General features: G+C 42.3%; 1 protein-coding gene and 1 long non-coding RNA gene across 2 annotated transcripts; both read right to left on the bottom strand.

Annotated features, from left to right (window-relative positions):
* Positions 1-20,041: 20,041 nt before the first annotated feature.
* LOC144586084 (uncharacterized) lies at positions 20,042-51,964 on the bottom strand. The gene is made up of 2 exons (XR_013540808.1): positions 47,332-51,964; positions 20,042-20,769 (listed from the first exon to the last, which is right to left on the bottom strand). It is a non-coding gene; the product is annotated as an uncharacterized LOC144586084 (long non-coding RNA).
* Positions 51,965-61,875: 9,911 nt separating this feature from the next.
* On the bottom strand, positions 61,876-69,076 carry GSC (goosecoid homeobox). Its single transcript, XM_072986617.2, has 3 exons — positions 68,272-69,076; positions 65,162-65,421; positions 61,876-62,702 (listed from the first exon to the last, which is right to left on the bottom strand). The coding sequence occupies exons 1-3, from the start codon at positions 68,693-68,695 to the stop codon at positions 62,547-62,549; spliced, it is 840 nt and encodes a 279-aa protein (XP_072842718.2). The 5' UTR covers positions 68,696-69,076; the 3' UTR covers positions 61,876-62,546.
* Between the last annotated feature and the right edge of the window lie 75,103 nt (positions 69,077-144,179).

The following is a 144,179-nucleotide window of genomic DNA, read 5'->3' on the forward strand; positions in this document are numbered from 1 at the left end:
AGCTTTAACTCTGAGGGAGGACGCGGCACAGGCAGTTAGGGGGTATAATGTAAGATCTGACTAAATAATCTCAATCAGCAATGAAAGAATTAGAAAATATAATCAAGGATGTGTCATGAGAGACCGAGACCAAGATCATCTGTACCCTTGTATTCCCGATCACTGTGTATAAGTGAAAGCTGGACGCTAATGAAAGTTGACTAAAAATTGATTACACTGTAGTTTGAAATGCGGTGCTCAAATAGAGCTTTGTGGGCCCCTGGACCTGCCAGAAAGACAAACAAGTGGATCCTTGGTCAAATCAAGCCTGAACTATCTTTGGAAGCAAAAGTGATGAAACTGAGACTGTCTTATTTTGGGCATATATCATATGAAGACAAGATACTCTGGAAAAGTGGAAGGTAGCAGGAAAAGAGGAAGACCAAATACGAAATGGACTGAATCCCTAAAGGAAGCCACAGGAACATTTACAAGATCTGAGCAGAGCTGTTATGTACAGGACATTTCTGAGACCTCTAACCGCAACGTGACAGAAGTTAACAAGCATTCCTTGTTTATGGGAATCACTCTGTGAAGATATAGGAAGAGCTTACATTCTATGATTGCATCCCTTTCCCTCTGTTTATTGAGTATACCTTTCTTGGAAAAAAAAAAAAGAACTGCTTCTTTCAAAGAGTTTGGCTTTCTAAAAAGTTGGCTTGTCAAAAGCCCTGGTGTCCATTACTCTGGATTTTCAGCTTTGTGGCTTAAACATGCCTTTTATTTGATTTATTCTGACTCAAGTTACATCTGCTGAACATTTGGTGCATGAAATATTAGGAAGCATGCACTAAAGAGAAAAATTGAATGAGTTACTGGACGGAGGAAAAGAGAACTACAGAAGTAGCCCAGAAGATAGAAAAGCATCTCTCCTCAGTTGCGTCAAATGTCCTGATGCAGAGGCACAAGGCAGCTCTTGCTTCAGAAGGTTTTTTTAATGCTAATCTCAAAATACCAGTGGCCACAATGCTCATTCATGTTACAAATGCCTCCTGCCTGGTTTTATCATATGTATATTAATCAATCTCTATTTGGTAGCCCAGACTACCAAAGGACTGCATCCCTGAAGAAAAATCATCCTACTATATGCAAAGTGACAGAGTATTGGTTCTAGGAAATCTGAGCAGAAACTATGCTTGGGCAAATCCTGGCATCTCATTCCCAATCACTTAAAATGGGGCGCTGCAATCTTGTCAGTGTGTGGCTAATGTTAAAAACCCCAAGGAAAACATGCAAGCCTGTGAGGAAGACAGGGACACAGATGTCTCTGTCGGTGGTCTGTTGACCTCTGACCCGGGACCTACACATTACATGTAAGAGGAAGCCACCATTAAACGTGGGCCCCAGGAAAAGAAGAACCAAACAGAGGCATGTATGGTCATGTCAGTCCTGGAGGCTGGTGGGAGAATGAGGCAGGAAGAGGCAGAGCTAATTTACCTTATAAACAGTTTAATGAATTAAAAAAGAGAGCATTAAAAGAAATTGATAAAATCAAGCCACAACAAGGTAAAGTAAAAATTAATCAAAAGCCTGGTGGTATTGATGCATCTTAACCAGGTGTCTCAAATTCTTGAATAAGGTCATTTGGAAAAGTGGCACAGTCAAGACCCCATAGCAATGGCATCCCCGGGACTGGAAAACGTGTCTCCTACTCTTCTATTTTGTTTCTATAGTCAAGTGCAATTAATTGCACTAATCCAGAAAGGGGAAGGGTGCCATGTATGGAACTCAGCCTTGTGTGGATGTACATCCAAAATGTGTCTTTCCAATTGCATCATCATATTCACCTAGGTCCCATAGAAGGGACTGGATGTGCCTTTTGGTATATATAGGACAATATTTATGTCCAGGGCCCATAGCTGTTGTATATAATGAGTTATGAATTTGAATTGGGAATAGATCCTAAATTGCACTTATTATTTACTGATTAATTTACTATACAGTGGTGCCTCGCATAACAATGTTAATTGGTTCCATTAAAAACATCGTTATGTGAAAACATTGTTAAGCGAAACACCATTTCCCATAGGAATGCATTGAAAACCAGTTAATCCATTCCAATAGGAGCCTATTCAATACATTTCAATGGTGAAAAAAAATCACCAAAAATTCAAAAAGACTCAGAACGAAGCCAAATTACTTTAACGAAGGTTTTATTAGGTGCACTAATGATTCCAAGCATTTAAAACATTTTTAAACATTTTAGAATATTTTTAAAATAGCGAAAACAGGGCTGTCAAAAAAAACGTTAAGCGAAACAGGGGACCTAAAACTGTCATCGTTAAGTGAAGCAAGGTCCCAAACATCGTTATGCGAAAATCCCCCATAGGAAACACTGTTAAGTGAGGCGGCAAAATTTCCAGCAAAGGCCATCGTTATGTGAATTCATCATTGAGCAAGGCACTCGTTAAGCAAGGCACCACTGTATTTCTATTCCATGGTTCCTCCAGGGAATTCAAAAATGCATCTATGACTTACTGGACAACTCCGCTGTTTGCAGAGCCGGAGGTCAAGAGTTCAATTCCTCACTGTGACTCTTTGACAGAAGCTGAACTCAATGATCCAGAAGGTCCCTTCCAGCTCTGCAGTTCTAAAATTATGCTCTCTTCTTCTCACAAAAAACCATGTTGGGCAAGGCCAAGCTGAAAGAGTATGACTGGCTCGAGATGACCCAGTGAGCTTCATGGTTTGCTAGGAACGTGAGCCATTGATTAATGTATCTTTTGGATCACAATATATTGCTTTATTCTGCCAAGTGACAATAAATTTGGAGCATGAGAGACAGGAAAGAAATGTACACAGTTTGGAATGGACTGTGCTGCCGTTAAAGTAAGTAGACCCGTCACACCCTCACATTTCGAAACCATTCACCCATATTACAGAGAGCACAAAAGGAAGAAGGAGAACCAGGATGCATCCCTTGAGAGGTGCTTGTTGAATTTGAGATATGCTTTGAAAAGCAGATACAGATGGCTGAGTCATACATTGTGTGCACTTTCTAATGATGTCTGCTTATAATAAAGATATCGAGCAAAAGTCATTCTCTTTTCAGAAGTGAATATTGGGGCTATTGAAGTTGGCAGACGTTTTGATCGTTTGCCAATGGTACTTGATTGATTCATGGATTTATTACAGCATTCTATTGTTTGGGTGCTCAGAAGACTGGGTGTGTCTTCATCAATTTTTCCTCCCATGCCTAGAGCAGAAAGTACACTTCACATTTATTTTGGCTCCAAACCACAGCACTTCTGTTGATCGTAGGAGAACAGCTCTCTCCTGAACCAATACTGCTGCTTACCCAATGCTGTGAGCAGTTTTGAAATCACAATGATCATATTCCTGCTCTGTTCCCAACATTCTTTTGGCAATGTTGCTTTTGTTTCTTGAAATTAGTGCACCAGGATTCTGGCACCATGCTGATTGGGGGGTGATCACCTCCCTATTTCAACTGCTCCATTTCCCCCCCCTCACTTGCTTCTTCCTTGTTCTCCCTTCCCTTTTTTTTTCCAAAAGTCTTTCCTTGTAGCCACTGAAAAAGTCCCCTCTTGTTCAGTGCCATGAGACCATCTTTCTTTAAAAATTGCTTTCCTCTATGTTTCATGTTCAGAATGCTACAGTTCCAAAGAACCATGGTGGCAGGAGGCAAAACCCATTAAATGGCAGCAGTTAATCTAAACCAGTGGTTCTTAAACTTTGTTACTCAGATGCTTTTGAACTGCAACTCCCAGAAACCCCAGTCAGCACAGCTGGTAGTGAAGGCTTCTGGGAGTTGCAGTCCCAAACTCCTGAGTAACCCAAGGTTAAGAACCAGTGAACTAAACTGAGGGCTTGAGCACACGAAACAAATGTTCCCCACATCTAACAATACTTTCCATACTTCTGTTGTACTGAATTGCAGTTACATGGTATATATACCCGGACAAACTTTCCTCATGGATTGCTGCCTTGTCGTGGCGAAGGGGCTTGAGTAACTCAGAGAAACTATGGGCTATGCCGTGCAGGGACACCCAAGACGGACAGGACATAGTGGAGAGTTCCGACTAAACGCAATCCACCTGGAGTAGGAAATGGCAAGCCACTCCAGTATCTTTGCCAAGAACGCCCCATGATCAGAAACAAAAGGCTAAAAGATATGACGCTGGAAGATGGGCCCCTCAGGTCGGAAGGCGTCCAACATGCTACTGAGGAACAGCGGAGGACAAGTACAAGTAGCTCCAGAGCTAATGAAGTGGTTGGGCCAAAGCCGAAAGGACGCTCAGCTGTGGACGTGCCTGGAAGTGAAAGGAAAATCCAATGCTGCAAAGAAAAATACTGCATAGGAACCTGGAATGTAAGATCTATGAACCTTGGGAAGCTGGAGGTGGTCAAACAGGAGATGGCAAGAATAAACATCGACATCCTGGGCATCAGTGAACTAAAATGGACAGGAATGGGCGAATTAAGCTCAGATGATTATCATATCTACTATTGTGGACAAGAATCCCGTAGGAGGAATGGAGTAGCCCTCATAGTCAACAAAAGAGTGGGAAAAGCTGTAATGGGATACAATCTCAAAAATGATAGAATGATGTCAATACGAATCCAAGGCAGACCATTCAACATCACAATAATCCAAGTTTATGCACCAACCAGCATTGCTGAGGAGACTGAAATTGAACAATTCTATGAAGATTTACAACACCTTCTAGAACTGACACCAAAGAAAGATGTTCTTCTCATTCTAGGGGACTGGAATGCTAAAGTAGGGAGCCAAGTGATAAAAGGAACAACAGGGAAGTTTGACCTTGGAGTTCAGAACGAAGCAGGACAAAGGCTAATAGAGTTTTGTCAAGAGAATAAGCTGGTCATCACAAACACTCTTTTCCAACAACACAAGAGGCGACTCTATACATGGAAATCACTAGATGGGCAATATCGAAATCAGATTGATTATATTCTCTGCAGCCAAAGATGGAGAAGCTCTATACAGTCAGCAAAAACAAGACCTGGAGCTGACTGCGGTTCTGATCATCAGCTTCTCATAGCAAAATTCAAGCTTAGACTGAAGAGATTAGGAAAAACCACTGGGCCACTCAGGTATAATCTAAACCAAATCCCTTACGAATACACAGTAGAAGTGAAGAACAGATTTAAGGAACTAGATTTGGTGGACAGAGTGCCTGAAGAACTTTGGATAGAGGCTCGTAACATTGTCCAGGAGGCAGCAACGAAAACCATCCCAAAGAAAAGGAAATGCAAGAAAGCAAAGTGGCTGTCCAACGAGGCCTTAGAAATAGCAGAGAGGAGAAGGGAAGCAAAATGCAAGGGAGATAGGGAAAGTTACAGAAACTTGAATTCAGACTTCCAAAGAATAGCAAGGAGAGACAAGAGGGCCTTCTTAAATGAACAATGCAAAGAAATAGAGGAAGATAACAGAAAAGGAAAGACCAGAGATCTGTTCAGGAAAATTGGACATATTAGAGGAACATTTTGCGCAAAGATGAACATGATAAAAGACAAAAATGGGAGGGACCTAACAGAAGCAGAAGACGTCAAGAAGAGGTGGCAAGAATACAGAGAGGAATTATATCAGAAAGATGTGGATATCCCGGACAACCCAGACAATGTAGTTGCTGACCTTGAGCCAGACATCCTGGAGAGCGAAGTCAAGTGGGCCTTAGAAAGCCTGGCTAACAACAAGGCCAGTGGAGGTGATGGCATTCCAGTTGAACTATTTAAAATCTTGAAAGATGATGCTGTTAAGGTGCTACATTCAATATGCCAGCAAGTTTGGAAAACTCAACAGTGGCCAGAGGATTGGAAAAGATCAGTCTACATCCCAATCCCAAAGAAAGGCAGTGCCAAAGAATGCTCCAACTACCGTACAATTGCACTCATTTCGCACGCTAGCAAGGTTATGCTCAAAATCCTACAAGGTAGGCTTCAGCAGTATATGGACCGAGAACTCCCAGAAGTACAAGCTGGATTCCGAAGAGGCAGAGGAACTCGAGACCAAATTGCTAACTTGCGCTGGATTATGGAGAAAGCCAGAGAGTTCCAGAAAAATATCTACTTCTGCTTCATTGACTATGCGAAAGCCTTTGACTGTGTGGACCACAGCAAACTATGGCAAGTTCTTAAAGAAATGGGAGTGCCTGACCACTTTATCTGTCTCCTGAGAAACCTATATGTGGGACAGGAAGCAACAGTTAGAACTGGTCATGGAACAACTGAGTGGTTCAAAATTGGGAAAGGAGTACGGCAAGGCTGTATATTGTCCCCCAGCTTATTTAACTTATATGCAGAATACATCATGCGGAAGGCTGGACTGGAAGAAACCCAAGCCGGAATTAAGATTGCCGGAAGAAATATCAACAACCTCCGATATGCAGATGATACCACTCTGATGGCAGAAAGTGAGGAGGAATTAAAGAACCTTGTAATGAGAGTGAAAGAGGAGAGTGCAAAAAACGGTCTGAAACTCAACATCAAAAAAACTAAGATCATGGCCACTGGTCCCATCACCTCCTGGGAAATAGAAGGGGAAGATATGGAGGCAGTGTCAAATTTTATTTTCGTGGGCTCCATGATCACTGCAGATGGAGACAGCAGCCCTGAAATTAAAAGGCGCCTTCTTCTTGGGAGGAAAGCGATGACAAATCTGGACAGTATCTTGAAAAGCAGAGACATCACCTTGCCAACAAAAGTCCGAATAGTCAAAGCTATGGTTTTTCCTGTCGTGATGTATGGAAGTGAGAGCTGGACCATAAAGAAAGCAGACCGCCGAAGAATTGATGCCTTTGAATTGTGGTGCTGGAGGAGGCTCTTGAGAATCCCCTGGACTGCAAGGAGAACAAACCTATCAGTTCTAAAGGAAATCAACCCTGAGTGCTCACTGGAAGGACAGATCCTGAAGCTGAGGCTCCAGTACTTTGGCCATCTAATGAGAAGAAAAGACTCCCTGGAAAAGACTTTGATGTTGGGAAAATGTGAAGGCAAGAGGAGAAGGGGACGACCGAGGATGAGATGGCTGGACAGTGTCTGCGAAGCAACCAACATGAACCTGACACAACTCCGGGAGGCAGTAGAAGACAGGAGGGCCTGGCGTGCTCTGGTCCATGGGGCCACGAAGAGTCGGACACGACTAAACGACTAAACACACACACAAACTTTCCAATCTGAGGAGCCTTATTCCGCCCCTTCTCGCCTCTTCAGGAAGATGAAGTTCAAGGACTGCTTGACCATCCTCTTGACAAAAGCGCTCTACAGGCTGATTTGGGAGTGGGAAAGCCCCACATCCTCTCCCACATGCCTTTTAAAGAGTCCGGCTGGTGAACCAAAGATGGTGCCATCCAAAAATAAATCCAGGCTAAAAGAGAAAGGGAGCGGGGCGGAGGTGGGGAGTCTGGGAACTTCCCCAGAGGGCACAGTCTGGGGATTAGCCTGGCTCACTTGCTTTTTGTGCTTTATGACCCAGTGAAGCTGTTGCTGTCCTGTTTTGTCAGCATTAGTAATGGAGTCTATCAGAAGTGGACAGTTAGAGGAAAGTGTTCTGTCACCTATGCAACCAGTCGGTTAATCAGTAATGAAGCTAGCTAACCAGTTAAGCTCAATACTTTTAACAACTTAATACTTTTGCAGAATATGGTATTTGTTTTTTATCTATGAAAAACTGTAAGTCAATAGAAAAATTAATTCTTTCTCATTACCAGAGTATCTGAGTGAATGTACTTGAGATAGCAAGCACCAGTTGAGATTAACTAACAAATAAGGGCTGGTCTGCTGAGGGAGACTTGTAGCTCAATCTGCTCTTTAATTCCTGACTGAACCATTTTATCCACAGCATGTTTAGGAGGAAGTTTTATTTTAATTTTTAAGCCACACTCAATTTCCTCATGCATTTTGCCTTCAAATCATCCAAAATCCAAAACAAACAACAAACAAACAAAAAAAAACTTCCAAGAGTGATACCTTTGAAGCCAGATTTCAGCTGAATATCTGGAAAAAACGTCCTAACTGTTAGAGCACTATGACAGTGGAACCAGTTACCTCAGGAGTTGCTGAGTGCTCCAGCCCTGGAGGCATTCAAGAAGAACTTAGATAATCACCTGACAGATATGCTTTGATTGTATTCCTGCCTTGAGCAGGGGCTTGGACTTGATGGCCTTGTAGGCCCCTTCCAACTTCACTTTTCTATGATTTCTATGATTCTATGTTTAAAGGGGCTGCTGTCCCATTTTAGCACCTGCCTAAAAAGAAAAAATAAAATCCCGTTATCTTTCAGAAATGAATTCAGGTTGTCCATTTTTGCCAGTCCAGATAGACCTCAGCCCAGGGCCAGTGCAGGTGAATGTGGTTTTCCTTACACATTTCTTTAACTTCAAATATTGTATGGCTCAATGTTGTAAAGATAAGTATTAGGCCATGTCGCTTTACACTTAATGTGAGTTTACACCAGGCTGTTGTTAAAATACGCTAATTAGCAGAAAACGTCCCTTCTGATAGTCATTTAGCTAGAGATCCACATGACCACCCTCTAGGCAAGCCATATGGCCATAATCCCAGCCACACAGCTAGTCAAGACCCTTTGCTGCCTGAGTCAGAAAATATGCCCCCTGCATCCCCAAGGTGTGTGGTATCCAAGGCAACGCAGATTATTCTTCTATCTCATGCATAACATCCTACAAGCATTTTCTCCTCTGTGGTAAAGAAAATACACCAACAATTAATTACATTCTCCTTTCACAACACCCAAAACCAGTGGTCTGAGCTGGCCACCTCACTCTGCCAAATGGTAGAGCTGGCACTACCAAGCCAGATCCTCCATGAGGTGTTGGATGGACATACAATGCTGTCTGAAATCATAAGGCATTGTGCGTAACTAATTCTTACAATTTCCTGGACAGACAACATAAAAAGGTCTAAGAAGTACAAATTTATGTTGAATAAAGTATCTCTGAAGACAAATGTTCTATGTTAGCATAAACAGTATCCAAGCAGCCACAACTGGTACAATAGATATTTACTGTAAGATCAACCAGGCTGGGTTGGTTCCATTATGGGAAAGGGCAACACTTTGTGTTGAACACATAATCAGATGGTTCCAGGGTCAAACCTGTTAAGAGATCATTGTGTGTTCTGACCAATTATCTTCAGAGTCAAAAACATGGAGTTAACTTGTAATAACTTTAGGAAAAAAGTTTATTAATTACAGACTTTGGTATTTCAGTAACAAAGGTCAAAGTATAGCATTTGACTGAAAAAGAAAGAAGGTTGTTTGTCTCACATATTCCAGGCAAATTTCTTTAACTTTAAAGAACATTTCTAAACCACCCCCTAAAGTTGGATGGCATGGATGCAAGTGTTGATGAAGAGAAAGCAATCGGAGACCATGTGCTCAGGCAATTTCCATCTTGGAAAAGGACACTTCTTCAAGGAAGGAGGCACACAAAAGAGAGGAGGGGCAGGAATTGGGGCTATAGTGCCCCAATAGCAGGGTAGAACTGAATGATTGGCAGAATCACTCACTGCACTGGGACATAATTGATCTGCATACTCCAACACCCCTTCTCAGATCATTGGTGTTCCTGAATCAATCAGATTCAATTTCCCTCTCAGATGTTGGAAACTATTCCTAGCCAACTGCTTAATTAGGATATCTGTGGTCATGTCCTTAGTGGGACCATACTCCAATTGTAACGATCCCTCTGTTTGCATATCTCTTATGATGTAATGCTTCACATCAATGTGTTTTGTGTGCCCACCTGTCTTTTCTGACAACGAAAGTCTAATGTAACTTTGATTGTTTTCAAAAACCCTTACTGGAGTAGGTTCATCTACTTTGAGGTCTGCAAACAAGAGTTTGAGCCATACAGTTTCATCACATGCTGCTGCAGCTGAGATGTACTCTGCCTCTGTAGAAGAGCGAGCTATGCTACCTTGCTTGCAGCTAATCCAACTCATTGGTCCATTCCCATAGAAAAATATATACCCACTAGTGGATTTACAATCGGCTATGTCTTCTGCCCAGTCTGCATCAGTAAACCCCACTAGTCTAGGATTTTCTGTAGATGGTAATTTAAGCTTTAAATGTGCAGTACCCTTTAGATATCTCACCACCCACTTAATCCCTGTCCAGTCCCTTTGGGTCAGTGAGCTGGTCCTTTGGCAAAAAAATGCCCACCACCACCACAATATCTGGACTTGTCATCGTGGCAATATACAGCATCTTTCCTATGGCTTCTCTGTAGCCATGACTGTTGGGCAAGAGTTCACTTGGATCTCTCTGTTTATGAAAGCCAGTTTCCATATGAGTGGATACAAGATTGGCAATCTTCTGTCCAAGGCTTTCCACCAAGTTGAGAATCATTTGCCTTTGGCTCAGAAGAAAACTTCCATCTTCTTCTCTTCTTCCCCATGTCACATTCACCCTTTGTTAGGTATAAGTCATGTATTATTCATGTTCTATGCAAATATGGTGGAGAGGTGGAGCCGAAAGAGAGGTTAAAAGGTGGAGCCTGAGAGGAGGAGTCAGTCAAGAGAGAGTGGGTCAGTGGGAGTTAGTCAGAAGGGATAGAGACAGGTTAAGATTAATAGAGAAGGTGGAAATTATACGGCAAGAGAGTAGTATGTACATCTGAAGAACTATGACTAATAAATTGGCTTCACTTTAATAAAAAAAGTTTTGTTTGCATTCACAATACAAGTGTCTGATCAAACGTCATTTATTTTGTGGACTGAGGGATACTCCAAGTCCCTGGTATTAATGATAAAAAAAGAATCAACTAGCATCTGCTGCAAACCATGCAGAGCCTTTAGGAACATTTCAGGACATTTTGCTTCTGCAAGCAGGAAACAATAGCCTTCTCTTACCCAGTCAAAGTGCTTTGTTCTCAGAGCCAGCCAAGTTATTCCAGAAAATTTTCCAAGTACAGATGTAGTTGGGGTACAGATAGTTTTCCTGTGAAATAGGTCTCCCCACTGAAGACAGTAAAATAAATAAACAAAGTAGTGAATTACCTGGTACCCACCTAACTTAACTGTCATTTTGTTGCCCTTTCATGGAACGCCACAAATGCTGCCTAAGATGGTTGCTTAGCAACAGTACCAGCCCTGACAACCACTGCCAGTAAGAAGAGACAACACTGAGGTGAATTTTTTAAAAAAACAAAAACCAGCCTGAACAGATATTACAAACAAACAAACAAACAAACAAACAAACACACACACACACACACACACACACACACACACACACACACACACACACACACACACACACACACACACACACACACAAGAATTGCTAGATGGCTCCATGGTTTAGGTATGGGGTTAGGAGTTCGATTCTCTATTGGGCCTCCTTGACAGGGGCTGGACTTTATGACCAGCTCTGCAGTTCTATTATTATTATTATTATTATTATTATTATTATTATTATTATTATTATTATTATTATTATTATTATTATTATTATTATTATTATTATTAAAATGCACCAGGCACAGTCAAAATTATAAAAACTTTGACTGGTATTATATAACAGATACAAGTTTTAACCAAAAACCTAAGTATCTGTTAAATATCGTTACAGTATATATGCTGTTCCTAATATTGCTGTCTTTTGTGATTTCTGAGATCTGCAACTGCTTATAGTACTGTGTGAAATTTCTTGATATTGTTCGCAGAGCCCCAGTGACTACAGGGACCACTGAAGTGTGTTTCTTCCAGAGGTGAGATATTTCGTTGACCAGGTCTATGTACTTTGTTAGTTTTTCCAATTCTTTATTATATGTACAGTGGTGCCTCGCTTAACGAGCGCACCGTACAACGATGAATCAGCATAGCGATCCCCTTTTCGGGATCGCTAATGCGGAGGCATACCGATCGTTCCAATGGGCAAAACTCGCATAGCGACGATCGGTAAGCGTTTCGCTTACTGATCCTCGCCTTGCGATGCCCGCGGATCAGCTGTTCGGCGGTTCTAAAATGGCCGCCGGACACCCAAAATGGCCGCACACAGCGTTTTCACGCCCTCCCCTCGCTTACTGCGGGCGCAAAAATGGCTGCCGCTATGGAGGAATCTTCGCTGAACGGTAAGTTTAGGGCCCATTGGAACGCATTAAACGATGTTTAATGCGTTCCAATGGGTTTTTATGTTCCGTTCAGTGATGTTTTCACATAGCGAGGGTTAATCCGGAACGGATTAACCTCGCTATGCGAGGCACCACTGTATTGACCCCGTAGAATCTCAATTGTCAGGCTCTGCAGGGGTCGATCATCTTCCCAATGCTCTTTAATATCTATATGAGGCCACTGGGTGGTGTCATCAGGGGGTGCGGGGCTTCATGTCATCAGTACGCTGATGACACCCAGCTCTACATCTCCTTTTTTCCAATAACAGTGGATGCTGTTCCATCCCTTCAGCGCTGCCTGGAGGCTGTACTGCAATGGATGCAGGAGAATAGACTGAGGCTGAATCTGGACAAGACGGAGGTCCTGAGGGTGGGTGGCCCCACCATCGATGGTTTGGGAAACTCTCTCTCTTTTGGGGGGAGTGACTCTCACCACAAAAAGTGAGGAAACCCAGGTGGCATTTGTGGTCTGCTCCACCTACTTCCATCTCTGGCGGATTGCCCAGCTGAAACAGCCTTGCAGGGTTGTCTGCATGGGCAGCTGACTGCTTTGGAACCATATATAAGCTGTTATTTTGGAGAAAGGGTTAGCTTCAGTGTAATGCCTAAACAAAGAAATTATTGCACTCTTAGGGGAGGTTCAGACTTTTTTACTGTCACGCGTTTGGGTTCTGAGCGATGCAACTGGTAGCTATATTTTCATTGCTTTTCTGAATATTGTGAGTATTCTTTTAAGCTTATATCCCAATAATTGCTTCTAACAATAAGCCACTCTGAGAGCTCATTGGGTGCCAAAAAGAAGAAAAACAACCTTTTAAAAAATCAATAAAACCAAAATGACATTTTAAAAAGGAAAATAACTACTGTTTGTTGTTTGTTTTGCTCTTGTTGGAATGGATGGACATAGCAAGCAATCTGAATGGAGTCAGGGGGAGGGGAGATGCAGATAACTTTATTCCAAGAAGAACACTTGCCTCCAGCAACCAGCTTCCCTAGGGCTGCAGTAATAATGGGAGGGCTTCCAGGTTGGGATATTATCGAGATTATGTAATTTTGACAATTGATACTAGAAGTCTTAGAAGAATTTTTTTGTTCATTCCTTTTAGTTAACAGAGCATAAAGGACAGAAGCTTTTTTCTGATCTTGGGGTACTGATAGGGAAAAGGTGAAAGAGACTAGCTAAAAGTTCCAGCGTCCATCTACCCCTCTTTTTTTCACAGTGACTAGCGTGTTTTTATATAAAAATCTCTCTGCAACTAGCTTAAATAGAAAATAAAAACATCATTACTTACAGTTGTGGAAATTTAGTTACAGTCAGAAGAACAAAAGGATAAAGAAAGAGATTGCAATCTCGAGCATGCTGGGAAAATGAAATCTACCATGCTGATCACATGGACTGAGGTCAGGAGCAGAGTTTAAATGTCTGCTCAGGTCACAAATCAGAAAGGAAGAGAGAGAGCAAACAAAACAAGTAGGAAGAGGGGCAGGGCCCTGCCTCAAGCCTAGAGAAAAAAGGCTTTGCTAATTAGCTAGTGGCAAGACATAATTATTTTAGGCTGAAAAACACACACACCCTTCCCACTGAAGCCGAGTGTTAATTCACATGCAAGATTATTATTTTCTCCAACAAGAATATGTTCACTTTCCTCTTCCCTCCACATTCATTTTCCTATTGTATCATATTGTTCAGATTTCAAGAGTGCGGAACAGGGACTGTTTTACTTTTTAATCTCTGGGTAGTGCTTTGACTATTTTACACATTTTATAAGAGTGTAACAGCAGCTACAACTATTTGCCTTACAAGGCACATGTGAGAGTGACTAAATTAGAGAAAGGTCTTTACACATAAATACTGTATAAATTACTAACAGTCATAAACTGGTTTTAGTAAAATAGTGATTCCACATACTTCATTTTTTTGACGTGTGTTTCTCAGAAAATGGATAACTGTGTGAGTCTTACCATCACATGTGTAAAACTCTATGATCACAAGACAATAAACTGAAAAAGCATTGACATGTTAAATTTCCAGACTTCTGTAGGCTTCTCCTATTCTGGGAATCTAAAAGTTTGCTGGCTAACTAGTCACTGTTAATTTTAGCAGGACATTAAAATATATTTTACAGCCATATTAATTTTTCAGAACACGCACTGCATCATTTTTAACAACAACAAAAAAAGGATCCAAAGGTATATATAGCTTCAGATTACAGTCTGGAAGTTGGAAGTTAATATTATTTAAAGTACCAGTAAAACATTCTGCATTAACAACATAGTTTCTGCTCATCAAAGTTCCACTTTCCATTGGATGAGTGGTTTTCAGCTCTATAAATCCTAAATGTGCCTTTCATTTAATTTTTCCATACTTTAGGTTACAGCTGTTCAACATTTACTTCGCTGAATATTAGGAAGTATGTTTTGAAGAACCATTTCTTTCGCTTGTCAGGCTTAGAAAGGAAAAGAAACAAATCTAACATTTGGTAGCTTACTGTTTACCAGATAAATCTCCCATGTAACGAATGCTCCATGCCTTTTGCTCCTCAAATGAAATAAGAAAACAGTTCCTTTCAGGATGTGCTTTAAAGTCTAAGTGAAAGTGCTATTTTCATTGATGTTTCCCTCATATGTTTCCAATTTATCCTTGCTGGTACAGTGGATGGGAATATGAAACGAGAGCTCAGTTCTAATCTCTTTTTTGCCTACCATGAGTACCTCAGATTATCCCTTAGACTGAAGGAATCAGTACATATAATACTTCAGGTCATCTCATTCAAATAATATTACTTTGGGTGGCAACTGATGCACACCTTTAAAAGAGCAAATGCATCTTCCCAAAAAATGAACAAATGAGAAAGATTGACTCCTATATCCAATACAGTGGGGTCTTGACTTAAGAACGGCTCGAGTTAAGAACATTTTGACTTAAGAACCACTCTCATAGGAAAATATTGACTTGACTTACATACTTAGATTTGAGTTATGAACTAAAAAAAACCATGTGGGAGGCAGGGAAAGTGCAAAATTTGAACTTTCAGTTAACTGTTGGGCAGTGAAAAGGGTGCCTGTCTGCTTCCTCACTCCTCCCAGCGTTTAGAGAGTGGATTGGGAGACAGTCTTCAGACTGCCTGGTACTGCCTGGACTGTATTTTCCCTGCCTTCCCTGAACCTTTCTTGACCTAAGAAAAAAAGAAATAAAATATCCCCCTCTAGTGGTCGAAGGCGGAATAGCAGCTTCCCATTAGTTTCTATGGACGGAAAAGAGCAGATACGGATCAAATGGTTTTCAATGCATTCCTATGGGAAATGCAGATTTGACCTGAGAACTTTTTGACCTGAGAACCGCCTTCCAATACAGATTAAGTTCTCAAGTCAAGACCCCACTGTAGGTAGGATTGCCATGTGCAATGGGGTCAGCCAAGCTGCACAGCTTGTGGCCACCCACCACCTACTCCTCCCACAATGCTTGCGAACAAGACACTAATGCCCAGTTACTGGCACCTTGTGAGGCTGGTCGGGGAAGAAGAGTTGGGTGTGGTTGCACCACTCAAAAGTAAAACCCAGCCAAACCACTGGAGGAAACCATGGTGGAAGGTAAGGATGAGAGTGTATGTGTGTGTTCTGTAACATCAGGCTGGAATTGACGTATACTGACCCTAATAGGGCTTTCAAGGTGTGTGACATGTTTAAGAAGTGGTTAGACCAGTTCCACTCCCTCACTGAGTTTCCATGGCCAAATGGGAATCCAAGCCCTGTTCTCCAGAGTCCTTGTCTGTCACTATCCACTACACCATACTGCAAATGGTGTTGGGCACGCAGAGGTGTTGGGTGCGATGGAGGAACCCAAGAAGAGTAGGACACAAGATATAAAAGGGGGAGGCAAGTTGGGGGAAGAAGGACATAGATACTGAAGGTGAGGACGCGGAGAGGGTGGAGAGGTTTGCCCGACCAGGTCCTAGTGAGAAGTGGGCTGCACCCTTGTTGACCTTGTATCACCTACTGTTCTGACTTATATTCTAGCCCACTTGGTGCAGGAAGCAGCAGGCCTGTTGGGCAGCTCAGGGGCAAGGTGCATTGGTGTCTCCAAGAGTGCCAGCTGGAACAAGAACAGAGCATGTCCTACAGAGGGTAGGAAGGACTTTGAGAGATTCGAGCTGAGGCCTTGGGACGTGGAACCAGAGGACCAGAACCCTACAAAGTGTGGGCTTCAATAAAAGGACTTGACTGAACCATACAATTTGTTTGACTCATTTGTCAATTCCACAAGGGTCTTTTGATGTCCACATTTTAGGCATGGCACATAGTGTCCACTTACACCATTTGCTGAACCAGATCCCCACCTCTCTCTCTCTCTCTCTCTCTCTCTCTCTCTCTCTCTCTCTCTCTCAAAGGAAAGGAGCACAAAAAGAGAGAACAAAATGTGCTGCTTATATACTATCCCATAGCACTTAAAGCTCTCTCTGGGTGGTTTACAATTTAATTATGCAGACTACACATTGCCCCCTTAGCTACCTGGGTACTCAATTTACCAATCTCAGAAGGCTGAATCAACCCTGAGCCATCTACTTGAACCTGATGGGAATGAACTCAAATTGTGAGCAGAGTCTTGACTGTAGTATTGCAGTTTAACCACTGTGACCAAAGGCACCACAAGTAAGCCTCTAGTCCTTATAAAAGAGGGCATATAAGGCAAAACATGCCAATTGCTTTAGCCAACTGTTTTGCAGCAAACAAGCCTTTCTGTCCAGAATTTGATAGGATGTTTTATAAATACTCATTCCTAATTTCATAAATAAAGACACATTCATGGATAGATGTTGTATTGTGTTGAAAGTCCGGCCCTAGCTGATCTGTGGACTGCTGCATTCCAAATTTAGTTGTCTGTTTTGTACAATATATAGATTAGGCTGCCCATATTTGGAAAACTGGAATATTGGTGACCAACCAGTGGTTTCTGGGGACTGAAGGCAGGCCCCGGATCTTGAGTTTGTCAATCCATAATTTAACTACAAATCTAACTACCTCTTGTTCAGTCTGTTGTACCCATACTAAACTTTACTGGGCAGCTTCAAGGCCACTGTTCTCTCTTCTGATGGTTCTTGGTGTTTAAAATGGATTTAAAGGGCTCTTCTGTTCTAAAGGCTGTCTATTCTAACAACTGTTTAAACTCAATTTACCTGGGGGCCGCTAGAGACAGAGTCTGGGTGAGGCTGGGCCACATCAGATTTTCCGCCAAGTGGAGCAAGAGCCCGAGGAAGCCGCCCAGGAGTTTCCTTAGCCAACAGACAGGTGGGCTGGCTGGCAGGCTGCAGCTCGGGATGGAGGGTGCAAGAAGTGCTGTCTTGGGAGAGAGCCGGCGAGCGAGGCGAGCCTTTTTTTTTACTCTTGACAGCAGAGGATGTGTGGGCGCTTTGGGGGGGCAGGCAAGGCGAGGGCCACAAACTATCATCTGGGGTCCGCAAATGGCCCCCGGGCCGCATGTTTGAGACCCTTGGTTTAAATAGAGGGCTGTCTTCTAGAAATATAAACACATGGCCACCCAGCGCATGCCTTCTGAAGTGAGATCTTCCTTAAGTATTCCACTATGGGGATCAACGTGTCAACTCATTCCACCTTGACAGCCCTATTTCTCTCAATCTCCAATGGAAAAGACGAGACTATCATGGCAGTTGTCAACACTGAACAACACTACTCATGTTTGAACCTTCTTGTTTATTTCTTTAGTATTAAATCTCAATGGATACAACACAGAAATGTTGTCTTGTCTGGCTTCATATTTTAGTTTGCTTTGTTTTAGTCTGTGTCATTTCTTGTTTTATTGCTTGTTTAATAGGTTGGTTTTATGACTTAGCTCATTATTTACATGGTTATCAGTTGTGATTTTTATTACATTACTATTATTATTATTATTATTATTATTATTATTATTATTATTATTATTATTATTATTATTATTATTATTATTATTATTATTATTATTATTATTATTATTATTATTATTATTATTATTATTATTATAATAATAATAATAATAATAATAATAATAATAATAATAATAATAATAATAATAATAATAATAATAATAATAATAATAATAATAATAATAATAATAATAATAATAATAATAATAATAATAATAATAATAATAATAATAATAATAATAATAATAATAATAATAATAATAAATGGATGGGGAAAGGTATTTCATCTGCATAATTTTTGATTCTCATATGTTTCATTGCCCTGAAATCTTATTGATGATGGGTGCTGAAAAATATTTTAAATAAATCGATAAATAATACATATAAAGGAGTTTGTTTGTGAATAGAATGTAAGATTATGGGATCAAACCTGACTGTTAAGCACAGCAGTAAAAAGACCTGGAAATGGTAGAGTGGAATCCCTTTGACCGTGTGAGCCACCAAGGAAATGAGACCACCAGTAGGTGCGAAACTCCAGTTTGAGAAGCACTCCTTTCTTTCTTTTTAAACTGGTTTCTTTACCCTTCATCATCTTTGCAAAGTTCCCATTCCTCACCTTCCCTTCCTGTTTTGTGTGTCTCCCGTGTCTAATTTTAAAGGAGCATTGGTATTTCAGGAGCTCAGCCTATATGGGCATATCATGTGAGCCATTAAATAGGTCCCTACTTTCTGTGAGGACAGAATGGAGTGCCTAAACAAAATGTTATAATAAAATTGTATGGGGTGGAGAAAGACACTTGGAAGGTTGTAAAAAAAAATAAACGAGCATATTTTTAAAAACCCCCAAAAAAACTACGGGCAAAGTGGGTGAGAAGGGGCTTTAAAAAGACACCTCTAGGCTAGCTGCCAAACTTTTATGTTTAAAAACCAGGAATCTGGCCCCAGTCACATGAATTCTTAAAATAAAAATTGCTATTGGCTTTTTACTTAGTGGGCATGTGCAAGCAGTGCAGACCACACATAGGTGCTTGGTCATGAAACTCAGCCTTCATGTATCACTTTAGTACATTTCCACAGGAGACTGCAATACACACTGATGTGGGTGTCTCTGCAATCAACCTCCACTTCATCCCACCTGCATTTCCATCCCACCCTACGTGTGTCTCATTTTGTGAGACAATTCATATGTGTTGTCCATAATGAATGCATTTATTTATGCAGTTTTCTGCTATACACTTTCCCCCATTGTCCAAAGTGTGCTGGTGCATTTTTTTTCAATTCTACACATTTTAACCATTCCCATTTTTAAAAAAAGGTATGCACAATTTCCTGCCTGCAGAACAACATGCAAAGCATGAAAATGGACAAATATTCATGGCAAGGTATGTTTTGCCACACAAAGGCTGAAATCCTGGTGATTAGTATGTCATGGCTGGAATAAACCCATCGGAATCAGTGGAATTTGGAAGGAGTTGACTCACCAAATTTCTGTTGATTCATTCTGCCTACTTTAGTGTGACCTGCTTGATACACTAAGCAACAAGATTTTACCCACTGAGTCCTGGGAGAAATGAAGTAGGTAATTTTGGTGTTACTCTTGAAAATTCCAAAATCCTTTCCTGTCCCTAGTTCAGGTTACTTGGCTGTTATAAAAGGGGGTTGTGACTTGAACAAGGTTGGGAACCATTGTTTTAGAAAAATGATTCCCAACCTTGGGTCCCCAGATGTTCTTGGATGACAACTACCAGGTGTCTTCACCACTAGCTGTGCTAGCCAGGATTTCTGGCAGTTGTTGTTCAAGAACATCTGGGGACCAACGTTCGAAGGAACTGCAGAGGACTGCAGAGAGTAAAGTGAGAGGTGACTTGAAATGCAGGAAGTAGAGGCAGTGATCGTTACTTTATTAGCAATGTTTGTTTACAAAACAGATGTTGGTGACTGTGATAATACAAATTGTTTTGCCTCAGTGAATTGCGAACTCAACTCAACCCCCCCCCAAAAAAAAACTCTGATATAATTCAAGTGTGGTGGAATTTTTCTTTACTTCTCTACTGGATCAACCCCAACTGAGGCTAAATATATCATGGTCCACTTAGGCAATTGCTTCCTTAGGGCAGTTTTTCTGTGGTCTGTTGTTTTTGCCATGCATTCATGAAATACGTTGGGGGGGAGAGATGAAAAACTTAGTTTGCATACATAATTCCTTTCAGTCACACTTTTCAAACACTGTACACAACAATATTTTAGCCCCAACCCCAGGGAAACTGATACAGTTTTCTTTGTATTGAAGTGTCTGCTCTGCAGTACTGCTCAGTCTGGTTTGAATGTGTACTTCCGTCCTTTTATTTAAAACTGTCTACTGCTGATAATGTAGATGAAAAGCAGAAAGCACCAAATTGAATTTGAATAATTCTTGCTCAGGGATTCATTGAGGTTGCCTAGGATGTGGCACACTCAGAGCATCAGGATTTATTCACTTCCTTGGAATTGGCAACACCGAATGCTTAGACTGATAATTTTCTTGATCTGCTGTCCCAACTTTTTCTGGCTTCGTTGACTCTCTTATTAAAAGTACATGCACTCTTTCTTTCTTTCTTTCTTTCTTTCTTTCTTTCTTTCTTTCTTTCTTTCTTTCTTTCTTTCTTTCTTTCTTTCTTTCTTTCTTAATATATGAAAACTTGAATTGTTCTCGGAATGAACTGGTGAAAAAAACAGAAAAGTTAGTAACCTGAACTCCTCAAACGAAACAGCATTTGCAGACAAATATTGTGGCCGTGACAGACCCAGCAAAGGGAGTTTCAAATATGAGTTTCTTTTATTTTCTTTTTCTATATTGTACCACAACATTCTGCTGTTTCTGCTTTATTGAATTCACATATGGAACCAAGAGAGAATAAGACCATAATCCAACACAGGCTTTAATCCATTAAAATCAATGGGTTTACAGGCACCCAGGATAAAAACAGCTTTGGTCATACCATCCTACACCCTGGTCAGTTTATTATCAATTTTAAGATGTATAATATTTACTAGGGATGTACATCCGATTTGAATGAAGTCTGGATTGAACTGGGATGGCCAGTTCAGATTTGGGGCAAAGTGGAGTGAATCTGTAAAATCAGTTCAAATAGGACACAAGTAGCCCCAGTCTACTAGGTTGGGGGTTTCCCCCTCCAAGAAAAGGAAACTTTATAAATGTCTTGCATGCAAACCTGTGAAATCAGCTGACTGAAATTTGGTGGATTTACTCCTCTCTTTATAGTCTATCAAATGTACATGAATACAAATCAAAAGAAAAATGTTTTAATCATCATGATTTTTCAGTGCTTGGGCTTTATGTATTTACAATTTGATTAGAATTGCTGTTGCACTCCAGCCACCAGAACCAACAGTGGTGGATGATGGGATTTGTAGTCTAAGAACTTCTGTAGAGCCTCTTCTTCCCCATTCTGTTGCTTGGCAAAGTTATTGTTATAATCTTAGAACAGCAGAGCAGGAAGGGACCCTGTGGATCATCAAGTCCAGCCCCTTCTGAGGAGGCCCACTGTGGAACTGAACTCCCAACCTCTGGCTAGATACCTAAACCACTGAGCTAGTCAAGTTGCTCCAAAGTAGTGTCCTGATCATTTTTATATAGAAAATGTGACTTCAAACTGAATATAAAAGTTCCAGAGAGTTAATTGAGGCCGTCTTTCCAGGTTTGTGAAATTATACCTCAAAGGTATACTTTGGTGGAGTCCTAAAGATCAATTGCCAAACAAGATAAGGTGAGATAAGGTGATTTGCATAATCACAGAGGTAAGGGGGCCTGTTCTGTGACATTTAGACACTCTTGTTAGTCAAAAATTTCACTATGTCAGTCACAAGCTGTCTCTAACATCTGTTCCCTGCCTGGGTTAGAATTCTATGCTTTTGGTGCAACACTTATTTATTTATTTATTTGATTGATTGATTGATTGATTGATTGATTGATTGATTGATTGATTGATTGATTGATTGATTGATTGATTGATTGATTGATTGATTGATTGATTGATTGATTGATTTCTATTCTGCCCATCTAGACCAAAGGTCAACTCTAGCAGTTATAAAAAGATCCCATTGTACAAAATAAGATTATATTGGAACATTACTTATAAGCAGAGCTCTTATAAGGAAGGGAGTGCTGGACAACACAGTTTCCCCCTCCCTCAATGATGTCTGTGCCACTGACTATGATCATTTACTGCCTCCTTGTTTAGTATAGACACATGTGAAGAGGCATCACAAGAGAGACCCAGGCCTTGCTAAACAGGTGGATGCTAAGAGGAGATGAGCAATATATATATCATCAAGGGTAGTCTTGAAAGAGTGGTCCTGCTTGCTTTTCTTCACAAGATCTCCTTACAGATGGGTTGGTAGCCCTATGCATGGCAATCATATGCAGGAGCCATCCTCCACTAAACCTATCACCCCACTGACTACAAAGAAATGTACTGTGAACTAGTATAGTTTGGGAAAGTTGCATAAAGAACCACAACTCCCACAATACCCCAGCCAGCATGGCCAGGCAGCTGAGGGATCCAAAACAGCATTTTCTGAGCGCTGTCTGTGATAAGAATGCAAAGGACAGTGGCCACAGTGTATGTTGAGAAATTCCCATCATGTTGGGCTTCATCCTGTTAACCACTCCTAGACAAACTATCCATTGCTGTGCTCTGGCAGGCAAACCAAGATCTTCCTGAGCACAGTATAAATATTTTAAATAAATAAGTAAAATAACCCATTCTATTGAAACAGGGTGCTCTGAAAATTAAGTCTACGCCAATGAATTTCACATTGTTTTCTAAAATATGAACATTAAAGCACGACTAACTATACCTTTACAGAATTTCAATACTGAGTCAGTTTCTTTAGTAGAAAAATGGAAACCCTGCTCCTTTTTATTTGCTCTTTTTTCATTATTGTTTTAGCTACCTCCTCTTGCACTCCAGCAGTTTCAATCATACCATAGAGAGGTGGTTTTTTGTTTTGGGTTGGAGGGGGGGGGGTTGGATTACAAATTGCATGAAAACCACAAAAAGTTAATGACATTAGGTTTAACTTACTGGGGCCTTTTATTTCACCGGGCCAAATATAGTTAAGAATTCCTTTTAAAACATTTTATTACCTATTTTATGCTTTGAGAACCATGAAGACTACACAGTTCCAATGCACATGTGACTTGGAGGAATAAAACTGCCGTTAGGCTTGTAAAAAAACATTATTTTTTAAAGCTTTAACCAAATGAAGCGGAAAAGTCTTGTGTGCCTTTCTTTCTTTTATATGAGGATATTAAGTGTAATTTCAGCCCCACGTAACAATGTACAATCTGTTTGGGGACTGGGAGGAAAGCAGCTTTTTAATATACTAAAATGACATATGAATTAATTCTTCTAATTGAAATCTATGATCTCAGATGGCAATAAACTGATAATCTAAGAGCAGCCCGCTGGTGTTTTAGACTGAGGATTAAATATCTGGAATTTTACATTGCTTTTTCAACTGAGGGGGAGAAAGTGCAGGCGCAACACTTACATGCATGCCATTATATTCTGATTAAGAAAAAGAACCACAACAGTCCGGAAAAATTTAAATTCTCCCTTTCACAGCCATGGCCATTCGGGATTGCTCACTATCTGATAATAAAAAATGGCCTTGAGAAAGGTCTCTCTCCGTCCGTGAGTGTATATATAAGCCAGGACTTTTCAGGTGTTTATAGCTGCAGCAATGGCTAACACCGAACAGAGTTTTAAGGTTTGCGCAGACTTTGTTTTCAACCGGGAAAGTTTCCAAACCTAGTTCAAGCTGGTTAAAGACATTAACTACGGAGTATGTTTGCTTTGTGTCTCTGTGAGTTGCCTGGCCCAGGTCTCACACACAGTCCAGAGACATTGGTTTTCCTTATAGCAGGATGCACCCTCCACCTGTGTGTGTGTGTGTGTGTGTGTGTGTGTGTGTGTGTGTGTGTGTGTGTGTGTGTGCGCGTGCGTGCGTGCGTGCATGTGCGTGTACGTGTGCGTGTGCGTGTGCGTGTGTATAAAACCTAAGATGAAAACCAGGGTTTTGTACACATGGCGCCTGTCCCTAATCATATGCATAGGCCCCAGGTCTCACGACAGATTCAGTTTGCTTATCATATTTCCTTTCAATTTTTCAGAAAAGGAAGAGCCAAACAGCACTGAAAAGCAAGAACCTCCAACATCTTGAAACATTGTAATTGCCTCACTCCTAAACATTTTGTTGTTTTGAAGAGAGAGAGAGAAAGAGATTAAAAAGTAGAAGAAGCTAGAATGTAATAACTAGTCCCAAATTGGGTTGATAGCACAGCTGTAGAATAATCCGCCTAAATATAAAACGTGCAAAAGGTTGTTTACTCAAATATATGAGAAGGGCATTGGTCCAAAGAGCTGTAAATGCTCATTGAGAAGACTCAGGTACATTCTGAAAATCTCGGCTGCTTGTTATAGCTGGTACTTTACAGCGCCACTTCATTAATATTGAAGTTATCAGAGCAGATTCTGACTGAATGCTCTTGGCTGAAAAAGAAACGAAAAGAAAAACAACAGATTTATGCTCTGCTTTTCAACTTTCAACATTCAGGCATTTTCCTTATTAAGATTTATTTTTCACACTACTTTTTGTAATAATAGAGGAGGGTTATGCACCTGATATATTTCAAACATTTATGAATGGGCTTTTAATCGTATATTTAACAAGGGGTCTTGCAACATAACTTTGCAGCACAGACTCCTTCAAGTTGGACAGCTGTGCCCTCCTCCAGGATAATCTGTCCTATTCTAGATCTTCACAACTCAACTCTAATTATATTTAGTCACAGATAGTCATAATAAGATGTGATAAGACATAAGCAAAAATAAAGACTATGAAAAGAAAAATGATAGGGGCATGGTCTAAAACAGGGCTCTAAAACCATTTTGGTGGGTTTTAACAGTGAAAGTTGAGCTAAAAGCTAAAAAACAGACCGAGGGTTAAAATTTAAAATGGACTCAAAGTTTCACAAAAAAAAGGTGGCATCATTTTTGGCTATGCAGTTATCTAAACTGGTGGTTATCAACCTTGGGTCCCCAGATGTTCTTGGACTACAACTCCCAGAAATCCTGCTAGTGGTGAAAGCTTCTAAGAGTTTTAGCCCAAGAACACCTGGGGACCAAAGGCTGAAAATCACTGCTCTAAGTCACTGGTTCTTAACCTTGGGTTACTCAGGAGTTTTGGACTGCAACTCCCAGAAGCCTTCACCACCAACTGTGCTGGCTGAGGTTTCTGGGAGTTGCAGTCCAAAAACATCCGAGTAACAAAGGTTAAGAACCACTGCTCTAAGTGACAAAAGGCTGATCATCATGCAAGAATTGTACTATTATACCTCTGGATAATTTGTTAGCTTCTTGTGGAATAATACAAGAGGAGTTTTATCCTTGGTTCCATATATGGGGAATAGTTCAGCATGCAATAAACAACACCAACACCCTGCCCACAACCATAAACACAAATTCATTGAAATAGGGGAATACTTGCATATCTCCCTTCTAGATGGTCAGGTGCCATGACCTGGAATTTTAATTTAATGAAGCCCTATAAATCTGGGGGTAAGTCAACAGTTGGAGACAATTCACCATACAATGCTTTCTCTTAATCTTTACAACTAGGGTGAAAACTGAGATGCATAAATAGCCTCCTTGTCTTTGCTAGAGTATTCTCTATTAAGAGTCTGTCATTCCTTGCCAGATTTTGCCAATGCTGTGTCTAGGTTCCAGATCTCAGTTTTGAGATCTGGAAGCTTGGCAAATCATTCATCATTCGCCTCCCTTAGTTTCAGCCAATATCTAAGATAAAGTCAATCCTAGCCATCATGAAGGGTAGACTTAGTTCAACCCTAAGAGCAACTGGTGTATTGGGGGAAGTCCAAGAATATTTCTGCAAAACCTCTAAAGGTGATTTGCCTGACCTTTACAAAGTTATTCTCTTTTTTTCACTACAACTCCCAAATTCTGTCAGTTAGCATAGTTGCACTCCTTCCTGTATGTCAGTGACAGAGTTGGGAAACTTTGCAGGGTTTGTTTCATCTATAACTCTCAGATTCTGCTCACCAATATGGTGCACAAAATACCTCCAAAACAACCAATTAGAAGGGAAGGCAATGATGCAAAATGGCATGTTCAAATAAAGATAGGAGAAACAGGATAAACCAGTCTAGAGGGAAGCACCTCTCAGGGGCTAATGAAAAGACTGTTTGACAAAACCTCACAAAGAAACCTGAGGTGTCTTTAACATTTCCTCTCTGCATGGGTAGAATAGTTTTTCAAGAAGGAATATTAAGCCATTAATATGACATGTAAGATTCCTGAATACTAGTTGAGTTGGGTGTGACCTTATTGGGTAAACAGAAGCAAGCCATAGTTCTCAGATTTAGAAGACAGCACACACACACACACACACACACAGAGAGAGAGAGAGAGAGAGAGAGAGAGAGAGAGAGAGAGAGAGAGAGAGAGAGAGAGAATTCCAGCATTGTAATCCTGGGGGTATGGCTGAATAGTAGAGGAGTGAAATCTATACAGTGGACCCTCGACTTATGGAATTAATCCATATTGTAACGGTGTCTGCAGGTCAAAAACTCTGTAGGTCAAGGCTCCATTGACCTACAATGCATTGAGAACCGATTTATCCGTAACCGGCCGTTTTTGTTCCATTTTGTTTTTTTTAATCTGGTCTGTAGGTCGATTCTCTGGCTGCAAGTCGAACCTAAATTTTGCGGCCAGAGAAGTCTGTAACTCGAAAAGTCTGTTAGTGGAGCCGTCTGTAAGCCGAGGGTCCACTGTATAGTAATCTTCCTCAGTCTGGGGATTGCTAGGATTGCATGGCTGAGATGATGGATTGAGAGAATGGCTGAGATGATGGATTGGCCACCAGCTGGGAGAACCTGGTCAAAGAGCTTATCCTGTGCAAATACATCTACTGTACGGAACTCTTCGTAGCTTTCATCTGTTGCCAAAATATGCTGGGGAGGATGCTGTGATGTTACTCCCCCTAGTGGGCAATTCAACACCCTCTGTTGCTCTGGGTTACATCACTAGGTGCCTGAAAGCTATGTGCCCATCTGAGTGCATTAGCCATGTACTTTATTGAAGTCACTTCCTTCTCTCTCATACTTTCTCTTCTCCCTTCAAGGTGGAGACATCTTGCTTTTGTTTTCCAGAAATTAAAAGGGCTAGCCATGGTTCCTGACATCTCCATGGTTACACACTGAAATACTCCTGGGCTTGGGTCACATTTAGCACACTTGAAAACGATTTTAAAATATACGTTTGCATGACATACAGCTAAATGTGTGATTTATTTATTTTTTTGGTCAGGAAGCATTTTTTGGTTGTTTTTAGAAAGCCAGGAGGGGTTGTTTATTTAAAGTCAATTGTGAACATGTTTCATTCTGAATCCTTTTGGTATCTGTGCTCACCTGGGTCAGAACCCCTCTGCTCTACCCCCTTTCATTCCTCCTGCTTGCAGTCGAAGCTGGGGGAAGGGGCAGGAATCCTTATAACCTTTTCAAAGTTACAAGAAGGCCCCTTTATCTCTTCCTACAGACTACACAACAGCATTAAGGAATGTCAAAAATATACACACATCCATGTCGGCGTGGCGGCAAGTAATAAAGGCACAGTACTTTTACAATATAAAACACTCCTGTAAGGCTGTCAGTTTTCTTGGAAAATGTATAACAATGAATACCGTACAGTAAAGCCATTTAATAAATGTAGACTAAGAATTAGAACAGGATTGGCTTGTGCCACAAGGCAAGCATGGAATATTAGCTTAGAGGGGTTATTTTTAGAAAATCAGAAAAGAGGGCCAGCAGAGAGAAGCTGCTGGGCTTATCAATTTCTTTTTTCCATTCTGGAGTTTTCCTTCCCTCTTGCCAACACCAGGTGCCACGCCCATGGCTCTCTCTCCATGTCTATCTGTAGTACTGAACTAACGCTATCCCGCATTGAAATAAATAAATAAAAACAAATATTAAAAATAACACCACAGCAGTAGTGATGAGTGGCTGTGAGCAGCAGCCAATGTGAGGGCAGGTGAGCGCAGGACAAAGTCTCAAATGCAATGATTTTTAAAGCCCTTGTAGCCCCCTCAACTGATATACAATACAGTTTAAAATGGGTAAAAAGTTTTCCCAAAAGGATGCACACACCAACCCCAACACCCCATGTGTTTAAGCCAACTTCAAAAACCCCAATCCATATTTCAATTCATTTTCATAATGTAATGCACCTCTATTTAGCAAGAACTAAGGCTTCTATCATCGTTCCTGTAAGGAGTGTATTCCTCTAATCAAAAACAACTTTTTAAATTTTCTTCTGAAGAAATGTGTACATGATTCTTGGGCAAAGGAGGAAAGTGTACTCAGGTAATTGTTCTGCATTTCCAAGAGCGGAATCCATGAATTTGTGCTGCTCCTGTTCCAAAGTGTGCATTCTCTCCAACAACGTGAGGAACCCACAAGCATATTGCTCCACCCCAGGGGTGACCACATCCCATAATCACCCAGGTATCACACAAATAAAGCAAAGCAAAGCAAAGCGTGCTGCTTATATACCGCCCCATAGTGCTTCAAGCACTCTCTGGGAGGTTTACAAGTTAATTATGCAGGCTACACATTGCCCCCTCCCCAGCGTGCTGGGTACTCATTTTACCGACCTCGGAAGGATAGAAGGCTGAGTCAACCTTGAGCCGGCTACCTGGGATCGAACCCCAAATCCAGTCCCCTTTAGGACAAACATGCAGAGAAAGCTCACATTCTTATTTGTGTCTGGTTAATTCCAAATGCTACACTGTGATGGGTCACTCTTGAGAGCCATGAAGAGTGACCTCTGCAATGGTGCTTCCTATGCCTCGCCTTTCTCTGGCTGAAATCAGTTCATTCTTGCATGCCTGACTGAACACAGGACATTTGAAACCTATGGCTGCTGTCCAGAACATATTTCAGCTGGGAAGTAAATTCCACTGACATCAATGGGTCTTCATTCCAATAAAAATAATTTGCATTGAAGCCCTTTTGAGCAAGAAGCAAATCAAATTATTTTGCTCACACTTCCAGCCCTTGCTGGTTTTAAAAGCCGAAAACTCTTGCCAACGGCAGTTATGTGAGCACCCAGCCAGAACTGGCCGTACTCCTGAACAGTGATGCTGCTGCCTCGGGACAGCCGATTTGGGTGGCATGAAAGGAGAGCAGATGATTAGCTATTTCATTGGAGGTTATTGTGTTTTAACTGCCAGGTATGGAGAATGGGGCTTACGGGATTTTCTGCATCACGTGCTAAAGTAACTAGCCAGGATTGGGGGTGGTGGTAACATTTTAAGCAAACAAACTAACATCCTTGCAAGCAAAATTGAGAGAGAAAGCACTACATTACAATGAGGCTACTAGAGCTTAGGGAAAGTTACTTTTTTTCATCATAATTCATAGTCGGCCCAGATGGGGGACTGATTATAGGAGTTGTAGTCCCAAAAAAAGGTAATTTCTCTAAGATCTGAATCAGACATCAGCTGGAGCATGAAATGCCACAAAACCAATTCAAAGAAGCCAAGCAATTCATTTCAAAATGAATGGGAAATACAAATATTCCTATGCTTTCATTTAAAATGTTTGTCCTTTTGAATATAGTTTTCTTCTCTTTTCTTCTAGATTTAGGGCTACTTCCAAGATTGTAGTTCTGATACACAAGAATTATCTCATGTAGAAAAACATGAGCCTACATGAGGTGGAAAAATAATGTGCTTAGCAGCGTCCCAATCCATGTACTCAGTGAAGCTGGAGAAAACTACCTCTGCCAGCATTTAACAGTACTAGTTAGCACATGGACCGCCCAGAGACCTTTGGGTAGTGTGGGCGGCATATAAATTAAATAAATAATAAATAAATAATAATGTGAGGTATTTCACATGCGTTGTTTTACCTTCCCTGACATACAACCCTGTAAAGGGGTAGACGTCAGTGTTACTGTCCCCATACTGCAAAAGATGAAAGGAGAAATGATTGTTCTTGGGCCACTGATGCAATTCATGACAGACAAAAGGTTTGAAATCAGTCCATCCTCTTTCCCAAAAGGACCTTCCCTCCCATTAGGCAAAGTGAGGAACTCCTCTCAGATGGCAGATCACCAGGAGCAGCAAGCATCTTAGACTGAAATCCTGTTGCTTAGTGAGTTTCAATTGCAGTAGGCCCATTGAATCAAGAGGCTTACAGAGGCATTGACCTACCCAATACCTAGTGATTCTATGGGCCTAGCCTAGTTGTGACTTACTACACCAAGAAACAGGATTTCACCCATAGAATCATAGAACTGGGAGAGACCCCTGAGTCATCAATTTCATCCCCCCCCCTCCGGTAATCTATAAGGATCTGTTAAGATCTTTAATTGATGTCCATCCAAAATTTGTTTGAAAACCTCCATTTAAGTAAAGTCCATCTGTTTCCAAAGTAGTCTGTTCTTTGTCAAAACAGCTCATACTCTTAGGAAGTTTTTCTATTAGTCAAACTCTCATTTCTTGTACTCAAATTTCCTACTTCAGGTTCTATCCTCTGGAAAGATGGAAAACATGACAGATCTACATGTTTCTTCTACATGACAGTGCTTCAAATATTAGAAGATGGTTAACTCTCAGTCTTTTCTTCTATAGAGTAAGCATGCATATCTCCTTCAACCATTCACCACAGGACTTGTTTTCCAGATGTTTTACCATCTTGATTACCTTCTTTTGGACATCATATCCTTCTCAAATTGCGGCACGCATACCTGGACATCTGGCCACAACAAAACAAAGTGATACTATTATTTTCCAATCCCAACATGATGAGAAATGGTTGGGGGGGGGTGGATATTTATTCCAGAGAAGAGAAGACCAATATGTTATATGACAGTTGTATGATATGAGGAGTTGACATGTACAAGACGGAGCTAACATTAGTCCCTACTATCATGTTCTGCAATGATGCGGAAGCAATATAGATCTATAAAACAAGCTAACTTGTTAGTCCCTACTAACATGTTAGACAGACAGACAGACAGACAGACAGACAGACAGACAGACAGACAGACAGATAGATAGATAGATAGATAGATAGATAGATAGATAGATAGATAGATAGATAGATAGATAGATAGATAGATAGATAGATAGATAGATAGATAGATAGATAGATAGATAGATAGATAGATAGATAGATAGATAGATAGATAGATAGATGTCAGTGTCGTCAAACAGCTTTTGGTCTCCTAGATCCTTTTCACATATACTGCTACTAATTTCAGTGTCACCCATCCTATACTACATATTTTACCTGCTTGGCACTAAGGATATCATGAAATACCTTATCAACAGCCTGGCTGAAATCATGATATGCTACATTAACCAAATTTGTTTCTTAATCCAGGAAAGAAAAAGATTGTTTACAGACCTTGATTTTTTTTTTAATCATCTGGTCAAGACTATTTCCGACTATGGTGCTGCTCTACCCTTGTGGGCTTGTGTTACCAATGCTTTGGAGGCCTCCCTCCCCAATGGCGACCAAGTGTCTGGGCTCCTGTGGCTCCCCCAAGTCAGGCATGTTGTCAGGCCAACAGACCAAAGGTAATCTCCTGGGTCACCCCAACCACAATGTATGGGTCCGAGAAGGGACTCCTCCTTGGGCCTAGAAGTACTGTGGGCTACTTTGTGGACCTCCATCCATCCATCCATCCATCTCACATTCAGACTGAGGGGGAGAAGCAGTGGCAGCAGCAATAACTGGGTGTCATTACTGCCATTGAGGGTGGTAATGATGGGGGACAGAAGCATCTACCTCAGGTGGTCAAACATCTGGAACCTCTGCCGATTCACAAGACCACCCCATATGTTGCAGATAATGCATTGTCAGAACTGATATCATGTTAGTGTTCCACAGCTATGATTTTTAGACAGACTTTTCATATCTCAAATGTCAGATTTGCAAATGAAGCCCACACGTAGCTCCCTGCAAACCAACTACAAAGCAAAGCAGAGTAATTTGCAAACTATGTGAGGAGAGAAAAACTCCTGCTGTGGCAATCAAATGCTCTCAGCAGTTAAGGAATTCCTTCTTCCAGTGACAGATTATCTGTTCTGTGTAGCTCACCACAGACAGACCTTTAACCACATGGCTCAAGAATGCCACCTACTTCACAGCTGATATTAGGATGAAGAGGTGGGGGAGTCAGATAAAAATCATGTTATATGAAATGTCTGCTTTCAACCTATGACTGTTCAGCTGAATGTTGGCATAGAGTCTATACATACACAACTGTTTTTCAATGTTTTTTTTTAATTATTTGGAAGTCTACATATGTAAACTACAGGATATATTCAGCAGAATGCACATGGTTCCCACAGATTCATCAGGAATGATTATCCTACCATGTGGCCATACACTGTATTGCAATGATACAATGGCTGAAATCCAATAGTAAATTGCAACTAGAGTAGGTTCATTGAATCAGTATGGATTTGGTAAGTCAACACCTGTGTGAGTTCCATTGATTCAGTGGGTCTACTCTAGTTATGACTTACTACTGGATTTCGGGCCGTATATGTGTTTCCCTGAAATTATCCTTTTTAGCTGAGAAAATCCAGACAAATATGCTGCTGCCAAGTGTAACTGACTTATTCTATTTGTCTTGTGTAAAAGGAACATAGCTCAGTTGTGCTCTTACAAGAGAGAAAAGAGGTGTCAAAATGCCCAGCTTTGTTCAGGGGAAAAGCACACAAATATTTCCTAATCACACCACATACACTGTGTCTTTGAGAATCGCAATCACAAGATTAATAGGTCAGTTTTGACATCCTAGAGGTATTTTTTATTTTATTTTTTGGAAACGCTTAGAGTGAGAAACACTTTGTAAATCATTTTGGGGAACAGGGTGGGAAAAGCATTTACCAAGCATTTCTTAAATAAATGACAATGGAATCTTGGCCCTCTTTCATAAAACCAGAAATATTCAAAATAGCAGTCCCTGTTTCAGAGCTTTGCAGGGTTTATGGGGATGTTTTACTCGGCCAAGAACCAGAAGGAGATGAAAACATTTGTGCCTTCACTTCAGCTCTCCTCATTTTGGCCTGTGACCAAAATGTGGCTTCCAATGAGGCCAACAACCAAGCTGTCTCGTAAGCTTTAATGCTCCTCCAGGAATGAAAACAGCTACCTGAGGAAAGAACATGATGCAACATTAGTTGACTCAGGGCAGCGGTGGGGGGGAGGGGCTTCCTAAGATTGGCTTTGGCCTCATGATACCCATAAGCAAAATGGGCATTATACTTAGAGGTTGGAAAGAGTAGGAGCTTGGGATTACAATTCCCAGAATTCTCCTAAGAAACTTGACCACAAGCCATGTCGCCTGGATAATTCTGGGAGCCATATTTCAAAAAAGATGACTTTCAAGCCTCTGACTGATACTCTTCACTATGGTCTGAGTGAGGAATGAAGGCTGCCTAGGTATCTACTTCCAGCACCAATAACTATTGCTGTAAGGGCTAGTACTCATTGGGGTTGGAGAATGGCCATCATTCTCCAGCTTGTTAGAATGCTATGCTTTGTAACAAAAAGTGTCCCAATGAAGTCTTTTCCTATAAGGCAGCGGTTCCCAACCTTGTATAACCCAGGTGTTCTTGGACTGCAACTCTCAGAAATCCTGGCCTGCACAGCTAATGGGGAAGGCTTTGGGGAGTTGCAGTCCAACAACATCCCAGCAAGGCTGAGAAGGCACTACTGCTATAGAACAGTGGTTCTTAACCTTTGTTACTCAGGTGTTTTTGAACTGCAACTCCCAGAAACCCCAGCCAGCAGAGCTGATGGTGAAGGCTTCTGGGAGTTGCAGTCCAAAAACAACTGAGTAACAAAGGTTAAGAACCAGTGCTATAGAAGATGGACAGTAGAAATGGCTGCTGCTCACCGTATGTCATAGGTAACAAGCCACATGTGAGCTTTGCACATGACCCTGTTGTCCCTTGTGCTTCTACTTTGAAAGCCATTCCCCCCCCCCACATTTCATTCCACCTACAGTATCTCCACCCCACTGTGGCACCCCAATTTTGGCACCTGGCGCAGGAGGCATATATCTTCTCCCGTGCAGTTTGCCCAAAGGCATGGGGCATGAGCTACCGCCAAGAAAAAGGAGAAGGTGAAGGTGGTGCTACCCCAAAAGCTTATGTTTTCTAGAAAAGAGAAGTGCACAGAGCCAGTAGGTGTTGTTGTTTATTTTGCGCAGATTCAAGCACAGTTTTACCTTTCCATGTTGGCACCCTCTAAATGTTGATGCCATGGGGGAAAGCCCCAGCTTCCCTGTCCTAGCTACAACCCTTAGAGGTAATGTGAATTTCCTTGAGGCCACATCTAGTGATGCAGTAGAGCTGTAGCTTCAGGGTCAAAACCCCAAACTTCTGATTAGCAGGGACAGTGGCATCATCTGCCAGCCCCTTAGACTTCCCTGTTACTCTGAGCTTGTAGCTTCAAGAGAAATAGATGTTTCCACAATGAGTATATTAGTGCAAGGCACCCCCATTCTAATACAAAGTATTTCCGGGTAGTTTGCTGTTCAATGAGCTACTGGGAACTGTTAGCTTTACAAAATACTTGCTCCTCACTTGTTGATGTGGACTAATCTGGCTGTCTTTTGCTGACAGATTTAAGCAAAAAGCAAAGTGTGCTGCTTATATACTGCCCCACAGAGCTTAAAGCACTCTCTGGGTGGTTTACAAGTGAATTATGCAGGCTACACATTGCCCCCACCCCACAGCAAGATGGGTACCCAAATTACTGACCTAAGGCTGTCAGTATTGAACTCAGGTTGTGAGTAAAGTCTTGACTGGAGTACTGCGGTTTAACCACTGCATCACAAGGTATTACTTGTTCGCAAATCAAAGTCAATCAAGAATGACTTATAACTGAATGGTTTTAAACTTTCACAATCGTGAAAATAAGAAATCCATTTTGACACTTGGTGAAGATGGTTGATCACGCCTTGCCTACTTTTGCCTCACTCCTAGCTACTAGCCTTTGTTATATGAGGACCTCTCTGGGTGACTCTGGAGCAGTCTCATTCTGATCTACATCACAGGGTTGTTGTGAAGCTCTCCTTGGAATTTGGAAGCCTTGTAAAAGCATCCTGAGTTCCTTGGAAAGAAAGCAGAACATGAAGCCAATAAATAAACACAGATGATTGAAGAGCATGCTGTCTATAAATATACATGATCAAAGGTTTTTTTTGGCTACCAAATGGTCCAAAAATTCAAGGACTAGCTAAATATAACTATACTTTTTTTAAAATGTGCAGGGCTTTTATTTATGTTCTGATGTGGATGGTTTTCTGCTGCACGTGTCATATTCTTTTAGGTCACATTCCCAATCAGAAGCAATACTTCTGCTTCTTTATGGAGCACATATGGGACTGGAACTCAATGTATCATAGAGGTTTTGAGTTTTCTTACTTTTTGGACTCATTTTAGGATTACCCAAAATCTATCAGAGATCCATGAGCCCAGCTGTTTACAGAAAGCTTACTGCTCTAACGTATATTCCGTTTCAGCAAACCCATGTTGGCAGTTGGCTTCCTACGAATTCCACATCAGAGAGGGGTGACTTTCTCCACCGCAAGGATAGAATAACTTGTGGGAGTAAAATGAACCTCATTGAAGTGGTGTTTGGACAGAAGAAATTAAATGATCCCGGCATTATACGAAATACACTCTTCTTGGCCAAATTAAACCCACCCACTCTCTCCTCACCACCACCCCTTCACTCTCTGTGGTTCCTCTCTGTTAAATTGGAACGATGTGTAGTTGGAATAGGATTTAGTTCTGAAGTTCGATTAATCTCAGAGAACTTTATTTAAACACTTCAGCCTGAGCCCTATCTCTGTCATCTCTACCGTGAGATTTCTTGGAATTACTCTCATAAGAAGAGAAGATGTACTGCCTCATCTACACTAAATGATGCTACAAGTAAACACAGACTCATAGGCTTTTTGGACTCCTTCAAAAAGAAAGAATCACAAGGCTGGAAAGAACTAGAATGTCATGAAAACCAACCCCAAAGGGAGGGTCCCTCTTTGGGGTGGAGATGGAAGGAGAGGAAAGATTAACTTCGCAACATAATCATGGACAGAGAAACTGACCAGCAACTCCGTCGCTCTACCAAATTGCTGATTGGCTGACAGAATGCACCCCACTTCCTGTGAGAGGAAGCATTACAAAGGGCAACCCCATGCTTCATGCCTCTCCAGATAGATACCCTTCACTGAACAGAGGACATGTGGAAATGTTTAACATTTTGTAGAGTGACAGATGGGTTGCCTGCAATGCGAGCAGCCTAAAATGGAGCCCATCTTGAATGGCTGAAATGCGTAAAATTAATGATTGACAAAATTTGATGTTTTGGTTTTTATTTGAAAAGTAGTCCCAGGGTCTCCAATTGCGATAAAAAATGGTACTGTTATGGGTGGAGGTCTTTGATCCTGTACTCCAGTGACATTTTTCTCCAAAAACACATACTCATAATTTACTGCCAGCGTTGCACAATTTAGGAAGCTCCTAGTCCTTGCTTTAATCTTTCTAGAATTGTGAGGTCAGTAGAATGCCATTCGGTGAGATTTTAGGAACAAAAACAGAGGCTGACAAGAAGGTCTGGTGATGTCAGAGGGATGGGTCAAAATGATGTGTTTCTTCTGACAGATGGACAAGGTGGAAGCTAGAGATGTGTGTTTTCTTTTGATGAGTTTGTAAAAATGAACTGAATCAGGTATTTTGTGCATTTCTTGATTGACTATAGGCAGGAGCAGATCTCCTATGACTCTAATAACGCTTAAGCTTCAGGGCCCCAGAAACAACTTTAGTCCACGTTGCTTAAAAATTTGGGGTCTGCTATATGAGAAGGGTGTTGCTGTTTTATTTATTTATTTATTTATTTATTTATTTATTTATTTATTTATTTATTTATTTATTTATTTATTTATTTATTTAACTTATATGCCACCCACTTTACCCAAAGGTCTCTGGATGGCTTACAACAATTAAAATACAATAAAAAGATAAAACAATTAAAATTCGCCTTCGCGAATATAAATTAAAATACAATTGAAATAGATACTCTAAAAATTAATACAGTATTAATAATATAGAGTAATTTACATTGCTGACCAACATCTTACTTTCCCTGACTTCCAAATTATCATATTCACAATTTTTGAAATTCAGTACAAGTTTGGAATGGTGTGAAACTTGTCCACTGATTTTGGATTAATTATTCAGTTTTGTATATAAGCGGCAGATAGAAGTCACTTGAGAGATGGTTCCAGTTCTGGGCACCACAGTTAAAGAGGGATACTGAGAACCTGGAAGCCACGCCCAGTGAGGAAAGGTTGGGGAAACTTGGCCTGATTAACCTGGAGAAAAGGAGGTTGGATGACAAGCTGATAGTCATCTTCAAGGACCTGAAGAGTGGTCATGTGGAAGATGGTGTGGGCATTTGTTTGTTTGCTTGCTTGCTCGCTCGCTTGCTTTTATTTGTTTAGCAGCTCATGAGTTTAAGACTTGGAGTAATGGAAGTAATAGCCAGCAGGAGTGGTTTAATTTTGTTTTGATCAGGTTGACATCACTTTTATCCTACTTCTGCCCAATTTGATTGCCTAATCCTTTGCAAAGGGGCACTCACAGGAGTGTCAGTTTCCCTTGTCCGAGTACCCCTTGTTTCTAAGCAGTGCCTTTTTTTAAAAAAAATTGTTTCAACTCAGTACTGAAACACAATATTGCTAGTACATGTGGGAGAACGAAATTTTAAAAAGAGAGAGAGAGAAGTGAAAATTGCCAAGTAGCCCTTTTTTGACACCTTAAGCCAGCTTCTGCTTTTGGACCTCCAGGCAACCTGAGCTCTCTGCCTCCACCCTGCTGACTCCTGAAAACTGTTGTGTGGATGGATACAGCAATCTCACCATGGAAACCTGATATGATAAATTGCAAATCATAGCAGATCAAAATGTATTTTCCATTGTGTAATCAGTGTTCAGGATCAGTGAAAAGAAAGGAGATTTTGACTAAACATTAGGAAAAACTTCCTAGCAGTGAGAGCCATTTGACAATGGAATTGACTGCCTTGGAGGGTGGGGGGCTCTACTTCACTGGAGATTTTTAAGCAGAGACTGGATGGCCATCTATCAGGAATACTCAAGCTGTTGGTTTTGTGTATTGGAAGACTTGATAATCCTTGGAGTCCCTTCCAGCTCCAAATTTTCTGATTCTCTGATTCCTGTTTTAAGAAAACTATACACACCATGGGTTCCTAACTTTGGAAAGTGGGTATAGAGCAATGGTGGGTCACATCCTTTTCCTGCTCGTCCCTGATTCAATCCCCATTATCTCCAAATAGGGTGTGAGAAGAATCCTGCCTGAAGCCCTAGAGAGATTTGACAATACTAAACTTAATGGACCAATGGTCTGACTCAGGACACGGTTACACAATTGAAATAAATCAGAGGCTGGATCAGGGTTTTATAAATCAAGTTAACATCATGTAGTTTTTGTTCTGGGGTGTGTGTGTCCACATGGTCACCCACAGCCATAGTGACGGCAGCATTAAGGGCTATATTTGTTTTATGAGCTCAAGCAGAAAGAAAGGTAAGTCAACTGGGAAGAAGTAAACTTCCTCCCTTGCCTATAAAGAGAACTTCTCTTTGTTGCTGTAAATAAATACACCACTCGCCTCACTCTCTGCAGTGGTCTTACCATCACCCGCTCAACAGGTTACTCCAATTGTAAACCTTTATTTAACTCAAACTCTGAAAATAAGCTTGGCCAACAGAGCCTTGCCAAACTCTGCATTGCCAGGATTCCAACTTCCCACAAGTGTTTGTCCTTAGAATCTTCAGAGTTGTCCTTAAGATGGAGGAAAGAAGACTCTGTCCTCCACCAACTTGACTACCCCATGCAAGTAGACAAGACAAGGAGTGCCACAACAATAATATGTGGAGACAGTTTATTTATTTATTTATTTATTTTATTTCTATCCCGCCTATCTGGACATATTAGCCCACTCTAGGCGGCTTACAATAAAAGAAACAATATAATTTTAAAACATTGCACCTAGACTAAGATAGAAATCAAAGAAAGATATAAGAAAGGAAAAATCGTCAGGAGTTTTCTGTTGGGAAAGCCTGCCTATACATCAATGTTTTTAGTTGTTTCTTAAAAATGTCCAGCGAGGGAGCCGCGCGAATCTCAGGAGGTAAGTTGTTCCAGAGACGAGGAGCCACCGCCGAGAAGGCCCGATTTCTGGTCTTCTCCTTCCGGGCCTCTCTCGGCGTTAGGCTCCTCAGCCTCACCTCCTGGCTCACACGAGTGACACGGGTAGATCTTGGTGGGAGAAGGCGTTCCACCAAGTATCGAGGTCCTAAACCGTTTAGGGCTTTATAGGTAAGCATCAACACTTTGAAGTCGATGCGGAATCGGATGGGCAGCCAATGCAGTGCGGCCAGAGTGGGCGAGATATGTTGGAATCTTCTCACTCCACTAAGTAATCTGGCCGCAGCATTCTGCACCACCTGTAGTTTCCGCAGCAACCTCAAAGGTAGCCCCACGTAGAGCACATTACAGTGGTCTAATCTTGAGATTACGAGCGCATGCACCAAGGTAGTAAGCGCCCCCACATCAAGGTAGGGTCGCAGCTGGGCTATCCGCCTAAGATGGAAAAAAGCGGTACGGACCACAGACGCCACCTGAGATTCCATAGTGAGCGCCGGGTCCAGATGGATCCCCAAGCTGCGGACCCCATCCCTGGCGGGCAGAGTCACACCCCCAAAAGTGAGGGAGTTTCCCAAGTCCCCAACTGTGGGAGCGCCCACCCTCAGTACCTCCGTCTTGTCCGGGTTCAGCCTCAGCCCGTTCTCCTGCATCCATTCCCGTACAGTCTCCAGGCAACGCTGAAGGGACAGAACGGCATCTCCTGCAGTTGGAAAAAAGGAGATGTAGAGCTGCCTGTCATCCGCATATTGATGGCACATCGCTCCACACCCCCTGATGACCCGCCCCAGCGGCCTCATATAGATGTTAAACAGCATTGGGGAGATGATCGACCCCTGTGGGACCCCACAATTGAGGCTCCACGGGGTCGAGACATTCTCCCCAAGCTGTACTCTCTGGGGGCGGTCCTCCAAGAAGGAACGCAGCCAGGCGAAAGCCTGGTCACCTATTCCCAACTCGGTGAGCCTCCCCAGGAGGATACCGTGGTCAATGGTATCAAAGGCCGCTGAGATATCGAGGAGGACCAGCAGAGACATTTTGCCCCTGTCGGCCTCCCTCAATAGGTCATCACACAGGGCGACCAATGCCGTTTCTGTTCCGTGGCGCGGCCTGAAGCCCGACTGGAATGGATCCAGGGCATCTGTTTCATCCAGGAACGCCTGAAGCTGATCAGCCACCACCCTCTCGACTACCTTGCTTAAGAAAGAAACATTGGCGACGGGCCTATAATTGCCAATTTCGTCCGCCGCCAAACTAGTTACTTGTTTTTGAAGGTAGGAGGCTTGGGCAGCAGCACCTGCAAAGCTTGGAGACCCTGGATGTGCACTTCTGGTCTTGTAGGTGCCCACCGCTTCATCCTAGTCAAAGGTGAAGTGGACTAGTTTGCCCTTGGCTAGATGTGGTTTGGTGTAAACAAATATGCAGCTCTGGATGGCTGGTCTCCAGGCTGTCTCAAACAGCCCCAGGCCCATTCCTGGGGCTGACATTGACTTTGTCCTTGTGGCACTTTGCCTGGTCTTGACATACCTGGGCTGTGTCCTCAGGGGGAAAGAACATGTCCACTCATTCATCACTCTAGGGATTGCATCTGCAGACTTCCTTGGTGGGGGGTCTCACGTGGCACCACCTCTTCTGATTAGCACACAGTTGATGGTATCTGCCTACAGGTCCTTCTTGTCCTACTTAAGGGGTCCTTATGTAGCACCCCTGCTATCACCACACCCAATTCAACCAAGGTGCTCCCTGCAGCTGTGTTGCCTACTGCCCAATCAATTGGCAAGCTGTGAGTTGTCCATGTCACAGGTGTCTAATGTGGGGCACCCACATGCAGAGGAACCAGCCTGACAGATCAGGCCCTCACTAGTCCCACACAGACATTCACACAAGCCAAAACAATTCAAAATAAGAAAATAAATTGGATTCACTATTGAGTTAAAATAAATAACCCCCTCATGGCTGTTTAAAATAATTTGTTTTTCAGCCAAAAAAAAGTGTGCTTAGCTGTGTGTTGTGTACTTGGGGGGGGGGGTTGATCAATTATAAGCATGCTAAATCCAACCAAAAAAAGGTGTATTACGGTGTGTAACTGCACGCTTAATATATGTCCAATGTTCCTAGGGGAAGGATCCACAGCTCAGAGATAGAACATGATCTCTAGCATAGACTTGCCAAGTCAGCAGCATTCATGTTCAGAGTGCAAACCTGAGATTGTAGTCAGGTTCTTGTGATACCATGGAGTGGGCTCTTGTAATGTCATAGAGGTGGAGCAGGAAAGGATTGAGAAGGGGATGGAGCTGTTTAAAAGATCTCAGATTCTAGAAAATCTCAGATTCTGGAAAAATATGTCTCACTTAAGACCCTGCTTTATAAACTACACCCTGCTTCATCATTGTAGTAGATATTTGGATGGATGACATTAATTAATACAATATAGGGCTTCTGTTTCATTTGTCATATGTTATCATTCACAATTATTTTTCTTCCCCATGTTTTGCCAACCTAACCATTTATTCTGCAAGTTAATCAGTCTGGCCCTTGGCCCTATTCGCAATTTCTCAATGTCTTTATGATCCAGATGTTTAAGGAATTATTCCCTTACAAACCACCAAAGGGCCCATGAAGGAGGTCATGAGAAGTGCTGACAGCTCAAAGTCCTTTCCAAAATTAATCAAGAGTTGGTGTGAGTACATCTGCCCTCTGAATCACATTGTTCATTCCAAGACTTGGTATCTCCATCTCTTGCAACGAAAATAAAGCGAAAGATCATACCAGTATCTGTGATTGCGTGATGCATTATTGAAGTAAAAGCTATCTGTTCCAAGCCAAATATTATATTCTGAATTATTTTTTCATGTTAAAAGTGGAGCGTTTTCTCCCAATATCCTGTGCATCTGTTTTGTTCTCATATTAAATGCATACATTTCTTCCATCTGGATATTGGACATACAGATCCATGTCCTGCTGGCAAACATTCTGGGAAATTTTAAAGCAGCTCTAGGAGCCTCCTTATGTGAGAATACATATTCCTTTCTCATTCCATACAATGAAAGTATGAATGTTTTTCCTGCCAGAGAGGGGGAAAACGAAATAAAGATAGGATGCTCATGTAAAATAGGTGACATTAATTGTTTTTGTCAAGACTTCTTGGAAGAGAGCAGTTGTGTTAGAAAATAGCATAAAATATTCAACAGTACAACTTGATATTTGGTCAGACCATAAGCCAAGAGAACTCAGTCATAATAATTGTTGCACTCTTGACAGACCTCTTTACAGCCTAACATTTTTCCCTCTGGCTTTTCGTAACCAGTTCCCTACTATTAGAATTCTGCACATAGCTGAGCATGAGATAAAATTAAGTGCTAATCTGTAGTTGTGCTGAGACTTGTGTTAAATTTGTACAGCATGCTTAGCTCTCAATTACTATTAACCATATTTTGAATATTTAGCTGGCCTCTTCCACTGGGGATAAAGCTGAACTATGATTTTTGCAGAGTTTTGGGGGTCCTGATGGTTAACCATCTCTTTCTCCTGTGTTTGGACTGTTACTCTGTTCAGCTAGCCAGAGCAGCAGAGAAATAGTTGTTCAGAGTGAATTTGGGCTGAGACACAGAATGGGAAAGACAGTTGGGCATTTAGGTGAGGTTTTATTTCTTTCTGTCATTGTTCATTTTTATTCTTCCATGTTAACCCTTTTATATTATGCTCTACAAAGGACTGAAATCTTGTGCTTTGAAAGTGGCAGCCAGATCTCCTGTTAGAGTGAACATAAAGTCACTGGAGAAAGTGAGGGGAGGGGGGGGATAATTCTATACATAACAACTTTGTAAAGATTAAAAAATTATCTTGCTGCCATTGGGGAATGATGGGCATTGTGATGAAGCAGTTGAAATGCTAATTTTGCCTCTTAAGTTTGGAGAGAGATTGAACCTGTTCTAAAGAAAAATACAGAATGAAATAGATTTTAAACAATGCAGTATACATACATCCACTTCTTTTTTGCCCTATTGCCAGAAGAATCTGCAAAATTACTTGTATGTGTAATTAGTTACATTTATAGTTCCAGGTCCCCAATAGTAATTCATTATTATTAAAACTACATTTAAAAGTAAGCATTACAGGTGAAAACAAAATAAAAAGTAAAAGTTTTTTAAAAAGGTAAAATGGCACCTTAAAGACTAACTTTTATATTTTTAATGTGAGCTTTCGTAGACAAGTCCACTTCATCAGACTAACACGGCTACACCTTCTACAACTGCATTTAAAAGTAATTGTTTCATTTTCAGTGTCTTACAGGTAACTAAAATGGTTCCTTTAATTTGTTTAAAAGTAACCAAAAGTCAACATGTCAACACTCACACTGAAGCATGAGGACACAGCATTGCACATACCAGCACTTCAGCTGCGTGGTATCCCTCTCCCATCATTTAGTGATGCTACTTCATAGTTACACCTCAAGAGGACTTGTTATTACTTGTTAAGTTACTAACATAATGTAATTTCATGATTGTGAGGCAGAAGTAGAAACAGGAGGTGTGCCATCAACTACTCCACAAATACCTGACATAACTGCACCTGAAATGAAGGAGTTAATGAACAGAATGGTGGGGAATTTGCATTTGAATACAGAAGTAGAAAACCCAGGGAAACAAACCATCAGAGGAGAAAGTCGTTTTGGCAGGAAAGGAGGAGGACAACAAAGGGGGGGGGCAGCTGCTGCTATGGAAGGATGCTGGGTAGTAGTAGTCCTGTAGGGATTCTTCAGTCTCGGTAGACTATTATAACATGTCTTGAAACAGCATCTAGTGTGGCTGAGAAGGCCAATTGGAGAGTGACAATCCCTTCCACACTGAACAAGTGTCTCTTCAAATTGGGAGAGGCCATGCTGCTCCACCTGCCTCCAGGCTAAACACTCAGATATCAAAGTTTCCCATCTGTTGAGGTCCATTCCTAAGGCCTTCAGATCCCACTTGTATCACAGTTGTGGTCTCCCTCTGGGGCGCTTTCCCTGCACTAATTCTCCATACAGGAGATCTTTTGGAATCCAGCCATCAGCCATTCTCACAACATGCCCAAGCCAACTTATACATCACTGTTTCAGTAATGTATACACGCTAAAAATTCCACCTCGTTTTAGGACTACTCTATTTGGAACTTTGTCTTGCCAGGTGATACCAAAAATGCATCGGAGACAATGCATATGGAACGTGTTCAACCTCCTCTCCTGCCGTGCACAAAGGGTCCAGGACTCACTGCAGTACAGGAGTGTACTCAGGACACAGGCTCTATAGACCTGGCTCTTGGTAGCTGCTTTGCCAATGCGTCTATCCAGCTTGACATCTAAAGAGTGTCAGGGATTGTTGAGACAAAATCATGAACAGCCTCCAATTTAAATAGACACTTGTTCAGCAGGCTGAGGCAAAGAGGCAGTCCTGAAACCAGCAAAATCAGGGAGCTAGGCAGGGGACAGATTGTATTTGTCTTCAGTGTGGAAGGGGTTGTCACTCTCGAATTGGCCTTCTCAGCCACACTAGGTGCTATTCCAAGACCTCTACTTTACTTTACTTTAATTAGATTTATACCCCGCCCCTCTAGACCAGGTCTACTCGAGGCGGATTACATACATAAAACATAACAAACAACATCTTAAAGCATTAAAATATCAAAATTTTAACAATTATAAAAAAGCCTTGCCAAGATGGAAAGAGTAAAGAAAAAGTGAAAGACAGTCTGTTTAACTGGAGGGAAAGCCTGCCTAAAAAACCATGTTTTCAAATGGTTTTTAAAAACATTCAGAGCATGTTACTATAGTCTCTCGAGACTGAAGGATGCCTACTGGTTTGGTACTGCGGAGAAACTGCTGAGTGAGAGTCTCATAAGAAGAAAGAGAATTGTTTTCCCAAGAAACCAGTAACTGGGAGAACTGAAGATGCCTGAATTTCCTTGGGAACAGCCTGGGAAGACCCAGTTACCTCCCAGAATCCAGAGAGACCCAGACAAAAGAGTATGGGAGCCCAACGTGGAATGGATTTTCCACAAATGATTTCATTTTGAAATTTGAATGTGTCCTCTTCCTTTCTTATGGAGGACTTGTTAATGCCAGTTGTTAGTTCAATACAAGAGAATGTTTCAGGTTTGGATGAGGTTAAGAACTGGACTTTTAACATCAGGACAGACAAATTTAAGTTCAACTATGTTAAAAACTGAAAGAAATATTGTGTTTGTTAATATGAATAAATCTGTTGATATGAAATATGAGTCCCTGACTACTGATGTAAGAAAGAAGGAGACGTCCCATGAGGGAGTGGGCTTACAGGAACCTCACAATGATGCCTTCATTTCAGCGGAGGTCTTTTGTTCTCTTGAATCAAAATCCCAACCTGACACTGCCTGCTCTCATTCGGATGACACACCAACCACATTAACAGACTGCTTACCCAAGCGTTCTTTTTCTGAAAACTATCCACCAGACTAAAACACAATATGGACACTTATAGGCAAAGATATTTATACCAGTGGATATAAATATCCATTGGAATAAATATCAGTGGATATCAGCTGGCGGCCCAGGAGTAGGGAGCTATGTAGTGGCCTGTCAGCATAATTTGCAGCTCACTGAATTCGCCAACAACTCTGGGTCCATCAGTCATTTTGCTGTGACTTCTGCTCCACCAGCCACAATGAGCTCCAGTCACCTGTGGTTTCTATCACATAATTTTGTTTTGGCTTATTTCCCACCAGCCCATATGTTGTAGTGGCAATGGCAGTGGTGAGAAGGCAAGGAATAGCTATTTATATAGCTATTCTGGTTTTCTGCTTTTATTTATTTAAACATTACCATCCTCCTATCAAAAGCTGAATAGGGCAACATAATGGAGCCCTGAGAAATGCCCGAAAAACACCAACACCAATTTTATCCTTCAGACATACAAATCCTTCAAAGCTCCACACCTCGCCAGTCAGACTTGCAAATGAAGCCTATGTTCACCACATGAAAGCCAATCAAAAAACAAAAAGATGCATACAGTATTTGCAACATGCAGGATGAGAAAATCTTGTGCTGGATCAAACAGACTTCTTTTACTTCTTAACAAGAGCTCTGTTTCTAATGACAGGCTAACAGCCATCTGGTTTGAGCCCAGCCTAGCAGCCTGGCTCATTTCAGTTCATCAAACAGCATCATGTGCCCTTGCCTACATATTCGTTTTTCATGTGTTACAACCCCTCCTCAATCCCCTAACCTTCTGTGTGGCTCCAAAGTTCTGACATACCAGAGCTACAGTTTATGGCACTTATAAATGACGTCTTGAACATTTGTGACTTTGATATACAGCACATTGGCTAACATTACAAGTTTTCAGAAGCCAAACGGTTTGTAAATATGATTGCTAATGTCACTTTGGCAGCACTCTCAGGAAGTGTACAAATAGGGATTCCAAAGCTAGCATAGACATATGCCAGGAAATATTTGAGCAGCTGTAAGTTGATGGGGCATATGGGGGAATTTGATTCTGGCTCTTTTTATTAAGGTTAACTCAGAGTTTGCAAAGTCACCCCTCCCCCCACTAATGCACACTGTATCCTGAGTGAGCAGGTGTTTTTACAGCTAAATTCTTTAACAGGTCCAATGACCTGCAAGCAAATAAAATTAACTGATACATTTAGAGCACTATTCTATACATCTTGACATGGAACATGGTCCAATTGCCACCCAGAAATAAGCATAGGATTGCTCAGGACTCCCCATAAATATGAGAGTGCCCCAGACTTTTGAAACCCTTCTGTAAATGAGCCCAAGGTTTCTGATATTAACACAGGATTGAAGCAATAGTATCTAAGAGGTACATTGATATATATTTTTGGAGGTACTATATAAAGGTACCAAATAAAGATAAGTATGTTTAGACTTTTCCAAATAATTGTTTTACCTCAGGACAAGCAATCTCCAAAGGTCCAAGGAACATACTTGACCCCTTGCTGGACCTGGAATGAGTCACACCTACACCTGTGAATCTTCTACAAAATGGGTGATTTTTTTAAACTGAAAAAGCCGCTTGTGCCCTCAAGTGCCCCAAATAGATATCTTGTTAAAAAAATTTTGTGGGGATAGGGAACCCCAAGAGTTCTAGGAGCCAAATCAAAATCTGGCTCTTTAGGCAGGCCTTCCCTCCTGTCAATACCTAATTTATTTGCTATTTTCAATTGTATTAATGTTGTTGCCCTCCTCTGAATGGTGGAAAGAATGAAGTCAGTGACAACTTTTAACAGAGGTATGGGGCACCCTTGAATTTTTGAGTGGGGTGCCCCCTCCTCCAAGTCTATAAGCCACCCACAGGTGGATCCAGAGCACTCTTTTTATGTGAGATAAACACAGGCAATAATATCAGACCAGCATTTTCCTCAATCCTCACACGATCAAAATGCCTTTTTTGTGTTTCCAAAACACTTTTTGAGCTACAACTCCCAAAATCTGGCTGAGGTATTCTGGGAACTGTAGCTCAAACAATTTCAGCCTAGCGCAAGATGTCTCTACTCCCAACACACAAAAACACAAACATTTAGTCGGATGCCTTTTGTTAGGGGCTAGGAAGGAACTAAGCTGCTGGAATCCATCTTAGTGCTGGCTAGGGAATTCTGGGAAATGTATCCCCTCAAAAATAACTTTTCTACTGTCTGGATTAAAGTCAATATACTTTATAACAATAGCAGTAGTTTATTTGACATAGTTAATCAAATTTGTAGCACTTACAAGCCTTCTGTGGAAAGTACACCATCAAGAAGGTGGAAAGCTGCATTTCAAAGAGAAAGCTCTCAATATATATTCATACTGAAAACTTTCAGCTATGTGTTTCATTATAGTGGTGCCTTGTAGCTTTTCAGGAGTTTACAGCTTGCCCATAATTATTCACCCCAGGGTACCATTTGGCACCAAATTGATACTTTCCAATTCTCTGCTCTTCTTAATGAAGAGTTATTCACTCTGGGCCCTGTTCAACCCTCCTCGTTATCAATATATTTGCAGTGTTTATCTGAGGAGGTTTGTGAAAGATTATGTACAGGGTTGGATGAAATGATGTCCGTGATGTATTCCTGAATTTAGAAATTGCATTGCCATAAAACATGGAGATTTCATTACACCAGACTCCCTCCTGGCCTAAGTGTCTGATGGGCAAATGGCTTTGATTTATGCGCAAACCGAAATATTTTATGCCACACCAGCTCAGCATACAAGAAGGTTTGTGTATGACTATTCACTACACAGAAACCCAAAGCTCAATGCAGATGCATAAAACATTTTCCATATACAGCCCCTCCTTTCCCAAAGCACCCTCCATTCAGGCACTATTTCACAGCCAAATTCCATGCCTATGGACACAGAAGTGAGAGCAATGTGACTGCTTTTAAGTGTGTATGGGATAGCAAAAATTACCTCAGAAATCAAAATAGTACATTTAAAAAACCAGTTTGTATATAAATACTTATTTGTTACTATTGACAGTGGATTGAATTCTTTATCTTTCTTGGCTTCCGAGCCAGCAGAGCCTTCACACTGCAAAATATGGGATAAAGCAATATTTTATTACCCCTCCCTTCCCCCACCATACACTAATATCTCTCCCATCATTGCTATGCCAGAGGAATCGTGCTGCTGGTGATATTGAGAACTTTGGAGGATGATAGCAAGGAGCATTCTAAGTAAAACTCCCCTCGTGGCACACTTTCACCCTGTGGTGAGCAACCTCTACAGATCAGGGGGTATATCAGTACTGTATATCACTAAAAGATTCTTGCTTGTAATTACAAACCAACCCTGCAAAGTAGGAATGCCAAAACACCCACAAGCACACAAAATTCTGAGTGCCAGGCATCTTCTTCAGTACCAATAACCCCTTGTTCTTCCAGATGGACCACACAAGTGGATTTTTTTTAATAGAGTAAGACACACAGAAAATAATAAAGCTAGCTACCTACATCTGTATTTACAAGCCATAAAGCTGTAATATAGTTCTTGTACATGTGCAGAATTCAATAGAGGAGCAGGCAAAGATTACATTCTCCTGAGAGACGACGCTAAGCAAGCAGTGGCTAGGCAAATGCTACCTTGGCAAAAGCTTTAGTTCACCTCCTCCTTATATCCCATCAACCTCTCTCTAGTTTCAGTCCTTTTCCACCAATCATGTTGTTCTCTTCCCTGAACCTTCTAGTACGTACCTTTTTGCAAAAGTAACTTGTTTCATGCATCTCCCTAGATCCATCCCGCCACCTTCAGACAAGCCAGATCTTAGCAATTAAGGTACTGTACCATGGGAAGAAGCTTTCTCTGGCCTTGAGACTTTCAGATACAATATTGACAGCTAGACAACTCTCTTAATTAGAAGCTTCTCCCATCTGATCAAGTCAACTGCCAGGCACACAGAGTCTTCCAATCATGACATGGGCCCTTTTCTTTAAAAAAAATTTCACAAAAAATTAAACTGGGAGATATGAGGATGCTGGGGGCGTGTCATCTGGTGTGCTGCTACATGCATTTCAACACATTTCCTCCTAATAGCTTGATTGACTTGTGGGTTTTCCTTATTTTATTTAAGGTAACTAAAATGTGTTTGTGCATGTACATCAGCTACGTGTATTTAACCCATACACATTTTCAAATGTTTGGGTTATTTTCTGTGCACGTTATTTATCCATAAATATCCTGTAAACCTTTCAAGCAGACAAATTCTCAGGGTAAGGTGTATGTTTCTTACAAGGAGCCTCAGAATATGTGTAAAGGCTGTTCATAGTTGGCACTGTCAAACACAAAGGACTTATCTTCCATCTGTGGAATAAAATAACAACATCACAAAAATAAATTTTCTTCCCATTGGCCAGAGCAAAGTTGGGCAACATGTGAGGAAGGCTATGTGTAACCCCAGGGATCCCAAATATCTCAATAAATCTTTTGCGTTTTTCAGCTGGAGTACTTTTTGTAGCTGACAATAAACCCTTTTTCAATGAGCCAGGAGTCCAAAAAAAAACAAAACAAAACAAAACAAAAAAAACAAAACCAGAAATGGCATACTGTCACTGTCCAGGTGCGGGCAAAGGATGAGGAAAACTGGAATTCTCTGTGAGCTCAGAAAATATGTGACATGTCATATGTGATTTCCAGAATAACTCAAAATTTGGAAACAAATAAATATCCCAGCTCTCAATTAATGCTATTGAAAACAACCATCACCACCACCAAACACCTTCATGTGAATGAGGATTAAATTATTTAGTCTGAGATTCTGTACATTTACCAAGAGTTCATTCACACTCTTGGTTCTTTCTGTGGAAATAATTTCTGAGCAGAAATTGCAGGTGGCCATTGCAGCTGACTAGATAGCTCAGGAAACCAGAGATCAGAAAGCCAGAGGTTGGGTGTTTGATTCCCCATTGTGCATCCCAGGTAAACAGCTACCTATGTAGCCTTGGGCAAGCTGCAGTGTCCCATGCAATCACCAGAAGAAAGGAAAGATAAACCACTTCTGAGCACTCTATGCCTGGGAAACTCTGAAAACCCATAATTATGATAGCACATAATTAGGAAGGCAATGTGGCAGAGTGCATAGAGTGATGGACTGGGATCCAGGAGATCTGGGTTTAAATCAGCCATAGAAGCTCACTGGAAGAGCCTCTTGGTGCAGCGGTTAAACTGCTGTACTGCAGCCAAAACTCACAACCCAGGGCTCAATCCAAGATAACTGGCTCAAGGTTCACTCAGCCTTCCATCCTTCCGAGGTCAATAAAATGAATACTCAGCTCACTGGGGTGGGGGGCAATGTGTATCCTGCATAATTAACTTGTAAACCACCCAGAGAGTGCTTTAAGCACTATGGAGCAGTATATAAGCAGCATGCTTTGATTTGATTTGCTTTGGAAGGTGGCACTGGTACATCATAATAATTCTGCCTTTCTCTGAGAAGGAACTGTGGGAAATTGAACTTCCAGCCTCCACAACCAGACACCTAGCTTGTCAGTGGTACCATGTTTCCCCAAAAATAAGACAGGGTCTTATATTTATTTTTGCTCCAAAAAACCGCATTAGGGCTTATCTTCAGGGGATGTTATATTTTACAGTCATGTCATCTTTTGGTTGCTGTACAATGCTGCACAATGGTGGAGGGCGGGGTTTCACTTAACTAGGGCTTATTGGGCGGGTAGGGCTTATGAGCATCCTGAAAAATCATACTAGGGCTTATTTTCCTGTTAGGTCTTATTTTAGGGTAAACAGGGTAATACTACTTCTTAAATATCTTAATATCTTAAATATCATGGCCTCGTGGCGCAGTGGTTAAAACGTTGTACTGCAGCTAAAACTATGCTCACGACCTGGGGTTCAAATCCCAGGTAGCCGGCTCAAGGTTGACTCAGCCTTCCATCCTTCCGAGGTCGGTAAAATGAGTACCCAGCTTGCTGGGGGGGCAATGTGTAGCCTGTATAATTAAAATTGTAAACCGCCCGGAGAGTGCTTGTAGCGCTACGGGGCGGTATATAAGTCCAATAAATAAATAAATAAATAAATAAATAAATAAATAAATATCTGACATATCTTGAAGAACTCTATTAAGGTGACATAAATCAATGTCAATTGATGGTGCATAACAAGAAATCTTAATCAAACATTTGCCCAGTGAGATCTTTGCTCATTGCTTTTGCAAGGAAAGGAGCCTTCAATATAAACTGCTCTAGGCCATCCCAGCAAAAACAAACTCCTCAGCAAAAACATTTTAATAGAATGATCTAAAAACAGATTGAACATGTAAAAGCATTTTTTAAAAAACACACAGGGAATCTAGCTATATTAAAATAAAATATTAAAAGCCTGCCTGAGAAAAATTGTTTTCAATTACTGTACACTGGTGCCTCGCTTAACGAGCACCCCGGTTAATGATGAAATCGCATAGCGATTAGGTTTTTGCGATTGCAAAAGCGAACACATTGCGATGTTTTAAATGGGAAAAATCGCTTTGCGATGATCGGTAAGCTGTTTCGCTTACCGATTTTTGCATAGCGATGTTTTCCCAACAGCTGATCGGTGGTTCCAAAATGGCCGCCGGGTAAAAAACATGGCCGCCCGCTGTGTTTTGGGACGGATTCCTCGCATACTGGGCAGCGAAAATGGCCACCGTATGAAGGATTTTCGCTTAAAGGTGAGTTTTTTGCCCACAGGAACACATTGAAGGGGTTTCAATGCATTCCTATGGGCTTTTAAAAATCGCTTAGCGATGTTTTCGGTTAGTGGCGATTTTTGCTGCACCGATTAACATTGCTAAGCGAGGCACCACTGTATGTCTTAAAGGAGAGGGAAGAAGGGACTAACACAATCTCATGAAAGAGAACATTCCATAACCTGGGTGCAGCCACTGATAAGGCCCTTTTGGATCCCTGTCATATGTACGTATAAAGGTGATGGGACCCAGAGGAACTCCTTCCTGGAAGATCTTAAGATCCAAGAATGGTTATGTGGGAGGATATTGTCCATCAGATAGTGTGGACCTAAGCAGGATAATGCTTTATGGGTCATAACAAGCACTTTGAACTGACTGGTAACCAGTGAAACTGCTGTAGCAGGAGAGTTACATGCTTCCTGCAATTACTCCTAGTCAACAGTCTGGCTGCAGCATTTTGGACCAAATAGGGTTTTCAGAGGCAGCCTCATGTAGAATGTATTGCAGTAATCCGAATGCGATGGAACTGAAGCATGTGCCACTGTAGCCAAATTGGATATTTCAGGGAACTGGCTTTAACTCTACAGATACATTCCTGGCCACAGCTGAGAGCTGGGCTTCCAGGCTCAAAGATGAATCAAGAACTCCCAAACTGCAAACCTGGTTTTTCAGAGAAAGTATAACATCTTACCAGCACCGGCTGAAATCCTGTTCCATGACCTGCCTTTTGATTGACCAAGAACACCTCATCCTGTTGTCAGGAATAAGTTTCAATTTGCTTGCTCTCATTCAGTCCATCATTAACACCAAGTATGTGGTTAGAATAGAACAGCTTTATTGGAGTTAGATGGAAAAGAGAGAGAGAGAGTTGGGTGTCACCAGTTTACTGATGACACCAAACTTCAAAACAGAACCTTGACGAATACTACAGACCAAGGCCAAGGCATCAGACAGGAATTACCCAGCATCACTATCTGAGGACAATCCTCTAGGAAGGACCAGATCCACTATAACACTGTGTCTCCAAATTGTTGACAGTTGAGAAGGATGCCATGTTCCGTGATATCAAAAGGTCACTGAGCGATACAGCAAAGCCAACAGGGGCACACTCCCCTTCTCCAATTCCTGGCATAGGCCATCCACCAAGATGACTAAAGCCATCTCTTCCCCATAACCAGGCCTGGAGCCAGATGGAAATGGATCTAGATGAGGAAAGCTGTTCTAGATGACTGTTCAAACTGGACATCTGGTTGATTGTTACGTGCAAGTTAATGACAATTAATTTGGATGGAAATCAGTTGCAAGAACACAAAAAAATTATGCTGTTAGTCCATAATCCAGTGTTAAGTGCTACCAGAATAGCTTGTGAAAGTATATCATGCACATTTCACACTGACCCACATTCATGTCAGTTGGACTAATTTTGTTGTTGTGTGGTCAATGTTTTCACAATTAAAAGAGGGTACTAATGTTTTCTTCTTCCATTTGGGGTGTTAGAAGTGTCTATTGCATACATAAGTACCAGGTGGTCCTTATGTATGCAACATTTACAGGTCGTAGTATAATTAGCCACTCAAATTTTATTCAGTAAGTCTAGGGGAAACATCATCTACTGGCTAAAACAATAGCAATGAAGATTAAGAAATACTGGAACACTGACATTCCACAGCTACATTCTTCTCTATGAAATTCCTAGCTTCCTTTTAAAAAGAAAAAGAAAATCGTTTTCCAGTTGCAAAATCTTTGCCAATACTATCAAACAAATTAATGAGCCCAAACATTCACTGAGCTTGGCTTTCAGTCCCTAATACATGAGCCAAGCACTGATATTCTGTGAAAACTCCCCATTAAAATAAAACAAAATGGACAGCCCCAACGGTTTCATGGTTTTACAGAAATTATGAAAGTAATATAATCAACCCTGCCTTTTTGCATTTCTAAGCCTGTGCAGCAAACCACATTTTTGTGGTATGCAATGAATTATCAGGGAGTTCATAAAAATAAAGAATTCAAAATCATTCTAAAGGACTCCATTAGAACTATCTTAGAAGATCTCCAGAGTCTTTTCTGCTTCAGCAGAAATGTTAAAACCTGGAACAAGGCAAATATATCTGTACAATCCAAACCTGTCAGTATTTCTGCTGATTTTATGCCTAGTGGGTCCAAGTGAGCTAATTATCCAGATTTGTGTGCAAGAGGTATGGCATGCCATGACCTGATTGGTCCATGACAGAGTCTTTTATAGTGGTCCCCTAGGACAGCATCTTGGCAACCAATCAGACATGCCAGATACGTCCTTCCAAGGTTACATAGGAAGGTCAGATCATGGAGGAGGGATTCATTTTTGATCCCCATTTCTTGGGCTGCGGGGGTGGGGAATCCATCCCACTAACTACTCTGATGTCAGAATTCTGCTGGAGGAGTCAGGATGTAAGAGTAGGGATGGGCAGAGCAGGAAATATGCTGGATTTGCAAGATCCCAAGCACTCCTTGAAGGGGATGACTTTTCCGAACCAGGGCGAGTGTCTACCCTCAAGAGCTGTCTGAATTAATTCCCTACCACTGTTTTCAATTGGACAAAAATTGGAATTTTCTAGAAAGTTGGGAGGAGGGGAGAAGAAGAGCAGGAAACATCAGTCATCACTCCCTTATGTATCATCCAAGGTCAGTGTATTGGTGCATTTTGATCCCAGAGAGGTCAACCAGATACCTCCAGAAACCTCACAGTATGGGGTCTTGCTCATGTGTCCAGCAACTGTACATCATACTCTCTGTAAAAACAGAGATAATATATATCCATCACATGACTTGCAGTCATAGATAGCCACTTTCTCTGCAGTTTTTTTTTGTCATTCTTGTTTAGGTTGGCTATTATTATTTCCTCTGGCAGTGAATTCTCTGGTTTAGCCTAAAACACCTTTCTTTCCTCTTCCCTGAATTTCCCACCATCCATCTTTGATGTATAATTCTCATGATACACTTTTAATCTCTTTGTATTTCTTTACAATATGCAAAATTATTTCAACCTCATGTCACTTCAGTCCTTATTCACTCAACTGAAAAATTCAAAATAGTTCTAACATTTCCTTTGGCCATCCCATCATTTTTGTTGCTCTTTCCTGCCCCTTTTCTATCTTTGTGTTATGTGCCCTCTGGTCAAAACTGGAGTATAACGTCCTTAGTAGGGCTTTCAAGGTAAATGAGATATTTCAGGAGTGTATTTACCATTACTGTTCCACAATGGGCTTCCACCACTGAGCAGAGATTCAAACCCAAATCTCCCGAATCCTAGCCCATCGCTCTACTCACTACGCTACAGTACACTGGGTATCCACCCATCTTTCCAGTTTTATACTATTTGTAATGAACCAGCCAGCACTCTAGACAGCATTCCGAGTACAGTCGTATCACCATATATTTGAGGAATAGTGATAATGCTGCAATATACCTGTATGCGTGACCACTGTCCCAAATTATGACTGGGACCTCCTCCAACATAAATTGGAGGTGAAGGAAAGAAAAACTCCATTGTATGAACAACAAGATTTATTTGACAGTTTTACTTAATGATCATTAGCATGGAATTCATATTTTGGACAGCTCCCTCGCCAAAACCATTAAGTAGCATTTTTACTAATTTGGCTGCCCTCTTAGTTTAGTTTGGAGTTGTGAGATTGGGAGAGGATGGAAGAATGGCGGAGAAAGCTAGCATATGAATGTGCATTGGCCCTATTGGTTCTTCGCTGAACCTGTTTCTCTGCCTGAAAAGAGTGTCTGGAAGCAGTATATGCACTCGGGCCAAGCAGGATGACACCCTTCCAGTAGCAAATAGCAACAGCTGGGTTTGTGCCATTCCAGCAGAGGGGGGAGGGGCCTTCTGGTCCTTTTTGCGCTCTCTAAATTTTGTCACCCTCGGTCAAATCCTTGCCTTTCCCACTCTAATTACAAGTCTGTAACCTTGATGCATTGTTTTCATGGCCACAAGATCTCTTTCCTGATATGTCCCTTCAGCACATGATTCGTATTACCCCTTCTATAAGGACCTTTGCTCTGTTTTCTTTGAGAGGTTCCTTAAGAAAAGGGAGGGCTGGGCAGATCCAGAGAAAATAAGGTATATGCTTTCTGTAGTTTACGTTGATGTATCCAAGAAAGTGGGACGTGGTGGCGCTGTGGGCTAAACCACAGAAGCCTGTGCTGCAAGGTCAGAAGACCAGCAGTCGTAACATCGAATCCACACAACGGAGTGAGCTCCTGTTGCTTTGTCCCAGCTCCTCGCCAACCTAGCAGTTCGAAAGCATGTAAATGCGAGTAGATAAATAGGTACCATCTTGGTGGGAAGGTAAAACGGCGTTCCCTAGTCACGCTGGCCACATGACAACGGAAACTGTCTTCGGACAAGCGCTGGCTCTATGGCTTGAAAAACGGGATGAGCACCGCCCCCTAGAGTCGGACACGACTGGACTAAAAATGTCAAGGGGAACCTTTACCTTTTTATCCAAGAAAGTAGCAATTTTTAAAAATTGGTTATCCAGGGAAGACTACCGAATCTAGTGAACTGGGTCTTATTGTTGGTTTTATATTTGTTTATGTATCCTGCAAACTTTGGCTAGTCAAATTTTATTTATTGGTTTTCCATTTACTATTTTATTTTATTATGCCAATAAATGTAAAATGATTATGGCAAATCACAATTAATTTAGATCCTATCTCTCTGTATGCATAAAGTTGTCTTCTTATTATTCAAAAATACCAGGCACAGTCAATTAAAATTATAAAAACATTGTCTGATATAACAGAGACAAGTTTAACCAAAAGCTTAGTATCTGTTGTTGCTACTGCTGCTGCTGTTGCTGTTATCTGCCCCATATGCATCACTTTATGCCCTTACTTACATTCAGTGGCATCTGATGCTCACTGGAGCCACTGGAGCAAAGTGGCATCATCAGAGGCAGAGCCATTTGTACATAATTTGCGGCTCAGCCTCCTCCCTGGCACAGTCTAAAGATCCAACCAGATACAGTAGCTAGAGAGAATCACATCTGGAAAAAGATGCTTTGCTGGGAATGACCCCCCCCCCTTTAAGTGATCCTTCAGTCCCTACAGGAATCTCACAAGCCTAGCTCTCTCTCTCTCTCTCTCTCTCTCTCACACACACACACACACACACACACACACACACACACACACACACACAAAGTAGCCTTGCTGCTGGACCAAAAAGTTCCACCTTGGGCTGGTTCATGATCTCTCATGAATTGTGTGATCACTGAAAACAGTTCACACCTGATTATGCCACAAGAGGTCCAAAATGCATGCTATTTCTCTGTCTGATTGCACCCTTAGGTATACTTTACACTCTCGCCTCCTGGCTGGGAGGAGCTTTGAGTGCCCGATGCCCCAAATACGATCATCATCTCTGTTTGTCTGCAGTTGCCATATTATTGCCCATTCATCCATTCTGGAGACATCTTTTGCACCTCTTGGCAAATCCCTTTTGTTTTTCTTGCTGTGAATTATTTAGTGTCACCTTAACTTGATGTCCTAATACCAAACCCTGGGCAACCTCATTTCTTCTCCGTTTCGTGTTTTAATTTGTTGCAGATCCTTAAGAGCAATTCTGTGGGAATCTTCTCCAGTTGAAATTTCCAGTATGTTTGACTCTTTGCTCTCCCTGACATACAGAGTAGCATTACTTCCAGCACCCTTCCTGTGGAGTTTGTACGCAGACTTCCCTTAAAGCTCAATATGTCTGTTATGAAGCAGTCCATCTTGGCCCAGTCAATATAGTACACTATGTGTCATAATATGCCATCAAGTCACTTCCAAGGTATGGTGATCCTTATTAGGGCTTTTTAAGGTATGTGAGATGTTCCAGGAGTGATTTGCCATTGCCTCCCCCTCCCAGTGAGTTTCCATGGCCAAATGGGGAGACTGGAACTCAAACCTCCTAAGTCCTAGTGTGATCCTCCATACACTACACCACACTGCCTATCATGTAAAAAAACATGTTTATACCTATATGCAACCACACATGCCACACAAAGCCTGAAGATAATGAGGTCATAGCCATGAAGCTGCCACAATGAGCTCAGAATCTGTCCTCATACCACCGGGCGGGGGATTTTCTTCAAGATTTCTTGGGGATAATCAAAGGCCCTTAAAGTATAATATCCGGGAAAAGACTGTGTCAGGGATGACTGTGGTTAGCTGGGTTTCCACCCTCCTCTCCTCTCCTCAGCCAGGGTGCGAGGTGTCCGCAAAAGCTGCGCATTCCGCAACGGGTTACTCCGCTGCATTTTGCCAGACGGGTTTTCTTGGCTCGACTCCACCACATCCAGTTTGCGGCGGGAGGGGACGCTTTCCTGGAAGTGTGAATCATGCAGAAGCACGTTTCAAGCAAAGGAAGAAGAAGAAGAAGAAGAAGAAGAAGAAGAAGAAGAAGAAGAAGAAGAAGAAGAAGAAGAAGAAGAAGAAGAAGAAGAAGAAGAAGAAGAAGAAGAAGAAGAAGAAGACAGCAACAGAAATTCCAATTTAAAAAATCAATACAGACGTACGTAGGTTTATGGAAAGGCTTTCCTTCTTCTTCCCTGTGATGTCAGCCGTTTAATAACGAAGCGGTTCCCAATTAGTGGGCAAGGGTAAATAATGAGCCAGATTTAGGAGTGGGGAGATAGCGGCGTCAGTTACATAGTTTACTAGATATAGCGGGTGTTTGTTTTTTTTTCCCCAAGGAGTTCCCTGATGTAAGAGGCGGGGGGGGGGGGCGGAAGAATAGATGTCGGAGGGCAAAAAAAGTTGGTCTGATCGTGCGAAAGTTATTGTTTGCACCACACCTGGGAGCTATGTACGGGATTCTGGGCATTGTAGTCCCAAATAGTACCTTTTCCAGACTCTATTCTTTCTATGAAATGGCATTGTGGGAGACAAGCAAAAAGGATAATCCATAGCTCTGGATGCTTGGTTACTTATTTTTTTAACGAATGCCATATTCTTCTGTTTTAATTGACTGTTATCTGATGGAGCAAGGAACCTTTGATCCTCGAGAGAGTTTGTACTACAATCCCCATAAATCCGTAGCTTACCTTGCTGGCTTGGCTTCTGGTGGTGGAAGTTCCAGATAACTGAAGGGGTGAATATATCCCATTATAGGTTATATTGTAAGTGTTGGGTCATGAGATGAGATATTGGTGCACGTGTGAATGAATCATTACCTGAATGGAATGCTAAAGGAGAAAATACAGTATTCTTATACTAGATATTTTTTTAAAAGTGTATATTACCTCTTGGGAAAGTTACTTTTGAACTAAAACTCCCAGAGCCTTCCAGCCAAATTGGACGCAAGAATTCTGGGCGTTGTAGTTCAAGGCAGTAACTTTTCTCCCATGTCCCTATGTGTCTGTATGTGAGGGGGGAAAAACCTATAGGGTAACGCATCTCGGACGTTGCTTCCCGGCTAGAGCTCGAAGACAGACCCGAGGCAGACCCCGGGTTGTCCGCGGAATTCCGTGACTCCCTGTTCGTCTGAACGACGGTGGTGGAAGGAGGACCCAAGAATGGCGTCCAGACTCTTCCCATTAAACAGATTTATTAGGGAAATGCAAAGAAGAAAGAGATTTCAGGAAAAAATACTTTGGATCAATGATATGGATGCCTTTGGGAGCTTTGGTATGAACTTTTTGTCTGTTTCCAAACACAAGAAATTAGGCTCAATGCGCCTAAAATCCTATGCGCGTTCGACTCAGCAGCAAGTTCTATTGAGTTGAATGGGGTTGGCCCCCAGGTCACCCCAGAAAGGGCGAACGACCCCATTATCGTTCCGGGTTAAAGGAAAAATTTCCAAAGAACAGCATTCGATCGTCCTCGGTGGCCCTTGCCGGCCGCAAAATGAGATTCCTCACTAGTTTTACGGAACGGAAAGGGTGAGTAGTCGGCGGCCATCTTCTGTTTATGTGGACACACTGCTCCGTTTATAGCGCGATCTTATAACATCTACTCAGAAGTAAATCCGGTTGATTTAGACGGGGTTTACGCCTACCTGGACCTGAACCCTCAACATGGGATATTCTCCCTTCTCTCGCCTCCTCAAACCTAAGAATTAAGAATATATATATTTGCCTATGTGATATGAACATTTCATTGCTCCTGATGGATTTCCAGCAGTTCCCACATGCTGGCTATGAACTAAGAGTCGTCGTTCAACCAAGATTGCTGATTAAAGGATGAGAAAAAAATATATATGTATTGCTCTTTTTAGGCCGAAGTGATACACCCATTGAGCTCAGTGGTACTTACTTCTGACTAGACATGCTGTGAATTCCCCTTCTTTTAATTCACAGAGGTATGATAAAGGACTGTAGAGAGATGCTCAAATGGGACACGTAAATTTTGTCCATTTTCTACGGTCACTTTGTGACCCTGCTTAACGCTGACGTGTCGCTTGACCTGACCTCAAATTTCCAGAGCAAATATTATTTTCCAAAATTATAATCCTTTAAAAAAACAGGAAGATAATCTGTATACAGTATATTTTTTTTTCCTAATGAACTGCTCAACTCTTTCTTTCAGTGTAAATCTAACAACTTTTTTTAAGTGCCACAAATTGTTAGTGGTCTGTGCGGTTTGCAGAGTAAAGCAGCTCTTATTAGAGCTTGCAAAACAGCAAAGTTTACTATTTTTCTCAATCCACTCGGTTTAAAAATCAAAGTTATCTTCCTATAATTTCAGGATCCTTTAATTTGGTCGGATGTAACTTTCTCCCCTCGCTTCTGTTGCTGAGATCCCAAGAACGTTTCTTTGGAAATAAACCCGAATGTGAGGGACATCATTCAAATCACTCAGATTAACGGTAGTTAACAGTATTTAGGAAAGGAATTAATAGGTGGGGTTAGTTTTGGAGTTACTAGTCAATCTCTTTCCAATGGTTAAGGCCTGAGACCCAAATAAAGTTAAAGTGAAGTATTTGAATAAGAATATTGTCAAATTAACAACAACATGGCATCTGGTTGCTTCCGACATATGGCTTTCCCAAAAGGGTTTTTGAGATACGTGAGATGCTGAATAAGTGCCACCACCCCTGTCACTTTCCATGGCCAAATGAAGAGATTTGAACACAGATCTCCTAAAAATCCTAATCCATCTCACATTGGTTCTATTGGTGCCTTATGTCGACCACCCGGTAATGCGATGTGCCACTGCTGGACCTACTTTTTGGGGGGGAGAGAGAGTTTGAGGATCGTAGATAGAACAACGCCAATCAAATATACGCCTGCATACACGCGCAGTTGTATGTATCTTTACTTGGAGGCCCGTCCCATGGAGTTCAAAAGGGTTTGGTCGCGAGTAGCCTTACTGGTTGCCTCGCCCAGGAAACGTCGCGATCCTTCCGACAGAGAGATAGCCACAAAAACAGCCGCATTTCGTAGTGTTCCCAACCTAGGGATTTGGGGAGAGGGCATTCTTGGACTACATGATCCAGATTCCGGGGCTAGCCAGGGGATTTTAGGAGTTGTGGTCCAAGAAAGCCTCCTCCAAGTTCTCTCGCCCCGCCCCCTTGTTGCCTAAATAACCACAATAAGTTAAGTTGTGCTGATTTAAAGTTCTGCAGGTACCTAGGGGAGCCTGGCCAAGAGCTGTGACGTCGCTCACCGCCGCCACCGCTCCTTTCGTGCAGCCACTTTGGCTCTGGTAGGGTCAGACACCCGCCCCCCCTAAAACAAATGTCCTCGGCGTCCCTCCCTCGCCTTCCCCCCAACCGCAGCGCGTTTTATTGCAAAGGAATCACTGCCGGGGGTCATAATATACATTATGTACAAATATAGATTACACACACACACACATATATATACACGGCCCTTCCTCCTGCCAAGGCAGAGTCTGTGCAAGAATGTGGAGCCTCTTCTCCGTGCAAGTCGTCCCAGACGCCTAGTCTACCCTGTCCACACAGCCTATCAGCTGTCGGAGTCCAAATCGCTTTTGGTTTCTTCTTGCCTCTTTTCTGGGGAGGTTTTGGAAGTTGTTTTGTTCCATTTCTGAGGATTCTCCGATTCCTCCGAGGAAGACCGCTTCTGCCTTCTCCATTTAGCCCGGCGGTTCTTGAACCAAACCTGCCAAGTTAAGCAAATAGAAGGAGAAAAGGGGAAAGGTCACTTGCCACAGAAACCGTTGCGCGCAGGGCTTGCTTCGTCCCGCGATGGCTGCCACGGGCGCCAGAGGAAGGGGGCCATCAGGGGTCTAAGCCCACTGGCAAAACTTGCTAGCGAGAGGACCTGAAATGAAATCCCCCATCACCAGAGAACAGCGATCGTACGTTCAATTGTAAGGGACAGTAGAAGCTTATTGACGCTCATGTGAATAGACCATTGTTTAGTCCGGCTAGCTATTGTGGAGGAAGATCTCCTAATGTCTAGAATATGTTCAACACACATGAGATGAAATTAAGAGGCCAATCTAGCAAATTTTAAATCTGGCTCACCCGCCCCTACGTATACACAGCGCAGTTGAGAGTTGCCCCCGCCATCCTTTGACGGCTAGCATATTTACTTCCCTAACAAGCAAGAAGCGTTATGTCCTCCAGGATCGCTTTACTACTGGAGGTCAAAACGCAAGTGATTGAGGTGAAGGATGGGGATCAGGAATAATATGAGGAATTCTTCTTCCGGTTAGTGATGACGTTTGTCTTTCTACCCCACTGTTAACACCGAGTGGCAGCGGCTGCCCCACATTTCCTGAGGGTTTGTCCCCTTAGCGATATCTGAAGATGCCGGGGATCGAACCGGCGACTGTCTGTATGCAAAGCAGAAGCAGCAGCTCTCACCCCCTTGTGATACCAGGAGTAGGTCTGAACAGCTGCAAAGGAAACACGTAAGGTATACCTGGGCAGCTGTGCTCAATGCAGGTGGAGGAGGGGCGTTGATCCAAAAATCTAGAGCAACATAAACTTGGCTAAAAGTCAAGTCAAGAATCCGCTTTGCGGACATCCTGGACTGCCAGAAAGACGAACAAGTGGGTCCTAGAACAAACCGAGCCTGAACTATCTCTGGAGGCTGTTGAGACGGAGGCTGTCCTGCTTTGGGCATATCATGAAAGATGAGATTCTCTGGAAAGGATGATAATGTTAGGAAAAGTGGAAGGCAGCAAGAAAAGAGGAAAATCTAATACGAGATGGACTGACTCCCTAAAGGAAGCCACAGGCTTGAGTCTACAAGAGCTGAGCAGGACTTTCAAGGAAAGGACATTTTGGCAATCGCTCATTCATAGGATTGCCGGCGACTTTAAGGCAGGTAGCAGTAACTGGAAGGCGAAAAGACGAGCACGGTGAAGAACCCTTTAGTGCTGCCTTCTTTGACTTGCCAAGGAAGCTCAACCCCAGCAAAGAGGATAGGATCGGGCGCAGTTGCCCCCTTCGTCCAATTCACCCTCCCCATCAGCCCCACCAACTATATGCAGAAGGAATACCAACTCTGTGTACGATCCATGTGCGACAGGATCGCCACTGACTGTTTTGTGCGCAGCTCAGTACAATCCCCCGGGGGGATAAATGAACGGGAAAGATGGTTGCGATCAAGTCGGGGAAAAAGTCGCTAGACAGCAGGGTGCCTTATGAGTGTGCTCTGCCTGCCACACATTGTTGTTGTTAGGCGTCCTCAACTCCCTCCCGACCTATAGGGACCCTGTGAATGATTGCTATTCAGAAAGGTCCTATCGTTCACAACCCTGCTCAGGTCTTGCAAAGGCCAAGCCCTGGTTTCCTTTATGCAGTTAATCCATCTGATGCTAACTACCCATTTAGCAAAGAAGAATTTGGCCTGACTGAAGTCCTGATAATAAAATCCATTTTCTCTGAAAAGCAAGCTTCAAGTAGTGGACGTACTCCAAATGTTAGTCGCCTTTTTCTAAGAATAAGTTTCATTTAAACTCAGCTACTTGATGTTAACTATACTGTACTTCCAGTCCCCAGTATTGTAAACAACAGGATTCAAACGCATCAATGACTTCAGCAGCGCAATCTTATGCATGTAGACCCAGAAACAGATGCGGGTGACTCCAGTGGGGTTTTCTGCCAGGTATATTAGTTCCGGGTGGCACTCTAGGAACGATGTCCGTTTTTGGACCCAACCAGGGTAGACCTACTGAAGTAAATAGGTCTTACTTTATTTAGCGTTGACTAATCAATCCCCGCCATTTCCACGGATCCCATTCTGCTTGGATGTCTCACTAAGTCTAGTTACACCGGTAGTAAATTCCAATTCAGTCGAGAATGGTTGAGCTAAATGTGCAGTTCTCAGAGGCGCTAACCCAGCACAGATTGAACAGTTCAAATCCGAGCCGCTCCGGTTGCGCTTAGTACGTATTCCATTCCGTTTCCAGCAAGGGTGCTGAGTTAGGAATGAACGGGGCAGGACTGGCTTGTGTCAGGATGAGAGGAACAAGCCACTGACCTTCCTCCCTTCTTTATCCACTGTTCCTTGCTTAACATAGGGAAAGAGGAGCCGCGCAAACTCCCCTCTGTCTGTCCCATTTTCTAACAGTTCCAAAGTGAATCCTAGAGGAAGTGTCCCCTTACCTCCACTTTCTCCTCCCGTAAATGTACCCTCCTGGCCAGCTGCTCTCGAGTGCCCACGTCGGGGTATTTGGTTTCCTGGAAGAGGTTTTCCAGCGCCTCTAGCTGTTCGTCCGTGAAGATGGTTCGATGCCTCCTTTTCCTTCGGCAGTGGAGCTGGTTGAGAAGCTGCAACTCAGTCCGGGACAAGGTGCCCACGTTCATGTACGGCAGCATCTGGTGGGGCACTGGGGACATCAGGACTGAGCCGGTACCTTCATAACCTGGAGACAAAGCGGAGAAAGGTACAGGAGTGCAAAAAGAGTCGGTTGGAACTGGTTTGGATTGGGAGCTCAAGGAAACAAGGAACTCCCTAAAGATTTCTGGAGGGCTAGCTACAGAAGCAAGAGACTGAACCGGGATTCTCCTCCAAAGAAGGCAACGGGTTGACAAAAGGAAGGAAATCGGGCAAAAATATTCGGTTACTTTCTGGAAAATCTCAAGGATTTTCCGGCGTGGAACTGTAGGCTCTTCCATTCTAAGGACAGTGAACATCGCAGTAAAGGAAAATATGCATTTGCACTTGGTCTTCAAATGCATTTTCATTTGAAGACCAAGTAGAAACTGCAAAACGTACTCCTCATGCCTGAACGCTTGTTTCCACAAGTTCTAGATTAGCCTTGAAGTACTTTTGCACAGCTCAGCAGATTTCCATCCATCCATAGACCCCCATACACCCCCACACCCCCACAGCCTTGAGCACTGAGGCTATACTCTCGTTTAAGGAGTTCAATGAACGTTTGCCTTACTTTTACTTTCGTTCTGTTACGCCTCCAATTGAACTCAGACATACTTCGTATGAAAAGGAGATGAGGTATATCTTTTTTAAGGCAACGGAAAGACACAAAAAGGGTGTCATTTCATGTATGTATTTCAGAGTTGATCTGTTGAGGTTATACCTATAAAATCTAGGCTCTTACGCACAGACGTAAGTTTCGGGGAATTCAGGATAATAAACCCTGAATCCTTAAAACAACACACAAGCCCTGCAGGTAATTGAGCCATACAATTAAATGTGGAGAGTATGATAACAGCATCGATTTTAGACCCTTCAACTGAACCGGATTTTTAAAACTTCAAATCATATTTCTAAGGACCGGGTGACTTTTTTTAAAAAAGGGGGGCGAGTTTTCCAAGTTTTTGCATTAAGCAGGGACGTCTTCAATCTTGCTGAAGACGAAATCTATCTCCCAAAGATTAGTGGCTCTTAATTCATTCAAGTTAAGTAAATAAATTTGGGACGGGAATTTTTAAACCACCGTCTCTCTTTTCCCCTCTTCCTTCACTGTTTAAATCCGAATATCTGGTCTGTCTGTTAATGTTATTAAGAATGCGAAGCTGATACCTCTATCTCAAACTTATTTTCTTAAACTAGAGTTCTTTTTCTAATCCGGTGGGCCATCAGGGAGCTTCAGAGGCACGCGTGGTTAGGGAAGGAAAAAGACACTTCGAAGGGGAAAGCGAATTTCGCTAGCTTCAGAAAAAGGAGAGTCACGGCTCTATTTTGCGCACATTTGCGCCATTTTTTACTCAGTAAGACGCACTTATTTTAGTAAGATTCACTACTTGATCCACCCGCTTCCAGTAATGTTCGAAATAAACGCGTGTCTTGCCTGAATTCTAAATACACGAGTTTGTCGTGGGATGTCAGAAAGGGTCCTCTGAGAGAAAGGGACGCTAAGGATTCTGGGGGTGGGGTGGGGGGAAAACTTCAGAAAAGCCAACCACTTCTGCTTCTTCAAAGAGCTGACGTGAATTCTCCGCTGACCAGATACATGCGGCTACTAACTAAGCTGGTTCTGATATGGTTCCTTCCTCTCGGACAGTGAATGCCACATAACCTGCAACCGGGCCCCAGCGTTGTGTCTAAGAAGGCCTCAAACTCTGGACAGATCAAGGAACTAGACTCAGGAGGGGCTGCACGTGTAGAAACAGGTCTTGATTCTATATGGAGAGGCGTCTCCAGGAGGAGCAACAGGCCGATGTCCCGCGTTCATGCATACTTTTATGGGTTTACCTGTCATCATGTTGCATCTGACTTATGGCAACCCTAATAGGGCTTTCAAGGTATGTGAGATATTTAAGGAAAAGTTTTACCAGTTCTACCAACCCCACCCCGTAACTTTCCAGGGCTTAACGGGAATATGAACCCAGGTCTCCTGAATCCTCATGGGTAACCCCATCTACTAGGCCACCTGGCTGTTTTAGTTTGCTGACGCGTAAAAACAACAGACTCATATGTTATCCTTACCCTAATGTGATAATTTGCTACCTGAGATGGATCAGCAAATGGTCAGCCCAATGGAAATTCAACAGCAGAGCGTTTTTGAACCGTTAAGTTATCCCAGTGGGAACGGAGATACTTGAACGGCGGAGCGAAGGTTTTTTACCCAGTCCCGACTTTGAATTTTGCTCATGATCACAAATCTTCCTTCCTTCCTTCCTTCCTTCCTTCCTTCCTTCCTTCCTTCCTTCCTTCCTTCCTTCCTTCCTTCCTTCCTTCCAGGCTGATCAGGTGGTTCCCATGCCTGAGGCGGAACTTCTCAGAAGCGCTCCTCCCTCGGTGTCAAACCTCAATTATCATAAATTTCTTGCAAAACCAACTGCGCCCTGCTCGGGGATGCGCCCCATCAGCTGCCTTTCTTTCGCTCCGGCCTCACAGTAGCGCTGAGCCCCTCCAGAGGGCCTGGCCTTTAAGGGACATGTCGCTAGTCTCACAAGAAGGAGAGAACCCGGAGGAAAGGATTGAACACGGGGGGCGGGGGGCGAGAAGAGAATCCAAGAAAGTACTAGATAGATAACTTTAATCTATCTTCCTTCTTTCCTTCCATCACACATACACCGGAGTGGGTTGGAATCCAGAAAATCTTCCTTGCCAAATGCAACGTGTCGTCTTGAGAGTATCACAAGTTTCTTTTGCACAAGATTCTTTTGCAACAAATCAGCGCCGTCCCACCCCCACCCCCATCCCGAGGCCCAGCTCCTCTCTTTCTGCCCCTCTTCCTCCCCCACGGAGGGAAAGTGAAAGTGACCGGGTGGGGTGGGGGTGGGGGAGCGGGGAGCCCAGGTCTTACCTGCGGCCGGGACGCAGGAGCACTGCTGAGCGCCCAAGGGCTGCACGGCGCCGCAGCAGGACGGGCCGACGGCCGACGCCTGGACGTGGAGCTGCCCGTAGTAATAGTTGCCGTAGCCCCCCAGCCGGGAGCCCCCGAGGGCGGGCAAGTTAGAGGCGGGCGCCACGGCCCGCGAGTAGTATCCGCCGTAGTCCGCCCCGCTGCCGGCCGCCGCCGCTGCCGCCGCCGCCGCCGCCGCGTAGAGCGAGTCCCCTCCGTGCAGGCTGGCCGAGAAGACCACGGAGGGCGCCGCGCTGGGTTGCGGGCCGGGGGGCGGCGGGGGCGGCGGCGGCGGCGGGGACGGATGCTGCTGGAGCAGCACCGCCTCCTTGCAGCGCGGTCTGGCCGCCAAGATGTTGTCGATGCTGAACATGCCGGCAGGCATCCCCCGAAAGCTGGCGGCGTCTGCCCGCAGGGAGAGACCGAGAGAGAGAGAGAGAGAGAGAGAGAGAGAGAGAGAGAGAGGCCGGGAAGGAGAGAGGGACGGACGGACGGACGGACGGAGAGAGGGAGCGAAGGGACCGGAGGGAGGGAGGGAGGGAGGAGGGCTGTGGAAATGAAACTTTTCTGCCCGAGAAGAGAAAGCCGTGCGCCTCGGTGAGTCCGCGCCGGAGCGAATGAGCTTTCCCGAAGCTTGGAGACTTGGGTTTATTGGAAGGGGGGGCGCGATCTGCCAGTAAGCAGCTTCTCTTTTTTAGGGGAAAAGGGGGAGGAAAGGGATCCTCGTACTTTGCCTGCTTGTTCCGCCTCCTCTCTCTCTCTCTCTCTCTCTTCCCCCCCCTTTTTTTTCTTTTCCTTCTCTCCCCTCCCCCGTACACCCCCCGATCCGTTTCCTCTTCAGCTCTCCACGTCCTGGAGGCTCTCTGATCCATCCCCAGCCTCCTGTGTCCTTTTTTTATACCCCGGCGACGTCATGCTGGGATTGAGTTCGCGATTCCAGAGCGGATCGCGGATAAGAGCAGATTTCCCCGGTGGGGGTGGGGGTGGAGTGGGGGTCCAAGGAGAAGGTGGGGGCGGGAGGCGGAGGGGCTGGGGCGGGTTGGGCGCATCTGGAGGAGAAGGAGGAGGAGGAGGTGTGTAAGAGCAGCCGGAATTCGGAGTAAGAGCAGCCGGAATTCGGAGTATTAAGAATTAGCGAAATTCACGTAATCCTTGCCATTAGTGGGATCCCTTCCTTTCTTCTCCACCTCCTCGCCCGGCCCTCCCTCTTCCGCGATTTGGGTTGATCTTTCACTCCCGGCAGCCGCCCGCCCTCGCTAATTGTTGTCCGGGTTAATCTGGTTAATGTTCTCGCCCAGACGCGGCTCGCCCGCGACGCCCCCAAGGCCTTGCTCCCTCGGCGCCGCGCCGCGGTTTCCTCCGCTTCGGTCCCGATCCAAGAAAAGAGAGCAACCAACCAAAAGCACGCTCTCCGCTGGGAAAGTCGCCCGCGCGACTGGACAGCCCGGGAATGAATGGAGGGTCCGCTCGCTCCCGTCTCGCCTTCTCTTGCGCGCCCGCTCGCTCTGCGCGGGCGCGCAAGGGAAGAAAGGCTTCGGGTCGGCCCGTTAAAAGGCCGGCGAGCTGCAGCCTTGCGCGTTTACTCGGGAGTAAACTCTGCGTTCAAATGGGGCGCACCACGGGGGCGGGCGGAGAGACTACGGTGCTAATTGCTTTCCGCCACAGTGGTACGAAGTTCCGTTCTGCTGCGATTGCGCTCCCTCACCTTTTCAATCATCCTAGCTTCCGATACTTTTCCAGAGGACATTCCCGAGGCTTTATTTAGGATTCTGCCTTCCTCCGCCCGCATGTCGAGCAAGGCTGGGCTCCCCGGTTTTGAGACACATTCAGTGCTGCCAATGATGGAGAAATATGCCGTGAGCGAACGATTTTGAAGGATACTATGGATGGCGTGTAGGGTCGTGTGAGTGTGTGCGTGTGCTTAGGCACACATCACATTCCTTTAACTTTCTAAACTTCGACGGGAGCTGGCTCCAAAGTCCTCCCCCCCTCGGCTTGAAAATCCGTGGCCCTGAAATCGAGGCAAGGACCGGATCCTGATCTCAAAGCAAGCGGATTTTAATAAGGTCGCGCTTCACTCTCCCGGTGAAACCGACGCGATGTGGCCGCGCTGAAGTTTTTCTCTGCAGTGCACGGCCCTAACAAAGATCGGTAGGATCCAGCGCCATAACTATTGGGATGTCTTCGGCTTGGCATTATACCTGTAAGAAATAACGATGAATCACAGTTTTGTCTCTAACGCTGAACATCTGTAGGGATTTGTGTGCGTGTGTGTGTTTTTAATGAAATGCCCACGGGAGAGGGGTCAAAGAAGGCGGACTTCGGTTTTAAATTGCATTTCAGACAAACGTGTCAAACGAAAGGGCTCTATTTTTCGGAGAGAGTTGACTACTAAGGGTCTCCCCAACCCCGATCACAACCCCGACGTTGCTGCGGTGTTTTGCCTGTTGCAAGGCCCTTCCGTGGAAGGGCGGGTTTGCCTACCTTTCCCTTTAAAACCTGATGTTTATTAAGCCGGCAGGCTCCCCCGGCAGCCGGGTCCCCGTGATTTGCAAAACGCTTGGTCTGTCACGATTGATTCTGGCAATCCGCAGGAGGCGAACTGAATCAGATTAGAATATTTACCCCATCAGCTTCTCATCAAAGAAGGTAGGAAATTGAAGGCGCGAAGCGAAAACAAGCCATTAGGGACTGTTTACGAGGAACAAATTGTTTTCCTTCTTCCCTCTGAACTCCACAAAATAATATACTTCTCAATGCTGATAACAAGAATCGGACTTCCTAAGCCCTCTCGCCCCTGCCTCCCTCAGTGCGAATACTTTGAACCTTAACGTACAGTAAAGAGGAAAGAAAAAGGAGAGAAAACAAGAAAGCCTCTGTGTGTGTCGTTTTATTCACTTTTTCTCAATCTTCTCTACCTCTACCTCTCTCTCTTTAAAACATTTCTCTCCAGGCTCCTGGTAAGGACACGGGCTGAATCCAATTTAATTCGAGTCCACTGAGCCTGGAGACGCTAATTTGTTTAAATAAGTCTAAATGCGGGTCAACGAGGTCGTGTATTGTATCGAGTCATCGTGAATGTAGGCTCCTTGGGGCAAGGACTTTCTTTTCAAGTTTGAGGGACAACCATTGATTTAGAAAACGAATATATCCTAAATGTATACAGGGGACGATTTTCTGCTAAATATTAAAATGAATGTAGCTACCCCATGAATTGCTCAGTAATAGTACAAGAATTGCTGAAGGCATGACAAATTATTTTTATATAAAAATAATATGTCATGCCTTCAGCAATTCTTGTACTATTACTGAGCAACTCATAGGGTAGCTACATATATTATTTATATATATATATTATTCGACCAGTACTTTAGTAGCATTGCATTCAATTTATCTGAAGTTCTCTTTAGGTTTGATCCGGAGTTTGATCATCACTAACGATTAGGTACATTTCCAGGACTTTGACATAGCACGGAGGGATTAGGTTTTGATTTTATGGTCTTAAAGGTTCCAGGGAACTGTTTCTGATCGGAACACTGGAAATTCAGACTGTTATCCAGAAATGCTGAGCTCAAACGGACAAACACTTCCAGAGAAGTTAATAAAAATTGCAGAGCCAGGGGAGACGGCTTTCCCTTTTTCCTTAGATCCGTTCAGGGCTTTGCCTTTTGCCACGAGACAGCTCAGCCCTGGGTTAACTCTCAAGTCACCCCTGCGACAAGAAACTCCAGTTTGTTGCGCGTTTCGCTGTGTACTTGATCACTGCTCCACTTTATTAAATAGATCTTGTTTGACCCCGTAGGCCCAGCAAAGACAGCCACCCGGATAAGATGCTAATTTTTGTTTAAATGCCCCTTGGCCCATATATGGAAAAAAAGAAAGAAAGAAAGAAAAAGAAACACCACCAACCTGGTGCCTACGTGGGTGTATAAATGTGTGTGCGTGCTCATAATTTATTACATCCCGAAGCAGCGGGTAAGCAGAGCCACTCCGTCTATACAAATAAGCAAGACCTACATACAGTAATTGCAAGAGAGAACATGGAAGCTAAAGGAGTCAATCAAATGCTCGGTAAGGCTTCTTATAAACTTCTCAGCTCTGGCCGGAGTTGTTCTGCTTTTTGAACGGTGGCCTGTCATTCCTGGTTAGTTTTCTTCTTAGCTTTCTAACAAACCGGCTCAGCAACAACAAGCTGTAGGAGACTGGTCCATTTCACGGTGGCCTTGAGCGTCTATGGAGAGTTTTCGAAAGTAACCATTTACCCCGAGCATACATACCAGTGGGAGAATGCGGGCAATTCCTTAAAAAAACGAAAACAAAAGATAAAGTGCCAGAACAGGACTCTGCGGAGGTGAACTTCGTGGTTTTTCTGATCAGGGAGTCAGCAGCTGTAAGCCACCGATGTCGTGCCGGATCCAAACCTTTCTTCAAGATTTTTCAGTGAGAACTCCTTCCTGGCCGTCCTTTCTTCATTTATCTTACCCGGAATGATCAGCTGTAACAGCTCGCAGTGTTCTTTTCTCTTACGTGGCCCACGCAGTCTAGCCCCTATTTTATGCGTTTTTATGATTTCTTTACCCGTTTCGCCTCAGGATTCAGGAGCTAGCCGTGCTACAATGATTAAATGCAAGGGGTTTTCTTCCGCATTGCAAATATTCGATTCCGGGGCGGGGGGGGGCATTTAAACTGGTCCATTTCAAGAACAAAATTAAAATACTGACACAAAAGAGATTCTTCCTGGGGACACCCCCGCCCATGCAGGTGCAGAATTGCAAATAACTGAACAGTCACTGAATTCACCACGTAGGACTTTAGCAGGCTCGGATACCAAACGTGGGGATGTCAGATGAGGCTTTTATCACGGCATTCCCGCGTTGCCTTCGCGGGATTTTACGGGGGCTTTCCATCAGTCACATCGCCCTCCTTTGCCCTCTTTTTCCTCCCCCCCTTTTTTTTCTTAATGTGGAAAAACCACTCAGGTGAAAAGACGCGACAGCTGCCCCCGAAGTCTCCCCTGACTGCAAGCGAGAGAAACCAGCGATAGCACCGTCAGATCAGTCGAAAGAGACCCCTCTGGTTTAAAATGCGGCGGATGCCTGATTTGGACACAAGGATCAATCTCACACCTAGAAAATGGATTTCCAGTGTGTTTTGGATCCGAGGGCCAAGTTGCCACCGGCCTGCCATTTTTCCCCAGCTAAGGAGGCGCAGCAATGTCTGAGGGAATTGAATGCAAACCCTAGAACCCCCTTGGAACTAACTTTTAAATAACGTTTAAACTTTTAATAAACTGGGCTCGCTGAAGCCATGTTTTCTCAGAACCTGAATAAGCAATATAGTTCTAACGCAACTGTTTAAGGGCCGGGGCTTTCCCTTCCTGGGGAGTAACATTTCGACCGCAATGAGGCGTTGGCGAAAGCGCTCCCATGAGCTGACAAGGATCCTAGGGCCGTGGTACCCTTTGCAGCTCCAAATGCGAGGGTCGGTAGCGGGTAAATGTGTCAGCTTGTTCCGGATCAGCGAGCGATGTCCTGCTTTAAGTTCCCGACTAGAGTAGACCCACTAACTCAGTAGGATTTGCACACGCGTTGACGTTCCAATCATCCGTTGATTTCGTGAGCCGACTCTCTACCCGGGAGTAGCAATCGGCTTCCGACCAATGAGGTTTACTTCCCCTGTTTATGTTTACAAGTGGTCGGGTAATTTATAGTTCAGAAAAAGTCAGACATATTCCAGGGTATCAGCTGCTCTTTTTTTGTAATGTTTTATTATTGTTCTTATCATTCCTTCCTTTCCAGTCCCCTCCTGCGCCCCCTCAAAACTTTCTCGACTTTCCCCCTCCCCATTGTTTTCTTTTATTTTGGCTAAATTCAGTTGCTCCGTACACAAAAGCGTGAGTGTGCTGGGCAAACCCTAGTTATTCTGCCCGGCAAGGAGTGTTTTTCGAAATCAAATATAGAAATATTATATCCCCCCCTCTTTGCGGTTTTCTACTACAACTCCCAGAATCCCCCCCATAACCGGCACTTTGGGCTCTGTAGTCCAAAAAGGGGGGGGGGGGCGCTTTCGGAAGCTGCGCTCGAGGCTACAAGCCATCCAGGTGGGAAATGATAGGATGCTCTTTTCTGGGCCTCTCTGCCCCTCAACGGTGGATGGACGTGAGCGACCTTCCGAGGGCCAGGATCTCCTTCTGCTTCTCTTCTTCCCTCCGCCGCCTTGGGTTCTGTGAACTTCTCCCATTCAACAAACCATCAGTTGTCACTCAGCTGGGATGACCCGGGAAAGCGAAGCCGAGAGCGCGCCGCGGGCGTGTTGCTAAGGGCCTGTTTGTTAGCGGAGAACTGGAGTCACAGCGTGGGTTGGAAGATGCCTGGAAAGAGAAACAGAGAGGAGAGAGAGAGAGAAGCAAGGGAAACTGGAGGAGCTCTTTAAGATGAGGTGTCAAGTAAACACGTCGCTGATTTTCAGTATTATTATGACCCAAACACGATTGTGCACGAAGCAATCCCCATGCAAGCAGATGTCTATGGAAATGTGGTTTGCAAAAACCGCGGTGAGTTTTAGGGAGGGACAGGTTCCTCATGCCAGTGATATATTATCTGAAGCGACCAGGTGGATCCTAAAAGCAGTGTTTCGGCTGGGGACAATGTAAACAAATTGAATGAAAAACGGCGTTTTGATTTAAATACCCCGGAAAGTGAAATGACCCCCGAATCTCCCAGATTATTCTAAAGGTATGCTCCCTCGACGCAGAGATAAGGTAGCTTTCCTGTTTAGGGATACAAGGATCTAATAAGCTACTTCTTTTCAGCCTGTCTATCAGAACCGTAGTCCTAAATTTTACCTAGAGATGGGATCTACTGAACGTCACTCATGCTGTTCCCCTAATACAACAACCAGACCATCGCGTGTATAGAAGGCGATCAATGATTGAATCAGGCCAAAATGTAGAGTGCGCTGGAGTTGATGTCTGAGAGCGCGACAATACTTGACAGGGGTGTCTTTTTCCTTAGACAGGAACTGTGATCACTCGTCAAAATTCCTGCCTTTTCGGCTTGGAGTCGCTCCCGAAATTTGTGTCGTTACTTCGGTGTAATGGGCACAGAACGGTTTGGAAATTCGCGTGCAAATACGAGGTTGAGCTGAATTCCGACGGAGATCGATTGGGAATTTCAGGCAGTTTGAAGACCCCGGATTTGATGTAATCCTACTCGGTGGCCGTGTTTAATCCCGTTTACATGGCAATTGGGGGAGGAAGGGGAGAGATCCTAGAACTTGACTTCCCGCTAGTGGTGTTTTTCACTTCCAGGTGGCAATTACTCCGAATTCACCCTAGTACGCTGGCGCGAGGTGGGGAGAAAGCGGATTCATTGACAGCTTAATTGCACAAATCAGTTAACCCAAAATAAACTGGCTCAAGGAGCACTTTTTAAATCCACTTAAAAACCAAAAGATCAGATTTAAGTGGCCTGGGCGGATCATCGCCTGCGCTCCACAAGAGACCCAAAGGTACATATCGAATACATTCCTGATTTCACTGTCTGGAACCCTCTTCCAAGTTTTGATCCCTTGGGGTCGCAATCAAAAACGAGCCTACTTCAAACACTCGCTTTGACGGCGGGGGGGGGGGGGGGAGAGAGAGCTCGCGGGAAATGATGGCCAAATTTGCTGTAAATGCCCTAAATCACAGTAACTAGGATTCGCTTGTCCCTTATGAGAAAGGGAGCGTCGGGGCGTCGGAGAAGCTCCATTGTCGCTGGTCTCTCCCCCCCCCCTTTTACAAAGGGAAAATCATACTGTTTAAAAAGGGACACAGAAAAGGCAAGCGAAGCGATCAAGAGTTCTGTGGCAAAGGGAAAATAAAAATCTTGAAAGAGGAAGAGGGGGGCAGGGCACGGCACGGGTAGAGGGGAGTAATAGTACGATTTTTATAGATATGTGAAGTTAATTGTTCCTGAGCCGCCTTAGGTCTCCTGTGGGGGGAGAGAGAGAGATGTTTTCGCTGACGTTTGGGAAGGTTTGACAGAAACTTCCTGGAGGACTGAGCAAACCGTGGCCCATCTTTTCCTCGGACCGTCAAAGGCAGACGTGTTCGGTAAGACAGTTGGATCTCCGGATGCCCAAAAACTCAGGGTGACTCTCTGCAGCGCTGAATTTGGGGACGTCCCTCTTCCCCTCTTGACAACAAAACTCAGAATTCGCATGATCTCGTTGTGAAGTCCCAGACCATCTTCTCCGCTTCACCTGTTCCCACAGTCAGAGGATAAAAACCTGGTCTAATTGTTCCTCCAATCAATTTTTCCTGGGGGGGAAAATGATCAAAGGTTTATATAACACTTTAATGGAGCAAAAGCTGGAAGATGAAATTGTGAAGGATTGCATGGTAAAATACAGAACTAAGTGCCTGGTCACAAATTTGGGAACGAAATAATAAAATGACTAAATCTATAATTCTAAAAGAAAATATACACAAAATGTTTTACAGATGGTATGTAACACCAGAGAAATTAACAAAAATGTATAAAATGTTTCTAATAAGTGTTGGAAATGTGAAAAGAAAGTAGGGAGCGTCTATCATATGTGGTGGATGTGCAGAAGGGCCAAGGACTTTTGGAAAATGATTAATGAAATGATAGAGAAAATTTTAGGGGTTAAAATTGCTTTGACACCAGAAATTTTCTTATTGAATATATTACCAGCTACACTTGGGGGGAAAAAACCCAATACTTACTTGGCCTTACACCTGATAACTGCAGCTACGTAGAATTGTATATGCCAGTAAGTGGAAGACTACAAAGGTGCTGACAAAGAAGGAATTTACTGAGAAGATCCTGGAACTAGCAGAAATGGATATTTTGACAGATACACTAAATGATAGACTGGATAATAATAAATGGGAACCTCTTTATACCTGGATGAAATCTCCACCTATTTAAGTAGAATAGATTAGATTAATATTATGTTAGAGAGTATATGACAAGATGAAACGAATAGAACATATTGTAATAAGTCACTCTGGTTGCAACAGATAGAAAAGTAGAAAAAATATAATAAAAATACTTATTTAAAAAAAACCTGGTCTAATTGTAGTTTTATTCGGACCTGTGGGTTCAAAAGAAACGCCTTAAAAAGACATGAGATTAATTGATTCCTCCATGCTTCTTTTCCTCATCTTATCTTGCCTACACCTAGAGCAGGTGTAGCTGTTTATTTAAAAAAAGGCAGAGAGGCTTTGCAGAGAGAGGTGAGTGCTGGAGCTACTCGCTCATGTGCTTGTTGGTCTTTCCTTTCTGCAGGGATGCAAAGTGATCAAAGGCTTTGAATTGAAGCAAAAGGATTCCAGGTATCAAATCTGTACAACATAGAAGGATCTTTGGTGGGGAGTTAAAATTAGGGGTTATGACTGTGGGCTGATTCGCATATCCCCTTTGCATCATGTGATCAAAGGGAAAATGGAAATCAGCAGGCTCCAATCTCGTGGTATTTCCTGCATCCCCCCCCCCCGGTGTTCTCAGAAGGTTATCTTCCTTGAGAATGTCTGCTTTTCTAGGTGCTGTGAACAATTTCCAAGCAATTCTTTGCAAGAATTTGAAGGACAGGGGAAGAATAAGGAAGGAGTTCTGTTATTTTTTTCATGCTATTTGATCAGCAGAGACTTCCTTGATTTAACTTTGAAAATGTATTCAAGGATCCATAGAATAAAAGGAGCAAGACCTAAGGAAAGGAAAATCTGTACTCGAATGCAGGTGAAAGGCCTTGTGACCAGGTCTTCACAAAAAGCCAGAAAAGTTTAGTTCCGGGAATATCAGTAATTCCTCACAGGTACGTTTGGCTCCTGCTCCCAAAACCACCACCACCACCTTACTCCTTCCCTCGGTGATTTCTAAGGGGCAGTAGTTCAGTCACTCCTCCAATGCAGTGAGGCCAAGCCCAGGAACAAAGGATCCATAGACCCTTTTCCCTTCTCAGCTTTGTAATTGCTATTCAGGCAAGGGAATCCGAAGCCCAGCATTGTCTCCAAAGCTTTAATCCAGTTTGGCACCGAAGTCACATGACCTCGAGTTTTCTCAGGGAGCTGCTAGGTTCAAAGGAGTTGCCCTAGGTTGGTGGCACTCACATGCAAAAGCAGTGAGGCAGATAAGTGGACCCGATCCAGCGGTTTAGTTTCAGACCGTGAATGTAGGTCAACCATAGGAGCGAGAGGACACAAAGGCCACAGCCCGTGACACCGTTGGGGGAAGTTCCCCTTTTGTTTTGTTTTTTGACTACAAAGCCCAGAATCTCGCAGCCAGATGTGTGGTCTGTTGGGGCGAAAGCAACAACATAGGGTTCTGTGCAGCTCCTTAAAGAATGCTGTGATGCACATTTTCAAGCTACAGTCCTAAATCTTTTGGGATTCAACAGCAGAACCCATGCAAGCAACTTTGGTTCCATGAAGGGAAGTCTCATTTGTTTCTTGGTTTGTTACAGGATTACAATCTGTGTGTATAATCCAGCCAAAGACAAGAATATTTAAGACATGTAACGGGTGGTGTGTGCCTGACCTTCCAGGTGTTGTTGAAGTGCAATGCCAATCATCCTTCACCATCACTGGCTAAAGGAAGTTGCACCTCAACAACATTTGAAGAGTGAGGCAATCCCCACCTCTGCTCCCTTAGTGGCGAAGTTGAAGAGCTGCACTCAGACATAGCCACACTTAGAGAAGACAAGTCGTAATCAATGGAACTTGGGTTAGCAGTTGATTTCTCCTGTTCCATTGATTTCAGTAGGTCTGCTCTAGGGATGACTCGAGTGTAGCTCCAACCCCAGTTCCTTAACTGTGCTGGAAAAACAACAGTAACTGTGTTTGTATTTATTTAGCTATAATATACATTATCTTACACCCATACTGTATCTACCTGGCTGAAAGTATTTCCTGTTTATTAGACTAGTACTCTTTACCACAACAGTTTCCCAATGTTGCTGGACTACAAGTCCCATCTAGCCCTAAACAGCATAGCTAATAATACAGAATCATAGGAACTGCAATGTAGTGAGCTCTAGAGGGGTCCTCAGTCCTTCTTTATACTAGCCCTGTATTTTAAGTCAGTGTTGTAATTGTGCCCAAAGTCAGACCCCACCTTCGCCTTTCTTTCTTCTAGGTATAATGTCTACATGTGAAGAAACGTGCATCAGGCACAGAAGAAGAGTCTACAACCCTCCAGATGTTGTTAGTCCAGACTACAAGTCCCATGGGGTTGCAGCCCAACAACATGTGGAAGACCCCACATCCCCTCTCCCTTGCATGGGGCAGAACCAAATTCTCTGTACCCATCCTCGGGACTCTGCCATGGATGCACTGATCAGAATCCTAACAGTTGCACCCCTTAATGGCTTCAAGTTCAGAAGCTAGCATAGGCCAATGTGGCTGGGCATCAAGTTGCACAAGAGCAAAGGCCTTCATTGACTTCTTAACTTATGGCAATTTACAAGGGATTTACAATGGCCATGTTATGCTGGAATGAGAACATAATACGGTTCACGTTGTGTTGTATTGTGACTGGAAAAAAGATGCCTCTAATCCTCTAAAAACCGGTGTCCCTATTTGACAAGCACAAAAATGACAGGCCTCCTGCCATTATTTTATCTGGAATTTAAAAAGTCACAAGTGGAAACAAACCAGAGCAGTTATCAATTTACAGAGGAAGGGGAGACTGCTGGATAGGAATAGTGTTTAGGAATCCAGCTGTGCAGCTGGAGGCTGGGAGTTCGATTCCCACTGTGCCTCTTTGACAAGGGCTGGACTTGATGACCCATAGAGTCCCCTCCAGCTTTACAGTTCGAAGACAATGATGATGATGATATTATTATTATGTTTATATTATCCAGGGCTAAATCAAATTCTTGGTCTCAGCTACGGCAAACTGACTAAAAGAATGGGACTTCTTGAGTTAATATTTATATACATCCCACTCAATGGCCTAAAGCCAATAGTATCAAGGTGCCTTAAAGCAACTGCTGAATAGTGAGTCAACACATGGAAATCGCATTGATTCAAAGAGGCTACTCTAGATGAGATGACCAATGGGATTCAGGCCACATTATTTGTTTCAGCTCTCATCGGTGTGAGCACTGAGGGTGCTTGATTGCCACAAGCATTTGGATTTTGGACATGGTGTTTTAAAACAAAGAGCACATACGACCCCTAAAACGATGACATATGCTTTCCATTCCAGGTGGGCACGTCTAACTGGGTAAGAATCAATAGGCTAATCCTTCCTCTCAGTTAAGTCAAAGAAAACACAGAGGTGGCTTTCCATTTCTTAGAAGAACCTGGCATGTCATGTATGTGTGAATGTGCTGGGGGAGGGAGTAGCGAAGAGAAGAAACAAGGCTAGGTTGTGCCCTGTTGTAGTCTTGGGAGCTGAGGCAGTCCATACGTGGATATGCTGCTCCCCCCCCCCCCAGGAACTGCTTCAACTCCCAACACTACAACAATATGGTATAATTTGTCTCTAGAATAAACTGCTCTTGAACTGATTAGGAAAGTCAAGTCCATTTGAAAAACATGCAGCAAAAAAACTCCCAAAAAAAAGCAAGGGCAAAAAAGCAAGCTGAGGTTGGCTCTCCAATGCTTCCCTCGAACAATATCTGCTTCTAAAGTTTTCATTCATATATAAACCTTATTAATGAAGATCTTTGCTTGAAATGTCAGGGGGGATTTGAAAATTTCGAGTAAATTATGAAGCTTGCATGTCTTGCCAAGTCATGGGTCAAAAGCGTTTGTGAGGAAAGGGGACAGGCGGGTGCGGGGGGGGGTGGACTGCTAAAAAGAGCATATGGTTTGGAATTTTTCTACAATGACTAGTGTTTAAATAAATTGCTTGTACTGCTTAACTTCATGTGTAATTTTGACAGAAATTGGCCTATAGCCTTTTGATATGTAAACATTTCAGGCTCTTTTATGCAGTAGAAAAAGACACTCGCGCTTTAGGATCAGTTAAAGCAGTCACCCAGTAATTCAAAAAAAAAAAAATTAAAAAATATAACCACTCTGGCACCTACCATTACAGCCTTTGCCACATTTCAGCTTTCAAGACTGGGGTGGGGGGTGGGGAGGCGGAGGAGAACATTTTAAAAGTAATGTCCATTTAGAGATATATTAAAGGCAAATGAGGTGAGAACATGCATTTATTCTCTGACTGAAATGGACGAATCACAGCATTAAAGTGCAGCATCTGTCATTTTTCTTTCTTTTGCAGAAAAGGGAAAATTAGAGAGCAGAAACACTTAGCATAAGATTCAGGCTGGCGCGCTGTTGAACATGTGTCTTGCAACACATCAATCATCAGGAAGGCATTGAAAGGTGTTGTGAGCAGGGTGGACGGGGAAAGTTATCATTTCAGTCGAGACACTATTAAAATGTTTCAGACGGTGGCTTGATTTGGATTAAAAAAACAAACAAAACAAACAACAACACACACCTAGAAAGTTACCATGCTTGCTCTGCTAACAAATATGAAGATTTCAAAGAAAGGAGTTAGACATCATACAAAACCTGCGTTTCAGTCTTGCATTTTCAGGACACTTTTTTTTACATGCTGTCAAGTTGCTTCCATCTTATGGTGACTCTATGAATTGTTTTTGTGCTATTTTAATGTATATATGTTATGTTGGAAGCCGCCCAGAGTGGTAGAATATACCAGATGGGCGGGATATAAATCAAATAAATAAATAAATAAATAAATAAATAAATAAATAAATAAATAAATAAATAAATAAATAAATAAATAAAGTTACCTCCAGAAGATCCTGTCATTAACAGTTCTGCTCAGGTCTTGAAAAGTCAAGGTTATTGCTTCCTTTATTGAATGACTCCATCTCATCTTTTCTCTTCCCCTTTTCCTGCTGCTCTCAAACTTTCCCAGCCTTATTTTCTCTCCTAGTGAATATTTTCTGTTCATGACTGCGCTGTAGATTAGGAGAAACTTTGAACCCTGGAGAAATGGAGATAGGAAGTTGCCTTCTACAGTGTTAAACCTTTGCTCCATCTAGCTTAATGACAGCTGCCAGTCTGGTTGACTGTTATACATGTAATGGAGGAGGTGCCATCTTGTCCTTTGCTTCAGGCAGCAAAATGTTATGGGTTGTCCCTATGGATATCTACCTGGGTGCATCTGGCTCACTATTTTCTGTGCACAGAGGGGCAGGGGCTCACCAGGGTTTCAGGAAGAATTTCCCCCTGCTCTCCTGGGAATGCTGGGACTGGAAACTGAGACCTTTGGGCCATGCAAGGCATGTGCTGGGTTAGTCATCAATGGTTGCCTATGAGCACATGTATGCATTAAGGCTTTGCAGGATCATCAGCACATGCCACTGAGGCAAGACCTGATTACAGATAAGTTTCATTAGGGACATAACAAAAAAATTATGAATTTTTATTTCTTTATAAAAATGAAGTCAGACAGAGACATTTTGTTAAAGCAGCCTTACGTCAAGCCAGAGCATCACTGCTTCTTGTCTTATATTCCCCTACTCTAAAGTAGGGGGTTTAGCATCTGACGTCAACGTGTATTTCATTTTCATTTTTTATTTTTTTTATTGTGCACACCTGAAGAACTCAGAAGCCTACAATTAGAGGGTCTTGTGAAATGTTTTCATCCCCTAGTTGCTCTTTGTTTCTTGAAAATACCGGGTGACTCCCCTCTCCCGCCTTCCTAAATGAAATGGATTTCTGAATGTGTATAAATCCTGCAAGCTACTTGAATAAATCCATTTATTGCTAATATATCTGTCTGACATAAATAAACCTCCTAATGTTGATTGGATGGATAAGTCTCACCCTTGCGCTAGACAGAACAGGACCTGAAGGGCTGTCCTGGTGCCAGACAGCTCAATATGTTTATTTCCTGTGTGCTTTAGCTGGGACTAAGCTGAAGTTGGGAAGGGGGATTGGAATGAGTGATATAATTTCAATCTGTTACTGTAGGAAAAGAAATACATATTTATTGTATATGTCAGTTTGTCATGTGCAAATTTCTGGAGACACACTGCTCCTTTTGTTCGCTCCTTAAGGCAATTGCGCATGCACATATGCGCGTGCGCGCGCGCACGCGCACGCACGCACGCACACACACACACACACACACACACACACACACACACACACACTCCTCAGAATTATAACAAGGGACTATAAGAAAAATAAGGCTGTTTTCTTGACGTACTGTTCAAATGCTGTAGCACATTTCTCATGGGCTGAAAATTAATGTAGAAGACAGACCTCCATTCCACCAAATATCCATATAGGTAGGTGGACAGCCAGAGGCAAAACCTGGTGCTTATGAAGGTTCCAAGTTATTTCAGGTTCAGTCCACTGAACTGTTATTAGCTAAGGGAAAAATAGTTTTGTATATATTTTATTCTTTTTTATTGGAAATGTTAGCATAGCCTTTCTTCCAAACGTAATTTTTTTAAAACTTTCTTTATCCCTCTCCTAGCAAATATATCTTATTCTGCCCTTATCGCACGGCAACCACTGCAGAACTTGGAAACGTTATTTTTTTGGACTGTAGCTCAGAATCCCCATCCAACTGGTTATGTTGGATGGGAGATCCCATCTCAATCCCCCCCTTTCTGTCTCAATCCCCCCTTTCTGTTTTCCTTTTATTTTTAATCCAACCTTCACCTAAGAGGCTTTCCAAACTACCCAAAATACTTACATGAAAACTAGTGAGTTTAGATATCGGTTCAGTAGAGACAAGCTGAGGGGAAAAAAAACATTTCTGCTTGGTGGTAATGGAAAAGAGCAAAGGAAACTGTTAGAGCAGTACGACAATGGAATCATTTACCTCAGGAGGTGGTGAGCACTCCAGTGCTGGAAAATTGGACAATCATATATAAGATCTACTTTAATTTGGATTCCTGCACTGAGCAAGGGGTTGGACTTGATGGCCATATAGGCCCCTTCTGACTTCATTGTTCTGTGATTCTATGAAGTGAAAAGCAAAATGATGTGAAGGCACATCTTTTTGCCACCTCTCCCTGGTGGGTGTACCTTCTTTTGTGCTGTTCCTTGTTCAATCAGCTTCCCGGCCCTTTTGTCCTTCCATGTCCTTGTAACCTCAAGACAAGATTCTTTATATAGGATCCTTTCGAGAGAACCAAAAGCAGGGGTGGACAACCTTGGAGGATCCAGGGGTGAATTTCTGGCCCTTGTAACCATATGTGGCTGCCAAAAATACAAACTCATCTCCAGTAGTTTTTGAAAAATAGCAATACCCTGGATGCAATATGCTTCTGACATATTGGCAGCACCTAATAGGGTGGTGTAGTGGAGAGATGGGCAGACCATGAGTCTCAGTTTCATCATAATCATCATCTTAGAACTGCAGAGCTGGAAGTGACCAGCCCACTGGTTCTTAACCTTTGTTACTCAGATGTTTTTGGACTGCAACTCCCAGAAGCCTTCACCATCAGCTCTGCTGGCTGGGGTTTCTGGGAGCTGCAATTCAAAAACACCTGAGTAACAAAGGTTAAGAACCGCCCAGCCACTAACAAGAAGGCCCAGTGGGGAATATAACTTCTAACCTGGCTCTGCAGCCAAAGACCTAAACCACTGGTTCTTAACCTTGGGTTACTCAGGAGTTTTGGACTGCAACTCCCAGAAGCCTTCACCACCAGCTGACCTGACTGGGGTTTCTGGGAGTTGCAGTTCAAAAGCATCCGAGTAACAAAGGTTAAGAACCACTGACCTAAACCACTGAGCTGTCCAGCAACTGCTATCTCCTTGCTTGGGTTCAAATCCTCACTTGGCCATAGACATTCACTGTGTGCGTTTGTGGGGGAGGTTGGAACTGGTGAAACCACCCCACCTTGAAAGCCCTATTAGGGTTGCTATAAGTCACTTCTGACTTCATGGCACACAGCGCACACAAATGCAGGGGAAAGCAAAAATGCCTTTTAAAAAATCACCTACTATCATCCGTAGGGACATGGTGGCGCCACGTGGTGGCGCTGCAGGCTAAACCGCAGAAGCCTGTGCTGCAGGGTCAGAAGACCAGCAGTCGTAAGATCAAATCCACGCGACGGAGTGAGTGCCCGTCGCTTGTCCCAGCTCCTCGCCAACCTAGCAGTTCGAAAGCATGCAAATGCAAGTAGATAAATAGGGACCACCTCGGTGGGAAGGTAACAGCGTTCCGCGTCTAAGTCGCACTGGCCATGTGACCACGGAAGATTGTCTTCGGACAAACGCTGGCTCTGTGGCTTGGAAACGGGGATGAGCACTGCCCCCTAGAGTCGAACACGACTGGACAAAAATTGTCAAGGGGAACCTTTACCTTTACTTTACTATCATCCACGTATCACAAGTCTTTGAAGCTTCTAGAAGTCACATATCATTTTTCCCTCCCAGTAAAAGAGTAGCCAGAGGGGAAAGGATGAGTTGGTCAGATTCATACAGGATATGCCACTTCTGTAACATTTCAATGGCCTCAAAAAAAGGCATTGCCCAGATTAATAATTAGATTGAGGTGAGAAGGACTTTGACCAGGAATCCAAAATTAAGAGGGCACAGGAATTTGCTGCTAAAAGGGTACAAACACCCCCACCCCATTTACTACTTCCAAAGGCTTTTCTCAGGGCAAAAATAACTACAACACAGGCAAGTTGAGTGCAGTACCAAAATGGCCACTGCGCATGCAGAGACAGGTAATCCTCCCCATTCTTCCATCCTTTCCATATGTATGCCAGTGAAACAAAGATCCAGACTTACCCAGAAGCTAAAACCCTGGCACCAAAACTGCTGAGGTATTACTCAATTCTGTGTTTTTGTTGTTTTTATGAAGGCCATGACTATTTTGTTTTTTGACTTTTTTTAAAAAAAAAATTATGAATGGGGCCTATCCATGCTGTTATGTGCCATCAAGTCGGCTTCAGCTTTCTGCAATCCCAGGAAGGAGCTGTGAGGGTTCGATTTTTGGGGCTTCTGGCACTTCCAATAAAGGACGAGATGGTTGTAAGAAATCAACTGGTTCTGTATTTATTGCAACATTAACTTGAACAGGAACATCATTCAAAAACGGGTTTAAAGTCTCTTGTAGCTCTAACCTTGGCTGCAAGGGTGACCATAGATTGTTAACGAACGGGTTGCTATCTTCCAGGTTCCAAGGTCCTGTTGTAGGCTTCACAGGTCCTAAGTCATTGTCCATTTCCCCCTCCAAGGGAATTAAGGGTAATGTTTCTTCATCCCCGCTACAGTCCCCCCAGGACGATCCCTCTCCTGTATCGGCCACCCATGGCCCGGGAAGACCCCCAGCTTCTGCAACTCCGCCATATGCCATTCCTTTTTCCTCTCCAACTCACGTACCAGCTTACGTCGCCACTCCTTGGCTTCTGTCTCTCCCCAATAGGAAAGACGGGGCTTAAGACCTTGTCCGCGTCTCCTTTCCGCCTCTTCGTGGGGCACTCTCACCTGCTCCCACTTATGGGTCCATGGATCTTCGACCCAGATCCATTCCCAACACCCCCCCCCGGGATCTCCTCCCACTTGCCTTTTATCTCTCCGGCTGCTGCCTCAATCTCTTCCCCTCCTTTTCCCGCCAAAGTTCCCCCAGGCCTCGGGGGTGATAGTTAACTCCTTCATAGCCTTTTCCAGATCACTAGTATCCACCCCTTTGTTCGCTTTAACAGGCTCCAGACTGCTCTTCCCCCAGTCAGGGGTCTCCACTCCTTTATCTTCCCGACGCGGTGGTGAAGGAGGTGGAGATGTCTGCGTGTGACGGGAGCGACGGCACTCCTACATAGGCCTCCATTTTGGGGGCCTCACAGGAGCACTCTCCAAAATGTCCTCTCCTTAACAGCCCTGCTCAGTGCTTGCAAATCCAAGCCTGTGGCTTCCTTTAGGGTGTCAATCCATCTCATATTTGGTCTTCCTCTTTTCCTGATGCTTTCCTCATTTCAATTCTACTTTCCCCAGCATTGTTGTCTTTTTGCAGAGAATCCCACTTTCTCACGATATGCGCAAAGTAGGACAGCCTCATTTTCAACATTTCTGCCTCCAGAGATAATTCAGGCTTGATTTGATCTAAGATCCAGTTGTTTGTCTTTCTGGCAATCCAAAATATCCACAAAGTTCTCCTCCAGCCTATCCACGGTGGGCTCCAAACATCAAGAACTCAGAAAAGCCAGCACATTTAGTGGTCTGTGCGGGTTAAATGGAAGCATTTTATTCCAGCAAAACTTGGCTGGACCCACGTTAATTCCACATTTCTGTTTTTGCTTTTCTTGCTCTGATTATTCTTATTTCTTGACTTCTGGTCTTTGCGCTCAAGCAGCTAGTTAACAGTGCATTCTTATGTCTTCCTTCTTAGAAACAATTTCTGCTTCGTTCCAGAGGTAAATTTGCAAGAGCTGAGCAAGGCTGTTGAGGGCAGGACACTGGATATTACTCATTCATAGGTAAAGGTAAAGGTACCCCTTGACAATTTTTGTCCAGTCTTGTTCGACTCTAGGGGGCAGTGCTCATCCCTGTTTCCAAGCCATAGAGCCAGTGTTTTGTCCGAAGACAATCTTCCGTGGTCACATGGCCAGTGCAACTTAGACACGGAACGCTGTTACCTTCCCACCGAGGTGGTCCCTATTTATCTACTCGCATTTGCATGCTTTCGAACTGCTAGGTTGGCGGGAGCTGGGACAAGCGATGGGCACTCACTCCGTTGCGTGGATTCAATCTTACGACTTGGTCTTCTGACCTTGCAGCACAGGCTTCTGCGGTTTAGCCTGCAGCACCACCACGTCCCTTATTCATTCATAAGGTTACCATAAATTGGAGACAATTTGTTAGCACATAACAACAACAGTTCAATAGGACTAGTGTTTAGATAAAAGTTTAGACTAAAGGGATAAAAACTGGGAGGAAAACACAATGTTCGGCAGCATGCCACCGGTTGCCAAAGGAGGGCTACTATATTTATGGTGTGGTTATGGGCTACTCGGAGTCATCTGATTGTCTCCTGTGGGAAGAAGCGGGTCCACACCAGCATCTTCAGTATCTTCTCAAGCATCACAATTTTTTTTTACATTCTTAAAAGACTACTTTCTCCTTTATATTAATTTCATCAAAATTTCTTAGGACTGACAGGATGGTCTTAGTGAAGGCAGCAGTGTGGTAAATACTATTAATCAGAGCTTAGAAAGTTTGCTTTTTCAGTTGTCAAACTCATGCTGGCTCTGGGAATAACAGCCCCCCAAATAATTTCCCCCAAATTCTAGTATTTCCAGATTGCCAAACAACCTTTGCGGACATAAAAGCCCTCTTGAGGCAGTGAATGTAATAATTAAACAGAACACTATGGTAAAACCATTTACATGAACATTTCTTAAAATACATATTTTCTCTCTATGTGTGCGTACGGGTTAATGTTTTTGTGTTACTTTTTTTAAAAACTGAGTGTTTGCAGAGATTGGCATAAGATTTGAAAACTTTCTGTCAAGATTTCTATGTAACAGGTAATTTTAGGAAGTAGAAAACGTGACTCATGAAACTGAATAAAGTAGCTTTGTTCCCCCTTGTTAACTTATCTCTGAGATGTAAATTCCACAAGCCTTGTTGCCCCATCACTTGTTCTTGATCATCTCATTCTAACTTGCTACTTGCAGCCTCTGCAACAAAGGATGAACGGGGAACCTTCTGGAACAGATTTGGAGAGTTTGTTGTTCTGAAAGTCTGTGGCAGGAAAGAGAAATTGGCAAAAAAATAAAAATAAAAAATAATCCTCTCCCTCCTTCTGTCCTCCATTCAGGGAGCCTTCTGTGTGGGAATCCAAATGGAAAGAGCCCTTCCATTCATGGGGAGGGGAGATCTGGATACGACCATATACATGTTATTGTTATTGGCCATACGCCTCTGGAACTGGGATGGAGGAGAGGGAGAAATTTTGAAAATGCGGACCATAAAATAAAATAAAATAAATATTTGGAGGCCATAACATAACTCGCCAATTTCAACAACCAATGGTTAGGCTGGATGAGTAATAAAATAATAAAACAGAAATATCCAGGAAAACATAACCGTGTTTCGTGTAACCAGGAAATCTCTCGTTCTTAGACCAGGTCTCATTTAAATCACAGCACTGACTTGCCCTTATCCCTGTTTTAGTCATAATTTACGTTTGTATTCAGGAGGGGAGGTGTAGTCTGTTCTTTGTAATGATAGTTTGGGGAATTCAATGCAATTTCCAAATGCTAAGGAGCTCGACTAAAACTCTGTGTCTACATGATACTGCAGAATTAACTACTCCCAGTGGGTCCTATTTTTTTCCCATTTGTGATGCTTATATGCTTTCTAACTTTCTAGCTGATAACTCTTCAGCAATTCTGATTCTCTCCACTCCCAAATGTAATGAGTAGTGATTTTTCCTTCCCAGTTATGACCAAATATAGTTCCACTGCGGCATATTTTAAACAATTCTTGTATTGAGTCATAGCAGAATTATAATTATTTGTATTATTATGGTGCAGAGGTTAGCATACAAAATGCACAGCTAGATGTAGATTTTAGCTCCTGCACACACTGGATAACTTTAATCCATATTTAAAACTCACTGCTGTTTTTTTCAGTCCCCCTTGCTGCTCATTGGGCCAGCCTAGTGTTGGGTCTGGATATCTTGCTTTTGCAAACGTGCAAACCTCCTATTAAACATTTCAGTGATACATGCAGATGTAGTTTGGAGACTGAAGGATGCTTACATACAGTTTGAAGTGATGCTTTCTCAAAGAAGACTATCCCAATGCATCACATTAGGGTTCTGCTAAGAGCCCTTTTTCTGTCTGTAGAATTGAACGGCACTGAAAAGCTACAAGGGATGTGGTGGCCCCTTGACATTTACTCCAGTCATGTCCGACTCTAGGGCGTGGTGCTCCTCCCCATTTCCAAGCCATAGAGCCAGCGTTTGTCCGAAGACAGTTTCCGTGGTCATGTGACCAGCGCGACTAGACACAGAACACCGTTACCTTCCCACCAAGGTGGTACCTATTTATCTACTCGCATTTGTACATGCTTTCGAACTGCTGGGTTGGCAGGAGCTGGGACAAGCGACGGGAGCTCACTCCATTGCATGGATTTGATCTCAAGACTGCTGGTCTTCTGACCCTGCAGCACAGAGGCTTCTGCAGTTTAACCCGCAGCGCCACCACGTCCCTCAATAGCCCATCTCAAAAATGATGCTGGCATTAATAATCCATCTTTATTGGACTTTTTTTAAAACTTCCATTCTTGTTGAGATGGAAAGCAAGTGACGTGGCTACTTTTCACATGATAGAAAGTGTTTCTTGAGCTTTCAAGGTTTCACTATTTGCTCTATGTATCTATTCAAACGTGGTAGACAAAATGTCATTAAAAAACTTAATAATACAATCCTCTTTGTTGTTGTTTAGTTGTTTAGTCATGTCCGACTCTTCATGACCCCATGGACCAGAGCACGCCAGGCCCTCCTATCTTCCACTGCCTCCCAGAGTTTGGTAAAATTCATGTTGGTAGCTTCAAAGACACTGTCCAACCATCTCATCCTCTGTCGTCCCCTTCTCCTACTGCCTTCACACTTTCCCAACATCAGGGTCTTTTCCAGGGAGTCTTCTCTTCTCATGAGATGGCCAAAGTACTGGAGCCTCAGCTTCAGGATCTGTCCTTCCAGTGAGCACTCGGACTTGATTTCCTTTAGAATTGATAGCTTTGTTCTCCTTGCAGTCCAGGGGACTCTCAAGAGCCTCCTCCAACACCACAATTCAAAAGCATCAATTCTTCGGCGGTCTGCTTTCTTTATGGTCCAGCTCTCACTTCTGTATATCACTACAGGGAAAACCATAGCTTTGACTATTCAGACTTTTGTTGGCAAGGTGATGTCTCTGCTTTTTAAGATGCTATTGAGGTTTGTCATCGCTTTCCTCCCAAGAAGCAAGCACCTTTTAATTTCGGGGCTGCTGTCACCATCTGCAGTGATCATGGAGCCCAAGAAAGTGAAATCTGTCACTGCCTCCATATTTTCCCCTTCTGTTTGCCAGGAGGTGATGGGACCTAGAACTCTTCAGGTGTGCAGACAAGAGTTGCCCTCAGTTCCATTCAGTAGGGACAAATGTCTAAGTCAGTGGTTCCTAACCTTGAGTAATCCAGGTGTTCTTGGACTGCAACTCCCAGAAATCTCAGCCAGCACAGCTGGTGTTGAAGCTTCTGGGAACTGCAATCCAGGAACATCCAGGTTACCCAAGGTTGGGAACCACTAGTTTGGGAGGATTGAATTAATCAGACACTGCATAACTGATTTAATTTGTTTTGTGTTGTTTATTTTATTATTTCATTGGTGCTTTTTGACATGGATTGTTTTGATTTTATCATGCTTTTATCCATCCAGAATAGTGCATTTCACTAATGATGCAGTATAGAAATAAACACACACACACACACACACACACACACACACACAATTTTATTCCTATTTCTACAACAGATTTTCAACGTAAAATTGGTGGAAAGCAGATTCCATCCTGCTAGAACTGGGGTGCTGAAGAAACCACTCAAACTCCTTATAAAAATGCAAGCAACAGCCACATATACACTACCACTTAATTCTAAACAGTTTTTTTTAAAAAAGATGGCATTTGGGCACAGTGCTGGCAGTGTTATCCATACACTGTGCTACTAATACTGTTCTTCATTTTAAACTAGGCTGAAAGACCTGGATTGACACATATAACCCCAATTTGGTCAGTTTTATAGCATTGGTCCAAAACTAGTGCACAGCCCTATAAAGAGTTCCAACAACTATAAAGTAACTAGAATAATTAAACATCATTTTCTGATAATTAAGGTGTGCCCTACCCACACACTCATACAGTCAGTGATGCAACAGACACAGGATTCACGGGGCTAAAGCAGTGGGATGAAGTGATTAGCAGGGACAGTAACATTTCGGCCACCCCCTCAGGCATTGCTCTTTCCTCTAAATATAGCTGAAATCTTTGTGTGTGTGGGGGGGGTATTTTCCTAGCAATATATTTCCATGAGCTGTCTCTGTTATTAGGCCAGGTGAGAAATGAGACAAAATTTCTGTCTGCTGCTGTAGAGGGAGGAACCAAAACAATGATTCACTTATATAAGAAAGAAAGTTAAACATTATTGTAGGAAGAACTGCCTAACAATTTTGTCTCATTTGGGAAATTAAAACTCTTTGCTTTATAAAAGATCTACTTACTCTCAGTTGGGATGGTTACAAAAACATGTTTGTTGATAAAAGTCAACAGACTTTGCTGCACTTTGGACCCTTCTTTATCGCTGATTCTTGACTATCATGATAATGATGATAATGACAATGATTGATTATTATAATAGCATCTTCTTAGAACTGCAGAGCTGGAAAGATACCCTATGGATCATTGAGTCTAGCCCCTGTCAAGGAGGCGCAGTGATGCATTGAATTCCCAAACTCTGGCTCCATAGCTAGGTATCTGAACCACTAAACTATCCAGTAGTGTGTGCCTACATTTTAAAACTGACCTTTACATTAAACACAAGGTGCATGGGATGTATGTAGTCTTTCCCTTCAAATTCCATGTGGAATCACTCATGCACTCAACACTGAATGAAATTTGAAGGCAATGAAGCCCTCATTCTCTCTGCTGATCATCATATGGCCGTGTCATCTTAGACTCATCATAAAATGATAAACATTCAGAAAATACTGTATTATCATACCTTGTGACGAAGGGACGTTATAGTGCTGCTTTGGTCAGATCCCATTTACAGTACTGTGCCCAGTTCTCGAGAACAACGGTTAAAGAAGGATAGCGACAAACTAGAATGTGGCCAAAGGGAGGATCACCAAGATGACAAAGCATATGGAAACCAAGCCTTGGAGGAGCAGCTGAGGGCGTTTGATTGCCAGAAGACCAGACTTGAGAGGTAATAGAGTAACTACTATCAAATATCTGGAAGGTTGTCACATAAAAGATGGAACAAGCTTGTTTTCTGTCGTTTCAATGGGTAGGACCTGAAACAAGGAATTCAAATTACAATAAGAGGCGATTCTAGCTAAGAATCATCTCTAGGAGAATGGTGAGGCATCTCCTTAACCTGAGCATCTGGACAATCTACCTCTTCTAGTGGCAAGTTATGACAACTGAAAACAACTTGGATGTCACTTTCTCCAGGGGCACTGCTTTAGAAATAGCTGGGGATTTTGAAGAAAGCAGAGTGGGTGGGAATGATATATAAAATATATAAAACTAGTTGGCTTCAAAGTGTCATAATCACAGATGTGATATTACTTGCAAAACACAGAACAAATAAAGCCTTTACATTCTAGCTGCTTCTGTTTAATTGTGCAGGAGAGGCACCTTTTATTTATGAACCCCCAGTGCTGGGGGATATTTGGCTCTCATGCTGTCTAATATGATTCCTGGAACATGGCCAAGCCAGAGGCCATCCCAGGGCATTTGGTGTGAGATATATGAAGAATCTGGAACATGGCATGCATCTGTGCATACACAGACGCAGAACACTCAGTTTTATTGCTCCACAGGAGCTGTAAGCAATGAGCTTTTTTTTGGACACAATGTAAGTTTACACACAGCTCAGTTCTTATGACATGCAATTGCAATGCAGGGGCGTTTTTCTTTTTCTTATGGATATCAGTGGTCACACAGCCTGACATGCATGCAACGCTTCATTTTAAAAATGAGAGCTTCCAGTCCTGTACTGTGAAAAAGCCCCATGGAACTCAGTGGAGCTTCTTTCTCTGTAGCTATGTGGAGGGGGCAAAACATCAGAACTGGGGAAAGTTACCTTTTTAGACTACAGCTTGCAAAATCTCCCAGCCAGTGGCACATCTTGCCTAGTCTTCTCATGCATAACCTCATGGCACAATGGTTAAAGTGCTCTACTGCAGTCAAAACTCTGCTCACAACCTGATTCGATCCCAGCGGATTTAAGTAGCTAGCCTTCCAGCCTTCCAAGTTTCGTAAAATGAGCACCCAGCTTGCTGGAGAGCAATGTGAAGCCTGCATAATTAAATTGTAAAGCACCTAGACGGAGCTTTAAGCCCTATGGGGCAGTATATAGGTAGAACACGTTTTGCTTTGCTTTCTATGGAATCAAGTAGAAGGGACTTTACCAGTCCTGGGATGCTCTAAGTGGAGAAGCTGAGGACCTGAAGACTCTTCTAAGAGTTTAGATAGCACTGGAGTTCACTCTCCAGATGTTTTGGTCTGCAGTTCCCTCCCTGTTAGCTAGGCTGCTTTTGACTGATAAGAGCTGGAGGCCCAACATCTGGACAGTTACATCTGTTCATTTCTCAAGGGAACAATTTCCATGGACCCATGGCAGGAATGAAACGTCCTCCCTCAAATTTCAACTTGGTCTTTGCCCCTTCAAAAATTTAAAAACTAAGCAGGTTTAGCATGTGTAAAGATGTGAATAATAAGTCCAATTTGGCTCACCATAATCCAAAATCTAAAAGAATTTTCCACATGAAAATTGGCAGAACCAGTCTTCAGCAGCCATGACTTCTGTTCCACCACCTCACTTAAATGTGTGTATGTTTTTAATGGCTTAACCTAGGTTTTCTACTCTTCCATTTAAAAAAGAAAAGAGGAGAAAAGAAAACAGCAATTACTGCACTGTCTCTTAAACTCCAGGAGAAATATCTATAATCTATTTTTCAGATCAACTTCTTGAGGAGTTCCCAATGGCGGGAAAATAAAGCTCATAAATTCTCCCTCAATTCCCAGTTAATAGTTTCCTGTTGAAAGTGCAAGAGAGACGGTTGTCTCCTAAAGTGGCTGCTGAGCATCTATAAATTGCAGCAGTGCCATTTCCTTAAAAATCCATTTCTAATCCAATAAAAAGAAAAATGGAATGGAATTAACTGTTTGGAAATTGTGTTGAGTAGCACATACTTAATAGACTAAAATTCAATTTTTCAAAAGAAAATCAACCTTCCATTTTATGAACGTGGGATATCATGCTTCTGTATCCATGTTTCAAAACACCAGGAAATGACCCAATGTTGCTGCACAATATCATGCCCATGCTGCCAGGAGGAAAAAGGATGCCAATATTTTTGGAAGATTTTGGAAAGCTAATTTTGAAGGCTTTTTGGAAAATTGAAATTCCTTACTTTTTAAAATGGAGGTTTAACATACATAAGTTCACGTAAATTCCAACAAAAAATTATCTTGTGTAGAATTTACCCAGTGTTGGAGAACTCCAGAAGATGATCACATTATCTGCAATATGCTTGCTGGAGGAATTGCCACAGTCTCTCTCTGTGCCAGAATATTTTGAAGGACTGTCTTGGACTTAATGAAAAGCTGAAATAAAATTGTGAGTGAATGTAACACATAAAATAGAGAAACATATATACCCTTTAACCTCTCAGGTAAAATAATGTTGCCGTGTTCACAGAATGCAGACTAGAAAACTGTCTTCAAATTTCCAAACTTTTGCTCTACAACCATGTTGCCTGTATGTTTTCCAAAATATGTCCCCTGATCTTTTGAAATAATAAAAAAAGGAAGGGCTGGGAGTCAGCAAAGGTTGTCACTCGAAACCAAATAAAAATCATGTCTACCATGCATGAGAAAGAAAGGGAAGAAAATCAGCTCATTTGAAATGTGGTGCTAGAGGCGATACCACAGACCACCAAAACGGAAAATAAGTGGGCGCTCAATCAAGTCAAACTTGAAATCTCACTAGAGCAAAAATGTGTAAATTTATTTATTTAAAATACTTTTGTCCCACTCATTCTCACATATTCGTCTAACATCAAATAAAACCATTCCCAAACACAAAACAAAAACCCTGTAATTTCACAGCTTAAAAGAGTGAGCTTCTAAATATTTGTTCTGCCTCATCGCGCAGTGGTACTGCAGCCAAAACTGTGCTCACGACCTGGGGTTCAATCCCAGGTAGCCGGCACAAGGTTGACTCAGCCTTCTGTCCTTCTGAGGTTGGTAAAATGAGTACCCAGCTCGCTGGGGGGGGGGCAATGTGTAGCCTGCATAATTAACTTGTAAACTGCCCAGAGAGTGTTTGAAGTGCTATGGGGCGGTATATAAGCAGCACGCTTTGCTTTGCTTTTTGCATTTCGTGTGTGTGTGTGTGTGTGTGTGCGTGTAGTAAAAAGGAATACAGAACACACACACACACTATCTTTTTATTTATTATTATTATTATTATTATTATTATTATTATTATTATTATTATTATTATTATTATTATTATTATTATTATTATTATTATTATTATTATTATTATTATTATTATTATTATTATTGTGTCTCAATTTTTACAGCCAGACACAGAATCCCTTTACAAGCATTATTCTGATAAGCCTGTGTTTGCACAGTCTTATAATGAAGTGGCTGTTTTCCCCTTTTAAAATGCCATTTTTGAGGATCAATATTTCAATCCCTGCAGCCTGTATTCTTTCAAAAAAAAAAATTAAAAGCAGTCATTGGCCTTGCTGACTGGTGGATTCAGAAAGCTATAGTCTAAAAAGGTTACTTCTCCAAATTCTGCAAAAAGTTGTTTCCTACATTAACTGCTGGATAGCTCTGTGGCTTAGGTCTCTGGCTGTGGAGCCAGAGGTTGGCAGTTTGATTCCTCACTGTGCCTCCTTGACAGGGGCTGTACTCAGTGATCTATAGCAGTGGTCCCCAACCTTGGACCTCCAGATGTTCTTGGACTTCAACTCCCAGAAATCTTGGCCAGCAGAGGTGGTCATGAAGGCTTCTGGTAGTTGTAGTCCAAGAACATCTGGAGGCCCAAGGTTGGGGACCATTGATCTATAGGGTCCCTTCCAGCTCTGCAGTTCTAAGATGAAGATGATTCTTTTCCTAAGATGGGAAAAGCCTTTTGGCTAACCAGGTTTTGCCCGTTTATGAAAACAGATGTCAGTTTCTTTCTCCGCAAATAAGTACTCTGGAGAGCCATTATTTCCTTTTGTCTGTCCTATTATTCTGTAATACCATTGCTCATAATAATGCTTAGCATTTTAGAAGTTTTTGAGAGTACAAAGCTCTGTTCCTATATTCATTCAGCAGTCCTTACAGTAAGAGTGAAACTACACACCAATGGAATTTTTAATTTGCTTTCATTCAACCTGCTGTGAAGTTTTACTGAATAATCCAGGAGTAGGAGTAGGCATCCTTCAGTCTCTTAAGTGGCCACACAGGGAGACAGGAGAAAAGCCTTGTTTGCTTCTTATTTGCAGCTTTATTGAGGTCCTGTAGGAGGTGTGGTTAAAAGGAACTGCCTAACAAGCCATAACAAGGATTGCCTCCTCTTGTTTCTTCCTCTTGTTAGCTTTTGTCTGCATATTTTTAGTCGCCCTAGTGCATCGGTGCTGGCACGAAGCTGTTGGCTTCAAAGAAACTAAACATCTTGCTGATTTTGCAAGCTGTTTCTAAGCTGTGAAAAAAAAGCCTTCCCAAGAGGAGTGTTGTTCACCCTTTGCGCGCAAGAGAGAAAGAGTGTGTCTTGACAAGACTTTCTGAGAGAAGCTTTGCTTTGCCCTTAGCTGTAAAAAAAAAAACAAAAAATAGTCTTGTTAATGGACTTTCCTTGCTGTTGCTTGCTGTCCTGACTGTGTGCTGGCCTTGTGGCTCTTCTGCATCAGTTCATGTGATCGCATGCTTGAACTGATGTAAAGTGATCAAAAAAGAAGAAGTAGAATCCCCAGTGGTGGTGGGGAAAACTACAGATTTAAAAGGGAAAACTACAGGCAGATTAATATTTCCCTTTGAATTGTGTAGGGACGTGATGGCACTGCGGGTTAAACCGCTGAAGTCTCTGTGCTGCAAGGTCAGAAGACCTGCAGTCATAAGATGGTATCCATGTGATGGATTAAGCCGCCGTCGCTTGTCCCGGCTCCCGCCAACCTAGTGGTTCGAAAGCATGCAAAAATGTAAAAACGTGAGTAGATAAATAGGTACCAGCTCGGTCGGAAGGTAAACGGCGTTCTGTGTCGAGTCACACTGGCCACTTGACCACGGAGGATTGTCTGTGGACAAATGCTAGCTCTGTGGGTTGGAAATGGAGATGAGCACCGCCGCCTAGAGTCGGACATGGCTGGACAAAATTGTCAAGGGGAACCTTTACCTTTACCTTTACCTTTTGTGTGACCAGTGGGAAAAAATGCAAACCAACCAGTCCCAAACCCATAGCACTTAGAGCATTCTCTTTCCAATATAGTCACATCATAAGTCTAACCCAGGACCAGGTCTATATTATTGTTCTCACATTGAGCTGGGATCATTTTATCCCAGATATGGGAAATGTTTGTTTGTGTGTGTGTTTTCTTAGATTAAAACTTCCAGTATCCTCTAGCTATCATGAGCATCTCTACTGTAGACTGCATTAAACAATCAGGAGGAACAGTTGTAAATTCTCGGACCAGTATCTTACTGAATTTCCACTGAGCAGAAAATTCCACCAGGATAATAATGCAGGATTTGGGCCACTTGTACAAGCATTGTGGTTGCAGAAGCAATCATCTCTGGAAATAATACCACCCTGCCCAACCCTTGTCATGAATACTTGTGCAAGCAGTGGCACATCTTACTACACTGGCAGGACTTTCCACTTAGCACAAGGTTAATAGAATAATGGCCCGTCCATGGTTTTACAACTCTTTCTTGTTTGATCTGTTTGCACACTCAGTGTCTATGGCATGTGAGTAACAAGCAGAAGGAAAAAGAAGAAGCATTCGGGTTAGGCTAAGGACTTTCTCACCCATAGGGACTGAATGAGTGCTCAAGTAGGGGGAAGAGAAAAACTAACATGAAAGAAAAAGATTGGATGGGGAGAAAAGAGACAGTACTGACTAGGGATAGAGCTAGTGAGGTTTTAACTCAATATCTGCTATTTGAGGAGTTTATCTAGTATGTCTACCTACTTTATCTAGCTACTTCATCTTGTATCGAAGACACTTTTATGAGAGTTCTGGGACTCAGAACATCGCCCTACCAGTGCTCGGTGATGGATGACTTCAACATGTTATGAATGCCATTTTTCTTAATACCAACTTTCGTATTTCTGACCTAGCTGCTTTTTTGCTAGTAATATTAGCATTGCCACTCTTAGTACTGTTATTTGTATATCATATTTAGTTGGGTAGTGAAAGTTTTCAGGTGATGCAAACTTATTCTTCAGTTTGCTTCAGCCACATCTGTGATAAAAACAAAGAAAACTGAAAATAGACACTCACCTTTAAAAAAAAAATTGGCTGTCAAGTTAATTCTGACTTACGGCAACCTTTTCCAGGGTTTTCCAGGTAGGGAATACTCAGAAGTGGCTTATCATTCTCTTCTTCTGGGGGTGTTCTGGGAGTGTTCAGCTTGCCCAAGACCACACAGGCTGCCACTACTTGCAGGAGGCACAGTGAGGAATTGAATTCCTAACCTCTGGCTTTGCAGCCACATGCCTAAGCCACTGAGCTATCCAGCCAGCTTCCTTCCCCAATCCAGGGCTCTCCAAAGTCTTGTGGACTGGGAATGGTGGGAGCTTCTATCCAGCGCAAGGGAACACTGCCATGTTGGAGGAGCTTGGCCCAACTGTTTTGTAGAAGGATTTATTTATTTATTTATTTATTTATTTATTTATTTATTTATTTATTTATTTATTTATTTATTTATTTATTTATTTATTTATTTATTTATTTATTTATTTATTTATTTATTTATTCGATTTATACCCCACCCATCTGGTCTACAACAGTGCAAAGCAGCTAGGCCAAGCGCTGTTAGTTGGCCTTTGGTCTGCTTATCAGCTGTTCTACCCTGAAATTTCTGAGTGAAATAAACAGCTATTTTCTTGAGAGAATAAGTCACAGCAAATTCTCAGATGCCTGCTTTAGAAATAACTATGATCACTGCTACATGATCATAGTTATACATGAAAGCATATATATATAAATGCTTTCTGAGGTGAACAGTCACTTCTCCTAAGGGCATAATTCTCATCCTTGGCGATGATTAAACTTTAAGATTCTGGCACCTTAACAAGGGACCTTGACAAAAGTTTTGAATTGCCTGTCATCGGGAAGAAAGAGCTGTGGACACCAAGCAATTATTCAGTGATAGCCATCAGAATGAATATTCACCACAGATAAAAGCAAGGGGGAAGAGAAAATGTAATCAAAAAGTCAAATACTGATTTACATGTGTCTACCGTTTGGCACTTTAAGTTTCCCTTTTCAATTTCTCTCTGCTTGAAATGTACCAAAGGTAAAATATAAGACTTCACAATAAAATTGTGTCTTGGCAAGGGTTATCACATAAAACACAAAAGACTAGAGTTTGTCAGAACAAATTAAAGTACATTAACATTGAATTTGTTATATATTCAGCTGGCATGTTGCATATTTTACTACCCAAGTTGTTTACTTGCTTCAGGATCCAACAGGTCTCAGAATGCTCTCAAAATGCATCTATTTCTTTGGGTGGCTGTATGTAAAGGACACAACCCAGCCAAAATTAAGCCCATTCCCACTTCACAGTGTCTGATGGGGGCATCTCATCATGCAGCCCAGTCACATCCCATCTTTCCCTACCTTGGGGAAAGCTTTAAGGAAGGCTTCCTTAAAGAGTTCTCTCTTAAGCATCTTCTTCATGTTAGTGGGGTTGGGGGGACTCTTGAATCTCCAACCTGTTCAATAAAGACGGGGACACAACCAAGAAGGCTCGACTCCTAGTGGAGACCTTCTTCACTTCTCTCAGAATAGCCACCAATGGGAACAAGGCCTGGGAGGACCAGGTGGGATGAGCAGATGTGGGGAAACCCTCTGACAGGTAATGAGACCTCAAACCAGTAAGGGCTTTGTATGTTAGTACCAAAACCTTGAATCCAGCTCAGAAAGAACCAGGAAGCCAATGCAAATGAGCCAGGACTGGTGAAACATGGCCGAACCTATTCACAAAAACACCATTTGAATTATGCCATGGCAGACAGCCAAGCATGGAACACATTAGAGTCTTTGGAAGCTTGGCGTACACCTTTGTACCAAAACAGAAAAGGCACAAACTTGACTCTAGAACAGAACAGACTATTTCACTTGGCTATGCCCCCAGTGGCATTGGCTATAAACTAATAATGAATTTAAAAACAGGTTGAGTCTGCATAAGACATGCAGCTTAACAGATGACAGCTGACAAAAGACGGACTGTGTTAGTTACTCCTCCTTGGTATAGCAGTGACAATGCTTTCACAACCCCAGTTAAATAGAGAGCAGGAAGATAACAGCACACAGTATGAGAGCAGTACACCAGGAGAAGGGGACAGAAAGATAGCTATAGAGGCTGTCGAATTGAAAGAGACACCAATGCCACAACATGCTCCAGAGTCAGCCATCAGAAACTTACTGGGACTCCACAAAGGTGTACCATCTCCTTGCTTCACCTGCCTCACAAAGCTGTTGCTGATGAAAGAACCAGTGACTTGACAGGAAACTGAATAGATACCAGCAGCTGAATCCACCAGATGGAGAAAAGCTGGAAGAGAAGAAACAGAAGCACCATACATGAATGAGTCATAGACCCTGACCCAACTAGCACCAGGCCAGAAAGCCAGTGGGTCTTCAGGATGAAGCAGAGTGCAGAACGAGAAGTAGAATGCTACAAGGCAAGACTGGTTGCAAAAGGGTTGCGGCAGAAGTATAGAGAAGATTTCAATGAAACCTTTGCTCCTGTCGTCAAGCACAGCATGATAAGAATGCTCCTGAGTGTGGCAAACTCCAAACAGGTGCAAGTCAAGCACCTATGTAGATGTCAAGACTGTGTTTCTGCACAGAGATTGCAGAGGAGCTGTACACTGAACAGCCATCTGGCTTCATTAACTGGAAACATCCTGATTTAGTCTGCAAACTAAAAAAAAAAAGCTGGTATGGGATGAAGCAAGCTGCTAGGCCCTGGGATGAGAAATTGAAGATGTTGTTGTTGCAACAAGGTTCCAAGTAAGATGAAGCAGATCAGTCTTTGTATCCAAGAAGCAGAAATGGACATTTAACTTTTATTCTTGTCTATGTTGATGACCTAGATGCAGCACTTAAAGGAAACAGGAATACAAAGAGATTTTACACCATCTTAACAAAGAGGTGGAAATAAAGGAGTTAGGGGATGAAACATACTATTTGGGCATTCAAATTGAAAGGGAGGCAGATGACTTGTATCTGCTGAACCAGAAACAGTGGGAATTGAATTATAATCTAATATATCAGAGGGCACCAGGCAGCTTCTTGGCCCTTTGGCTAAGATCTAGTCTAGTGTAATATCAGCAAAAGGCTGGTCCACAGCCTTCAAAAGTTACTTTATGGACTATAACTTCCAAAATTAGGATGTAGTGTTTTGGCCAAAAATTAAAAGTGTTTTCCTAGGCATTGAAAGTGGCAGCAGCTCTATAAGACATCACCCTTTGGACTTCCCCAAGCTGTGCTGCCTGATCTTCCTTTAACTGGATATGACTCAATGGCTTTCCAAAAGCAAAGCCTTTAAGTTATGGGTCCTCTCTTCTGCTCCTTTCTTTTAAAAAAAATGCAATCCAGGCTTAGAAGATTCAGTCTCTCATCAGATGAATAGCGAAATGGAATTTCAAATAAATAAATAAATAAATAACCTGTTATCATTCAGTTGTCCTTTCCAACAGACCATCTCATTTATCAATCCCAAGCAATCAGCAAGGATTTAACACACTCCCTCTGTTTGATGGCTCGGTGCAATGAAAGAATCTAACTCTTACTCATATATTACAGAATGTTAAGATGCTGTGACAGATCTGGCCTCCTTCTAGCCTGCCCTGCCTTTTTTCCGTTCCTTTATCTCCCCCACGAATGCACCAATTTAGATTTAGGCTACGTCCAGATGGCTCTGAGTGCACGGTTGAGAAGTATTGCTTCTATGCCTCCAATCCTTTTACTCCAGTGTCTTGCTAGGTACTTTGGGATTTCATTATTTCCTTACCTATCCATGCTGTTACGAGGATTTTGCCTTCTACTCAGTATCTCCCATATTCCATTCTAAGCACAGCTTATCAACATTCTGCACTAAGAAACTATTAATGCTTCAATCTAAGGACTGGACTTTTTGAATTAAAGGACTCTCAGACCTGTAATTCAGTGGTAACCCCCAGCTGAATAATGGGACTGGGAGTCTTCAAACCAGCTGGAGGTAGAGCAGCTCCTGTTAGAAAAGTGGTGCTACACCATGGGAGTTATGTGGATTCCCTTTGACTCACAAAGGTACTGCAGGGAATTAATTCCATGGGAGGCAGCTTCCATGGAGAGTATATGGGGGCAGTCTCTAATGGAGCTTCTTCCCCCATGCAGCTTTGTGAGTCAAAGAGAATCGTGCCTCCCACGGTGCAGACAGGTGCTTTTCTAACAGTTGAAAGATGCAGTAGCAGAATGGCATAGAGGCGAGGGAGCTGCTCTGCCTCTTGCCAGTTTGAAGATTCCCAGTCCAATAGTTCACCCTGGAGGTTCACGCAAAATTTGAGACTGGAAGTCCTTTCATTCAAAAAAAAAAAATCCCATCCCTAATTCAACCTATGTGCACCATGTTAGCTTAACACTTTGATTAATTTCTCTTCTGCTAGCACAACATATAGAAAACAAAACAATGGCCCACAGACTGGAAACGCTCAATATACATTCCAATCTCCAAGAAAGGAGATGCCAAGGAGTGCAGTAACTATAGAACCATTGCTTTAATGTCTCATGCAAGCCTTATATTGAGTGAGAAATGGCTGATATTCAAGCTGGATTCTGGAAAAAAAAGAAGCACTCGAGGACATATTGCAGATATCTGCTGGCTATTGGAGAGCACCAAAGAATTTCAGAAGAAAAGTCTATGCTTTATAGATTTATAGCAAAGCCTTTGACTTTGTAGATCATGAGAAATTATGGGGTTTTCTAAAATAAATTGGCATGCCTCAGCACTTGATTGTCCTGATGCATAACTTGCATTGTGGAGAAGAAGCTACCATTAAGACAGAATATAGAGAGAATGGTTTCCTATAGGCAAAAGTGTCAGACAAGGGTGCATTTTATCCCCTTATCAGTTCAATTCGTACACAGAATATATCATATGGAAACCAGACTAGATTCAGATGAAGAGTGAAAATTGGTGTAATTTAAACAACAATATTTTAAATATTGATGTGTAAATATTAAATATTGATGTGTAAACATCAATATTTTAAGATATGAAGATGGCACCATTTTTCCGGCAGAAAGCAACAACGACTTGAAATTATTGTTAGGGGAAATGAAAGAAGAAAGTGCCAAAGCAGGATTGCAGCTGAATGCTGAGAAGACAAAAATCATGACTACAGAAGAAAAACACAACTTTAACATTGACAACAAAGAAAGAGAAATAGTAATTTTGTATACTTTGATGTGGTGGCGCTCTGGGTTAAACCTCAGAAGCCTCTGTGCTGCAAGGTCAGAAGACCAGTAGTCGTAAGATCAAATCCACGCGACAGAGTGAGCTCCCATTGCTTGTCCCAGCTCCTGCCAACCTAGCTATTTGAAAGCATGTAAAATGTGAGTACATAAATAGGTATCACCTCGGTGGGAAGGTAACAGCATTCTGTGTCTAGTCATACTGGCCATGTGACCACAGAAACTGTCTTCGGACAAACACTGGCTCTACAGCTTAGCAACAGGGATGAGCACCGCGCCCTAGAGTTGGACACGACTGGACTAAATGTCAAGGGGAACCTTTACCTTATACTTTGGTTCAATCATCAGTTAAAATGGATACTCAGCCAAGAAATCAGAAGAAGAATGTCGTCCAGCCCATTCTTTAAAACACACACACACACACACACACACACACACACACACACACACACACACACACACATTTAAACACACTTCACACTACAGATTAAGCAGGTTCCACATCCAGTTCTAGGAAGAGCAAATTAGAGAAATGAATTTTGCACACATCGCTAGTAGTAGGCATCCTTCAGTCTGAAGAGACTATGGTAACGTGCTCTGAATAGAGGCCTTGGAACAGCATCTAGTGTGGCTGAGAAGGCCAATTCGAGAGTGACAATCCCTTCCACACTGGAGAAAAATACAATCTGTCCAGCTCCCTGGTTTTGCTCATTTCGGGACTGCCTCTTTGCCTTGGCCTGCTGGACAAGTGTCTCTTCAAATTGGGAGAGGCCATGCTGCACCGCCTGCCTCCAGGCTGAATGCTCAGATGTCAGGGTTCCCCATCTGTTGAGGTCTATTGCTAAGGCCTTCAGATCCCGCTTGCAGATGTCCTTGTATCGCAGCTGTGGTCTCCCTCTGGGGTGTTTTCCCTGCACTAATTCTCCATACAGGAGATCTTTTGGAATCCCTGGTATATTGGGATGAATTGACACAAAAAATGTGTATGTATTTTCGAAGGGGGTTTCTACTTTTTTCAAGGTTTGACTCCAAATTCATATCCACGATACTTTGTATTTCAAGAATGGAAGGAAGGAGGGACCACAAACTGATACGGAATGATATGAAACGAATTTAACCTTGGAAAAAAGAAAAGCTGAAAGAAACCCAAACAACCACAACCATCCCTCACGGTTGAAATGTGTTTCCATTTGGCTGCGTTGCCCCTAAAAGTTATAAATCTAGCCATACATTTTTTAAATAGTCCGAATTCTTCCTTTTCCCAACATCTCTTTTGCTGAAGGCTTTCCCCCCTGCCATTTGGTTGCTGTTGGTGGGGATGGGGGAATCATTCCCATACATGTTCACATAAATGTTTCAAAACTTTTAAAATGTGTGCTAACCAGTTCTTAATTGAAAACACTCCTGAAGAGAAGGTGTGACCAGCAAACAGCTGTTCCATGCAGACCAGTGACACAGTGACTTACCCCAGCTAATTAATTAGAACACCTGGAGTATCTTTCAGAGCAAAACTGGAAACAAAATACTGGAGATTAAGTTTTCAAGCTACTGGTGGTCCCCAACTAATCTCTTTCAGGTGTAAACCCATGTGTATGTGGAAAGCAAAATCTGACCCATTCCTTTGAGACAGGAGGTCTTTGGGCTAATAACTGCAGCATGTAGTTTCCATAAAATTTACAAGGCTGCCTTTAAGTTTTAGTAGTGGCAGCCCTGCAATAAATGCCAAGGAGGGCCATCAGCATGAGCATTTTTGTGTGTTTCCCTGTAAAAACAGATCAACCTTTTTCACAGACTCCACACAGAGGAATTTATATAATTATGCCATGTATCTTTGGTTTGTGCGTCTTTCTTATAGCAAAAATCAACATGGTAAGTCATAAAAGCAGGGAAAAACAAACACTGGGACATAATAAAAATCAACTTGAGTTGGATTAAGACTCAAGCTGTCTTTACTTTTAATGTTAATGTTGTAGCCAAAATAATATACTGTATATATATTTCCAGCAGAAGAAATTTCCACCAGGACAAAGAGAGGGAATGAAATTTCTCCTCCAGTTTCAGAAATCTACTACTGCGTATAGCCTATATTCCCTGCATTTCCAAAGTCAGGAGCCTGACATGGACACAACCTTTCCAGTTGCTTTGCCATGCCTATGCAACTGGGAACAAGCCGAGTGATTTTCTACTGTGTCATTCCCACCTTGTCCCTTTCGGAGCGCAGTGATTCTCAGATTTTTAAGAATGGCTAGTGGCACCTAAGGTTTATGTCCAAAAGGATCTGTTTCCTTTTCAGCACACTTATGCAGATACTACATACCACAAGAAAGACAAATAAATGGGTGCAAGATCAAATAAAGCGTGGATTCTAGAAGCAAAGATTACGCAACAGAGAGTATCATACTTTGGGTACATCATGCAGAAGGCAGAGGAGTGGAATACCAGACGTGAGGTGGATTGACTCAATAAATGAAGCCATGGTCTTGTGTTTGAAAGACCTGTGCAGGACTGTTACTAATAGGACCTTTCAGAAGTCACTAATTCATAGTGTTCAACTTAAGTTGAAAGCAGCACAGCAGCACTTAATTACAGCAACGCTGACCACCGTTTCCACTAGGAATGCAACTCATGGGCCGGTTTGTGATAAGAGGCTGATATTTATCTTTGATTAGTTGACTCTGTTGGGGTTATTTCAGACTTGTATGCTGCTGTTAGTAGATTTGGATGGGAGGGACCTTTTTGGGCTGGGGTGACTGTCAATCCACCCAGCAGTAACTGATTGTTCTTCCCTGCCTCTGGTTTGAAAGACAGCGACATCTCTCTGTTTGAGCCTCTTTCCCTCCTCTCTTTTCAGTCAGTTTGGCAGTTAATGCAGTCAGCATTCAGCTGTGCAGTTAGTATGTAGCCTGCAGGCGTCTGCTGGAAATCAGGCTGTGAATTTTCTGAGTAAGCAGTCATTCATTGTACAGTGTGCTGTTTTTTTATCTGCTCAGAACTGTGAGTAAATGAAACATTATATTCTTTCTCTTACCAGTGTCTCAGAGTGAGTTACTGAAACTGTTAAGTGCCAATTGAAGAGACAAAAAGGAGTTGTCTGCTCTGGGGAAACTTGAAGTTAATTGTGCTCTGTACATCCCTGCACTTCTGCATAGATAGAGGCTTTTAACCAAAAAATCAAAACTCTCAAATGGATTGTTCAGTCTTGGTGAGAATTTATGCATTTGTAAGACATATTTCCTGCACAATTGCGCAAAATTCAGATTAATTTTCTCTGCTACCTTGTCACATGGATTTGTAAAAAGGAACGTACAAAAAGCACTGGATGAGTTATTTGCATCCATATGAGCAATCAGACAGTCTTTTGTGCTTGTTCTCTCTGTGTGTGCGCACACACACCTGCATGCTTAGCTTCAGCCATCAGTAGGAAACTAGATATGTTGCTCAAATGATGCCAACTACAATCAAGTAAAAAAAGACACTTGGCTATGAAGCTAGACACAGCAGTGTAGTGGGAGCAGGTGTCAGAGGGGGCAGTTGTCCTGGGTGCAAAATTCTTAGGGGTATGGGCTGCTCTGCCTGGTGCACTCCCACAGCTACTCCTTGTGCTCCTCTTCCTCCTCCCAGTGGTCCAAGTCTGAGCTTCCAGGGAGTGCCAGGCCTGCCTCTACTGCTGCCACCACTGCCAATGTAGACTTCAGGTGGCTCCGTGGCCACTTCATGGTGCCGCCTTGTGGGCTTCTATCCCCATGCCCCACCCTACTCTCATGTTGTATTAGGACACATGCTCCATGCTCCACAATACACGCCTTGCCCCAGGAGCTGGAAACCCATGCTATGCCACTGGCTAGAGGCAAGTCAGAAAGACTGTATCACCTTGTATGAATCTTCTCAGGTCTTAAGATCTTCAGGAGAGGCCCTTCTCTCAATCCCACCAATTTCACAAACATGTCTGGAGGGAGCATGTAAAAGGGCCTTCTCTGTGGCTACTCCCAGTCTCTGAGAGGCTACGGTGGCCTCATCTCTTTTATTCTTCCAGCAACAAGTGAACAATATCTTGTTTAGACAAGCTTTTAACTAATTGAGCTCTTTTTAAAGCTTCTATGTTGAACACTATTTTTAATTTATTTGTGTTTTTGGTGTTTCTGGTTTTAAGGGAATGTAAATACTTTTTAATAGTTTTATGGGGTTTTTAATGATCAGACCTTTTATAAAGACTTTAAAAATCTGTAATAACCATGATAAGAGCTTGGAAATAACTTGTTACAAATACCACGTTAGTCATAATTAATTTTGTTTTAGAAGTACAACAAAGTTATATTGCAATGTAACATAAAGATGGATCTCTTCACTACTTTTGCAGTGTAACTATAACTGGTTATGTTTATTAATTTATTTATTTCATTTATATCCTGCCTATCTGGTCTTGTGACCACTCTAGGCGGCTTCCAACACATAAAAACCACATATCAATATAGCAAAAGGAAAAAAATAAACAATTTCTTCATGATGGGAGGAAAATAACAGAAGGAAAATGAAGAAGGAAAAATTAAGTATTAACTGGAGGGAAGGCCTGCTTAAACATCCAAGTTTTTAATTGGTTTTTTTAAAATATCCAGCGAAGGGTATCCGAATCTCTGGAGGAAGGTTGTTCCAGAGGCGAGGAGCCACCGCCGAGAAGGCCTGGTTTCTTGTTTTTTCCTTCCGGGCCTCCCTTGGCATTAAGCTCCTCAGCCTCACCTCCTGACTCTATCGGGTGATATGGGTAGATCTTGGTAGATCTTGGTTACGTCAAATACAGAGGCCCTAAACCGTTTAGGGCTTTATACATAAGCATCAAAACTTTGAAGTCAATGTGAAACCGAATGGGTAGCCAGTGCAATGAGGCCAGAGTAGGAGAAATACGTTGGTATTTTCTCACTTCGCTAAGGAGTCTGGCCACCACATTCTGCACCACTTTTAGTTTCCACATCAGCCTCAAAGGTAGCCCCACGTACAGCGCATTACAGTGGTCTAATCTTAAGATTATGAGCGCATGTACCAAGATAGTGAGTGCCCCGACATCGAGATAGGGTTGTAGCTGGGCTATCCGCCAAAGATGAAAAAAGGCGGTACGAACCACCGACGCCACCTGGGTTTCCATGGTGAGCGCCGGGTCCAGATGGATTCCCAAGCTGAGAACCCCACTCTTAATGGTAAGGGTCATCCCCCCAAACAAGACAGTTTTTCAAACCACCTACAGTGGGGGCACCCACCCTCCGGACCTCCATGTTGTCCGGGTTCAGCCTCAGCCCATTTCCCTGCATCCACTGCAGTACAGTCTCCAGGCAGTGCTGGAGGTAAACAAATATAGACACATCAAGGTCTATATTTGTTTATTGTTTGCTTGTTATTTTCATATCAGACTTTTCTGCCAGTATGCTCAGTGTGACAGAATGGCTCTCTTCTTTACCATGACAACCTCATAATAACCCTGGAAAGCAGGTCAGCTTGAAAGAGTTTGATTGACCCAAGATGACCCACTGAATTTTGTAACTGAGTGGGAACCCATGTCTCCTTAGTCCAATACTTGAATTAGTATACTGTATCACATTGGAGAAATGTGGAGAAATGATATTACAGATATTAAGAGCAGTATACAGTATATGCTCTTAATATCTGTAATATCATTTCTCCACCCATGGGGAAAAAAGAAGATATCATTTGATTAGACAATTGACTCTCTATTGAGATGGAATGTCAGGTATTTTTTCCTTAACAGATGGTATGTATATCATATCTCAATATCCAAAGTCTAAATTTTCTTTCATTAGGTTGGGTCCATGGAAATCATCTTTTGTCAATAATGGATTTCACTTTGCTTCCTTAAAATGTTACCTCTTACAACTAATTCAAGGCTGGAGTTTTCTCATTCTTGTCATGTTCATCCTACCTTCCCATGCATCAGAAAAGCAAGGCGGTCATGACCTCAAGAAACACCTGTTTAGAAACCCAGGAGAATTACACTGAAACATCAGCAGTGTGCAGGAAGTGAAACATGCCAAGTTGGTTGTCTTTAATAATTGGTCTCCCACCCCTTTGCAGTATCCCACAGCTGACTTTTTAATTGTGCATATAATTTCAGCACTGACCTCAGAAGAGTCCAGAAAATCTTCATCCCTATATATATCAACAGTATTTAGATAGCACAAAAACAAAAAGTAGCCAAATTGGTCCATGAGAATAAAATAAAACAAAATTCACAATAATTGAAAGGCAATACCATCAATGGGACCAATCAAAATGGCAGCTTTAAGGTTTTCCAGAACAAGTTAGGTAAGAAAAGAAGCTGGGAAAATTTGGTCAGATGTTGTGATTGTGAGGCTCATAGTCCTGAGTGTGAGATTTGCAGATCCAGTGAATGAGAGCAAGAGTTGGGATAGATAAATTTGTCAGACAGATAAGTCAGGATTATGCCATGAAGAAGAAAGCTAGGTGTATAGCATCACATCATATACAGCAATGAGTGCATCATCCAGTGGCTACCTGAAACCCATTTCCAAAACTGTTTCCATATGTAGACTACATTTACAATTTTGAACTGCATTGAGTTGTTTAAGCCCTTGCTTTTACTAGAAGCCACCAGTCCTCTGTCTTTCCTCTTCTGTCTTCTGTCTTCTTCTGCCTTGCCTGCTTCCTCCCTCCCACTTGCCCTCAATCCCACCTGTCTCTTTGGCCATTGCACTTCCTGATGTCCTCCAGAGGTCATGATGCTGTGTTTTATATCCTGGGGCAGGGGCAGGGGGGCATTTGGTAACATTGGTGTGGTCCTAAACACACAGGTCACAAAGCAAGCTATTATAACTTGGGGTCTATTGTACATGGGAATAATGTTTTGATGAGGACAAACTCTTCCCATCATGCCTGGCATTAAGTAGCCTTGTTGTCCCTGAGAATGCCTGAGTCAATAGGAAGAGAATTTTTAAAAAGCTAACTGGAATTATGAATACCAGGCCCAAAGACTGAAATAAACTCAACACCCATCTCTTGCACGTAAGGAAAATGCAAGGGGAATTCTCCACTGCAGGACCCGATTACTACAGATGATACCAAGCTAGCGCTCTGAATCTTACCTGCTTGTATAAAACCATATAAAAATTCAACAGTGCCGCTATTGTGATTTATACATAACTGTGCCTGCTCATAATCTTTAATATCCACTGCTGACAGGATGGAATTAGCTGCATTTTTGGGGTCCAGCTTTCTTTCTTTCCCACCTCCCCCGTCCTTGCATTAAGCCACTCTCCCTTCCCCTTTTTATCTCATTTTGGCTCACGTGAGGAACTGGTTCTTAGAGGCTGTAAGCAGGTTAGGGCGAGACCTCAAAGTAACAATATTTACACAAGTTAAAGGTGCCTTTTGTTGAAATTCTCCAGCCTGGCTTGCCAACAGAAGCGTTTCATGTGCAAGGGAATCAATAGAGAATTATAGTTAAGCCCTGTAATAATTATCCTCATTAGATGTAACCAGAGCATGGCTGAGATGAATTCAGTTATAAACTCTATATAAATTCAGTTATAAACCCAGGAAGTATATTAGATATGTAATTTAATAATCCTGGAAATAACTACACAATTCTTTTGGGTTTTATCCCCATGTCTATCAAAGGGAGGGAGGCCACTTGCTGTGGAATGAGAGAGACTGGCCCCTCCCCCACCACTTTGTTCTCAATTGGGATGTAGCCTTTGCAGATAAAGCTGTAACTGGGCTTCAACTTGGCATTTTCTGAGGCTAAGAGAAAGACGAAAGATATATTGAGGCATACGGTCTGTTAGAATACTAAGCCTAAATTAGAAGAGGAATAATACACAACACAGAAGCAACTTTGAAGGGAGAAACAATAACGCCTACTCCCACCAAGATCTACCCGGATCACCCACGCGAGCCAGGAGGTGAGGCTGAGGAGCCTGACGCCGAGAGCGGCCCGGAAGGAAAAGACACAAAACCGGGCCTTCTCGCCGGTGGCTCCTCGCCTCTGGAACAATCTCCCTCCTGAGATCCGCGCGGCCCCCACTTTGGGCACTTTTAAAAGTCAATTAAAAACATGGCTATACATTCAGGCCTTCCCGCCAGTTAATATCTGACTTTTCTGTTTATTCTCTCCTTATGTATTTTCTATTCTATTGTTGTATTCTGTTTATTGCAATATGATTTAGGAAAATTTTTATTTTTTGTATTATTTCACTGTTTTTAATATATTGGGAACCGCCTAGAGTGGTCTTTTAGACCAGATGGGTGAGGTATGTATAAATAAATAAATAAATAAATAAATAAATAAATAAATAAATAAATAAATAAATAAATAAATAAATAAATAAAAGTGTAAGGAGATGTGTTGAAAGAGATGCACAAACCTCTAGGGATGGGACTTTGGGGGAAATTAACTCCAAGTCCCATACTTCATTGGTTAAACCCCCAGGCAAAGCTATGGGATGGGGACCTGTTGGATGGTAAGAGGTAGAACAGACCTCTTACCTCGAGGCCTTTCCTGAAACATTTCTTTGCACTTCTGAAAGGCACCTGCAAATTCTGATGGTTCCCTGCCACTTGCACATAGGCATGGGAAAGTGGGTCCCTATGGAGGCTGCCTTCATAAAGACCCACGGGAGGATTTGCCAAGGGCACAAAGAAACAGCGTGGGAACCATGGAGGTAAGAGGGCTGCTCCACCTCCTGCCATTTGACAGGTCCCTGTCCCATAATTAGGCCTGGAGGGTTCCTTCTGAATTATGGGACTGGGAGTTTGCTTTTCTTGAAAGTACTGCCTCTACAAATCACCTCTATCAGTTTTTTTTTCCAGAAGCAGGTGCTTCCTAAAGCTAATGGGTTTTAATTACCCATTCTAAACCAAGCCATCCCAACATACTTTGCATGACTACAGGGATAACTCACAACAGTGGCTGAAATCTTATAGTTTAGCATAACAAAATTTTATAACTTTCAGTCCATTACTGACAGGCAAATAAAAAGCCCTCTGTCACAATTCTCAAGGGGATGCAGGCATTCACCAAGTCAGTATGTACACAGGCCCCCTGAGATTTGTGGCGAACTCTTTATTTCCTGGCTAAGAAAATTATGAGTCTTCTTATGCTAAACAACAGGATTTCAGCTAATATAGAGACATCTCTCCAGCTCCTGTGAGACAGCTAAACTTGGAAGAATGGCATGTTAAGTTGTAATTCCAGCTAATTAAAAAGTTTTCAGGCTTTGACCCCATGAGCCCTGGCTTTACTATGGCCCTCTGAGAAACATATAGTCTCCTAATGTTCCTTCACGTCTTGTTTGCAAAACCTCTCTAGGGGATGGAGCAGCAAAAAATGTTCCCAGTGTTGAGGAAACCAGCATCTCCAAATATTGGCCCAGTACTGTCGCAACGTACAGATGTAATCTTAAGAGCCCTTGTGCATATTTTTTGAGAATTCATTGAGAACAGGTGAAGTGCCTGCTGAAATAAAGGAAGTGTGTGAATTTTGTCTCCATCTTTAAAAACAGGGATAAAGAAGATTCATGCAACTTCTGACCACTTTAGCTTGATGCTGATACCTAGGAGACTCTAGAACACATAATTAGTCTGTGAGCACTAGGGCTGAAACAGCATGAGCTAACCTTCTGTCCGGTTAACCTTATTAGCATTGTCTAAAACTCCCTCCAGTCATGACTCTTAGAAGCAGGCCAAAACTTCCCAATTATATGGCAGCAAAACTGGCAAATCAAAATATTAGAACCAGAATAAAATATTATATCTACCTAATTCAACTTAGAGGTGTGGCGATCTTGATCCCATAGATCCAGACAGGTAGGTCCAGCAGAGCCTCCTACTAGATCCTAGATAGGGGACGCAGGAGAGGCTAAGTAGGCAGCTTGGTTAAGAGAAGGATGGGTTAGGGAGAGGGGGAGTCCTCCTCACTTTGGAAGAGAAGGGGATCAGGAACCAAGATTTTGGGGAAAGGACTGACGGGAGAAAAAGCCTCTTCTCTGACGATTCAGTGGCTTTTTGTTCCATTGATACCCCTAAAATTTCCTGCATTCTGATTGGTTTCTTTAGCTTCTTCTCCAGTTGCTAACTACAAGATGGTTCTTCATTGGTGAATGATATGGTGGGGACAAAACGTGTTGAAATAGTTCTCTATTGTTTTCAAAAGGTGACAAAACCCTAGGCACTGCATTTCTATATAAGGAACACTGCAGGCTCATGATGTAACATCTTCCTGGGTATACACATCATGTATTCATCTCCATACTGGCCCATTGTTTCATGCTCATGGTCAGTACCATGAAGTTGTTCCTAGCATCCCATTTTCTAGGCAGCTAATGTTTCATGCCCTATATGGGGGCCAGAACTGCATCTGAGCCATCTTCTTACCCCTTCTTCTGGCTTGTTCCTCTTTTGAGCCTCTTGTTTCTGACAAATCGAAGTCTTCAGGTTAGGACCTGAGTAATATCAAGAAGAGGCAGCTATGGTTGGGGTGGGTGGGATGTCTTCTCAGTCCCATTCCCGATAAAGCTCACTATTATTACCGTGTTTCCCTGAAAATAATACAGGATCTTATATTAATTTTTTGCTGCCCAAAATGCATTAGGGGTTGTTTTCAGGGGTTGTTTTATTTTTTTCATGTACAACAATCTACATTTATTCAAATACAGTCATGTCATCTTCTTCTGGTTGCTGCACCATGGTGGAGGGTGGGATTTCACTTAACCGGGGCTTATTTTTGGGGTAGGGCTTATAGTATGAGCATCCTGAAAAATCATACAAGGGTTTATTTTCAGGTTAGGTCTTATTTTGGGGGGAAACAGGGTATTATTAGATCCAACCAATTTCAATGAAGTAGTTTGTATATCCTCTAGTTTGACCTGTAGTCGATTCATATTAGTAAGCCTTATTGACTTCCTGTGTAAGCATGATGATCACCCATAGTGAGAGCTTATTTTTCAGGAATATCTTGGCTTGCTTTCATTCCTTAAGTTCAAGAGATCTATTTTAAGAATGGCAGTTCTTAACAATACTCTAGAAGAATATGTGCTTTTGAACAAAAAACAAAACCCAGAGAAATTAACTAATTTGTTTCACGATATGATTGTAAGCAAGAACAAGTTCCATCAGATTGTGCTCAATAATGTCAACATTTGTTAAAAGTGAGTCCAGGGCATTAGATATTAGCTATTTATGTGATCATTGCATAAAGTTTTAAACAAGAGACAAACCGCACACTATTAAATTATGTTATTTCTGGCATCATTGTTATTGGCAGTAAAATTACCTTGATTGCTATCAGCTAAAACCAAATGTAGATGAAAGCTGGCATGCTAATACCTTACACAATAAAATGTACATTAACAATCAGGGTTGGAGAGTGGGATGGTGACATGACATGCAGTATTAAATGTTATTTCAGAAGCTGATGAAGAATATAATGAATGTTCCGTTTGTTTCAACATACACAGTATGTCTGTAATTTTTCTTCCCGTGTCAGCAGTTTAGTACTCTAAAGAGCCTAGCTGAGCATATGGAAATGTTTGTATCAAATCAACTTGCTTGGGGCCAGAAAGCACAATGTAACTCTGCCATTCTGTTTTGTATGTGTGAAATGTATATCTGTCATTTTTCGTAAATGAGGAAAACACAAATGGATCCGTACAGTCAGTGGATACTGTGCTTATAAACAGGGGTACCCTGGGAACTGAACCCTAATGGGCAGGCTTGTTTTAGGCACCTGCTAAGACCCCATTAAAGCAGCTGAAGGCTCATAGCCAGTCGGATATGTTAATATGAAGGTTAGCAGACCCACTGAAAGTAGACCTGATAGGACACTCACTGAACTGAGTCAAACTTATTTTTACTTGTTGTGATTATTAAATGCCATCAACTTTAATGTGTCTACTCTAGTTCGAATGGACACTGGATTAGAGATGGGCATGGATCAGTTTGTGGCAGTTTGTCCCAGTTCGTAAAGGTGGCAGCACAGGCACTGCTGCTCCCCCTTCCCTGCCTCCTCTGGCTCAATCAGCCGCTCACCAGCCCCGCCTGCGAGGCTTCCTGCACCTCCTCCACTGACCTTCCAGTCCCGGCAGGAGCTCAGGCTTCTCTGCCCCGCCCTCTTGGCTGATGGCCCACTCAGGCAAAAGGGCGGGGCAGAGAAGTCTGCGCTCTTGCTTGTGACTGGGAGATTCGCCGAGGAGGTGGAAAAAGCAAGCAAGCTGGGCCTGGTGAGTGGCTAATTGGCTGAGGACGCAGGGGAGGGGATCAGCAGCACCTGTGCTGCCACCTTTATGAACTGGACAAACCGGTTCATACCCATCTCTACACAGGATTAAACGGTGCCTACTTCAGCTTTAGCACCACACGAATTTGCCTCTTTTCAGGTCTGCCATCTTCGTCCTAAAAGAAAGCTTTAATCTCTGCATTCCCCCCCCTCCTTTTTTTGCAAACAGAGAATGTGGTTTCAAAATACAGTGGTGCCTCGCAAGACGAATGCCTCATGGGATGAAAAACTTGCAAGATCAATGGTTTTGGCAGTGGGGTTGATGACTCACAAGACGAATGTTTCTGTGGTCGTGCTTCACAAGACAAATGTTTTCCGTTTTTTGTTCCTGCCCCATGTTTGCTGATTTAGAATGTTTTTCTATGATATTTAAAAAGTTAAAGTTTTTTAATTGAATTTTTAAAAATCATCTGCAGTATATATATGCCTTTAATAAACCCTTTGTAAACCAAATTTGACTTTTATCTGAATTTTTTTTGCCCATAGGAATGCATTAATTAGATTTCAATGCATTCCTAAGCATTTCGCAAGATGAATTTTTCACAAGATAACATTAACCACGGAATGAATTAAATTCGTCTTGCAAGGCACCACTGTAATCATAATTAATTTCAGAACAAATTTGTTTCAAATCTTGGGTTATGAAGTTGCTTTGTGAATTGGAGTATGATTACTAACTACATGTGTGGCTGTGAGGAAATGACTGTGTAACTCCTATAAAATGTTGGTTCAACCTAAAGGGTTGGGGTTAAGAAAAAGTAGGCCTGTAAGAGATTTGAATCAAAAAGAGGAAGAGAACTGAAGAGGCCAGAGCTGATGTTACCATTTAGAGGCCCTTGCCAACTTGCTCTAGATATAATTCCTATATGTTTGTGTTCAAGGAGTGAATCCACATAGTGAATTCATATATATGTAATTGAATTGATATTTTATTCAAGGGTTTTGAAGATTCTGCACTTGGAGCTAATTCTTCTATGTTATGGATACCCAGACCCAGTTAAGGAAAATTTCTTAGATTTTGTCTGAATTTCAAATTCAAAAGGACACTGGAACTTTGCAAATTTATAAGCAAGTTCTCTTGCTGAGAACTTGGGTGCACAAATATTGGGCAGAAAATCAAGAGAGTATTTGGGGCCTTCATCATCCTGTCAGAGACTAGGGCAAACTGGAGCTAATTTATTCATCTGTTTTTAAATAAATATAAACTTCTGGTTAGAGTACAACATCCAGACAAATGAATAAAAAGTTGGCACCTTCTGTACTGTTTCTTTCCGAGAATGACTTAGAAGAGGAATAGAGAAACTCATTGTTATGTTGTTATGTGTTGTCTAGTTGCTTCCGACTGATAGTAACTCTATAAATTAGTGATTGATAATCATTTCTCCACAGAAGAAACCTATGGCCCTTTCATGTATTGTTGGACTCTAACTCCTATCAGCCCTACCCAGGCTGGCCAATAGTGAGGGAAGCTGAAATCTGGCAACATTAAGTCATGGATTACATATTTCAAACCCCTGCATGTTTGTTTCAGCTTCAAAGCATAGGGCTGCCCCTAGAATAAATAGTAATCTGGACCCGTGTGCTGTGAAGAGTTATATTTCTGTTTAGCAGCATAACTGGAGAAAGTATTGGTGTCCCTGTATAATTCTTTGCTGGCAGAATAGGAGATGAGGTCGCGTCACGGCCAAGGGACTTTCTGCCTAAACAGAGCAGAACCATTTCATCTTAAATTTGTTTACAGCGAAAGTCTAGGATTTCTAAAAGATCAGAAGTCTCCCAAAGTGCCCGCATGCCATAGAAAACAAATAGAAAATGACAAATCAACAAGGTCACTGCCCCATCTAATTTGTCGCTCTACTTTTGCCTGTTAGCCTAGACTAGACATGTAAAGTCTTTAAAACAAGAGAGAAAAAAACATGCTAAATCACTTCTGTGCAATACAGTTGATTAATGATGATGTGTTATAAGCAGAAAACGCTTTCTATGGCCAAGTGGGTGACCATGTCACATTATGCAGGAAATAAATACTGTCTGGGTTGCTATGCATGTATTTTGGAAGACCGCTTATTCATTCACTTCTGAGTCTCCCAAAGCCAAAACTCTCAGGGCGAGGTACATGAAAATGGCCAGCATTCTATTGTATCTTTCCACTGGTATACCTGCAGCATAAATTACAGTTGTGAATAGGTACAGTTTAGGAAGTCACAGTAGGCATTTCCTCTTGCACACCAACTCATGCGATTGCTGTGCAAGAGGAAATGCCGATGCCACTGAAAGTTATGCCGCTGGCATTACATCAATAAGCATGACTCGTTCAATGCTTCCAAGGTTTGTCAAATGAGTACCCAGCTGACAGGGGTTGGGGGCAATGCACAGCCTGCATAATCAAATTGTAAACTGCCAGAGAGTGCTTTAAGCCCTATGGAGTGGTATATAACTTTATAACTAATGGGGTTCCAGCCTAGAAAATAAAATAATAAAATCAACAAAGGCTAGTTAAATAGTAATTAATTTAAAAATGGAAATAAAAATAAATCAGGCAGAATCGAAATATCAAAATCAACAAATATTAAAGGAATTGTAAAGGCTACAAAGATAACAACAACAAAGTCTAGGAGCACTACTTGAAGAAACATGTAGATAGTGACTTTGTGGGAAGTTTTAAAAAATCCAGTTGAAGGTCTTGTCCTGATTCCAAACCAACAACAAAGTCGGTGCCAGGCAAACCTTTCTAGAGAGAGCATACCTCAACGGAGAGGTGAACAATGAAAATTCAGCAGAAACAACCTACCAGTCTGCCAGAGCACTCGAGGCAGGACTTCTTAATATGCTCTTCGAGCACGCTAAAGAGATCCTATGGACATTGTTACAGCAGGACCCCGTATCTGCTGTTTCAGTTACAGCAGTCTCACTTAACCATGGCTGACTGCAATCTGAAATGAAGGGCAGCCCCTTCATCATTTCCCCTCTTTAATCTGCTGCTTTGGGCAGTGGTGCATCATCCCAGCAGCTGATTCAAGAGATGGTGCTCTCGTTTCCTCCAGTGGCTCAAGCACTACTCAGGGCCTTGCTTTCTCCCTGCCCCTCATTTCCATTTGGAAAGCAGTGTTCACTATTATCGGCAGCTTCAGGCTTCCGTGGGAGGGGGGCTTGAAACCTCCTTCCCCCCCAGATACAGGGAGAGGGATGTCATAGAGACTCATTCAGCTCATTTACTAGTTAGTGCCCGAAAGAAATACCATATTTTCCGTGTATAAGACAATACTTTTTTCTAAAATCTTTAGACTAAAAATTGAGGGTCATCTTATACACGGAAGTAAGCTGAGGAGAGAACAAAAACAAATGGAGGGGAAAGAAGGGATCAAAGTGATCCTGCAGCGCTTTGATCCCTTTTCCCCTACACTTGCTAAGCCCCACTTAGATTTCTTAATTTTGGATTAGAAAAGTGGGGGGCATCTTATACATGGAAAAATACAATATCTAGTTTTTAAATGTTTTGTAACTCACACTTCAAACTTCTGGGATATCGTCTTCTTTTTACTAGTGGGAGATTAATGCAAAACAGCAACTGAGGAGATGGAGCCAGATGCAAAATGGGTCAAGGTGAAGCCCATCACCTATTGCACTGTCCCCAAACCTGTGAAACATCCTGTAAATCGTCCTCTAAATTTCTACATATCACAGATTGTGACACTACACTCGAAAACTAGATAGACAGCAGAGCTGGTCAAAGTCCTGGCCAAAGGCCTTCCAGAGCCATCCACCCCCCAAATGCTTTTGTCGAAGCAGGGCATTGTTGGCATGATGCCTGGCAAATTTCTTTTGACTGGATCTTTCTGTGGCTGGCATTGCAGAAAGGAGGAAGCAACTGTGAGGTGGCAATGGGGAAACTGGATGGGAATGGCACTTGCACATCTCCTCCTGGAACTGTGGCTGGAATGACAGGTTGCCGATAACCCACAGTAAGATTTCCGCAGCGGCTTATCTTCCAACAGGCTCCAATCTCATGCCTATTTTAATGTGGTGAAAATGAAGCTGCAGACTCCTTTCCCCTTCCTTTTGGACAAAATCAATGCTAGCCAGTCAGTGCTAAGGTAACTGGAAAGCCGACCAGAACTCTGTGGCCCATTCTCCTCTACAGGGCGTGCTTGTCTGGCACGCAGCTGGATGGGGGCAGCCAGTGAGCACATGTTGGCAGCAGCAGGGGTATGGGCAGTCTCCTTAACAAATGGAAGACACCCATGCCACTGCTTTCCAGCCACCCACAGCCACCCACAGCAAGCCCTGTGGGGGAGGAAGGGCCTTCTCACCAAGCTGAACCTCTACTGCATTTTAAAACAGAGCGCACTGGTGCCATTTTAAAGCACAGTAGGGCTTATGTCATGTGAAATGATGAAAGTTGCTTCACATTCAAGTCGTTTCAAGCAAGTGTGTAATTCCAGCTTGTAATTAGATTTAAAAGAGGCTTGAACGATGCTTGGTTCCTTTCAAATTATCACCACCACCAGAACTATTAATCCACCACTGTCTGGATTTATGCTAGTTTTCAGTTTTTCCTTCTTCGCTTATTAGCAGTACTTTTCATGTCTTATGCACACAGATCATAATGCACGGAGACACCATTTGTGTGCATTTATTCTGTTCCATGGGCATTTCTTCCTTCCAGATTGGTTCACAAGATGCTGCCTAAGAAGAAACGTACATTAAGCAAAGGAGAAAACCAAGCAACTGTGCATTTGCCTGCAATTCAGTTTTTGCTTGCCTAAGAGTGACAGGATCAGGGAAGAATTTTCTGTGACTAATTAGGTTTCAACTTGCCAGAGAGAAAATGGACATTGGCAGACTATTGTAGAATGGTGAAGCTGAGTTTGAACTAGATTGAACTTAATTTCCTTTTCACTGAAAGGAAAGAAAGATTAATGAAATATCCCCAAATCCATCCTGTTAGTTTTTATTAAATCAGCAAATGAAATTTAAGCTCCAATTCTGTTATAAAATCTTTTCCTGTAGATTGAGTTTCAACAAACACAAGTGAAATAGACATGCTTCCCTGTCTCAGCGTTTCAGATATGAAAATTGCATTATTTCAATCAACAGTAACATTACTTTAGGCAAATGCCATGTTAAAAACCAATCATTCCTCAGAAGAAAGGCAGAAATGTTACCTACTTCATTAAATGGTCATAAATTCTTCTAATAATTTTTGTTTTGAAAGATCATGCATGCACGTTCCAACTTTGCCTGTTCCTTCTCTCTTTGGTTTTAAAGAGCTCTTAAATAAAACCAGGATTTGCTTTCATGCTGTTTTCTTTAACCTGAAAAGAATTTAATGCTTTGGTTTCTGTTTCTTAAACTCTATACTTTTTGAATGGGAAGTTAGCTTCTACTGCAGCAAGAACGATAACACTTTTTTTAAGACAAAGGGGTAGTAGAGAATATAACCAGGACTGGCTGTACAGTTAAGCAGAGTTAGTTTGTTGCCACAAGGAACATTTGTTGCTGTAAAAATACCTGGTTAATCACTGATTATTTCAATATTTTCTGCACTGTCCATAGACCAGGGGAGCAGACCAGGGGCAGGGAGTGAAACCAACGTGGAGGATATATCAGGGGTCACCTACCAACTCTCCTCAGACTGAAGAAGCTACTTGAATGACTAGCGAAACGTTTCAACCTAATAAGAAATAATAATATAACAGAAGAAGAAGAAGAGGAAGGTGAGGAAGAAGAAAGAAGCCCAGTTGCCATGACTCAACTTCCAGATAACCTCACCTGGATGACTGAGAATTTTCACAGATATTTGCCTTCCCAAGTTCTTATTTATTGATTTATTTATTTTTGCACCTATTGAAGGCTTGGGGTCTTTTTTTTGTTGTGGGGATGAAATTGAGTGCTATAGTGTTTTGCACAATTCCTGTGAAGTCCATTTCCATGGCAGAAGAGCCTCCTATTCAGCATCTTTTAATTAGCACACCACCACCTTAAAAAAAAAAAAAAGATAGCTCCAGAAATGGGTTTAAACGAGCATTGAAGACTTGGCTCTTCCATCAGGCTTTCCCGGAGCATTAAGATCCCAGCTTCCCTTTTACCATTCTTGTTGTCATGCTCTCAATCACCCTTTTTACCACCTTTATCATCTATTTTAATTTACCCTATTTGGCTTGTATTAATTTATTTAGATCATGTTTTAATATTATTGTTTATACTGTTGTTAGCTGCCCGGAGTGGCCTGGTTGCCAGATGGTGCAGGGTACAAATTCAATAAATAAATAAAATAAACGAATACGTGTTCCAAACAAGGGCTTCAAAGATTCCCCCAAAGAGCAGCATTTATGGAGACAGATTTTAAAAATTACATGTGGATATGAATCCTAGTATGCCTCAGAATGAACCATAAGCATGGGTCAGTACCTTCGCACCAGCTAGAAGACCCTACACTCCCCATTGGGGAGGATACACAGACAGGCAGCCCATGACTAAGCAGGAGAAAAGCCATTCCTTCACTTTCATGTACTATTTCAGTGGTCACATGTGCTCCTTTCCTTCAACTACTCTATTCTCTGCCTATTTGCTTTCTTCCCTTCTCACCTTTCTGTTCCTTGGCCTATTTCATACATCTCCTCCTCCAGGGTCCACAACCAAGATATATCAATCACCTGTCAAGGCAGTAGTAACTGGCTGGACAACTCATAGCTTTAGGTATCCCACTGGGGAGCCAGGGGTTGGGAATCTGATTCCTCAATGTGCTTCCTAGGAGCAGAGCCAGTATATCAGTGGCCCCCAACCTTGGGCCTCCAGATGTTTTTGGACTACAACTCCCAGAAGCCTTCACCACCAGCTCTGCTGGCCAGGTTTTCTGGGAGCTGAAGTCCAAGAACATCTGGAAGCCCAAGGTTGGGGACCACTGGTCTATATAGACTCACATAAGCTGCCCCGTTCCAGCCCCCTCCCCGAAAGAAGAGAATATAAAGTACTTCTGAGTATTTTCTACCTGGAATACCTTGAAAAGGGTTACCGTAAGTCAGAATGGACTTGATGGCACATGATGATTAAGGCAGACATTTGCAACCAGACGTCCATGCTTCACTAAAGGATATAGGATCAAGTCATAGGCTTAGTGGGAAGCAGAATTTTCATGAAAATCACAAAGAATCCAATTTCTGATTTCTTCTCCCAGTGCAATATGCCATCTGCTACTGAAACTACCTCTCACAGCTTATCTGCCTGCAAACATATTACAGTACAAGCCAATGCTAACTTTGGAAACTAAATGTTTTTCCTAATTCTTCCTTTTCACCAGCTTGCGCCGAATTATAAATAAAATAACAGAATGCCTCTATAAATATATACATTTCCTTCTAGGGGAGAAAAGTAAGTTATCTATTTCTCTGATATTGGGACTTGGGCTCCTTAAAAGACAGAGAATCTATGGAGAGATTCAGGATGGAACTGCTGGATAGCTCAGTGGTAGAGGCTGGGAGTTCAATAATCCACTGGGCCTCCTTGACAGGGGTTGGACTTGATGGTCCATATGGTTGCTTCCAGCCCTGCAGTGCTATGATGATGATGATGATGATGATGATATAAAAGGATGCGATCCAGAGAATCTGTACTGTCAGTATTTTGTCACTGCTCCCTGAGCAGTTGAAATGTCTGTGAACATTACATAAAGTCATACCTGGTTCAATTTGTTGGCACCTGAGACAGTTCAGTGCCACAGTGATTAAGAGATGTAAAGCCTTGACTTCAAAAAGTAACCTGCCTTTAAGTCAGATGAGCACAAAGTGATCAGAACCAAAAAGGGAGGTGTACAGTTTGAACAGAAATATAAACTAGTCAATCACTGCAAGTGTGGCAGTTTTCAGCACTGTACGATCCGTGCTGTTTGCAAAATATGCTTCTTAAAAGAACAATTAAAGGCATAAGATTCCAGTCTGCCTTTGATACCCTCTGGTAACCATGAGTAAGAAAAAGGCTTGAACTGATAAAGTACCTCTCTGCTAATGTTGCAGAAGGCTACATCAGGGAATAATTTGATTTTTCCACTTCTGTCCAAGACCTCCTTCCATCCCCCCCGATATCCCATCCAGCATGGTCAATGAACACTGTCATTCTCCCATGAGAATTCAGAAAATAAAAAGATAAGAAGCCATCCCATCTCATTGTCTCTACTAAGAGACCACTTCCATCAGGGGCTTTCCACTTCAAACTCTCATTCCATCAGGCAGATGGCTGAGAGAGTCAGGGGAGCAAAGGCTACTCCCTGGCTCTGTCAGAAGAATGTTTCCCTTGGGCTCCTCTTCCACCATTTCCAATCAGTTTGGTTGTCATAAGAGCATCTATTTTACTTGAAAAAGTAATGACTGTTTCTGTTTTTTCCTCCTTTTCCCTCCTCATCCCATTTTCCTTTTCTATCATGGCTCTGAACCTAGAACCATATATACAGAGCTGTTTTGATTCAACTGACCACATATAAGTTTGTTCAAGCATATTAAACATCCCTCAGTGACTACATGCCTGAAGGAGGAGAGCAGTGAGGTCTACAAATCTTCTTGCTATATTTATTCAGTTCTTCATGTACAGTATGAGCTGTGTAAGGTCACATCAAAATGGAACTGACTTAAAGCAACCTTGATAGGACTTTCAAGGTAAGATACTTCAGGAGTGATTTTATTAATTTTAACCTCCAACACCTCCCCCCCATGAGTTTTCATACCAAGCAGGAATTTGAATCCAGATCTCCTGTGTCCACCACTATCTACTACACCATACTTGGTATCAATTATATGGTAGATATACTATGCAATAAATACTACATTTATCATGTGGTAAATATGCAGTGTAGTGTTGTGTAGTGGATAGTAATGGAGTAGCACTGCCATGTACAGTATCTACTGTATTGTGTACCTAGAAAGAAGATCTCTCTAGCAGGTTGTTGTCTTCCCCCTTTCTCTCTTCACATGACTTGATCAGACACTTGCTCCAGGAATGTTAAATGGATCTTCCATGTAAAAAGGCAGAATATCTGTTCTGAAACAAAAACAAAAACAAAAACAAAAAAACAGGGGAGGGCTATTGATTTCACATCCTGATTGAAGGCAGGTGTGAAGGGTATAGATCTGGGAGAATTGCTTGGCTCATTCTTTAAATAATAATTTACAAATATTTGCAAATTTCTCCATTAATAAAAAAGCAGCTTTTTAAAAAATACATGCAAGACAAAATGTACTGAAAATTTGTTTCAACTTTTTTCTGCTAAATAAAATGTACCCCCCCTTCTGAGAGGTTCCTCATTTTTAGCAGCTGTATGGCAAGCAGGTGAAACATCATCCTCTCCATGCTGAAGACAGTGTGGATAATACCACCAGTGAAAAGTATACCAGAGTGGTAAAATATACCAGATGGGCGGGATATAAATCAAACAAACAAATAAATAAAGGGTTGGGAGTCGGTTTGGTTTATTTTTTATAAGTATTTAATCAACATTTGTAAATTTCTTCATTAGATGAATTGGGGAAAATGAGATTTAAAAATATTGCATGTGGCAGACAGGCTGTGGTTCACTAAAGGTATGGAGACATTTTGAATATGCTCAGAGGTGCTCTTTCCATATTCCACGCTGAGCCTAATCTCAAATGAAATGCTGACTTTTTCTGTGGCAGGATATAATAATGTGCAATAGATTAGCATAGGCTGCACTAAATTTAAAACATTAACACTGTCTCCCAAGCTGCAGGACAAAACCTGGAACTGTGAGATGACAGCACAGTATTTTAAAGTTCTCTGCACATTGTCTGGAATGGGTCATAAAGAAATCAAACTATGTATAAATGAAATGTTGGAAAGCATGTCACAGCAAAGTCACATGTGACCAGGATGGGCTTGGAGATGCACACCCCTTATACGCATGGACTCCCCCACCCCTAAGCACTTAAGCTGTTCTTAGCTGAGCCATTATTTAACTTCTGCTAGTAAGAACAACCATGCTTAACAGGAACACCCGAGGTGTTTACACTTGGTATTAACTACTCAATCATGTCCCTTAATCCCAAAGCCCCAGTCTATGTGTTTCTGGGAATGTAGCAATTAATTACCTTAATGAAAAAGTTAGAGGGGGAAGGGGAGAACTTGTCAGGGAGGAGAACTCAATGGGAGGATAATTAGTTTTACATACTGCTATTCTGTCCATGGAGCTAGATTCTGAGGCCTTTTAGTTTGGCCATATATTTCCATTCAGCGGAAAGGGAGGTTAGCCTGAGTAAAGACGGCCCAAATCCCTCTTTTTTGCCTACAGCTTCCAGACCACCTGCAGTGACCGTCAGAAACTTGGCTGTATGTTAGGAGACACATCAGCTTGTTCCTCTTGAGTACAACACGTTATAATAGTCTCTCCCCCACATTTTTTTTAGCCTCCCCCAAAATCAAAACCATGCTGTCTAGAAAGCTATGGCAGGGGATGTCAGCAGCTTCCTTGCTCATTAATAATGGCAACTGGTGCTTTCCATGGTGTTTTATGCTGAGCAGAACACAATACATCTTTAGAACAGATGGAAATTTCACCAATCCCTCCATCAAGAGACTAAGTAGAAGTAAGGTGTATTTAAAACAGCTGGACAGACACTGCATTTTGCAAATCATACGTTGCAGCAGGCATTATATCATTCGGCTTTTGAATAAACGCAGTGTGTTCTAGATATGCTTATCTATATACAAGTAGACATTGTCTAGACAGGTGGGGCAAAAATCTAATGAATGAATGAATGAATGAATGAATGAATGAATGAATGAATGAATGAATAAATAAATAAATAAATAAATAAATAAATAAATAAATAAATAAATAAATAAATAAATAAATAATCTAAAATACATGGGACACTGGTGATGATGAAGGGTATCTGTAGAAATAATTTTTAGAGGGCACAGTCTCTTAATGCTACCTATGGATTGTTGACCAGATTGTAGCTTTTACCTCTGTACATTTAAAGAAATGCAAAGTTGAGGATTCCAGAATTTCAGGATTCCTGTCCGGCATACATCCATGATGATGATGTTGATGATGAGGATAATGAGGGTGTGAAGTTAATGCAAACACAAATGACAACGTTCAATGTATGTCTCAGTATAATGAGCAGGAATTGGGAGGCTGGCTTTCCAACTGCAGTGGAGCAGAGCTTGGAAAAGTTGCTCGGTTCCGTTCTGGGAATTGTAGTCCAGAAAAGTAATTTTTTCAAGCTCTAAAGCAAGTGTGGACATCTGCACACACGGATGCCTCTGCGCACAGCTAGCCTAAATGAATTTGTGTGCATGGTTTCCCATTGTCCATCAGGGCCAGTGGACTGCTGCCACAGTGAGTACCAGCCATCTCACCTCACCCATCTTTCTACCAGAGGCAGTGTGAATTTGACATGCGCATGAGCTCCTGACCAGATCCATATCCAAACAAGGACCCATAATGGTTGTTGTGGGTTTTTTGGGCTCTTTGGCCATGTTCTGAAGGTTGTTCTTTCTGATGTTTCGCCAGTCTCTGTGGCCGGCATCTTCAGAGGACAGCACTCTCTATGCTCTGAAGATACCGGCCACAGAGACTGGCAAAACGTTAGGAAGAACAACCTTCAGAACACAGCCAAAGAGCCCGAAAGACCCACAACAACCATTAGATCCCGGCCGTGAAAGCCTTTGCAAATACAAGGACCCAGAATTTGATCTTGACTCACTTTGTGCCCTTGCAGAGATGCTCTCAGCTGATCCTTATCCATGACCATGCTAGTATTTGTGTATTCCCATCTCTCTATGGAAATCCTAATTCTTGACAGAATTTCCCAGTAGCCAGTCCAGGTTCACTGCCATATAATGATTCAAAACATCACTAACAAATTATTATTTTGCTGCACACGCAGTAACTATAAGAAATAAAAACTGCCAATCTTGGCAAATACTTTGAAAACAAATGTAAACAAAACAGTGTGTATGAAGCTTTATTTGCAATCTATTTGTGTGTGGCTTCTCACTTTGTACAACAAGATAGGCACAAAATGTTTCCATGCAAGAGTGATGGGTCTGCCAGAGCTTCCTACTTCCTCAGCCTTTCTAAGTTGTGGGCTTTCCCATGCTTAAATATCTCCACAGCAGAGCAAAAAGTGCAACTGTTTTTAAGCAAGAAAACTAATTATGCAAGGGAGGCGAAGGTGTCAGATTCATGTCCCAGCCAGTTATCTGTGTAAATGAGTTTAGTTTTCAGGGGAGGGGGGGGAACAGAAAGAAATCAGGTAATCCCCTGTCACTTAGGGGGCCATTCACACACCATGACTAGCATAAAAGAGGCAAACAAAGAGTTCCTCTATGTCCTGTAAGACTTCTTTGGAATTTGTGTAATGGAGGATTACAAACAGAAAATCAACCTGCCAATCTTAAAGCCACATTTGGAGCACTGTCCTGCTTTTCTATCAACATGGCCAACTGGGGGATTCTGTCGGCTGTGGTCTTCTGGAAACTGCAGTCCAAAAGAAGGAACTTTCCTCATCTCTGCAACAGTGAGTTGCAAGGGAAACAATACTCTATGTGATGGAGTGGATGGAGTGACAGACTACTATTCAGGAGACCTGGGTTCAAATCCACACTCAGCCTGGAAACTCACTGAAGGAGGGACAGGGCTGGTGAAATCACTCCTTAATGTCACAGATACCTTGGAAGCCCTATTAGGGTCACTATACATCACACCACTTCTGATTGAATGGCACAAAACATGACATACTGGCAGGCAGTCTGCAGAAGCACAATATGAGCAAGGGAGAAAAGAGTTTGGTTTGATAATACCTATTCAATAGGGCGGCCGTGTGCAGTCCTTTACAGGGGACAGTTCTCTGTTTGAAAGGCTGTCAACGCCATAGATGACTTGTGACTCAGGCAGTTGGGGAGGCTTTCCCAACATTTTGGAATGATGACTCTTCACTAATTCTGACCCATGAGCTGCCCCAGTCAGAGGAAACTTCTCTTATGCTGAAGTGTCCTCAAAGACCAATATCCATAGGAAGGGAGAAAAACAGAGGCCATGAGATTGTCCATCAAGAGCACTTGTGGTTGTGGTTGCTTTATGCATATCTGTGGTCTGTGCAGTCGTCTTTTTCTTTGATATAGATTTAGTCACCCTGCATGACATGGAGTATAATCCACAAAAGCTACCACTGAAATAAATCAGTGTTTTTTGCACCACAGTACTTGTGCTTTATTATTTTTGTTTTGGCTGTTTCTTTGAAAGAGCTACCAGTTTGCTGTAGTGGGGAGATTGAGGGGGGGGTAGACTAAGACTCAGGAGAACTTCCACTCATACATGGAAATTCACTGGATGTGGGGAAACCATAAAACCACTCCTTAAATATCTCACATACTTTCAAAAACCCTCTGTTTGTTGTTTAGTTGTTAAGTCGTGTCTGACTCTTCGTGACCCCATGGACCAGAGCACGCCAGGCCCTCCTGTCTTCCACTGCCTCCCAGAGTTGTGTCAAATTCATGTTGGTCGCTTCGATGACACTGTCCAACCATCTCATCCTCTGTCTTTCCCAACATCAGAATCTTTTCCAGGGAGTCTTCTCTTCTCATGAGGTGGCCAAAGTATGGGTGCCTCAGCTTCAGGATCTGTCCTTCCAGTGAGCAGAAATCAGATGCAACTTGACGGCACCTAATAGGATCTCTTTGGAAAATCTATATCCCGTCATCTTTTAAGCTCTCTCTTTTTCTTTGGCTATTTCTGTATAATGGCTTCACTGAGAAGGCATCTCCATAATGGTTTCAAAGGATTACTTTGGCTAGGGAATGACTGGATGCACTTTATATTGTTGACGGGTGAGGGGTGAGGAGACAGAGATGTCTTCCTATTGAAAACTGCCAAGTTAGGCTTGAAGCCTTATTTCTGACACATTTATTTTCCTATATGAGGAAATGATTGTTACCTGAAGAAGAAATGGGTCAAGTGAGCCCCCACCCTCAATCTGAAATGGCAGCACCCAAATATAGATTTTGTCATCTTGATAATAATCTAGCCAGAGACTCAATAGAGTAAGTGGTAGGTTAAGCTGCACTAATCTAAAAACACACCTTAGAAGGCATAAATTGTGTTTATTTCCAGGAGCCTGGGTGAATTTAACTCTTTGTGCAAGGAGGATTAGCACTGTTAAACCAGCTTAACCCCAGATATTCTGGACTGCTACTCCCATTATACATCAGCCATTGTGTTTGCTGAAGATAACATAAGATGTGTTGCAACCTAACACATCTGGAAAGGATCAGGATGGAAAACTGACTTACTTGACACATTAGTTAGGAAGGTTGATAAGAACTTCATATTCTTTCTGTCAGCAAAACAGATCCAGTAAACTCTCATTAGTACCCAGAAACAAAGTGCCCTGCCACCTAGTGGCTAGACCATATAATGAAACTATCCACACACTAGGGATTAAACAAAAGTCCAAAATCACAGATAGCATAGTGGATTGGACTAGAGAAGAAGCTGCTTCTTGCAGTGGACATTTACATTGATGGTGTGTTGTATCAATCTGTGCAACTGTTTTAAGGTATGGCTATTAGATATTTTGTCATTTGGACAACATGGTCTGTGGACATCTTGAACACTTCTATGAGTTTATTTTAAAAATCTGTATGTTTGTCTGTTTAAGAATGAATTTATGGCTGGATAGCTCAGTGAGCTGGGTTGGGAATTCGATTCCTCACTGTGTATCCCAGGAGAAGAACCAGTCTGTATAGCCTTGGGCAAGCTTCGTGGTCCCAGAGCTCCCCCAGAAGAAGGGAATGTTAAACCACTTCTGAGTACTCTAGACTTTTAAAAAACTCAGGAAGGGCTCACAATACTGTAAATCAGAATGTAACTATTTTTATTATTTAGGCCATTATCGACTACCATTGATTGCAGTGAGTTAAATATGTGTTCACTGCCACTCTCTCATTACAAAATGCAGTTTCTTGTCTGGATCATGTCTCCATTTTTTAAATAAACTGTTTTGTTTATTTTACAACAAAAGCAACAATCTGACAACTGCAGAGCTGAAAGGGATCCTATGGAGACCTAGTGTGATTTCAAACTCCCAACTTCTGGCTTCGCAGCCAGCTACCTAAACCACTGAGCTTTGTTGATTGTGGATTAATAGTAGTCTCATAATATACATTTTGCACGTCTACTCAGAAGAAAATAATCCACTGAATTCACTGAAATGCATTCCCATTGTACAAGGCTGTATAACTAAATAAATAAATAAATAAAGCCACAGCATTCTAGTTCTTCATTACATTTTACTTCAATATAGTCCACAAAATCATCTCTATAAATATTAGCTATTTTCTTATTTAAGAAAGGTATTCTTTTAAATGAATGTTCTTGAAGCTAAACAAAATGGATTTAATTCAGACTTGCAATACAATTTTATGGTCCCTAGAAAAGGTTTAGGAATTCTTCTAGAGTTCAGAGTCTGAATTGTGATCTCAAAAGAAACCTAATGCTGTATCCAATGTCCCTTCCCTGTCCCCAGTTGCCTTTGCCCCCCATCTCTTCTCCAATATCAAAGCTTGCAAGCTAGGAGGAAGGAGGAGAGGATAAGAGCCATGGTGTAAATGGAGCTAAAGATGCTGAATGTACAGAATCCAAAACACTTCTAGCTCTTACTCATGCCATCAGCATGGGAGACCGTTTACAGTATTATTGGCCAAAGCCATCACTTTGAAAACAAATGTGACATCGGTGGATTTTTTTTAACGCAGAATAACTCCAAGAGGTAAATTCTAGTCAATAATCTTGCCACATGCTCCGAATGATAGAATGGAATCTTCAAGGAGAGCTCCATGTGGAACTCATTGCAGTGTTCTAGTCAGGAAGTTATTGCAATGAGAAGAAGAGACGATTGTAGGCAGGCCTGCAGTTAAGACACCAGTTTCAGCAGGTTAAAATTTAATTTAAAAAAAAACCTGCTTGGATTCACAAAGCTATGCCAGCAAAGTAGTTAAGGCTTTGATATGGCCTCAGGCATGGACTGTATATTTGGCATCCTATTGCCAGTCTTTCTAAATACAGAGACACTCACCACCAGAAAAAAACCTTTTCCAGGGTTTTCTAGGGATAAAAGGATTCAGAAGTGGTTTGCTAGTCACTTCTTCTCTGGGTACTTGAGGTCTGTATATCCAAGATATGAGAAACTGAATCCGGTGCCAAATAGAATGCTGGCCTTAAAGTCACCTATCATGGGTGACTTTAATGGGAACACTCAGATATGTCATGTGCTATGCACATAAAACATGCTAGCATACCACTATGTAGCTTTGCCCCCTAGGATAAATTTCTGCAGATGGTCTACTTAAATATAAATAGTAATTTTGCACTGTTAAGTCAAGTTATGGTGTTGGGATGTGGTGGCACTGCGGGCTAAACTGCAGAAGCCTCTGTGCTGTAAGGTCTGTAGATCTTCAGCTGTAAGATCACATCTACGCGACGGAGTGAGCGCCCATCACTTTATCCCAGCTCCTCGCCAGCCTAGCAGTTCGAAATCATGCAAATGTGAGTAGATAAATAGGGACCACCTCGGTGGGAAGACGGAAGATTGTCTTCGGACAAACGCTGGCTCTATGGCTTGGAAATGGGGATGAGCACCGCCCCCTAGAGTCGAACACGACTGGACAAAAAATTGTCAAGGGGAACCTTTACATTTACCTAAGTCAATTATGAGTTATGGTGACCTTTTCCAGGGTTTCCTAGGGATAAAAGGACTCAGAAGTGGTTTATCCATGCCTTCTTCAGGGGGTGCCATGGGGGTGCATGTAGTTTGCCTAAGGCCACATGGGTTGGCTCTTCTTCCAAGAAGAGTGGGAAATCCAAACCCCCCAACCCCCAACTCCTTAGCCAGGTACTCCCTGTCAGTGAGTTTTCCAGGCAGCTTCTTATTGAAAACACAGATACTGTATTAAAAACCAGGATCCAGACCAAGTCATTAAAAGCTTAACATTCAAACATTCTCAGCCTCGATAGCAGGGGAGCTTCAAGCAAATGTATCTGCCCACAGTTTGCCTGCATGGGCTGCATAGGCAATTTTCATCAAGTTCATCTCTCCCCCCCCCCCCACGCCACATTTAAGAGAGCAAAACAAAATTCAAGTCTTTTCCATCAAATGTGTGGGCAAACATGCAAATTTGGGAAATATCATTTTGAAGTCTCAATACCTGAAATAAATTTTACTCAAAATTCTAACTCTTCTCTTGTAAAAGCTAGTCATGAGCTGCTGTGTAATTAGCTGTGGTTGTGCTGATCCATTAACTGAGAGAGAGAGAGAGAGAGAGAAAAGAGAATGGATTTACTTCCTGCCTGTGGTATATGACCTATAGGTGGAAATGGGTGCTATCCTGTATTAGGTTCAGGCTAACTGGAAGGCCAGCCCTCAGGCCAATTCCTGCCTCTCTCCTTACTATAGGTAGAAGGTCGGGGCCTTGCCTATGTTCCCCTGCTGCTCACTTGTCACCCTCACACTCTCTGAGGGGGCATGAGGGGTGAGAGGAGAAAGGGCGAAGAGTGAAGCCGATGGACGTAGCACTTGACGATCTTTGACTCCACCCACCATTGGTGGATGAGACTCCTATCCAAACCACCTCACCAGCAACCATGGGCTTCTCCTCTTGAACCCCCATTGCTTCCTCATACCCATAGACTTTTGCACTGAACATGATCATAGCTTATTTGACAAGCAGTGCCAAGTTCATAAGGAGAATCAAAATCCTTGTTTTTAAATACTGTACATCGACAAGGTTTGCAGAATCATCTCAGGAACCCCAAAGATTATTCCCTCTCACCACACAGCAATTTAGTTACGCACTCTTGGATTTACAGAGGCCCCTCCCAAATGGCAAGCAATTTTGCTCCCAAATACAAGCCATGTTTGATAATTAATCCCATTTAGTGCGTTTTTAAAAAATCTCTCAGAGGTATTTAATTAAAGCTAAGAGGATTGGGCACTTCTTTTGCTTTTTCAGTATATGTTTACCATTAGATTAGTTCTGGTTGATTGATGTACAAGGCCTAATTCACAGTGTGTCTCTTAAGAGCACACCAAAACCTTCCCCCCCACAGCTCCCCCAGTGCCCCTTGCAGTCCTCTTCAAGACTGCCTCAATTGTCCCCCCAAGAATGTCCACTGTAATGTCAATAGCTGACGAAAGAAAGCCTTGTATTTAATTTGATTCAGTAGCAAACTGAATAAATTATCACATGATTCTGTTCAGCTGGTTACCTCAGGAAGGAAGGAAGGTGGGCTGCAAATCCCATGAACCCCACCCCACCCCCCCTATGGATAAAAAAAGATTCTAAAAGTAATTCAATGTTTACTTATTACAGAGTTCCCCAAAGAGTGATCCATTAATACTACCATTATTTTCTCAGAAAGTTATTTGTTTGTTTACAAGATTTTTTTAGCCGTGCCATTACCAGTGGTCTCTGAGCAGCATACAATATTTTTACAAAAATTTAAATACATTAAAATAGGCAATATAATATCCTATATTAAAAATAGTCATTAAAACATTAATATTAATAAGTCCTGCTGCTCATATGGGCAGCTAAAGAAATTTGTTCAGTTACTTGTTATTTTTCAGTTCCTTTCATGAGGTAGGATTTTCATTTTGGAAAATAATATGGCCTTAAAACTGGTGTGTGTCTGTGTTTGTAGGTGAAGGAATCAAAATGTCCAAAAGTTCTTCTTAGCATACAGAGAGAGAGAGAGAGAGTAGAAAGAAAAGCTAATGATCAAAAATTCCATTTAGCACTGGAAAAAATAAACATTGCAGAGTTTATCATAGTCTTCACTCCTTCTGGGCAAGTGAACGTGCCTTTTATTGATTCAAACTAGTTGCTTCTTGCTGAACACTTTTTATTTTTAACCAGCAAATGTTCTCTAACATTTTAGGCTGATGTCCTTTTTAAATTAACATTACATTAAATTAATTTAAATTAAATGTTTACTATTTTTGACTGCAGAAACCCAGGAGTACAGTGGAGTTAGGGGTTGCCAGGTTAAATCAATTTGAGTAGCAGAGATGATGGTTCCATCTCCCACCCACTACATGCTTCCCTCTGCATTTAGCTAAACTCTCAGAGAGGTTGGCAGAGGTTTGAATAGATTTTCCCTACAACAGTGCATTGTTGTGAGTGGTTCTTGTTGCATTTCAAAATATTTTGGAGTAATATGGATTCGAATAGGCAACTGAAGCTCAATATCAAAAAAACTAAGATCATGGCCACTGGTCCCATCACCTCCTAGCAAATAGAAGGGGAAGATATGGAGACAGTAACAGATTTTTCTTTCTTGGGCTCTATGATCACTGCAGATGGTGACAGCAGTCCCGAAATTAAAAGACCCCTGCTTCTTGGGAGGAAAGCGATGACAAACCTTGATAGCATCTTAAAAAGCAAAGACTTCACCTTGCCAACAAAAGTCCGAATAGTCAAAGCTATGGTTTTCCCTGCAGTGATGTATGGAAGTGAGAGCTGGACCATAAAGAAAGCAGACTGCCAAAGAATTGATGCCTTTGAATTGTGGTGCTGGAGGAGGCACTGGAGAGTCCCCTGGACTGCAAGGAGAACAAACCTATCAATTCTAAAGGAAATCAAGCCTGAGTGCTCACTGGAAGGACAGATCCTGAAGCTGAGGCTCCAATACTTTGGCGTGCTCTGGTCCATGGGGTCACAAAGAGTCAGACAGGACTAAACGACTAAACAACAACAACAGCTTTACAATGTAGATGTTCCATAGGTTAATAAATTTTGCAGAGTTCTGGATTTCTGGAAAAATTCCTTTTTGCTGTGCAGTAGAAGTGTGAGTGCTGTGCTGCCGTTTGTGCATGCATGCGAGTGTGCATGCTCATGCGCATGTGCAAACAGCACAGCACTCATGCGGGAGTGCACGTGCTCATGCGAGAGAGAGCACACTTGTGTGATAGAGTGCGTGCACTTATTCACACATGCACGCGAGTGCGGGGGATGCCCTGCCTTCCCCAGCCGGTCTGCAGACCGAAAAAGGTTGGGGACCGCTAATTTAGTTCATTTAAGAGGTTTCCTATAGGGCAGTGACAGCGAACCTTTTTGGGTCCAAGTGCCTAAACTGAAGAAAAAAAAACAGCGGGCAGTGGGCCTCAGTGACAGAACTGGAAGTGGTGTTGGCGGATCTGGAAGTGGTGGCACAAGGGGGAGTCCCGGGCACGGAGTTGCGTCAAGACCCCACTCCAGATCTGCCGCCAGCTCCAGCTGCTCCGGATCCTGGCCTGCCGCCTGTCGAAGCACCAGCACCACGGCTGCAGCCACCTCTGCAGGTTTGGCTGCGGAGGGAAGTAGCGATTCGCCAACTTATGGCTCGCGTGCCCGCAGAAAGGGCTCTGCATGCCAGCTATGGCACGTGTGCCATAGGTTCGCCATAGCTGCTATAGGGCCTGTTTCACTGCCTGTCCATTTGCTTCCCGTTTCCATAAACGTCCCTTTTCTATCCTTAAACAGGCTAGGTGAGAAATAGCATTCCAGTAACAAATTGTGTCCCTGAAGCTTTGTGGACCGTTGGTCCAGATAGGCGGGATAAAAATCAAATAAATAAATAAATAAATAAATAAATAAATAAATAAATAAATAAATAAATAAATAAGCTTTGTGTGTGCTTTTTTCCCCCTCAGGACGTGGGAGGGGTTCCAAGGGTGGGCATTCCCTCCTGCAGGGGATGCTCAGAAGATGCACAGCCCTGGTTTAGATAAGGTGAGAGAAAGATCTGGAGAGTAATTGAGCTGCTGAAGTCCAGACATGAAACACAGGGGTTTCAGCCCTTATAACTTGGCTTAATGTCTGAAGGGTTTTTTTTTCCTGCTGGAATTGCGGTAAGATGTGTATTGTTTGATGTAAAAGAAGACTCTGGGAGAGATTCCTTGATCTTTGGAGTAAAGAGATTTTGAGAAATACTTTTTCATGGAACCCCTGAATTGGTGCCTTGTTGGTGAAATGAACAATAAATTAAAAGTAACCTGGGTCCAAACAACTGGGACAGCAAGGGAGAAAGGGCAGTCTTTAAAAGCTAAAATGGAGCTTAGAGAAAAGGGATTACAGTAAAGGGATTACAGTGTCCTTGAAGGAGATCAAATCCCACAGAGCTCCATGGCTTCATTCTTGAAACTGTATTTGCCTACCTGAGGCAAGAAAGGCATCCCGTTGGCTACTGAGGCTGGCTACAGGGATTGCTAACTGGGGCTGGGTGCAGGACCCACATAACTCACCCTGTTATAGCAGCTTCGCTGGCTGTTGATCTGTTTCCGGGTGCAATTCAAAGTGCTAGTTCTAACCTAATGGCTTGGACCCAGGCTATCTTAAGGACCTTGTCACCCTTGATGAGCCTGCTCAGCTGTTGAAATCATCAGGAGAAGCCTTTCTCTCAGTCCTGCCACCTTCACAGGTGTGTCTGATGGGGACACGGGAGAGGGCCTTCTCTGTTGCTGCTCCCAGACTTTGGAACTCCCTCCCACAGGAGGCCAGACTGGCCTCATCCTTGCTGTGCCTGTTCAATCAGGAGAAGAGCTTTCTCATGAGGCAAGCTTCCCCTCAGTGACTGGCTGCCTGAGTGGGGTTTTTAAATGGATTGTTATGCCTTACCGCTTTGAATGTGTTTTGATGTTGCTTTTGTTTACCATTTCTTAGAGCGATATAGAGTGTCTGACCCTTTTTAGTATTTGTATACTTACTGTTTTTAACATTAAATATTGTCTTTTAACGATGTAGGTCTCCTTGAGTCCTTTTTGAGTCTCAGAAAGGTGGGGTACAAAGATTTTAAATAAATAAATGAAATCATCAGTGGCAGAAGAGTTGCTTTTTTCAATTTCAAGGTGCACGTAATGCTGTCTCACAGTAGGTGAGCCAAATGCACTCCAACATTAACAACAACAACAACAACAACAACAACAAAAACCCAGTGACCAACCTGAGGCAACTACGCCTTTTGCCTGTTTGCACAAGAGAATTTGGACCCTAGATTTGTCCTCCAGTGCCACTGCCAAACATCTTCCCATATGAGGCAGCTGCTTCACTGGGCGTAATGGTAGGCCCCTGTGAGAACTGTACAGCAAAAGGAGAATTCCCTCTCTCACATTCCGAGGAGCAAAAGCACAGAAGAAGCTGCCTGGTTGCAAATGGAAGCAGAAGCCTGTTTTGTTCACTTGGGCTGCTTTTCACTTGATCGTTGCTTCTCTTTAAATGCTTGCAGTAATAACTTGCTGAAAGCTAAGGCTCTTGTACATTGTTTTGAAGTTCAGCCTGTCTTCAAGGCTCTTTACCTTCAGTTTCGCATGTTGTAAGCCTTTCGAGTCTGGTATTAATAATAAATATTATTCCCATGCATCCTTATTTTTTGCTTAATTTAATTACGGAAAATGTAATAGCCTTATGAAAACAATATACGAGTTTTCAAACCTAATTATCATGATACAAGCGCTCTCAGGTCACTAGAGCTGTTGTTTTATCTGGAACCCTTCCATGCAAATAGATAAAAACAAAACTGCATTTAATTCAGCAACTTCAGCTAAAAGTTAAATCAAAGATGACTAGTTCTGGCCCCAGGGGTGCAGCCTTCCTGGTAATAAATACTTTCCTTTTGTCATGATTCGAGAGAGTAGAGAAAGAGGGGGAAAAAAGATATGCATACCCTATCAAAGGGATTTTTGCAAAGGTATATCCAACTCAGCCATGACCAGAAAGAGCTGGCTTGTTTGAGCAGCTCTAGGTCAGTAAGGAGAAAATCAATCCAGATGTAATAGAATCACTTATTGGACTGTTGGAAATGTTTAAAATAAAAACAAGAACAGTGCTTTCCACCTTTACCATACCAACATGTAGAGTTTTAGATCTGACCCTTATCTGCTGGAGGAACAACAATTTGAGGTACAAAATAGCTGGAGCAGAGATGAAGCATGTTGCTTTTTCTAGAATATAACTCCCAGCATCCACATCCAGCATGACCAATGCCATGCTAGAATGGGGATACTGGAGGTTGTAGTCCTGAAAACCTGTGCTTCCCTTCTCTGTGTTACAATCAGTGGGAAGGGGATGCTCTTGGGGAGAAAGGAAAGAGTCAGTGCCATAGAATGTGCACACTCAACACAACAGACGCAGCAGCAGTTGTGATGATATTTCCAAGAGCTAACCAAAGAAGAAAAGTCTCTCCCCTTTGTAAGATGATAAGACATGAGCTGGGAATTCGTTACTTTCATAGTTCCAATATTTCCAAAATGATGTTAATCTAAGTTTGCAGACTCATTTTCCCCCCTCCCCCAGTTTTGGGGAGTGGAGTATGTTATTTGCGCCACTCCATTGGAAGAACAGCAACCAAAGGACATGTGTAGGGATGTTAGCAAGCCTTAAGGTTGAGTCCCAACCCAAGTTCGAGTCTTTGGTACCAAGTCCTGAGTTCCTATTAAAAGGAAGTCCCCCCCCCCAAAAAAAGGGAAGGGATGGGTGATCAATCGATCAATCAATCGATCAGTCTTTATTATGGTCACTGACCAGCAGATGTATTCAAATATTAGTATAACATGGAAATACAATAAAATATACAACCTATTGCAATATGACTATATTTTATTTATTTATTTATTTATTTATTTATTTATTTATTTATTTCTTTATTTATTTATTTATTTATTTATTTATTTATTTATTTATTTATTTAAACTTATCTGCCGTCCACTCTACCCAAAGGTCTCTGTGCAACTTACAACAATTAAAATTCAATTAAAATACAATAAAAGATAAAATGATTAAAATACAATTAAAATAGATACTCTAAAAATTGCCATCAGGACCCACAGTTGATGTTATTTCAATTAAAAGCCTTCTGCAACAGGAAGGTTTTGACCTGGCGCCAAAATGTCATTAACGTCGGCGCCAGACAAATCTCAGTCGGGATGGCATTCCATAGTCTGGGGGCAGCTGCTGAAAAGGCCCTTTGTCTACAAGCCGTCCCTCTTACCTCCTTGAGGGACGGCTCTTTCAAAAGGGCCCGCTGGCTAGATCTTAACTGCTGGGTAGGCTCATATGGAAGGAGGCGGTTCTTCAGGTATCCAGGGCCCAAGCCGTTTAGGGCTTTATATAAAACAAGCACTTTGAATTGGGGCCGGGTAGCAACTGATAGCCAATGTAACTTAAAACAGAATCGGCTTGATGTGTTCTCCAGCAGCCCCACCACTCACCAGCCGCGCAGCTCAGTTCTGGACCAGTTGCAGTCGCCAGTTTTACAGGACTGAAGAGATCAGTAAATCAATTCAGTAAACTTTGTACCACCTCCAGTCTCATCATCCTAAGTAGTGTGGCATAGAAAGTATAAGGTGGCCAATACACACCTTGCACCAATTAAATCTGGCATTGCTTTAATTGGTGCAAGGAGGGAACAGCAACAAACATACGTGTTGATTTACTATTCAGCAATAGATCAGGAGACCTGCTCTCTAGTTGAGAACATGGGCCATTTTGTGAAGCTTCTCAGCCATCCAGGTGAGGTTATCTGGAAGCTGAGTCATGGCAACTGGACTTCTTTCTTATTAAGTTGAAACATTTTGCTACTCATCCAAATATCTTCTTCAGTCTGAGGAGAGTTTGGAGGAGACCCCTTCCAGACATGGGCCATTGTTTATTCTTCTCTGACTGTGTGCAAAATAATTAAAGGGCAATAAAGAGTAGCTTTCAGCGTATAAAAATTTGAACAAGAACAAGAGCTTTAGAATGTTAATTTTTCAGGCTATAACACCTATCCTGCTGGCTGAAGAATTCCAGAAATTGTAGTACACAGTAGTTGTGTTTCCAAGCGCTGATTGGAATCTTAGGATGCAGTTACACTATGGAAATAATTCGGAAGCTGGATTGGGATTTTTTAAATCGTCTTAAAGTCATGTGCTAGTCACATGATTTTTGGGTCAGTGTGCACATCCTCTTGTTGACAACATTCAATCCATTTATAAACTGTGTTGTACATCAGTCAAGGGAGAGACACGGACTGTACAAAAGCCAATTAGCACTTTAGGGCTCCAGCTTCCTGTGCTTCGCCCACCTGAATTTTATTGTGGCCGCCTCCTCATACGTCACAGAGGGGACGCCACTTCACACTTTCTTTCTCTTAACACGCTGCCACCAACCACACACATATATCTGACTCCTCAGACAAAGGTATGGATTTTAAAAATAAAAATTATTGTTTATTGGTACAACTTAATATATAGTAAATCAATATATGAACTGAATAAGTCAATCATTAAAATAAAGAATCCCTTCAGTCACTCTATCACTCAGACCTTATCTAACACAGTACTTCATAACATACATGCCCTAACTCAAACTCAAACTCTCCTTCTCTGGTTCCTATCTCTATCTTCTCATCCTAGCTCATTCCTGAAGTGAAATATCTGCAACAAAAAACTAAAATAAAACCCCACAGTGCCTTAGCCACAGGGAGACACTCTGGTTGCAGACACATTGTCTTGGAACCTCTTTTGAGGTTTTTGTTCTGTGCCTGCCTGCCCTTATGCTGGCTGCCTCTCATGGCCACTCACTGCTGCCACTGCAAAGTCATTGAGGGGACATGGGCAGAAGGGACAAAAGCCATGTTCTTCTACTGTAGTTATACTTTTACTATTTTTTCTTATTTTTTCCAAGCTAGAATAGTGGTATTTCAGTATTACAGATAGAAAAAAATAGCAGACCAGAATGCAAGATTTCCTTCCAGCCCATGATCCTGGCACCTAATTATTGATAAACCCCACAGACACAATTTACTCCAACACAGGCTAACAAACATGCCAAAACGATTCAGAATAAACCACCTCCACAATAGAGTTAAAATAAACAACCCCATTGTGGCTGTTTAAAACATGCTACTTGGCTGTACTTCATGTAGGTAGAATTTTTAAAATCTATTTCAACATTGCTAAACCCAATACAAACCCAGGAGTATTGTGATGTCCAACAAGACCCCTAGAACAATATTTAGTACAGCTGTACAGATTTGTGCTTTTGGACTACAACTCCCAGAATTTCCTGTGTGCATCCTGGAGAATTCTGGGAATTATGTTTACAAATCTGTACACATTTAATTGCTAATGTCTACTCTGCTTCTTTAACATTATTAATGGGATTAAAATGAGCCTACCATTAATTCCTTAGCAGATTTTTTCATTTCACTGTGAAGAGAAGCTATTTACAGGCTTGATCAGGGTTTGGTCATTACTGCATGGGCAGATGCATTAACCCATTCCTATAGCACTCTGATTTCTATAAAAAATCACTCCTGCCCCCTCAACTGCTATTTATTGGACTGTAAAGAACTGAAACAATAACCTACTGAATTATCATCAAGAGAACTAAGAACAAGAGAAAACCTCATGGTCTACAGTTTTGACATTATGGTCCCTTTATTGGGGGAAAAATCTTGACTGTATCAGAGCTTAATTCATAATAAAAATGTCAGTTTTATGAGGAGAAATAAAAGCTTTAGGGCAAGAGTAAGCTGAGTGCAGGTGTACACATGAAACCAAGAAAAGCTTGTATGACAAACCCGGTCATCTGGACAGCAGCTGTAATCTAAAAAGCAGTAATTGTCATAATTTTTTAATTTTATTTCATTCCCATGTCAGTAGCAACAGCCCAATAGTGAAAAGGCAGAGGAAGTTTGGGTTTTGTACAAACCCTGAACAGGTGGGAATTAACCACTCTTTTGAGAATGACAACGAATCTGCAATTTATTACCTAGTTTTGGAGAATAGTCATGCAATAGATCATAGAGCTGCCTTCCCCAACTCAGTGCTCTCCAAATGTATTGGACTACAACAAAGCAAAGCAAAAGCAACGTGTGTTGCTTATATACCACCCCATAGCCATTAAAGAACTCTCTAGGTGGTTTACAATTGAATTATGCAGGCTACACAGTGACCCCCCCACCCAGCTCAGTACTTAATTTGCTGACCTCAGAAGGCTGAATCAACCTTAAGCTGCCTACCTGCACCTGTCGGAATTGAATTCAGGTTGTGAGAAGAGTCTTGACTGAAGAACTGACATTTGACCACTGTGTCACGAGGCTCCTTTACTCTTCATTGCCA

This window comes from Pogona vitticeps, chromosome 1 (assembly GCF_051106095.1).
Source record: "Pogona vitticeps strain Pit_001003342236 chromosome 1, PviZW2.1, whole genome shotgun sequence".
Taxonomy (NCBI): Eukaryota; Metazoa; Chordata; class Lepidosauria; order Squamata; family Agamidae; genus Pogona; species Pogona vitticeps.

Bases quoted from the DNA above. Each gene is read 5' to 3' on its own strand.
- GSC (XM_072986617.2), bottom strand. From the start codon at position 68,695: ATGCCTGCCGGCATGTTCAGCATCGACAACATCTTGGCGGCCAGACCG. The intron at 65,422-68,271 runs GTAAGACCTGGG...CTTTGTCTCCAG, and splicing joins CTCCTGCGTCCCGGCCGCAG to GTTATGAAGGTACCGGCTCA. The intron at 62,703-65,161 runs GTAAGGGGACAC...TTAACTTGGCAG, and splicing joins TACGGGAGGAGAAAGTGGAG to GTTTGGTTCAAGAACCGCCG.